This window comes from Pipistrellus kuhlii, unplaced genomic scaffold (assembly GCF_014108245.1).
Source record: "Pipistrellus kuhlii isolate mPipKuh1 unplaced genomic scaffold, mPipKuh1.p scaffold_m20_p_3, whole genome shotgun sequence".
Lineage (NCBI taxonomy): Eukaryota > Metazoa > Chordata > Mammalia > Chiroptera > Vespertilionidae > Pipistrellus > Pipistrellus kuhlii.
This window is the reverse complement of record NW_023425529.1, coordinates 174,913,524-175,038,309: the sequence shown is the minus strand read 5'-3', so window position 1 is coordinate 175,038,309 and position 124,786 is coordinate 174,913,524. Positions and strand designations below refer to the sequence as shown.

Here is a 124,786-nt window from a genome sequence, read left to right as displayed (position 1 = left end):
AAAGCAAAGGAATCTGACACTCCCCCCTTACCACATTAAGTGACTAAGTTCTATAATGAGTTTTGACATTTCAAGGCAAAGTAGCTATTTGCTGCTCTTATCTCCTTCACACCTGTCTCTACATGTCCGGCTCTTCCTGCTCTCCAAGGTCCAGCTTGGAGGCCTTCCCTCAGCTGGAACTCTGAACTCCACAGCATTTTCCTCCTCCTCTGCTAGCACTCACTCAATAACTGAGTTAAATACAAAATATCCTCTCCCAAATGCTAGGGCTAGTGTCCAGCATTTAGACAGATTTGAGCTCTAAGACCTGTGCTGACCACTGAGCAGAATTGAAGTAAATCCTGTTCAAGAAGGGAATTGGGTAAGGTATTGGATACCATTGCCTTACTTTTCTCCACAGATAGAAAAGGGGACAGTAATAAAAACAAAGTCTAATGACATTGTGAAATCAAAAGTCTATGTCAGTTGGCCAGTGCTGGGGAGGACATTCTGAGATATGGGAACAAAGCTGTTACAGATCAAAGGAGAAAGAAGATGGCTTCACAGAAACGGAGGACTGAAGGGCCTCAGTCTTGGAGAGTGTCTTGGAAAGCTCTGGAAGATTCCGTGGGGAGGCTTCCTTGACACTGGGCCATTGGCTCCTCCTCCTCTTGGGTTGGGCAGCAGGTGGCAGTAGCAGTTGTTCTCAGGCTAAAGCCCTGAATGTGGGCATTGGGCCAAGGAAGATCTATGGAGCCTTGGCGAGGACAGATCCCCATGGGACGAACGCCCTTGTGCACAGGCAGTAAGCTACTGACTGACCTTGCTCGCGCAGCGGTGTGTTCCAGCGTGACCCCATAGTCCACGGGGTTGACTGAATGAGTAACCCCAAATGGATAGGGATCCCAAATGACAAAATGGATAAATAATCAAATCCTAGAAATTTGAGATAAAACTAAACAAGACGTCAAACTCCATATCCTTAGGTTTGAGAGTGTGCAATTCCAAAACAACCGATCTGGCAATTTAATACTTTTCAAAGAGTCCCTGACACCATCGAAGCATTCAATGAGGGAATCATAAAAAATAAGCAAGTAGATGAGCTACAGAGTGAATTAAAGAATAAATGATGTGGAGAGTGAAGTGGGATGCTTTCCTGAACACTGCAGAAATCAATACAGTCAAAATGGGAAAATTTGAGACCTGGAAGTTTTAATGTCCATGTAATGAAAAAGGAAGAAAAGAAAGTCAAGTAATTTTCACAATGTCCAAGAACTAAATCTTAGGGGCTAACTTCATCTATTGAAAGGGGAACAGTAAAGCAAACTTACACAGGTGGATCAAGGACAAACAGCAATAACTCAGTTGACTGGCACTGCTCTGCAATGAGGTTATTTGCTAGATCACTGATTCTTCTTCCTAAGCCAATGTTTAGAGGCCAACATTTAAATAATGTTTAATACATAGGGTATCACCCCAACACACGTTAAATAATTATAAAGACTGTTGATTAAAATACACTTAATTTTCAAATTTGAGCTATCAACTGTTAAAGTGTGTATACACCTTTGGATGACACTCTGCAGTAGGTCCTCTGGTTACATCAGAGATCTGTTTCTCCTGCGTGGTAAGAACCCACCTACATATGCACCTACGTCACTCACATGGAGCACATACACAGCAATAATGAAGTGAAGCTGGGACCGGTTTGGCTCAATGGATAGAGCGTCGGCTTCGGGACTGAAGGGTCCCGGGTTCGATTCCGGTCAAGGGCATGTACTTTGCTGCGGGCACATCCCCAGTAGGGGGTGTGCAAGAGGCAGCTGATCGATGACTCTCTCTCATCGATGTTTCTAACTCTCTATCTCTCTCCCTTCCTCTCTGTATAAAATCAATAAAACATATTAAAAAAAATAATGAAGTGAAACAGTAAAAAAAAATTTAAAATAACAATTACTGACCTTTACTTGTGTTAAGTAAATAACGGAAAACATAGCACATATGTACATTCGTCGAAATGATGGAACTTTTTTTTTTTATATAAATAAATGCGACATAACCAAAAAATGGCGACATAACCAAAAAATGACGTGTGTCGAGTTCGACATAACCTGAGGACTGCCTGTATATGCTTTTAAATAGAGAATACATGTGTGACCCAGCTCAGTTACATGAGCTCTCTTGCATACCTGCCTCCAAATAGCTTTTGGTTGGTCGCCAATATTAAATGTATCCTTAAGCTTTTTGTCACAACTTAGGATAGTGAAAAGAATATAGATTTAACTTCAAAATGTGATAAGCACCACATTTAATTCTCAGAAAATTTCTAAAAATTGTTACTCAGCTCTTTCCCAGCAGATGCACACAGGCGTCACCTGGTGGCCAGTAAGATCAACTGCAGGCTGAGATGTCAGCTTTTAGAACTGTCTGATTCTAGCCTATTGCACAATCCTGGAGGGAAAAAAATGAAGGAAATACGACTTGCTTGTAAATAGCTAGGCTCAGAGTTCCTCCTGCCTTCCACTGGCCTCCAGAAGGACTTGCGATGCAGTGGAGAACACTGCCAGACACTGAAAAGGGAGGGTTGGGTTGATTGCTCACCACATGCTGATTTAGATGATTGTTTTGGTGGCTTGTTTTAATATAATTACAACAATACTACACATTTTAAAATAAAATTAAATAACGCGGACATGTAAAAAGCAAAGTTCAACATTTTCTCACCATTTCTCACCAATTACCCAGCCACGTAAACGCTCCGTTTACAGTGTGGCCATGTTTTTAGAAGAGACTTGCTGTAGGTGTCCTCATGCTAAATTAGTAGGAAACTGGAAAAAAAAACAAAACAATGCTGCAGGAAGCACCATCTGCCACATTTCCTAAGTTGTAGAAATCTCAGTACATCTAGAAATTCCCCCCGTGTGCTTTCACAGATCCAAAATTTGTAACAACTGACATCTAATCAATAATTAAAGGGTAATATGCAAATTAACTCTCACTCCCACCCAAAGATGGTGGCACCCATAGTGGCCAGGGCGGGATGCTGGCATTGTTGCCCTGGTGATGATGCCAGTGTCTTGCACCCTGTTCGCAGAGGACAGGAGGGCTGCAGACACAAGGGAGGGCTGCTGGGCTGGGGGTGTGCTCCCGGCAACCGCTGGGCAGATTGGGCACTCCCCCAGCCCAGCAGCGGACACAACACAGGGGGTCCTCTGTGCATGAGCTGCAGAGGAAGCACCTTTTCTGACCGCTCATTGGCTATACTCCCTGTACGCCACCACTCGCAGTGCTCTTGGTAACTTGGGTAATAAGAATCCAAGAAGGTGCCAAAACCGGTTTTGTACCAAAACCGGCAGCTGTACAATGTTTCTCTCTCATGGATATGGATGTTTCTAGCTCTCTATCCCTCTCCCTTCCTCTCTGTAAAAAATCAATAAAATATATTTTTTAAAAATGTGATTGCCTCATTAAAAAAAAAAAAAAAAAAGAATCCAAAAAGGCGATCTGGGGTTTTTACACCACAATTCTGGAGGTCCGCTGCAGGAGGGCTAAGAAATGTCATATCCTGCCCTAGCCAGTTTGGCTCAGTGGATAGAGCTTTGGCCTGCCGACCGTGAGGTCTGTACCTTGGTTGCAGGCTCCTCCCTGGCTGGGGCCAGGTCAAGGCTCATGCAGGAGGCAACCAATCCAAGTGTCCCTCTCACATTGATGTTTTTCTCTGTCTTTCTCTTTTCCACGCTCTCTAAAAATGAATGGAAAAATATCCTCAGGTGAGGATAAAAAAAATAAAAAAAAAGAAAGTCATCACATATCGTATGAAAGATAGATCTTGAAAATGCCTAAAGAAAGTTGTAAATTTTCGTGGTGAAGGGACTGGAGTCCGTGTTGATGAAAGCATCTTGGTGGCTGTGGCAGCAGCAGCGGGGTGATGGGGCTTGTGACTTCCTCTGATCAGCCCAGTCACCTCCCACAGAGGGAGGCCAGACTGTGGCCTAACACATCAGTGGGACATCCTTTGAGGGCTCCCAGTCTTTGAGAGGGGGCAGGCTGGGCTGAGGGACCTCCCCCCTAGTGCACAAAATTTTTGCATCAGGCCTCCAGTCTTATAAAGAACTAATATGCAAATGGTCGTCACACCCTCGCACCAGGACTGGGGGACCTGAGGTTGTGCCCCCTACCCTGTGCCAGGCCAGGGGACCTGAGGCTGCCCCCCGCTCCCTGCGGGGCTTGACGAGGGTGGGGCTGGCCAGGTCTGGATCTCTCACGTGGGTGGGGACTTGACTCTGGGTCCCACGGCGAGCCCAGGACACTGACAGGAGGCAGATTTTTATATACATTAAAAAAATATATATATATATATTATTGATTTTTTACAGAGAGGAAGGGAGAGAGATAGAGAGCTAGAAACATCGATGAAAGAGAAACATCATCGACCAGCTGCCTCCTGCACACCCCCCACTAGGGATGCACCCGCAACCAATGTACATGCCCTTGACCGGAATCGAACCTGGGTCCTTTCAGTCCGCAGGCCGACGCTCTACCACTGAGCCAAACCGGTTTCGGCAGATTTTCATATACATTTTAATGAATTTTCTTTCTCTCTGGCACTTCTATAATAAAGGGAAAATAGCAATATTAAAATGTTTCCTCTAAAGGAGAAGGAAGCCAAGACCATTTTGGCCTTTCATGAGGACAGTGACTGAGGGGGACGGGGCTCGGAACCCCTCCCTGAGCCCAGGGTAACCATCCAAGTGGAGGGGAAACCAGTATACCCGTGGATGACTAACCGGACTGTAGATCTTGGGACTGGGACGGTCACCCACTCTTTCCTTGTGACCAAAGTCTCTTGTTGGACGAGGGGAGAGTCCAATTCGGGGCCCCCGTGACATTGAATCCTGCCTCTCTGCTACCAGAAGCAGACTTGGAAAAGAGAGAGATTCTGCATTCCTGTCAGAAGATATTGGCTGAAGAAACGGGGGCCAGGCGGGATCTCAGAGACACACCCCTACCCGGGTCCCCCCTCACTTGGTTCACAGATGGCAGCAGCTACCTCTCGGACAGGAAGAGGAGGGCAGGAACTGCGGTAGTCAGCACGGATGAGGTAATCTGGTCTAGCAGTCTGCCAGAAGGCACCTCAGCACAGAAGGCAGAACACAAGCCCTCAGGTTGGCTGAAGAGTCAACATCTACACTGACAGCAGAGGCCATACATGCCCCCAAAGAAGTTGCCCAGGGCACCAAAAGGGGACGTCTGAGGTGGCGGAAGGGAACAGGAAGGCAGATGTTGAAGCAAAACAGGCTGCCTTGGGACTAAACATCCTGCCGCTAGCAAAAGTCTCTTTGGACCCTCCTAGGTCCTTCTCTTACTCCCCAGAAGAGGAGGGGGAGATGGCCAGAAAGCCTGGCAAATACGTCAAGGATAAGTACGGGGTCTGAAAGGATAAGGCAGGTGAGAAGATAATCGTCCCTGAAGAAATGGCAACACCGCCTCACCCATCTGGGTCCAAAATCCGAAAGCTCACCTCCCTAGCCGAGAGAACTGTCGCTAGCTGCAAGGCATGAAATTCCCACCCCTCGAAAGGGAAAGGGGAAATAGGCCGGGCAGCTATTGGGAAGTTGACTTTACGGAAGGAAGTCAAGCCGGCCCGGTAGTCTTTAGCGAAACGGCAACCACAGTAGCCAAGATTGAAGACATCTTTCCCCGGTTTGGAGTTCCAGAGGTAATTGGTTCAGATAATGGGCTGGCATTCATCGCCCAGGTAAGTCAGGGAATTGCCAAGGTGCTGGGGATTAATTGAAAATTGCATTGTTCATGTAGACCCCAAAGTTCAGGACAGGTAGAAAGGATGAATAGAACGTTAAAAGAGGCTATGACTAAATTATCCTTAGAAACTGGCGTGACAGACTGGACAGTCCTCCTTCCCTTTGCCCTATTCCGTGCCCGGAATACGCCCGGGCCCCTGGGAGTAACCCCTTTTGAAATCCTTTTCGGGGCCCCACCACCACTCACTGCTGACCCGTGGACAGAAACTCACGCCCCTCAATCCCTGCTCGCTAGGTTGAAGGCGTTGGAGACGGTCCAAAAGGACGTGTGGGTCCCTTTGGCTGACCACACCAGTTCCAGGTTGGGGACTTTGTCTACGTTCATCGTCACTGGACAGCCAACTTGGAACCCCGGTGGAAGGGACACCCACCGCCATCAAGGTAGACGGCATCGCCTCCTGGATCCATGCCTCTCATGCCAAACCTGCACCACCGCCTGACGATGGATGGACTGTGGAGACTGCTTATAGACACTCTTTGGGGATGGTGGCTGCCACTGACTCCTACTCGCGGTGGGTCTTGATGATGCCCCGCCCAATCAGTTCCCCTTTTATGGGAGAACAAGGAGTGAGGCCCGGCGGTGTGGAGGGGCTGAGGTTTTCTTTTGTAAGAGCTGGTTTCAATAACCCTAGCTGTCTTGCTGGGGCTAGGGGTAACCGCCGGGGTGGGGACTGGGACAGCAGCTTTAATCCAAACCCCACAGTATAGAAGGGCTCAGAGTGGCAATACGAGCCATTGAACAATCCATCACTATCCCTGACCTCGCTGTCTGAGGTAGTAAGGACGGTGGCCTGTGTGCAGCTTTGAAAGAGGAGTGTTGTTTTTATAGATCATTCAGGCATGGTGAAGGACTCTATGGCCAAACTGAGAGAGAGACTAGACAGGAGGCAAAGAGATAGAGAAGCTCAACAGGGGTGGTTTGAAAATTGGTTTAATCGTTCCCCGTGGCTCACCACCCTAATCTCCACCTCATGGGGCCTTTGATTACTTCTAACCCTCGGGCCCTGTATCGTAACTGGGCAAGGGGAAACAGAATATGAGTTCCAGGGTTGAAACTCAGTCCTGAGAAGAGGAGGGAATGTAAGGTCAGGCCTGTTTCTAACTGCCCGGGAAACGGCCAAGAGATTGCAATCTCAACCTTATGTTTGCATTTCCCCAGGCCAATTTGCCAATTTCCCCAGGCCAATTTCCCCAGGCCACCTGCGTGTGGTTTCTGCCTATAAAAGCTTGTAACTAACCTCTGTTCAGGGCTCTCAGGCGGCAGTCTTTTTCTGGACTGCTGCTTGTGGGTCCCTGCGCAGCGCTTGGAATAAACCTCCTGCTCTTTGCATCAAAAAAAAAAAAAAAAAAAAAAAAAAAAATGTTTCCTCTAATTAATTCCCTTTTAATGTGCACAAATTTTGTGAACTGGGCCACTAGTATATCAATAAATACCACATTTCAAACTTCATGCTACGAAACCGTCCCCTGTAAAGGCTATGGGTAGCACATTTTCACCCTCACCACATCTGTTTTACAAGTATACCCCTCATTTGGTTGAGACTTCCTAAGCCCCAAATTAATGTCACCCTATAAATGGGGTTAGTTGTCCAATGAAGAGTCACTCAATAGGTCTGCGTCTGAATATTTCGCCACTAGATGGTGATGCCACATCTGAAGAGAAATTAACTGGCGTTCAGGTATGCAAAGTCAGAAGGAGTTGATTTCCACATAGAGCTTTTCAGCATTTCTCTGGTCCTAACCACGTATGCACCTCTGTAAGTGGGTCTACACAGGTCTCTCCTTTTACGACATTGATACCACTGAGGAGATCCTGGTTTTGGCTGGAGAAGATCACCAAAGGATACTCTCTCAGCATTCTATCACCATGTTCTTTTTCTTTCTCCTACTAATTGTGTGTCACTGAAATTCCTGTGCTCCACTCTGATTCTGTTCTTTTTTAAAAAATAATATATTTTTATTGATGTCAGAGAGGAAGGGAGAGAAATAGAAACATCAATGATGAGAGAGAATCACTGATTGGCTGCCTCCTGCACGTCTCATACTGGGCATGTGCCCTGATCAGGAATTGAACCATGACTTCCTGGTTCAAAAGTCATTGCTCGACCATTGAGCCACATTGGTCAGGCTAACTCTCTTACATCTTAAATTCAGTCCAGTCCTTGGCCCGTAGTCTGAAAAGTGGGATCTGAGCCAGGGGAGCTCCCCCTACTGGGGCATCTGTAAATGTACTTTCTAGTTCTGCTGCAAAGCCACAATTTAAGTTTCTGTGTTCCTTCATGAAATAAACATCTACTATGACACCAGATGCTTGGCGGTGGAAATAAGTAACACCAAGTTCCTGCCCTCAGAGACCCTCAATAGAGCGGGGAAGATGAATGCAGAAAGAGGTGATAAAAACCAGGGTCATGTGCAGTAGTGTTGGCATACGCCTGGGTGTTATGCAAACTCTAAGAGGGTCACTTAGCCTATAGGGTGGTCTGGTGGTGATGGGGTGTTATGCTAGGCTCCTGGAGAGGGACTCTAGGCTGTCTTAATGATGAGTCGTGTTCAATCAGGTGGACATGGGAGGAAATGAATTCGATGGAGGGAACAGCATGAACGAAAGCCTAGAATTCTCTATAAACTACGGTAACTACTAAGGAAGACAACAGGTATGCTTATTCCATCTGGGCACCAACAGATGCCAACCTCTTAGATAAGAAATTATTCAAATTCTGTGAAATTTCATCAGGTTTGCTGCATCTTTAAACACACAATGTTTGATTTATCTCATAATGACAAAGAAATATGTAAATCTGTCTGCTTCAAACTTAACTGTTGGGAGGTACATATTACTGATAAATGTACCTTACTGATAAAGGAAATGTTAGGAGCTCATTTTTGTTTGTTTGTTTGTTAGGAGTTAGATTTGATGAGAACAAAAACCATGAACTTCCTGTGTTCTAAGTCACTGCCTTCTATCCTCTTTTTGTGTTCTAAGTATTTGTAGGAGTCTTTTGTACCCTATGGGTTTGTCTCCAACACTCTGCCTCTGTGAATTAATAAAGTTTTTCCTTTCATTGGCTCTGTTTTATAGTTCAATTTTTCCAGGTAAAAAAAATAGACATATTTTCTCATTTTATTTTTAATTGGAAGCCCCAAATTATCTATCACCCTTAAAAATGGGGTTAGATGGCCCATGAAGAAAATCACTCAATGGGGCTATGTCTTTTTTCACCACTAGATGGTGCTGCCACACCTGAAGATAAAACAGGGCCAGTTAGCTTCAGAGGAAATTTGATGGATTTGTGTTCTTAAGAACTTTCTCTCATTTGGACAAAAAACAAAACACAACACACATGCTCTTAGATAAGGCCATAGTGTTTTTTTAAACCACTTTAAAAAAAATATATTTTAGGAAAACATTCCATATTAGAAGAGGAACACTTTTAAAACCATAGTCTTGAGAGAGACTAAGAGAGAATTGAACATTTTTATTAACATTTCCTAGATATGAAATATTAGATGAGCTATTTGACTTTTCTGAGCCTCAATTCTCTATAAAATAATGAAAATAAAAACTATATCTCATATTTTATAGGAGTTAAATATATATATATATATATATATGTCAAAGATTAATATAATTTCTGGTATGAGTAGTTTGTGTTTTTATTTTTATTTTTTGTTAACCCTCACCTGAGGATATTTTTCCATTGATTTTTAGAGAGAGTGGAAGGGACAGAGAGTAATACAGAAAGAGGAACATCAATGTGAGAGAGACACATTGATTGGCTGCCTCCCACATGTACTTCGACAAGGGCTGGGGATAGAACCTGCAGCCAGCATACGTGCCCTTGACCAGAATCTAACCCTGAACCCTTCAGCCTGCCAGAGCTCTATCCACTGAGCGAGGTCTGGCAGGAGTAGTTTTAAAATGAATTTCAATGACTTCTTTCTCCCTCCCATCTGACTTGCGTGGTAATAGAGTAGGAGTGTGTGTGTGTGTGTGTGTGAGTGTGTGTGTGTGTGTGTGTGTGTGTGTGTGTGTTTAAGAGAAACAATGACTGTGGGTTTATTTTCTTTCAATTGAAAATGGTTATATGTGAAAATGCTCTGCATAGTGCAAAGTGTCTCCAGTCCACGACCCATCCGAACCACCTTTAGAAACTCTGAGGAGAGGGCCCCTGACCGATCACATGCACTCAGAGGGTCACATCACAGGTTGCCCTCCCCTGGAAATTGTTGGGGATCCTCGGAGGCTGGGTGCTTTCACTGAGATGCTGCCCCAAGGCTCGATTATTCAGTTCTTCCCCGAGTTCCATTAGGAACCACAGCACCCTTATGCTAAGTCCCTTCACCTGCTCCCCTCGGCTTCACCTGGAGTCTAGTACTCAGGAAGAACCAAATGGACCTTAACGAATGCAGCGAAGTGAAGCGATGCATTATTTTCTCGGCACCACAGTATCTCGTAGGGATGGAACTGTTTGTTGCCTATGAAAAACACCTTGAAAAGTAGCTGAGAGTTTCTGGTAAAATCCCTAAGCCATAGCTCGGCGGGAGAGAGCTGAACGCCACAGAAGTAATGCGGGTTTGGGAGTGTTGAGTGATGGTTGCCACTGGGGGACAGGATGGGCGAGCCCAGGCAGGAAAGACACCCACAAACTAAACAATTCAGAGCTGTCCCGGCACATGGAGAAGATTGAAACCCGTTTGATGTCAGAGGCTACTTCTGACCTTGGAACTACACCCATGTTCATAAATGAGTTTTCTGGTTTAAAACCCTCAGTCACTATTTTAATGTCTCAGCTTAATGTCACCTTGCTACATTTTCCCCTCCTAAACTTTCCACTTCGGCTGAACTCCTCAGTCATGGCCTCGGTTAGCCCCTCGCTGACAGGCCGAGCCTGTTGGGGCCTCACAGGTGCTCAGCACCCTGAGCATCTTCCGGGCACCAACTCTGAGCGCTGAACGCTGCCCAGATTCATGGGTCTTCTTTTAAATTATTATTATTAATTATATTTTATTGAGTTTTTACAGAGAGGAAAGGCAAGGGATAGAGAGCTGGAAACATTGATGAGAGAGAAAAATCGATCAGCTGCCTCCTGCACACTCCCTACTGGGGATGTGCCCACAACAGAGGTACATGCCCTTGACCAAAATCAAACCTGGAACCCTTGAGTCCGCAGGCCAATGCTCTATCTTACTGAGCCAAACTGGTCAGGGTTTCCTGGGTCTTAAAGTCTAGCTGGAGGGACAGGATATTTACTGCAACAGCAAACAAGTCGTGTGAAAGTGTGATCAGCGCCAGCAGAGAATCAAACAGGACGTGGCTGTAAGAAACAGGCCAGGTGGCCTATTTTCTTTTTAATATATATTTTATTGATTTTTTAACAGAGAGGAAAGGAGAAAGATAGAGAGTTGGAAACATCGATGAGAGAGAAACATCGATCAGCTGCCTCCTGCACAACCCCCGCTGAGGATGTGCCGTAACCAAGGTACATGCCCTTGACCGGAATTGAACCTGGGATCCTTCAGTCTGCAGGCCGAGGCTCTAGCCACTAAGCCAAACCGGTTAGGGCGTAGGTGACCTCTTTTAGATACGGCGCTGGAGGAAAACATTTTTGATGAAGCGCGAGAGGCAGCCAGGGACGGACGGAGAGTTCCAGGGGAGCAGATGAAGGTGTGAGCGCCATGAGGTGGCAGAGACCGGTCCCGTGGGAGAACCAGCCTTTCGGAAATGCAAGTCCTCGAGGTGAGAGGAGAGCGGTGTGGTGTGATGGGAGAGGAAGCCCTGGGCAGAAATTTCCCATTATTTTTGTTTGTTGTTTGTCTTAATACATTTTTATTGATTTCAGAGAGGAAGGGAAGGAGAGGGAGAGATAGAAACGTCAATAATGAGAGAGAATATTGATTGGCTGCCTCCTGCATGCCCCCCACCAGGGATCAGGCCTGCCGCCTGGGCATGTGCCCTGACCAAGAACCAAATGGGTGGCCTATTGGTCCCCTCAGCCACTGAGCCACACCAGCCGGGCGAACTCTTCCCATTCTGATGAGCAGTGCAATCGCCACTTCAGGCGGGGCATGGACAGACACACGTCCTGTCTTCAAGTGGCTTCCTCCCTGCATTTTCCATAACTCAGGCCGGGCTGGGAGAGCTGGCCTCTGTTCTTTGCGCGAAGCTGGCTCCTGCTGGGCCTGCTGTGAGGGGCTTGAGACGCTCCCCGCACACTCCCCTCCCCAGGGGCTGCGGGAGGGAACGGGGTCCCACTCATCCTCGCTCCTCTGTGCTTCCAGGAGCCGCCAGTGAAAGCCGACCCCCTGGGTCCTAGCCACACCCCGCGGTCATGGCAGCGCGGGGCAGAGAACAATCCCGGGGCAGGTCAGCTGCCAGGGGCTTCCCTTCCCCAGGGGAAGGGAGAAGACACCAGAAGCCAAAACCAAAGTCCAACCGAGGGGAAGTTAGGGGGACCCTCTGGCTAGGACAGGGGCGCCTTGGTGGAGAGGATGTTATTTAACTTTCACTGCGATTCCGCAATAGTTGGCTTGCAGGAAAGCAATGGCATTCAGATTCTCAAGTTGCCGAAAAGAAGCCCTGCCTTTCACGCTGGGGATGCGCTGACCACTTCCTCCATGCCGCCCGGAGAGCCTGTGACCCCGTGGCCGGTGGCGGAAAAGGATGTCAGATGCTAACGCAGAAAGATGGCCCTTCTCCGTGATCTCCGGCAGCTCTCCCTTTTTGGGGGGGGGCTCACTTCCCCATGCATGGAGGGCGGGGCTCAGGCTGGGTGTTTGCTGAGATCTCCCCCAGCCCTGCCTCTGGCAGTGGAAGGACATCGGAGAGAAATAGGGAGGAAATAGGGCAGACTGGACTGGACAAAGCTGGGTGTGAGTTCTTTAAAAAAAATATATATATTTTATTGATTTTTTTTTTTTAACAGAGAGGAAGAGAGAGGGTTAGAGAGTTAGAAACATCAATGAGAGAGAATCATCATCGATCAGCTGCCTCTTGCACACCCCCACTGGGGATGTGCCTGAAACCAAGGTACATGCCCCTGACAGGAATCGAACCTGGGGCCTTTCAGTCCGCAGGCCGACGCTCTATCCACTGAGCCAAACCGATTAGGGCTCATCATTGATGTTTCTATCTCTCTCTCCTTCCCTTTCCTCTCTGAAATAATAAACAAACAAACCTATTTTGGGAGGTAAAATGATCCCAAATGTCTCAGTCACAACCATGCATCCAAACACGTGGTTTTAGCATGGTCCCTAAAAGAATATGGTAAAGGAAATCAGGATGACCACCAAATAGCCCTCCTCTTCAGAGGGCGATTCTGGAAGGAAGATGTAGCAACTTAAACCCAGAGCTCCAGTATCTCAGAAACCCCAGAAACAAAAGCACACAGAACACACCAGCGCTCACGCATCAGTTTTTGTGTGCATATAGCCTTACCCTGTGAGGAGCCTCCCATGTCCCCACGCCCACCCCAATGAGCACCTGGGAAAGCAGGCAGCATCTCAATCCAGCTCGGCCCTCGGGCACACAGGCTGCCTAATGACAGGCGTGTTTCTGTGGTGGAATTTCGAAAGCAGCAGGCAACAATTTAATTAGCTCCAAGTCAATAAATCTCCATGAACCCCAGCAAGGCAGTAAACCACAAGCCTTGCTAGCAATTATCAGCAGAAGATTATTCATGTAGAACCATGATGCCTAACATTTGGCAATACCCAACATGAAATATTTATAAGTTTCCGAGAACAACGAACAATGGAGAATGGCATTAAAATGCAGCAGACTCAATTCTGCTGGAATCCTTAATTTAGGAAGAATGCACACGAAAGGACACAAAACACAGGAAAACCACAGATGACAAATGGTCAAAGGAGAGACAAATCACAAAATAAGTTCCCAGGCGCTTCACAGAATGTTTCTTTTGAAAGTGACTGCATGCATGTTTTATGTAGGAAAATGTTGGTCCCGGTGGGAGGGGGTCACATGGCGTTACTCACATATGTGTTATATATAACTACTCATCATATTATAATTCCTTACATTAGGCAGTCCCTGGAGTCTGCCTCCAATCTCACGACGCTAAACACTGCCATAGGGTAAGAGGTGACTTTTGGCTTTGATGGAAGGGTTTTGATTTGAGAATCTAGGATAATTTTGATAATTTTGATACAAGAATCTAATGGAATAAGACAGATAAGCATGTTTACCAGGCCCCAAGCTTCACCGTCTGCAAGATATGTGCACCCCACCCACATACTTACTAGCTGCAGTACAATTCAAATCTAGCAGATATACCCAAGTTCTTTAGGGCTGACTCTGTCTATAGAAAGTAGAATATAGGATTTCTCTCTCTGAAGTCATAAAAGAGCTAATTTTCAAGAGAGGCAAAACAAAAACAAAAACAAAAAACAAACCAAAAAACACACACAAAAAAAACAACCACACCCCAAAACCAAAAAATAAAATAAAAACAAAAAAGAGTTGTAGACTAGTAGAATGTTATTTTTCCTGCATTATCATGGGATTACTCTCATTCTCTGATCCTTTTTTTTTTTTAATGTTTTTATTGATTTTATGGAGAATAAGAGAGATGGAGAGAGAGAGATAGAAACATCAATGATGAGAGAGACTCATTGATCAGCTTCCTCCTGAATGCCCCACTACTGGAGATCGAGCCCATCACCTGGGCATGTGCCTGACTGAGAATCGAACCGTGACCTCCTGGATCATAGGTCGACACTCAACCCCTGAGCAACACCAGCTGGGCTCAGCTGCCTTTTAAATCCTGCCAACTCTCCAGCAGCTCTTTAGAAGTGGAGCTTATGACATTGTTTATTTCGAGGATGATAGCTACTTCTCATTCGATCAGCGCTGCCTCCCAATGAAGACCCAGTCTGGGGAGTCCAGGAAGGTCCCCCTGAATAAGTGGAGTCTGATCTGACCTGAGGGGTGAGTGGGCTTTTACTGTAAGGGAAAGGGGAGCCACTTCAAACAGATAGAACTGCATGGACGGGAGACTTGGGAATTTAAAGGAGGGCAGGACCAATAGGGATGTAGGGCAGAAAGTGTGGGAGGAGGGCGACTTGAGAATACCTTGTGAGTTAGGTACAACACACAGGCTAAAGACTGCTCTCTCTACACATAGGCAATGGATGTCTTTAGGTGGGAGAATAATATGAGCATATCCTGACTTTCAAAGATCAGTGGGGTTGTGGTGATATCTTCCCTATGGGAACTGTATATTACACCTTGTCATGTACACCCCATGTGCCCAGTGTGGTATGAACATTGTGCCAAACAGATGCCTACTCACGATGAAGGAAGAAGAAAGAGCAGGCCCTGAGCTGGCCTTGAACACAGCATCTCACACCTTCCCTTTGCTTCTGACAACCTTGAGGTTCCCTCAGCTATTTTGTGTCTTCTTCAGCCAGTATTGGTAGAAGAGAATTCCATTTGCAGCAATATCCTTTGTAATACACATTCTTTGTTAAAATAAACTCATTTATGTTTATTTTCTGCATAGAAATAAACCATGACTAATGACCAACTTTCTTTCCTAAATTCAATAATTGTTTACTTGAACACCTATTCTTACTAGTTTCTCTAGAATACATTTGTCTTTAGAAGGAGCCAAAATCATCCCTTCTCCCCCCCAAAACAAACAAACAAACAAACAAACAAACAAAAAAAACAACCCACTTCAATACAAAGGAATAATTATACTTTACTGAAAGTCTGTATGAAGTATATATTTTGAGGTACTCTCAAAGTATTTTCTAATCAGAACTGATGACAGTTAACTTTTTAAACCAGTCCAGAAAATTGAATGTAACTGAACTAGCTCAGGTCCCTTTGGGGTGTGTGAATGTGTGTGTGTGTGTTTGTGTCTGCCTGTTTATCTTGCTGGTAAACAAGTTGTACACCTACTTTCTTTCCTTTTTAAAAAATCCTCATCAGAGGATATTTTTCAGTTGATTTTTAGAAAGAGTGGAGGAGAGAGAGAGAGAGAGACAGAGAGAAACATCAATGTGAGTGAAACACATCAATTAGTTGCCAGGGAGGAGCCTGCCACCAAATCGAACCTGGGCTCCTTTGGTCCACAGGCCGACATTCTGGCCACTGAGCAAACCAGCTAGGGCTATGCTACTTCTTTTCTACGTCTCAAATTTCCAGCCAAACTCTGGAATGGATGAGGTTCACCTTTAGTTTCCTTCTATCTCCTTTCTATGTCCTGTTAACATGGCACATTCTCCCTAGACCCCCAGCCATGCAGCATCCCCCAGCAATCCAACCTCGGAACCCACTCCCCTGCCTACACTCAGCACGGCGCTCAGGACAGTCCTGTCCCCATACGTGTCCTATCTGTTTGGCAGATGCACTTGTCACCTGGTGTGAAAACCACACAGATAGCTGGGCTGGAGGTGGGCTTAGAGGAGAGGAAGCCCAGAGGGCAAGGAATGTGTAGTCTTTAGTCTACAGCAGTGGTCGGCAAACTGTGGCTCCTGAGACACATGTGGCTCTTTGGCCCCTTTGAGTGTGGCTCTTCCACAAAATAACACGTGCGGGTGTGCACGTACAGTGCGATTGAAACTTCATGGCCCATGCGCAGAAGTCAGTTTTCAGCTCTCAAAAGACATTTCAATCGTTGTACTGTTGCTATTTGGCTCTGTTGACTAACGAGTTTGCCCACCACTGGTCTACAGGGAAGACAGATAGTAGACACCTGGTTATATTTAATTGGAGAAGTACCATGTAGTCCTGTGATTGAGCAAACTTGGGATGTAGGAGAAAACCTGCACCGAGAAAATGGTGTTTAAGGAGTCTTTGTGTAACAGAGAGATTTCTTCTTTTCAGTAGGAACTACTCTTTGTCTCAGGTAAATCCCTGGGTCAAGTAGCCCTGGGCTCTATTGCTAGAAAGCACCCTCCTCACCAGGCCAACCAGGACAAGCTCACTGACGAAGTGCCAGCCGCTGGGAGGGGGGCCCTTGGGAGAACCAAAGCCCTCTGCGTTCATAACCTTCTGACCCGGAGTAAGACCAGTCACATCAACCAGGGGCTTTGTGGTCTCTGTGTTAAGAAAACAGTCTTAGAAGTTGGGCCACGTTGGGTGCAAATTCTGACCCTACCTGAAGAGCTGTCTACCCTTAGAAACATTGCTTAATGTTAAATTAGCCTCAACATCCTCATCTACAGGACAGGGAGAAAAAACACCTGACTTACATTGTTGTATCCATAGGATGATTTGAAGGCACTAGGCAGACAGCCTTGATTGCCCCGGCATAAACAGTGAAGTTTGTTATCACATTCTAAAAGCAGTCTGCTCCATGGACATTCATCAGAACCCTGGTTGCATTTCTCTCTGGTTATCTCCATCCCTACTCACCCCCCTGTGTGCAACTTCTGGCAAACAGCAGGTTCCGGGAAGTAGGTCAAAGTTCAACACGGAACAGAGGAAGAACAATAGGCTTTCTCAGGAGTGAGGGAACCCAGCACACGTCTCATCTCCCTCAAGTCTTGTTGGGCAATGCTTGGTCACATGTTCATTCCCGAAGCAGAAACTGGTGGAAGGAATGGGAGGACCCTTAGACCAATCAGGGCCACCCAGGTGCTGAGCGGGAGGTGTCTTCGTGGCCTTGTGGCTGGACGAGGGGGACCACGGAACAGAATCCGAGCTCTGGGGAAAGAGGTACGGGGTCCTGAATGCTGGGAGCGTCTGTGAGGATCCCATGCAAAGTGCTGCTGCTGTGCTTGACTCACATAAATAATGAATCACATCGCTTTGGGGAAAGGGCCATGTAGGAAATATCTGCAGAGAACAGAAACCAAAACAATCAAGGCGCTCACCTCAGCTCAGTGGCATTTGCTATAACAAACCACAGTACCCTCTCCCCAAAGAATATCCCATTCTGCAGCAACAGGCCTGGCAGGTGACACCTACCTGTTCGGTCTGTTCAAACAATCAATTCATACCTCCTCCCCTGGGAACTGACCTTTAGGCCACTTCACAGTGATAGATGAAATAGAGAAGGTAGACAGAGACCGGGATGGCAGGACACACACAGGCTTTATTGGAGGGAAGAGTACCCCTGCCGGCTGCTTCCACGGAGAGGGACGGAAGAGAGTGAGCGTGGGAGAGGGAGGTACTGGGGGGTGGTGGTGGTGTACAATCACCTTTAAGGATAGGGGGCCTGGCTTAGGGCACTCAGCACACGCTGATTGGTGATTAGGGACCTAGGGACTTAGGAATCAGGGGCTTAGGGTATTTGGCAGGTGCTGGTTGGTGGTTCAGAGCTCAGGGATGTCTGGCCACAGGTGGGGTTTACATCTGTCCATCTACTGGAGGAAGGGAGGATCTATCACACAGCTGACATTCCCTGTCGCTTAGACCACATTCCACTTGCTAAGACCATTGTCTTTCCCCTCCGGACCTTCCCAGGATCTGGACACTCGCGGAGAATTCTCTGCCCAGAAAAAGCCCGCCTGGCGTCCTTTAAAACCTCTGATTCCCCATCCCCAGGTGCTGACGCCATTTCGGGGCTCGGCCCCTCTGGGTTCCAGATGACCTAACAAATGTCTAACCCTTCACCACCTTTGGCCTCGTGCGTTTCTCCTCGGGTGACCCTAACAGTACCTGGGGTGGGAGGCTCTGTGACACTAGAGAAGCCTCTAGAAAATGCCATAGGATGTGCAGGGTCAATGTAAGTCCTAAAGTGGTAGCTGTCCCTCCTAAAGGGGGCATCTCAGTGGAAGATGCCTGGGGCTGCTTTAGAGTCTTCCAGACCTGACACTTCAGAAACCAGAGGCCCATTGGGGTCGGCCAGCGGCCCGGAGGCCACCACCCCCATGAGTTTCTGTCTCTAGTCTCCCTCTCTGCAAACATCCCCCCCAGACCCCCTGGATGCCTGCTACACCCACCTACCCTCCCATACTGCCCTGAACGTTTGACCCCAACAAGAGCTCCCTCCAGTGATCAGCCCCCTGACATGGGAAAGAACTTCCATGGCCTTGGAAATGCGCCCTCCAGCCTTCAGAGCCGAGGACCGGGCACATCTGGGAACCCCCACAGGGGAAAGCCGCCGGGGGAGGGGAGGTGGGAGTTAGTTCTGAGCTACTTTATTCTAAATACCTGACCTCGAAAAGCTGCCTGCTTTGGGTCCTGCCTGCTCCTTCCACCTCTCAGGTCTCCTCTTTTGTTTTGTTTTTCTAACCCATTTGGCGTCTTATCTGAGTTGTCACTCACGATTTGGCCTCTGGGGTTGCTGACCCAATTTAGAAGGTTTGTTTTGGCTCCCACTTCCCATTCCTTCGGGGACTTGACTTTCCTGAATTACCTGTCTGCACCTTGCGCAACTCTCAGCAATAGAGGCCTCATTCCTCTGACCTCTCCCCTCCCAGAGAGAAGGGTGCCCCTTTGCCGGCTCCACGTCCCCCTACCCCCCCTGTCCAGAAGGCTGATTACCCAAGAGAATTCTGTAATTCAGACTCACCTTCTTTCCTTGTACCCTCTGAACATGGCAGTTCTGAAGAGGTAGAAGAAAGCCATCTGATTGAATTGATTCCATCTCACCGGTGAATTAATCATACCCATTTAACATTAAGCTTATCTTTACTATATTTCCAGTTTTTAGAAGTACATAAATGGCCTGGCTGTGTTGCTCAGTGGATTGAGCGCCGTCCCATGCACCAAGAAGGTTGCTGGTTTGAATCCTGGTCAGGGCATATGCCTGGGTTTCAGGCTTGATCCCTAGTAGGAGGTGTGCTGAAGGCAGCCGATCGATGCTTCTATCTTCTCTCCCTCTTTCTCTAAAAAAAAAATCAATAAAAACATATATATGTGTATATCTATATCTATAACTATATCTATATCTATAACTATATCTCTATCTCTATCTCTATCTCTATCTCTATCTCTATCTCTATCTCTATAGATAGATATAGATATAGATATAGATATAGATATAGATATAGATATAGATATATATTTAAAGAAGTAAATAAATGTAACAACACAAAGTAAAATATTTGGGGCCCAAGAAGTCTGAAGGTGGCAAGTTTCTCCCTCTGGGAAGGTGGAGTGTCCCCCATCTCCCTGAGCTATTATTTTTTAAAATATATTTTATTGATTTTTTACAGAGAGAAAGGGAGAGGGATAGAGAGCTAGAAACATGGATGAGAGAGAGACATCAATCAGCTGCCTCCTGCACACCCTCTATTGGGGATGTTCCTGCAACCAAGATACATGCCCTTAACCAGAATCAAACCCTGGACCCTTCAGTCTGTAGGCCAATGCTCTATCCCTTGAGCCAAACCGGTTTCAGCCTGAGCTATTATTTTTACCTCCACCCTCACTTTGTTCTGAAATCACAGAGCCCATAAGTGTTTTCAGTTTTAGATGACTTCCGTGGTTGTCATAGTGGGCACATAAACCAATCAGGAGTGAATATGCAAATACCCAAACAAGATGGCTGCAGCCACAGAGAGCAGGAGGGAGGCTTGGGTTTTCCCGGCAATGGAGGAAGCCAAGCTTTCCACCTGCCCTTGCTGGCCTTGGCCAGGGTCGGAGCCGGGAGATCGGAGCCAGTGACCGGAGCGAGTTGGGGATCCCTGTCCAGGGCCTGAGCCTTGTAAATATATAAAGGATTGTGGTTTTTGTCCCTGGCTCCAGACTAGAGCTCTCCAAATCTCTGTAAGTGATAAAGGTGCTAGGAGCATCTTTTGTTCCAATGTTAGTCGTCCACCCTGGTTTCTGACAAAGAGATCCTTAATTCCTTGGGCTTTCCTGGGTGACAGGAGCATCTTTGGCGTAATGAGGTCCCTCTCGGTGGGCGCCTAGGTTACTTCAGGATGGGGGCTGGTCACCGGGAAGACCAAGCCTTGGTTGGAAGCTTGGAACTTCTCTCTCCACTCCCGCTCCTCCAAGTAGGGGAGAGGGACCAGAAATGGAGTTACTAATGAATCATGCCTCTGTGATGAAACTGCCTTAAAACTCCCTAAACTACAGTGTTCAAAAGATTTCAAGTTCGTGGACACATGGCCGGGAGGGTGGCACCCCCAATTCCACCAGAGCTGCTGTGCTTGGGACCTTTCCGGCCCACACCCTGCGTATCTCTCCATCTGATGTTCATTTACCATTTATCATCTTCCCTCTTCAAAGAAAAGGCAGTAGCCGAAACTGATTTGGCTCAGTGGATAGAGCGTCAGTTCCAGGTTCGATTCCGGTCAAGGGCATGTACATTGGTTGCAGGCACATCCCCAGTGGGTGGTGTGCAGGAGGTAGCTGGTCGACATTCTCTCTCATCGACATTTCTGGCTCTCTATCCCTCTTCCTTCCTCTCTGTGGAAAACCAATAAAATTATAGGGGAAAAAAAGAAAGAAAAAAAAAAAAAGGCAGTGAATGTCAGTGTTTCCTTGAGTTCTGTGAGACATCATAGCAAGTTATTGAACTCAAAGGAAAGGCTCATTGAAACCCACCATTTGTAGCCAAGTCCAACAGGGGCCTGGGTCACCCGGGGAATTGGCATCCAATGAAGTGAGGGCAGTGTGTGGGACCCCGTCTCTCACCTGTGCGATCTGACACTAGTTCCAGACAGATGGTGTGGGACAGGTCTGAAGTGCAGGCCACCAGCTGGTGTCAGGGAATTGGTGGATGTGGGGACAACCCCACACCTGCTGTCAACGTGTTGTGAGCAGAGGGTAGAGGGATGGTATTTTCCCTTCAGCAAGCTAATGAGGGGCTATTGGCAAGCGATGGGTGGTTATACGCATGAAACACATGCCTGTCCCTGAGTCAGAGGTACGTGTGAACTTCTGAGTCGTTTTGGAGACTAAGAATACAGAAGTACTTGCTATGACGTCTCACCATGTACCTGCACCTTCCACCAAACCTTTACTGAGAAAGCATGAACCCCAGAATAGGTGCCTTTTAAAGCTCTTAAATGATGTACACAGGCAGTTCCATCAGTAACTGCCAAGTCCAGGTCATTAGTAGAAACAATTCTCGATGTTGTTATGAAGCTGCTTGATAAACAGGTTGCATAGACATATATCACTTCCTACGATAGGAAAGATCTGTGTAACTCTTATAAAATAAATGAGTATGATAATCCTGTGGAAGCCGGCAAGGGGTCCCATGTAGTGTCCAAATGCAAGGACACTGGAACATGAGCAGACTCCAGGAAATCTCCATTAGCCAAGAGACCACTTTTCAGTAACTGCTCAGGTCCAGTGACAGTGACTTGTTCATGAGACAGAGGCTCATATCCATGGCAACGTCCTATTGACATCAGTGAGCAAGCTTGTTTCAATGAAATGGGCTTCACGTTTGAGAATGAGCACATCCTTCGTGTAGGATGCTTATCTTCCTTCCCAGAGTGTGACTAATTTTGTTATCTCAGAAAGAAGGCACGATTTCTGGAACATTTATCGGTTTACCACGACAAAGCCGGGAAATATGTCTACTGACATTCAAAATAAGAAACATTTGTAGCCAGAAAAATAACAATATAAAAAAATAATTCCCCAGACTGAATATCCTTCTTTGTTTAACTTGAACCCCTGACAAGGGTTAGTCAAACAGCAGAGCACTTTTTATGTTCTGTTGAGAAGCACAGACTGAGAGGAGCCAGAGGACTGAGAAACTTAAAACTGCTCTGAAACCGCCGTCATCTCTCCTAATTAAAGAGTAGGCTTCTCTGAATCAGAGGACACTTTATAAGAAATGTAATTTATGGCAGCCCTTAACAAGGAAGGGGAAGAGAATCAAATTAAAAGCCTTGGGAAATAAAAAATTCAATAAAACAAAGACAATCATCTATAACTCATTCATTATTTGTATATAAAGGCTACTACTAGGTTCACTTTAAAAAATTTTTTTTAAAGAAAAAATGAATTCGCCTTAGCACTTTATAGACTAAATTCATTCCATCTTTGATTATCAGTGTGGTCTGTTGGAGTGACACCAAATTCCAGGTTAATAAGTCTAAATTACTAAACTATGTTGGCTTTGCCTATATTAAGTCTGATAGAAATATATCAGTTGCTGGCTTTGGGGTGTGTGTGTGTGTGTGTGTGTGTGTGTGTGTGTGTGTTTAACATTCCCAGGAAAAGAATTTATAGTGACTGTATACGTATTTCTATTCTGGCCGCCAGAGGTCTCTACTCACCACTACAAATATTCCGAGCCTGGTTCCCGAGCTGAGCCAGGGACAGGCAGTGTGGGTGTGCTCTTGGGTAAGAACTGCAAACTCTCAGGCCCTCTCCCGACCAGAACCTGAGATGGAACGTCCCTAGGTGATGTGTGCGTACAGTAAGCTTGAGAGGCCTTGTTCTAGGTCATGGGAGTAAATATTTTCCTTTCCTGTAGGATCAGGATGAAGAAGTTTGAAAATTCAGAGGATCTTGCCATCCAGTTTCAAACCCAACCTCCTGACTCCAGATTAGTTTGTTTTTCATAAAAGCATTACAAGCCAAAAACTAATCTTTTCCTTCAAATACTTGTTCTAGTCCTAACCGGTGTGGCTCAGTGGATAGAGCGTTGGCCTGCAGACTGAAGGATCCCAGGTTCGATTCTGGTCAAGGGCATGTACCTTGGTTGCGGGCACATCCCCAGTGGGGGGTGTGCAGGAGGCAGCTATCGATGTTTTTCTCTCATTGATGTTTCTAACTCCCTATCCCTCTTCCTTCTTCTCTGTAAAAATAAATAAAATATATATTAAAAAAAATACTTGTTCTAAAGTGTTTCTTGCATGACACTTCTAATCGCATAAATGATCATAATCATGAACCCTTTTTAAATTTAATATCTGATTTAGATTGGAGTTGAAAAGCCTGTAAGTATTATCTAACACTAATCTAAATTTCCTCTTTTTTAAAAAATATTTTTTTATTGTTTGTGTGTGTGTGTGTGTGTGTGTGTGTGTGTGTTTTACAGAGAGGAAGGGGAGGGATAGAGAGTTAGAAACATCGATGAGAGAGAAATGTTGATCAGCTGCCTCCTGCATACCCCCTTCTGGGGATGTGCCTGCAATCAATGTACATGCCCTTGACCAGAATCGAACCTGGGACCTTTCAGGCCGACACTCTATCCACTGAGCCAAACCAGGTAGGGCTAAATTTCCTCATTTACAGAGTTGGGACCTACAGTAGCTACGGGCTCTCAGTAAAGATTCCTCTCCATCCCATCCTTTAAAAAATTATTTTCTTGGTAAAAGAACTGGCGCTGAGCTAGATGAACTCTGGGAAAGGGACAGGGCTTGTCAATCAAGATGCATAGCTCCCTGGGGGATAGCACTCTGTGCTACTTGACAATCCCAGGATTCCTTAAGGGACACAAAGCCTTGGACAAACTTTTCTGCCATGCGTGCAGGGAGAGCCCAGAGTGACCTGAGAGCAGGGGCACTTCCTGTGGTGCCTCAGAGGGGCACTGTCAGCCTCTATACCACGCTCACAGGGAGGGGACTCTCTGGCCTGAGAGTACCCTGATTTTTAATGTAGTATCAAAAAAAGGAAAGGTTTCAATTCTAATTGGCCAACAGAGAAAAATATTCATCTTTCAAAGTTGTCCAGAGCCAAAGAGAGGATAAATAAATATAATGATCAGATCACACCCCAACTGAACAGACCTGCTGGAATAAATGGGTTCCTAATTAAAAAATTAAAGAGAGCACTAATGCCTGGCCAGTGTGGCTCAGTGGCTGAGCGTCAACCTATGAACCAGGAGGTCATGGTTTGATTCTCAGTCTGGGCACGTGTCTGGATTTCAGACTCAATCCCCAGTAGGGGGTGTGCAGGAGGCAGCTGATCCATGATTTTCATCATTGATGTTTCTATCTCTTTCTCCCTCTCCCTTCCTCTCTGGAATCAATAAAAGTATATTTTTTAAAAATCTTATAAAAAGAGCACTTAAGGACAAAACTATAAAACTGCACATTAAGTAAAAAGACTTTTTAATAACCCAATTAATTCAGTAGGTGAATCAAGAGAGTGAGTGGTGACAGATGACAACTATATGAATTGACTGGAAAATGGGCCACCATTATCATCACAAATCACAGAGCAAAGCAGGCAGAGATTGAAATCACGAGGGAAGAGATGAGATTTGGAAATGGGTGCAGGATGCCTGTCAGGTGGATAACACATTCTAGAAGTAAAGAAAGGAGCTCATGAAGTGAAAGAACTAATTGGAAATAACTTAGGATAAGTTTTTCTAAGCCAAAGAAAGGTGTAAATTTTCCGAGTAAAAAGGCTCAGAAGTCTTGATGGATGAGACAATCATACATTCCGGTAAAAGTTTCCAGGCTTCCCCTTTTGACTGTCATTGGATTTTTTAAACATACGTTTTTTATTGATTTCAAAGAGGAAGAGCGAGGGAGAGAGAGAGATAAAAATATCAATGATGAGAGAGAATCATCGATTGGCTGCCGACTGCATGCCCCACACTGGGGATTGAGCCTGCAACCTGGGCCTGTGCCCTGACTGGGAAGCAAACCGTGACTCCTGATTATAGGTCGGCACTCAACCACTGAGCCATGCCAGCTGAGCATCATTGGATTTCTTATCTGCTACACAGGAAGCTAGAGGACAGTGGACTCTTATCTTTAGGTGATTGAATGAATCTTATATGAGGCATTTACAGTAACTTATTGTTAAGGTGAAAGACATTGGAAGATGTGTACTAATCAGAAACTAAACCATTGTGTGTCCCATCTGAAGTAAACACTTGACAAAAGAACTAACACAGAGACTTCAAGAACTAACTAACACAGAGACCCAAAGAACTGACACAGAGACTTCAAGCTGGGGAAAGGTAAAGTAGGAGAGAATTGGAGATAAATAATTTATTGATTTTATAAATATGTCATTAAATATTGATGGATAGAGATGGAACATGTAATGGATCCACTTGTGTGCCCTGAAAACAAACAAGTTTGTTTTGAAGTTAAATTCTGTGTTTAGTTACTTCAGCAAAACCTTACAAGTAAGAGTGCGAAGGGAAGTAAAAACCTTAGGGAGTTTAATTAGCAGAGGAGGGTTATTGGGAGGAGGGGAGAAAGGGTCAAAGGAAAGGATTCTACAGATTTCATGCCGTTAGGTTGTGAGCAAAATGTGGAGAAATGAGAAGGAGGACATCAGTAGGGAAGCTAGTTAGTCTCAAAGGGAGAAATACCTTTCAGAGAATAGGGCAATAGAGGCATTTGTTCTGATTTATAAAGCAGAAAAACAAACAAACAAACAACAAACAAACAGATCATTCATTGAATGTAATATGATGGCAGAATTTCTAAATTAACAAGATGAATATGAAATGCACAGCAACAAGATCAGACCAATAAAACTGAAACAGGGACAACAATGTTAAGTAATAACCATAAAATAACAGGGAAGGAATAGTTAGCATTTCCTTTCTTCTGTGTTATTTGGGTTGATTCTGACATTTTTAAAAAAAAAAAATACATTTTCTTAATTTTGTACAGAGAGGAAGGGAGAGAGATGGAGAGTTAGAAACATGGATGAGAGAGAGTCATCGATCAGCTGCCTCTTGCACATCCCCTACTGGGGATATGCCCGCAACCAAGGTACATGCCCTTGACCGGAATCGAACCCAGGACATTTCAGTCCCCAAGCCGAAGCTCTATCCATTGAGCCAAACTGGTTTCGGCGATTCTGACATTCTTTGTCTACCTTTTTAAATGGAATATTTAGCTCATATATTGTCATCTTTTAAAAAATGTATGTAAGTCTTTTATTTTGCTAAGTACTGCTTTGACTGCAAAACACAGAAGTGTTGAGATGTAGCATTTTCCTTACTTTGTAATTCTATGTATTTTCTAAGAAGTTAAGACGTCTTTTAACCCATAGATTATTTATTTTTAATCCCCAAACTTGGTTTTTAGAGGTGCAGTGTGGAATTAATTTTTTTTTTTTAGTATTGGTGTCTAATTTAATTGTGTTGTGGCCAGAAATTGTCTATAGAAAATAAATTTTTTTAAAAAATATTTGCTATGCTTGCTTTATGGCCTCAAATATGATTTTTAGATATAATGACTTTTTGATCAAGCTTACTCCTTTTTGCTTGCTTGACCTGTCAGTTGCTAACGAGGTATATTAGAATCTGTCACTGTCATGATTGATGTATAATTTGTAATTCTTCCAAATTTTGCTTAATATATTTTGAAGCTATTTTATTGAAGCTATACAAATTTTGAATTGATATATCTTCCTGGTGAGTTAAAAATTGTATCACTATGTAGTGATCTTCTTAATTGTCATTGTTGCTTTCAGCTTTAAACTTTCTTTCATCTCTATCTAAATAGCTATCCTACTTTCATCCTTGTAGGATTTGCCTAGCATATTTTTTTTAACTTTTTAAAAATTAAATTATTATCCATGTACATATTTTAACATTTACCCCCTCCCTCCCATACATACCCTCCCTCCCCAGAGGTTGTGTCCATTGGTTATACTTATATACATGTATACAAGTCCTTCGGTTGATCTATTATCTCCCCCAGATCTCCCTACCCTCCCTGCTGTAATTTGACAGTCTGCTTGTTGCTTTACTGTCTCTATATCTATCTTTTGGTTCATCAGTTTATAATGTTCTTTATTATCCATAAATGAGTGAGGTCATGTGGTGTTTCTCTTTCATTGACTGGCTTATTTCACTCAGCATGATGTTTTCCAATTCCATCCAGGTTGCTGCAAATGATGAGAATTCCTTCTTTTTTATGGCAGCATAGTATTACATTGTACAGATGTACCATAGTTTTTGATCCAATCATCTGCTGACGGGCACCTAGGCTGTTTCCAAATTCTAGCTATTGTAGATTGTGCTGCTATGAACATAGGGGTGCATATATCCTTTTGCCTATCATGTTTTTTTCTATTTTTTAAAAATCAACCTTACTGTGTTCTAAAGTGTTAAGTTGATTACTAGCAAACAGAATGCAGTTGTATATCTGAAAAGATCTGGTCTATCTTTATCTTTGAACTAGATATATTAATTAGTGCATTTATATTTAGTGTGCTTATTAACTTGTATTTTCTAATTGTCCTTTTCTCTCCTTCTAGGTTTCTCTCCCTCATACTCTTTCTTGTTCTCTTTTGGACTTAGTTTTTGTTCCATTTCTTAATATTTTCCTTCTGGTATTTTTAAGTGATACAGTTTCCATTTTTCAGTATTGACCCCAAAAAATAGAACATGCATACTTAATTAAAAAAAATATACAGTTAATCAATAGCTTTACCCTCCTCCAAAAAATATAAAAGCCTTAGTTGGCATTTTCCCTCCACTTACTCCTGATTGTGTGATATTTATTATCCTATATAATAAAAGGCTAATATGCAAATTTCCACTGGGGAGTTTGACTGACCGGGAGTTCAACTGCTCGCTATGATGTGTGCTGACCCCAGGGGGCAGCATGGAATGAAGGAAGGTCCAGCTGGCAGCTGGCAGCCAGAGGAAGGAAGGCCTCTGTCAGCCCTGATCACCAGCTAGGCTTAGGGATCCTACCTGTGCATGAATTTTGTGCACCAGGCCTCTAGTAGTTTATAACAAGAAATATACTGTGGTGGAGGGTGGAGGCAGGCTAGAAGATGGGATAGGGGGAAAGGAGACATATGTAATCCTTTCAACAGTAAAGATTTAAAATAAAATGAAAAAGGGAAATATATTTTTGGTCATCATCTCTGGTTCTGGCACAAAGCTGCTAACACTTGAAATTTCCCAAGTGACGTTATGTGAAGGAGGTGGCTGGCATTTGAACTTCACCTGAAGACAAGGGCTGGTTGCCTAAAGAACCAACCATGTGATTAGCAGGCGGGAACTTTCAGGGAAGGGAGAGGAGCTGGAGGTTGAATCAGCAGCCAATGGCCAAGGCTTTAGTCAACCATGGGTGTGTGGTGAGCCTCCATAAAAACCAGAAGGAACTGGGTGTGGAAAGCTTCTGGGTTGATGGAAGCATGTAGATTTGGGGAGAGTGGCCGCTGAGGAAGGCATGAACGCTCAGCACCCTCCTTCCCTAACCACTAAGCTGTCCACCCGAAACCAATACAAAATAAACTTGCAAGAAAGAAGTCTATATTACTCTTTGAGGTTTCTAGAACATTCTGTCCCCTGACCCCTTTCTTTGTTGTTGGTGCTGGAGAAGGTTGGCATCAGCTGGCAGGGGATGCCCAGGCTTCCAGACGGCCCAGCCACATTGAGGCTGCCTTCCAGGCGGTTGGATAAATACAAGTATTGCCGCTTGATTTTGGTGCCCAAGTATGTCTTACCAAGCATGAGTCAGTTGTAGGTAGGGTAACCATATGGCCCAGTTTACCCAGAACATTCCATATTATTGTTTTTTGTTTCAGCATAATAATGACACTCTCTCTCAGAAGTGTCCTGGTTTGGATGATACATTACATGGTCATTCTTCTTTTAGCTGACAGCTTTTAACTTTATTGCTTCTCACTGCTCATATTGTTGGAGATTAAAGTATGCTTTCTATGATGAAAATACGGAAGTCATTAATTATTTCTATGGACAAAAGCACCCTGTGACTTAAAAGACAACTGTTCAGAGTTAATTACACATCCGACCCTCGCAGTCTCTGTAAATGAGCAGCAACTTAATTAGCTTCTGTTGCAAAGGAAGCGACTAGGAATCGCCATAAAGGTGGTCCAGGCGTTGCTCAGGCTCACCAGCCTGGATGCACTGAGACCTGTGACCCAGGGGGTCGGTCCACCCGCACTGCTACTCACTGGCAGTTCCCTGCACCCACATCTCCTGTCCCCCTGCCTCCCAACCAAAATATTTCTGGGACTTTCCCAATACCCAGCCTGTCTACATCAGTCCTGCGTTCATTCCCTAGTCTGTCTCCCTTCTCCATGTCAGTGGCCTTACAATGGTACTTGCTATAGCGGTTGGGCCACACATCAGGCCAATGTCTTTGCACATGTGCCCTTGATCAGTGCTCTCCAAGCTGCTCACCATCAAGGCTCACAGCGTGGCTGGGCTCCATGACAACGGCAGGGAAAGGCTCTCTGCTGACCCCAGCTGGTAGCATGCTTGTGCTCGGAGTTTATCATTTTCCGGCCCTTAATCCTCACTTTTATCACGGCTCCAACCAGGCCAGAAGGCTAGAATGGAACTCTGTGCCGACTCTATTTGCCTTGTCTTCCCTCTCTACCTCTTTCTTTGGGTCAAACAAAGCTCCCCATCAGATTACTTCGTGCACAATATACTTGGTGAGGGACATGTGAACTTCTAGAAGTATCCCAAACCCAGCCTCATCCTATTACATAGGACTTTGTAGTAATTAGGATTGTTTGAAGGTAGAATGACATGCCTGGCTAGGTCACGACTTGCCAGTAACACTGGCAACGTTCAAGGACTAACTGGGTCTGTGTCAAACCCGGGGGATTAAAGGAGTCCCTCCATTGGGTGAGATCTTCCACGTCAAAGCCATGCAATCCGGGGCCTGCCACTCTAAAATTAAGTCACATGCTATCCATCTACACAGAAATGTGAAAAAAGTGTGTGTTTTTTTCTCTCCAGTATGACACATTGGTTAGATTTTGTTATTTACAAACTGGGAGAAGACCGTCGGCGAAAGATCCATTTTTGAAGCTAAGCTACCTTTTTTGCTTGCATGATTTTTCTTCTCCCTTTGCTCTTAACTAGTATTTTGGTTTGGGACAGGATATTCCTTTTGGTTTTTGTTTGTTTTTGGTTTTTTAAATATTTATTTATTAATGTGTATACATATGTGTACATATCTTTCCATTGCCCCTGCCCCTCCAGAGTTTTTCATCCATTGGTTTTGCTTATATGCATGCACACATGTCCTTAGGTTGATCTCCCCCATTTCTCCCTATCCTCCCCACTGTGTTTTTTAAATATATTTTATTGAATTTTTACAGAGAGGAAGAGAGCGGGATAGAGAGCCAGAAACATCGATGAGAAAGAAACATCAACCAGCTGCCTCCTGCACACCCTCTACTGGGGATGTGCCTGAAACCAAGGTACATGGCCTTGATCGGAATCGAACCTGGGACCTTTCAGTCCACAGACCGATGCTCTATCCAGTGAGCCAAACTGGTTTCGGCAAAGGACAGCATATTCCTTTTGGACTCTTTATACCGTTGGCTCATCCACTTAGCCCTGCATGTCAAATCCTTTTAGGCCTACACTTCATAGCAGAGCAGAGGCTGTCTGCTGCCGTCTTGGTGATGAATGAACCCAGCCCTGCTCTGTGGTGAGCCTGGCAAGGTGCCTGGTATGCAATCACTCACCGCTCCACCTTCCCCGTCAAAGAGATGGGGTTGGTAGGACTTTTGCCACTTCCTGGTTTCCCGTCACATACTATTCACGATAACTGACAGGATGTATACCAAGCTATGAGTAAGGCTCCTTCCCCAGCAGCACCTAATCTTCTGTTTGGTTGCCGTTGCCATATCATCAGCATTTCTTCCCGGGGCAAGAGGTCTGCCCAGAAGAAGAGCTGGCATGGCGGAAACGAAATTGTAACAGAGGTTACTGCTCCAATTCTGCTTGTAGAAAACTCAGTGCTCTGGGGAATCAAAGGAAGCCAAGAGAGTTTAAATAAATAGTTCTGAACGCTCAGCTACGCCCTCGCCTTTAAAAATATCACTTTACATAAGCTGCATGCATATGCAAACCATATGGGAGACCCGAATCCGTTCCCTCCTCTGTAAAGGAAGGGGCTGGATGCAACAGCTGTGCTCTCCACCCAACACTTTGCCACGCAGGCAAGCGTTACGAACATGAAATAATTAATTCTAGAAAATGTAACCATCCATCGCTGTCATCTGAACGTGTTTGTGCACAAATATTTGCACTGACCCTGCAGACACAATGCAAATATTAAACTGTGTCTTATCTCTCATTGGCAGATAAACTAGGGGTGAACTTCGCTCTGCTGGTGCATCGTGACATGGAAACCTCTCCAGCTGAGCCAGGTCTGGCCCACGGGCTTGGGGGGTGTCTTCGCTGAGGCGCCTCTGCCTTCCGGAACCTTCCTGCTGCATTCCTCTATTCCCCATCCCGTGTCTAAGTCCATTTCCCCAGTTTGTAACTTTGTAGTGCCACACTGTGGGATTTTGCAGCTCTTTCCATGGTTCTATGATATTTTTGGAGAAAAGCAGCTCTAAGAGGGACAGAAACAGAGAGACACAGAGAAAGAGATACACCCTTTTCATTCTCTCTATAACCATTTATCTCTTTCTCCTTCCCTGTTTCTCTACTTTTCTTCACTTTAAAACTATGAGAACTGCCTGGCTGGTGTGGCTCAGTGGTTGAGTGTCAACCTATGAACCAGGAGGTCTTGGTTCGATTTCTGGTCAGGGTACATATCCAGTTGTGGGCTCAATTCTTAGTGGGGGAATGTAGGAGGCAGCCAGTCAATGATTCTCTCTCATCATTGATGTTTCTATATCTCCCTCCTCTTCCTTTCTCTTTGAACTCAATAAAAGATATACATTAAAAAACCTCTGAGAACTATTTTATTAAGTCTGAATATGCTGGTGGTCTTTTTAAAAAAATATATATATTTTATTGATTTTTTACAGAGAGGAAGGGAGAGGGATAGAGATAGTTAGAAACATCGATGAGAGAGACATCGACCAGCTGCCTTCTGCACACCCCACACCAGGGATGGGCCCACAACCAATGTACATGCCCTTGACCAGAATCGAATCTGGGACTTTTCAGTCCACAGACCGATGCCTACCCACTGAGCCAAACCAGTTTCGGTGATGTTGGTGGTCTTGATCCAGCATCTAGAAGGGTTCAGGAATCTGGAGAAGCACTGTGTGTAAATTAACACAGAGTCCAGAGACAAAACATAATTTTGAAAGGCATTTGGGGGGCCAGAGGAGCTTGACTAAAGAAACCAAGTATTCCTCTGTCTCAGGACCCCTTGCTTTTCTCTTAACACAAATTGTCCTAAGGCAAAGTAGACATACACTTCAAAGACCAGGGTTTGGTCTACAGAATCCATTGTCCAGATTGGAAGAATTAACTGGCTGCTCAGGTGTGTAGCCAGGAGGAGGTAATAACATGTAGATTAAAATGCCCTTAACTGTCTGGCAACAAGCAATCATTTATGCATCCTTTTCAGGTTTAAGGAAATGCCCCCAGCCATTCCAGATGATTCAGCCCTGCTGACATGCTGGAATTGGCTTCCAGCATGAATACATGAGAAAAATGCATATTATGGTTCACTCCTTATGCAAAAATACTTCATCCTTAGCCAGTAGGTGGGCCTGAGCCATATTTCCTTGCATGTTTTCTCCTCTGCCCTGTGAGTTTCTATCCCCGTTTGGGTACAGCCTAGGGTGAGGCAAGGAACACTAGAATCGGTCTTAGAAGACCCAAGCTTGGATTCCTATTGAGAATGTTACTAGAGTTGACTTTTCCATTTCACTTATGCTATGCAAATTTAAGATATATGCAAATACCAGTATCCACATATACCCACACACGTAGATACACACATTTTTATGTGATTGCCTAGTCACTGTAACCTTCAATATTTTCTTTCTCATTATAAATTGATGGACAGTTTTGTCTTGCCCCAAATTTTACACCATGGAAGTTGAGTCTTTTGAGTGTATAGTCACAGTGATTTTTATTTTGTTTTCAAATAAAAAGCATTAGGACAAGTGCGTCTATTCTACGCATAGCCTGTGCTCTCTGTGCAGGGGTGTCAGATGTCTACTAACTCTCTGTTGTGTAAAGAGATCATCTCTAAATCCCTTGAGTGGCTGTTTAGCTGAAGTTTGGAGTCTCTTAATCTTATATTTGATGCTAAACCAAATAGACCCTTAGGGAAGAATTAAGGACAAGCCAGACAGTATACAATTCTTATTTTGTTGAAGATAAATTGTGTTTGTTGCATTAGGTATAACCCAGGTGATCCCTAGAGGGTTAGTTGAGAGCACTCTTACTCATATACCCTCTCAGATAAAGCCATCTAGCTGCACAGCTGGACTAAAGAGATTACATATTTTTATTTAATTATTTGCCATTCAGGGTATTGCCCTTTTGAAAATCAGAATGTTGTTCAGATCAACAAATAAGGTCATGCCTCCAAGACCACAATGAACCAACATCAGGGGGAAGGAGGTAAGTAGCAAGCCTTGATCCAGATGCCAGGAGCTTTCTTTGTGCATCTAGCAGGGGTCCTCAAACTTTTTAAAGTGGGGGCCAGATCACGGTCCCTCAGAGAGCTGGAGGGCCAGACTATATGAACTACTAATTCCTACTGTAACACCTCGGCTGCACTCACTGCCCAAAAAACCTGGCGGGCCGGATCAGATTCCTCTGCAGGCCGCATGTGGCCCGCGGGCCGTAGTTTGAAGACGCCTGATAGAGTCTTGGGTTTTGTCCACAGGAACACCAGTATTACTCAAACAATAGGAAACAGCAGAGACTCATCAGGAATTAGCAAAACTTTAAGGAAACAAAAAATGAGCACGAATTCCTAAGAAACTGCTTTTAAAAACAATAACTCTCCTTTGGGTTGATATTGTGATATCTAAATATATCCTTTGGCTTCAGAAAAATTATCATTGGCGAACATGTTATTCTGTTAAAATACAGATTTTGCCTAAAATCTAAGTTAAAATGAAAGCAACTCAAGTACTTCTCTATGAGGCTATTTAAATGTTTTTCTTTAATTGGAGGTTATATTTACAGTAATCGCTCATGTTTATTGCTCTTGCAACAGTTATTTTTCAGGAATTCCGTGGTGTTTGTTCTTCTGTTTATCTGAACATTTCTCTTTTTCCATTGCTCTGTTTGGATGCTCTGCCTACCTAATTACTAAGTCCCACCATCACTGAGATACCACAGAAGCTTTTATTCAGTACCAGGGTTCTGGTCAGGGCCTGTGGCCTCTCCTGGATACCATGTGCATGTACTAGGTGCCAGGCCATGCCACTGGGCACTGCGAGGCTGCTGGGTGCTACAGTCTCTGCCATCCTGTGGCACCATTGCCTCCCATGGTTCACTTTCACCTGAGACACCACGGAGCCCATACAGCAGTTACTGAGGCGTTTCCTCTCAGGGCTGGGAGGGAAGAAGGGTGCTGAGGTGCATAATGTTCCTTGGAAACTTGGGAGAGGATTCTTGACTCCCTTTTAATGTTATGAGCCATTAAACTGATCCAGCAGCTGGTGCCCAAGTTTTGTGAAGCAACTAAACATTGAGTGGCCAATTTATTATGATCTCTGAACGCATAATAATCTGGCCCCTCAGTGTATATCCTATATAACAAAAGGCTAATATGCAAATTGTCTCCTAGGCCATGAGTTCAACCAGCAGGCAGGCCAGCCAACCACCAATGTCCCCTCCCCTGGCCAGGCTGGCCGGACACCACCAATGCACAAATTCATGCACTGGGCCTCTAATATATATATGCTGAGTGGCCAGATTATTATGCATTCAGAGATCATAATAATCTGGCCACTCAGTGTATATTCCCTTTTCTTATGCTACTCTACTTATATTCTGTTTAAAATAAGAGTCAGGTATGGGTCCATGAGACAGATCAGAAAAATCAAGACAGCCATCCTTTCCCTGGATCACTCCCTTTTGATAAATTGTGTTTATTGCATTAGGTATAACCCAGGTGATCCCTAGAGGGTTAGTTGAGAGCACTCTTACTCGTATACCCTCTCAGATAAAGCCATCTAGCTGCACAGCTGGACTAAAGAGATTACATATTTTTATTTAATTATTTGCCATTCAGGGTATTGCCCTTTTGAAAATCAGAATGTTGTTCAGATCAACAAATAAGGTCATGCCTCCAAGACCACAATGAACCAACATCAGGGGGAAGGAGGTAAGTAGCAAGGTCTGCCTGCCTCTCTCTCCCTCAGGACCAGTGTTACTTGTGTGTTTTTCTTTCCCAGGAGTCATTTGGTTTTCATGTAAATAGACTGCTACTTTCCCAGGTCTGAGTTCCAGAGTTGGAGGCACTCAGGCTTAAGTGGACATGACACTCCATATAATGCAGCCCTCCCTGCTGAGGACAGAGAAAGCAAGGGATAATGTTCCCAAACCCTATAGGTAAATTATTTTTTTATTTTTATTTAAAAAAAAATATATTTTATTGATTTTTTACAGAGAGGAAGGGAGAGAGATAGAGAGCTAGAAACGTCGATGAGAGAAAAACATCGACCAGCTGCCTCTTGCACACCCCCTACCAGGCATGTGTCCACAACCAAGGTTCATGCCCTTGACTGGAATTGAACCCGGGACCTTTCAGTCCGCAGACTGATGCTCTACCACTGAGCCAAACCTATTTTGGCTGTAAATTATTTTTTCTGACCTTAAATTATTTTTTCTGACCTTCTGTTATAATATATGCAGACTATTAATTCTTATCATGCACGAAGCTATATTTTACTTCTTTATTTTCTTTACTTTGCTGTGCCTCAGTCTCCCCTAAGTGAGGTTCATAATAGTATTCAACTCATGGGGTTTCCAGGAAGCTTCAATGAGTTAATAAATGTTTCATATTTAGAAATGGGCTTGTATAGTGACTGCTACTTTAGTGTTAGCTATTATTATTTCTCCTCACCTTTTCTCATTCATTGTGTCATAGCTTGTCGTTCATTGGCTAACTTAGTGGCTGCCCACATTTACAGTCACTATAGTCTTCTCGCAGCTGCTGGAGCCCACTTTGGAAGTGCTGGGCCCATTGGTACCATTTCTAAGTGAGAGACTTGATCTGACTCTGACTCTCAGTCTATTCTGCTGAGAAAATTCGATTCTACAAGAGTCTGGAGGAGAGAGCTCTGGATGGTGGTGCCTTGTGGACTCCCACGTCTCAGCTCAGTGAGTAAATGTTTGCCAATTCTCTACCTTGTGCCGGGGGCCAGGCACCACCTCCCCTTGTCCTCGAGTGAATGGACTCTTCCTTCCCCATGGAGGCAGCTGGGCAAGGTGAGTGGCTTCTTCCCACTCACTCCCAACAGCCTGGGAGAGCCCATCCATGCGAGGAGCAACCAGAACTTGGATTTGCTAGAAAAAGAGAATGTGGGGAGTCAGTAGGTGAACCTGTGGGGAGTCAGTAGGTGAACCTGTGCCAAGCCCAGGAGTGACTAACCTCCTGCTCCCTGGCTTTGCCCTGAGTGTGCAGTTTTGCTCACATCGAGGTAGGGCTCCTCTCTCCCCGTGACTCACCGCTCTCGCCATGGAGGGGGTGTTACCTGGGAACATTCCCTTGGGCTGACCTCAGCAGCAGTCAGCCCTGACCTCGCCTGTCCGAAGGGCACTCGGGGCACTGGCTAGTGACCACAACAGCTTCCTGCCTTCCCTCACACCCTGTCTGCGAGAAGGCAACTTTCCTGGGAACTTGGCAAGTGACACCTGGTCAGAGACCTTTGTTCTTCTACACAGGAGGAGGGGGAGGGAGAGGAGGATATAGGAGGGGTGCAGGTGTGCAGAGCAACAAGAAGAACCCATCTCAGAGGGCTCCCTGGGCTTGAGGTTGGGGTCATTGGTGGACTAGGACAGACCTTGTCACAGGGACTGCCTGGTAAACACAGGCTGTGGAGGTACCCTCCCCTTCAGCGGGGCTGGGAGAACACCAGAATGGCAAAGGGTGGCCTGGGGAAATGTCTTCTGGGGAGACATCTGGGGGTGTCTCTTCTCCATCTTCATGAATCCATGGGAAAATCCCAGCACAGGCATGGAAACAGAGCAGAGGGAAGATTAGATTGGTTTTAAAGATATTCTGAGGTCTGCCGATTCAGATAAGACCCTGAGAGAAAAGTAAAAATTCAGGCCCTCTCTAGGCTTTGAGTCATGGAGTAGCCAGATGATATGGTAACTCAGAGGGCCTCCAGCTTCCTTCTTTTAGAAAAAGGAGCTCATGGTATCTCCTGCCATCTCCCCAAATGATACAGAAGGGGAGATTGACTGCACGTAGACAGTGGTAGCATTGCAGTAAAAGCCACTGGTATTCCTTTGTGCCAAAACGGGGCGTGGAGTGACCTGCCAACTGTGGAGGAAGAGCGGGTTGGTGGAGACATCCCTCTCCAGTTTGAGCTAATGGTTAGGATCTCAGGTCTGAAGCTCTGAAGCAGAGTCAGGAAGGAGCTGCAGTGTCCCCTGAGGGCTGGCCATCTATAAGGGACCGATGGGGAACTGCCATGGACTGGGAACTCTCAGGGCAGCATTGGAAGAGGGGGCTGTCTTTGCCCTGATGAAAGATGGGGCTCAGGAGAAAGCCAAAGCGGGGGAGGGGAAAGATCATGTGAGAAGAGGAAAGGAGAAAGATTCAATGCCCAGGCTAGACAGACTCATCATCAGGAGAAAAGAAGTCTCTCCTCCATGAAGCCATCTTGAGAAAGACTGCTTCTTGGAGAAACGCTTCAACAGAACACAGAGACAGTGGTGTGTTCCAGAGGCATGGTGGTGAGAAAGAGGATCTTACTCACTCATGTATTTAGATGACTATGCTCTTAAGTTAAAAGCCAGGCTGCATCCAGTCATTAACAGTTTATCTGGCACCTCCTCACTCACTCCCAGACAAGGCCCTCAGAGCATCTACAGAGCCCAGGAAAAGGCCAGTCAGATGCCACCAGGAACACCAACCACATGGAGACTCTGGTCAAAACAAAGGGGCAGATACTAATTCCCAATCTAATCTGTCTCCCTCTGATTAGAGCCCTCCATGAGGCAGGAAACCCTGTCCTTCGTGCAGGGTCTAGCTAGGGTTTAAAAGGAATTCTTCATGTCCAGTCCCTTTTTAGGTTGGGGTGAGTCATCTTCTAGGGAGACGAACCTCCACATACTTCCAGATGGTCCATGTGAGGAATCATGGTAGGTTAACACTTGACAGGAAAAGGAAGTGCCTCCATTGCCAACTGAAAGGTCAAGGTGAGGTGCCGGTAATGACCAAGTTCTCTAACATCTGTGAAAGGCGGAAACCTTCACTGCTTCACAAGACAGAAGCAAGAGTGATTTGTTTATCTAAAGGGAAATAGCCCCCTGAGAACCACAAAACTGGAAAACCCATTACAGATTACCCTGTAGTCTAACCCCCTGGGCCACATTTTTTAAAAAAGAGTTTAGACAGACAGATGATAAAAAGTAAACATAGTTACAAGTGACACAAATAGTGAGGTGGTGCCTGAGAGACAGAAAAGGAAAAGTTATAGTTTTTATTCAAGTTTAAAGGAATACCAAGTAGTTCATTACACTTGAGCAAGAACACAGCCCATGGTCTACTCTAGACGCCCGTCACAACGCCCTCCGTCCTGCGTGTCCTGCTCTCACCTCACCGCTCCTCCTACCCTGTGCCCTGGAGCTCTTACCTCTGCAGAGATACCTGGAAATGCAGGGACCACAGGAAGGCTAAGGATAATATCCAAATTAACAAAACAAAAACCCCAAGCCCTCCTCCACACACTGCCCCACAGAAAAGATGGGATGTGGGTCTTTCTGTACAGGAATTCCGAGGGAAATAAGGAGCATTTCAAGAGGTACGTAAGATGAAATCTTTGTTAGGAGGATAAATAAATAAATTTGTGGAAGACAATTTGCAATATATATATATATATATATATATATATATATATATATATATATGCCCAAGCAACCATCTGACTGTTTGATTGTCTGACTGTGATGTGCAATGACCGTGTGGCTCAGTGGTTGAGCATTGACCTATGAACCAGGAGGTCATGGTTCTATTCCCTGTCAGGGCACATGCCCAGGTTTTGGTCTCGAGAGAGGGAGTGTAAAAGGCAGCAGATCAATGATTCTTACCATTGATGTTTCTCTCTCTCTCTGCCTTCCTTTCTGAGATCAATAAAACATATATAAAAAATTACAGTGGGAAGAGTAGGAAGATATGGGGGAGATAAGAGATCAACTGAAGGACTTGTATGCATGCATATAAGCATAACCAATGGATGCAAAACTCTGGGGAAGGAGGGCATGTATGGAAGTGGGGGTGGGGAGGAAAATTGGTAAGATATGTACACATATAATACCTTAATAAAAAAATGAAAAAACATATAAAAATTATGCTGAATGAAGAAGACAGTCACAAAGATTACATGTTGTGTGGTTCCACTTATATGAAATGTCCACAATAGGCAAAACTATAAAGACAGAAAGCAAATTAAGATTGGCCAGAGTCCTGGGGAAATGAAGGGTTGGGAGATAATGGATGTAAAAGTCTGTGAAAGTACCAAAAGCCATTGGATGGTGCATTACAAATGACTGAATTGTATGGTGTGCAAATTGTACCTCAGTGATGTTAAAAATGAAGCATTTGTATCATAATTGAATATTATGTTTAAAGACTGGTGGTCTGGAGAGGAAAATGTGCACACCAGCACTTCTCAAACTTTAAGTTACAAATCCCCTGGGGATCCTGTTAAAATGCAGATTCAGGTCAGCAGGTCCTGGGTGGGCCTGAGGTTCTGCATTTTCAAGTTTCTAGTGGTTGCAGACACTGCTGGCTCATGGGTCACGTTTGAAGGATGTAAATTATGTAGAAATAAAGTTTTTTTTTCCTTGAAGAAATTGTACAAGGATTAGTGAGATAAGGCACCCAGAAAATGGGATTAAAGAAGATCCGTTTGTGAAAGGTATGTATATGCAAATATTAAGTGCTATACTATTTTATGAGGATTATTCAAGTTTCAGAACTTAGAACTCTCTAAGAAAATGACCATACTGTTTTTCAAGACCTGCCTCAATACCATATTAATGTATGTTGGCCACTGTTTCTTGACTATCCCTATCCTCAGCCAATAATCCCTTCTTTGTTTCTATCATTCTCATGTCACAGCACACAATCGTGACTTTGTTCTCTGGTTTGTTCCCACATGACTGGCCCATTCCTGACTAAGCGTGCTGGGCCCGTGGTGTAGAGCTGAGAGTGAGGGTCTTTCCTGAGTGTAAACGTGAGCTAGGAGAGCTTTCTGAGGTTGTCATAGCTCTTAGTCGCCGAACGATGCTACAAATTCCTATCAATGAAAAAGGCAATGACTGAGGAAATTGTTCAGGGTTCAGAACATCAAACGGTGATCCCATTGTCGCCAGTGACTGACAGAGAAAACACAATTTCTCACCCCAGGATGCTGGTATGCCAGTTGTGTCATTGACTTTTCAATGCAGACACTTTCCTAAAGTCTATGGATGCAAGAGCAAACAAGTTGAATAGGAAAAATTTACTTGTTTCTATCTGTAATGTTATGCTTTTACCAAGAGCTGGATTATCTACTCAGTTTAAGAAGTGCTTTTATAATACTTGTGGCTCACCTAGCAACCTGGACTAGAGATCTTTAGTTCTTTTCTTTTTTTTTTAAATGTATTTTTATTGATTTCAAAGAGGGAGAGACATAGAAACATCAATGATGAGAGAGAATCATTGACCAGCTGCCTCCTGTACTCCTCCCCATTGGGGATCAAGCCTGCAACCTGGGCATGTGCCCTGAACGGGAATCGAACCGTGACCTCCTGGTTCATAGGTTGATGCTCAACCAGTGAGCTACTCTGGCTGGGGGAGGTCTTCAGTTCTTGCATTGTCTAACTTTCCTCTGACCTTTCTGGCAATGGGAGCTGGGAAAGGCACGGCGCCCGCCAGCCCGCCCTGCTGCAGCCAGCAAGTGTCCATAGCATCCAGCTCCTGGCTCCGGATGCGGAGAACACACTCGTCCTGAGCCAAAACAAACACTTCCCCATCTGGGAGGCCCACTGAGTGACAAGCGGCTTTTGATGTAGACATCACTCCCCCAGAGAGCCATTTGTGTGGAGGCCAACGGGGAGAGGGAAGGAGCTTGTCCGCCAAGATGCCCTGCTCTCCTGTGTTTGCTTCCTGCAATGCGATCCTCTGGGGTTTGGGTAGAAGCGATTACCCTGGCCCTTTAAAAGGAAAGTTGCTGCTGAAACCAGATTCTTGCTGGCAGAGCCCTGACATGCCTGTACTGGGGCTGATGAAATAATCTGCCGAGGACTGAGCTCACTTCGCAGGCCTTTGTGACTGGAGGTGGAGAGAAACCAGGCAGAGGGTTGACTTTACCATGTGTCATATCAGGGGCACTGGGTAGCCTCTGGAGGTTTATGAGTCCTTTATCCCAGAAAGACTGAGACATCGTTTTGGAAAACGGAATTCCTGCAGTAAAAGCATAACACGGAGAAGCAGCTCAAAAGCAGAGCACCCTTGGGCCACTGCCAAGAAATAGAGGTGTGTCTTAAAGCTGATCCAAGTTTGGGGACCCCAGAGAACAGGACCCTACAAGGTAATGAAAATTTGAAAGCATTGCTTTAAAATCATGGGAAAACATCTCAATGATTTGTAAACTTATGTACAACACTGGATTCAGGTGGTTTTCACTAAATTTCATCCTAAGTTAGGGATGTCGAACTCAATCAGAGAAGGGGCCAAAATCTAAAATCCAGCCTAAATCGCGGGCTGAATGGTTTACTGAACAGTCATAAACTGTCATTGTGATGGAAACGCAGCGGAGTGCAGTGATGACAGCGCGGTGCGGGCCACATTGCAAGGCCTGGCGGGATGGATTTGGCCCGCGGGCCTTGTGTTTGACACATGTGTCTAAGTGATACCTAAGCATTGAAGAAGAAAACAATCCCTCCTGTAAGAGGAGTCCCCTGAGAATTTTTGAAAACGCTGCCCGCTGACCTGCTGAGTAACGCTGGGCCAGAATGCCTTTCAGCACTGAGCCCATCTAAGTAGACCCCTGTTTAAGGGGTTCAGCTGCTGAGAATATCGGGACAGTGTCATCATACACCCAAGGTGTCATTAATCTGCAGGCTGGCATATTAATGACACTGAGACTCAGCCTGAAGGAGAAAAATCTCACAATACAGAGCAAAAAGCTTGGGAAGTTGTAGATTCTTGCTTCTTTTCAGTTGGTGCAGAAAATGGAATTAAGTGGGTTTTGTTTTTGTTTTTTAATATATTTTTTATTGATTTCAAAGAAGAAGGGAGATGGAGAGAGAGAAATGTCAACAATGAGAGAGAATCATTGACCGGCTGCCTCCTACACACCTCCATTGGCAATCAAACACTCAACCTGGGCATGTACCCTAACCTGGAATCAAACCATAACCTCCTGATTCATAGATTGATGCTCAACCACTGAGCCATGCCAGCCAAGTGGAATTTGGTGTTTTAGAGCAGTCATCCAGGAAAACCTCACTGCTCTCTCTGTCCAGCTGTCCAGCTTGGGGTTGAGAACCAGGTGACAAGTCTGAGGAGGGAGGCACCTCAGGAAGGGGACCGTGGAGACATAGCGATTTCGGTGCAGGCATGCAGCCTGGGAGGCCAGAAGCAGAGCCTGGTGCAGGACCTGGCAGGGGCTGAAATGGGTAGACACCTCGGACATCCCCACATGTCCATGTGATAGGTCCATCCAGGCCTCGGCATCAGGGAGGCTGGCAGCTTGAAAGATCACTGGCCTGAGTTGACTAGATGATTCAAGAGAGAATGTTCTCAGTCTGGGGTACCGCAGGGCACACTGTCACAGTGGGAGTGTACCTAGGGTAATTCAATTGAAAATGTTCTATTAAAATTTGTGCACAGCTCTTACTACCCACCTCATCAGAGAGGCCATGTTTGCATGACATGCCTAAGAAAATAGAAAATGTGCCTTCAGTATTAACTTTTGGTATTTGTAATGGAGCACAGTAGTATAGAAAAATACAGAGAGATTTGGTGAGAGGCCTCAGGCATCTCAGTGGGGGCAAGGGCGTAATTCTTCATAAACAACAGTGGTGGCTGTGCTGTGGAGGAGAGACCACTGGCTTTGAGCACGGACTTGATTCCAGTCTGAGTCCCGTCACTCACCAGTTATAAGAACTGTCTGGCAAGTCACAGACTCGAAGATTCACTGCCATGCTCTGTACTTGGGGATGTTGTGTGCCCGTGGGGTGCTGATATCATATAAGGCCGGGGGCAGTGCTTTGCCAACTTACAACCCTATATGATTTGAGGGACATAATTTTTTCCTAAGTAGTGGCTGTTGTCATCAACTGTAAACCGCACATCATCATAAATGGCATCAACACTTTTATTAAGTGCTGACTGTATACAACACAAGGAGCTAAGGAATGGGGAAACAAAGTGGTTTCAGACATGGCCGTGGACCTCAGGGCCCTCACAGTCTTCTTAGAGAGAGAGAACATGCTGCATCACCCCTCATTATAATAAAATAAAAAACAGTACCCGCATCCCCAAGACTGACCCAATAGCGAGTCAAGAATGACCCAGGAGCCCTAGCTGGTTTGGCTCAGTGGATAGAGCATTGGCCTGGGACTGAAGGGTCCCAGATTCGATTCCGGTCAAGGGCATGTACCTTGGTTTTGGGCACATCCTCAGTAGGAGGTGTGCAGGAGGCAGCCGATGGATATTTTTAACTCTATCCCTAACCCTTCCTCTCTGTAAAAAATCAGTAAAATATATTAAAAAAAAAAGAAAAAGAAAAAGAATGACCCAGGAATGAGGAGTGCAGAGGATAAAGGGGAGCTAGCTTTTATGGGCAGGGTCAAACATGAGCTGAATGTTGAAGGTCAGCCAAGATGTTGCTGGGTCCCCAGTAAACATTCAGTCACACATGGTACAGGGGTGCTTAGTGGAGAACAGAAGGCATGCAACCCTGCGTTTACAACTCACCTATCTATTTACCTCTCCAGACCTCAATTTTCTCTTAAAAATGTAGGTCACCCATCCTGGTTCCTACATATATCAGAGAAATACTGTAAGAAGGTAAAATGATATTTTAAATACTAGGACGGTAAGTCTTTTGGAACAGAGAACTCAGGTAAACAAAGAGACTATTATTATGTCATTCATAGTTTTTCAATGTTTTCATTAGACACCAAGCTAAGAACTTCTATTTATGCAACCCAGGGAGTCTATGAATGAAGGATTTGCTCGTATGAAGGATTTTTTTTTTTTCCTTGGTGCTCAGAACACAGGAGTATGTGAGTGAAAACCAGACAAGGGACTGGATTAGATGGCCAGTTTCTGTTTGCTAAATGGCACACGGATACCAAGGAGAGCCAGCTGTAGCCATTCCCAGGACTTGTGGCATGCTCTAACATCACTGCAGGAACACATGTCTCTCCTACATCCTTTCTTTCCTTTCATGGTCACTTCAGAGGAACCACAAAGGAGAAATCCAGACTTCCCAGCACCTGGAAGGTGATAATCACACGGCTCGAGCCCACTGCTCGGGAGACCAGCTCCCCGAGGCCTGCACGGGCCCTGCCGAATGCCCTTTCGAGCTGGTGCTGTTGAGAAATGCCCTTGGTTTTCTTCCTTCCGAAGCGTTCTCCTTCGGGCTGTTGCCTTCTCAGCGCCAAAACAAAGGGGGCTGTCCAGTGATAAGCAAGGGCCCAGCAGCTGGCGCAGGGCAGGGCCCGTTGGCAGGAGGAGGGCTGCGATCAAATGAGTGACTCATAGCTGGAGGAGGCTGCCAACCCAGCTGCTCTGTGCCCCACGTGCCTTCTGTGCTGAGAACACAGTCTCCCCCAGCCCCCATCAACGCATGGAACTGTTCCGCCGGCCAGAACACCCAGCGAGCCCCTTCATTCTATCCATATTCAATCAGGTACTTGAAACAGCAGATGACTCATCTTGGACATAGCCAAGACCAACGGCTTCAGACTCCCTTTGTTGAAGAGTTAACTAAGTTCCAGAAGGGGTTCCAGTGAGTGGAGTCCTTGTTGCTTGCAGGGCAGCTCTCTGAAGTTAGGGAAAGCCATGACCACACTGGAGCGTCAGGAAAGCCAAGCCACAGAGCAGCTCAATCTCTTTTTATTTATTTATTTATTTATTTTTATATTTTATTGATTTTTTACAGAGAGGAAGGGAGAGAGCTAGAAATGTCAATGAGAGAGAAACTTCCACCAGCTACCTCTTGCATACCCCCTACCGGGGATGTGCCCGCAACCAAGGTACATGCCCTTGACCGGAATCGAACCCAGGACCTTTCAGTCTGCAGACAGACGCTCTACCACTGAGCCAAACCAGTTTCAGCTCTCTTTCTTTCTGAAACATCTTTCTGGAAGATCATCTGGAAGTACTTTCCACTGAGACTTGGCCATAGTTCCCAGGTTGAGTTTGCTGTAAGGGATCCAGGTGTAGTTTATCAAAGAAGCATTGGGTTTCAAGTGCAGAGGCCAGCAGCGTCACTCCTGGAATGAATAAGGGTCTGAGGATGAATTTCTTTAACTCAAGGGTCTGCTACCAATGCTGACTGCGGTTTGGAGGCAAGGTTTCCATCTAGGAGGAAAGACAGTGGTATCTCCCAATGGCAATAACATATGTTGTCCTGAGAACCAAGAAGCAATAGCAGTGGGGGATCATTAAAAGTTGGATGAATTAATGAATGAATGGGTTGGAGCAGGGTGGAAAGGATGGAGGAATAGGGTCAGGGTATGGGAGAGTGATACTTCTCTGAGTATTTTTAAAAATAGTTTTGGTGTAAGTGTCATGTTATATTTTACATACTCAAAATAAAACCAGTAAGTCTGGCAAAACAATGAAAATTGTTTCCCATTATCATGTTGGGAATGGTCAGGAAATAAAGGACTCAAATAAAGGGCACACACGTTAAAAGTTCTTCTGGCTTTTAAGGAATCTGAAAAAAAGCTCTGAAATGGAAATCAACACAATCTAGAGATCTATAGCTTCCTCATCCCTGGAAATCTTTGTATAGACATACAAGTACTTGTATGATGCCAGGGAGGGGTTGACAAGCGTGACACTATAGACTGAATGTTTATGTTTCCCCAGAATTTGTATGTTGAAACATAATTCCCAATGTGATGGTATCAGGTGGTGGGGTCTTTGAGAAGTAATTAGGTCATGAAGGTGGAGCCCTCGTGAGTGGAATTAGTGCCCTCATAAAAGAGACCCTTGAGAGATCTCTTGCCCTTTCTGCCATATGAGAAAAGGACAAGAATACGGCCCTTGATGAACCAGGAAGTGGGCTTGCATCAGAACCAAATTTGTTGACACCTTGATCTTGGCCTTCCCAGCCTCCAAAACCATGAGAAATAAATTTTTGTTGTTTATAAGCCATCTAGTCTATGATATTTAAAAAATATATATATATCTTACTGATTTTTTACAAAGAGGAAAGGAGAGGGATAGAGAGTTAGAAACATTGATGAGAAACATCCATCAGCTGCCTCCTGCACTCCCCCTACTGAGGATGTGCCCGCAACCAAGGTACATGCCCTTGACTGGAATTGAACCTGGGACTTTTGAGTCTGCAGGCCAATGCTCTATCCACTGAGCCAAGTCTATGGTATTTTGTTACTGAAGCATGGCTGGGCTAAGATCTGTGAATAGCCTTTTGGGACATTATCAGAACTGGATTCAGGACAGTGGTAATGCAGGTGGTTTGTCTCTGAGTCTTGTATTCTCGTTTCCTACCTTCTCTTCTCTCCTTAAACCTCCATGATTAGTTCTCTCAACCTATATGCATGCCTGATTATCCCAAATGATGCATTAAGTCAGGTTTCTATAGAACAATCTTTAAGTCCTAATACCATACATAAAAGTTTTGATAGTCTAACCACATCTAGTGTTCAGTACAGTGTTGTTGTAGAAGATAGCTATAATCACATCTGGTAAAGGATCCAGAAAGATTTTAACCCAGAATTCAGAATATGTGATAAGTGTATATGTTCAAGTTCCCACTGAGGTAGTCCAATGCCAAGTCAGCCATTGGCATGCAGAAAAATTCTGAGTAAACTTGACCTTTGCTTCCTCTACACTAGAAAGTGGAATAGATGTAGTCAAGTCCTAGGAGAAAAGGTGCAAATCAGAGAAGACTGAGTGTCCAGAATCCAGTAAGGATCCAAATTGATCATGGAGATTCTAGCCCAAACCTAGATCCTCCTAAATCAATGATGTTTGGGTTAATTTGGACTCCTTTTCCTTGGACCATCAGGCTACCTCCTAACCTCCTTCCCAGGGCAAGGATCCTCTTAGGATACCTTCTGCCAGGAATAGTTCTCCTTTGCTGTCCTTTACCCTCATTAATTAGCATTGGAAAAGAGAAGGAAAGAAAGAGTAATTTGTCAAGACATTCACCCCATGGAAATTCCCCCAAATGTGTTATTCTTCTCTTTTATTTTTAGCAATGACATCAGTTGGGTTAGATTTGGGTTTCTAATGAATCAATTCCATTCACATCACTCTTTATTAAATATGCCAAGCAGATTTTTTACATTACAAAGTTACTCATTTTTAGTAAGAGTTATTTAATAAGTTCATCTTTAGATCTTCAAGGATTTATAGCTATTCAACGGAGTGAGGAAGGGCTGCCTCATTTATTGGCTATATATTTAAAGAAGAAATTTTGGAGAAGTTATTCAAGTAACATGTGTCTTTTCTCTTCGAAACCCTCCTAATTGTTTGGTGGCCATGTGGACATCACAAAAGAGCATATTCCAGGCCTAAGTTCTTGAAAACCAGGAAGTGTTACACAGTACTTCAGCTCCCCAGAGCCCCATCTTCTCAGATCTGAGCCTTGGGTTATGATAAGTAAATAATCTTTGAAGTGCTTATCTTTGCTTCTGGCAAGGGTATCACAATTCAGATGTACAGCTTCATAATGCCTACAGGAAAGAATTTAGAAGAAGAAAAAAAAGAATCCACATCTTGGCATGAAACAGGGGAAGGCACACTAACAACAGAAATTACAAATGTGAAGAGGATATGGGGGCGACCTGACTCAGAGCGGGAGAGAAAAAAAAAAAAAAGAACCACAAGATTTCAATACCAGTAGTTGGATCTAAAGCCAAGAAAAGAGATGAACTCACAGATACCAGGAGTATTAAATAACCAGATGTTATGAGACTGTCCTCATGGCATCTGGATATTTAATACCCTTACTGCCGAACCTCAGTCCTGTGGAATAAGCTGCTGTTTCTGACCAAATCTACAATAGTTGGTGCTGAGCTTCCTGAGAGATGAAGCCATACATCCCAGGTGCACTCTGAAGTTACAAAAGAAGTTCTATTGAACCCCGGAATTTAGTGCAACTGGAGCTGTCTGCCAAACCTAGTGTTTGTAGCCACAGGACCATTTATGGGAAAAGCCAACTGGTGGAGATGAATGGTTTCTACCCTAGAGAACCTCCTTGATGGAACTGGCTAGAACGGTACTTAGTTGGACTCACCAATGAACGCGTATAAGCAATTGCCCCACCTAGAAAAATGTCTTTAAACATGGAAGTCCTGGACAAATCCACTTCAGAACCAAGCACTGGGAATGGGCTTCCTTTACAGGAACTGTTTCCTGTAATGACACACAGAATTGTGCAGTCAGCTGTCTTCTACTTTTCCTGGCTTGGCAGTATGTTTTATGTTTGATGGCTATCATTCTTTTCAATCAGAATGTATTGCTTATGTTCTCCTCCTGCATTTTTACTTTTTGGTTCATTTTGGTTCTTAAAAACTCTTTTACAACCTCCCCTCCTGCACCCCCCCCCCCCATGAAGTGGGTGGCATATAAAAAAGGTGCAATTAATTCAGAGATTTCAAATGTGCCTTTGACATGTGTTTCCAAATGGCACCGCACTCCCCTGGTGGACTATTTGTCTCCTCCCGCCCCATTGTTTATTTCCCCCAAGTGAGAAAGAACAAGAAAGCAGAGCAGCAATTCCACAGTGGAGGGTTTGCTTGGAAAATTCTCAGGAACAAACAACTGACAAAATAATACCCTCTGAAACTTAGGTCCTGTGGAGAATTATGAGTCCAGCGTTCAAAGACTCTTTTCTCTTGTTCCAAAAAGGAGTTGGAAGTGGGCTTTAGCCAGTTCTTTCCTGAATGCTCAAGTAACAACTGAAATAAAAAATGTGACCACAGGTGCCGTCTTCACCCAGATGCATGGAAATGGAATGTCTACCTACCATCCCAGGCAGGAGGGCGGAGCTTGCAAAAGCATGGACATGGACATGCAGATGGGGATCTGGCAGAGTTCCCCACCCTGCTTGCTAGCCACATCCCCAGATGTTTAGGACATCCATGCAAACCTTTGCCTTTGTCTCAAATTGTCCATAATAACACGGTTTTAGGAATTCGTTCGGAAATTGGAAGAGTGTCTTTCGATAAGAATACGTGGGCCTTGGGGGCTGTTTTCCTTCAAATGAGTAACGGTTGACCTCAGGTCACTTTGAAGAGGAGAAGTCCTGGTGTTTCCTAGTTCTGTGTCCATTTTTTTTTTTCCTGTGTGCATTTTAAAGGCATGGTAGCTGGCTCCCCGCCGAGCCTGGCATCCCGCGTGCACACCTGGGCAGCGCGCAGCTTGCTGCCATGAAGCCAGTGAGGACTAAGACACCCAGGAAACCTGTAGGGAAGAAAGGATCCTAAACGAGTCGTAAAGACCCAGTTGGGATATACTGTAGGGTGTGCCCACTGAGCTTTCCTGATCAAGAGTGTTGTATAGAAGTGATCAATAATACAACCGTTCAGCTTCATACTCCTGTGGGGTACAGACACAACCGAAATGGAGACTATAAGGAGGACAAGTTCCTCTTTTGGGTAATGTTTTTCCTTCACCGGGAAAGGAGGGATGTATTCACGAGAACTTGGAGTCATCTGACTACCCTGTCAGTACTGTCCTGTATTCCATCTACAAAAGAAAAAGCGATGGCATCTATTATACATCATCAATCTGAAGAGAACCTGGGAGAAGCTTCTGCTGGCAGCTCGGGCCATTGCTGCCATTGAAAACCCCGCTGACATCAGTGTCATCTCCAGGACACTGGCCAGCGAGCTGTGCTGAAGTTTGTTGCTGCCCCTGAGCCCCTCCTATTGCCGGCGGCGTCACTCCAGGAACCTTCGCCAACCAGATTCAGGCAGCCTTCCGGGAGCCAAGACTTCTGGTGGTGACTGACCCCAGGGCTGCCCAGCAGCCTCTCACAGAGGCGTCTTATGCTAACCTGCCTACCACTGCTCTGTGTAACACAGACCCTCCTCTGCGCTATGTGGACATCGCCATCCCTTGCAACAACAAGGGGGCTCACTCAGTGGGTCTGATATGGTGGATGCTGGCCCGGGAAGTACTACGCATGCGTGGCACCATCTCCCGTGAACACCTGTGGGAAGTCATGCCTGATCTTCCCTTTTACAGAGATCCCGAAGAGATTGAAAAGGAAGAGCAGTCGAGGCTGGAAAGGCTGTGGCCAAGGAGGAATCTCAGGGTGAAGGGACTGCTCCTGCTCCCGTGTTCACTGCTGCGCAGTCTGAGGTCGCAGACTGGTCTGAAGGCACAGGTGCCCTCTGTGCCCAGTCAGCTGTTTCCTACTGAAGACTGGAGGGCTCAGCCTGCCCCTGAGGACTGGTCTGCAGCCCCCACCACTCAGGCTCCTGAATGGGTAGGAACAGCCACTGAGTGGCCTAAGCTGCTCTTCCACAAAGTCTCAACTGAACAGAAATAAGGTTGATGGAAAATAAACAGTTTCTTAAAAAAAAAAAATAAATAAATAAAATAAAAACAAGGATCATGCCCTGCTGATGTGGCTCAGTGGTTGAGTGTCAGTGCATGAACCAGGAGGACACTTCCTTGATTCCTGGTCAGGGCACATGCCAGGTTACAGACGTGATTCCCAGTAGGAGGCATGCAGGAGGCAGCCAATTAGTGATGTTTCGCTCTCATCGATGCTTCTGTCTCTCTATCCCTCTCTGTCCTCTTCTCTCTAAAATCAATAAAAACATTTTCTTAAAAAAAATAAAAAATAAAACAATAAAGGCATGGTAGCTGAAACTGGTTTGGCTCAGTGGATAGAGCATCGGCCTGCGGACTGAAGGGTCCCAGGTTCGATTCCAGTCAAGGGCATGTACCTTGGTTGCGGGCACATCCCCAGTAGGGGGTGTGCAAGAGGCAGCTAATTGATGATTCTCTCTCATCGATGTTTCTAATTCTCTATTCCTCTCCTTTCCTCTCTGTAAAAAAACAACAACAATAAAATAGATTTTAAAAATAAATAAATAAAAAATATGATCCTTTAAAAAAAAATAAAGGCATGGTAACACACTGACTGTAGTAGACAGCAGGTGCCAATAAGGGTTAAACGTATGCGTCTTTAAAACTGGAAACCGGAAGGAACTTAGAACAGCAGAGCGCTGGTCTGGGAATGAGAGCCCGAGTTCTACTGCTGCCTTTCCATGACTTAGTACAGGAAGAACAGTGAGCCGTGGGTCCACTGCCACCCCCACCATTCACCCCCTCTCCCTGCTCGGGGAGGCTGATCCCGCCCAGGGCATCCCCCCACCCTCCTCCCTGGCTGTCTGGTGTCCCGTTGGTCTTGGCCTGGAGATGACAGGTGGCAACAGAGTAGGTGGTTCTCCCGTGCCAGCCTCTGCCTCATCATCGTCTCTTCCCTTAACCTTGCTCCCACCTTTCTAAGGTTTTTACATCAAACTATCTGGAGTGGATTCTGTTTTCATCCAGGCCTCTCACCAACACCCGCGTTAGCCAAGTGGAAATGGTTTGGAGCAGTGGGATTGAGTTCCCAACCTGTGGGACCACACCAGCCGCATCTAGATTCCTTCTGAGACTGTGGGGGTGGAATTGGGAGGGAAACGGGGAAGACAGGCCCCACCAAGCCTGGGCTAGACCTGCTGCTCTATCGGGAGAACGGCAAGACCAAGGCCACTCCAAGGGGCCCAGCCACCGCTTCAGTTTTACCCACCAAAGACAGTCATGCACTTGGACACCTGGGGATAAAAGAGCTTTGCTCGTGACTCAATCAAAAAATTTTTAATGACTTTTTTTGTTTTGTTTAAATAACAATTAGACAGGAAGGTGACGAGATCCAGGCTTCATTCTGCTGGCAGCCGGGTCCCCAGGACCTGGACTGAGCCGGAGCGTGCATCACCGCGGAGAGACCAGGAGCACCCGGGAGCAGAGGGGGCCCTGGGCGGCAAGGACACCCTCATCAGCCTTTTCCATGGACACACGTTATATACACATTACATCCGCGTAGGACAGTCACTGTACCATTTCCCCAGGGAGACACAAAGCTTTCTGAGGCAGGCAGGGCGCGGCGGGGTCAGACCACGGGCAGGGGCCGGATGCGAAGCGGGTAGACAGCCAAAGTGCAGGCGGGGGCCGCGCTCACAGCAGCTGCAGGAGCCTGAGCGACTGCAGGAGGGCACCGGGCTCGGCGGCCGCCAGGTACTGGCAGCAGAGCCAGTCCTCCAGCTCCACCCCGCGCCTGCGGTCCACGGCCTTCTCCGCGAACTTCATCATCATCAGGGCGCGCTTCATGTCGATCCAGTTGTGCAGTGTGCTGCTCAGTGCCTCCTCCGAGGCGCCTGCGCCCCCCTGCTCCACCAGCTCCCGCCGCGGCCCCCACAGCAGGCACTGCAGCACCCGCTTGGCCTCCCCGATGCGGATGCGCTTGATGGGGTCGGCCTCCAGCAGCAGGTGGGCGAGCCGCTGCAGGCCGGGCGAGTAGAGGGACAGGGCGGGCAGCGGCGGCAGGTCCTCCCGCCGGTAGTCCTGCTCCCACAGCTGGGCCCGCACCTCGAACGGGTTGGGCTGGTGCAGCAGCTCGTAGATGAGGATGCCCGTCTGGAACTCGTCGAACTTGCTGTACTGGGAGGCGGACACGATCTCGGGGGCCAGCCGGGCCTGGCTCTTCTTCTGCTGCAGGTTGGCGGTGCTGCCGGGCTTCTGCTTGGCCTTCAGGAAGTTGCTGATGATGAGCCGGGGCAGGTGCTCCTCCCTGGGCGCCCCCGGGCAGGTGGGGGGCGGTGGGGGGCTGGGGGTGACGCTGGCGGGGAGGGTGGTGGAAGGGCCGGGGGTGGGACTAGCAGCAGGGGCAGTGCCTGTGGTGGAGGGAGGGGTGCTGGTGGCAGTGGTGGCGGAGGAGGAGGAGGAGGCAGGTGAGCCGGGGGAGGCCTGGGGGGTGCAGTGCACCAGCAGCAGGTTCTCCAGGCAGAGGTCCCGGTGGATGACCCTGTGCTCCTTGAGGTGCTCCAGCCCGTTGCAGAGCTGCAGCAGCAGGAAGCACACGCGGCGTTCGTAGGCCTCGGGCTCGGCCCGGTGGGTGCCGGCCGAGTCCCGCACGAAGTCCGAGGCGGTCTGGTGGGGCACCTCGCGGGTGATGACCACCACGCAGTCCTGCTCCTGGGCGGGGGGCTGAGCGGGCGGGGCGGGCGCGGGGTCCTTGGGCGCGTCCTTGGGCACGTCCGGCGGGGCGAGCATGCTGGAGGGCACCGAGGCCACGAAGTGGCCGCAGTCCTGCTGGATGTTGAAGTGCACGGGCACCGCCGGGCTGCAGTAGGAGGCCCCTTTGGGCTCGGGGCTTTTGCAGATCTGCGGGGGGGAAAGGAGAGGCGAGGTCAAGAGGGGGATCCATCCTCTCTGTTCAACGAACGGTGTTGGGGACATTTGGAAATCCCCCCCGTGAAAAGGTGAAGTGAAACTTCCTTCACGCCATGCACACACACATGAACTCAGAATGGTCACAGAGACTTAGGTATAAGGGTCCAAGCACACAAATGTTAGAGGAAAACAGAGGCAAGAATCTTGGGTTGAGCAAAGACATCTGATACCATACCAAAAGCATGGTTCCTAAAAGAAAGAATGGATAAGTTTGACCCAATCAAAATTCAAAACTTTTCTGCTTTAAAATGTACCTTTAAGAAAAAAGAAAGGGCCCTAGCTGGTTTGGCTCAGTGGCTAGACTCTAGCCGCTAGAGTGTCGGCCTTTGGACGGAAGGGTCCCAGGTTCACTTCCAGCCAAGGGCACATGCCTGGCTTGCAGACTCAATCCCCAGTAAGCGGCATACAGGAGGCAGCCGCTCAATGATTCTTCCCATCATTGATGTTTCTATCTCTCTCTCCCTCTCTCTTCCTCTCTGAAATCAATAAAAATAAAATAAAACAAATAAAAAGGAAAGGCAAGCAAAAGGCTTGGGAGAAAATATGGACAAGACACATATCTGATAAATGCTTTGTATCCAGTTTACAAAAAAACTCTTATCACTCAGTTATGAGATAAACTTCCCAATGAAAAAGTAGGGCAAAGGTATGAACAGGCATTTCACCAAAGAAATATGTAAATGGCCACAGGCACCTGAAAAGATGTTCATCATCATGAGTCATTAGGGACAGGCAAATCAAACCCACAGCGAGATACTGGCTGCCGCCCACTAGAATGGCCATAAGGAAAAGGACAGACAGTATCAAGCGTCTATGACGATGAAGAGCAATGGGAACACTGATGTAGGGCTGGTGGTTTGTAAAAAAACGGTGTAGTCACTTTGGAACATGGTTTGGCGATTTCTTAAGAAATGAAAAGTAGAATGATCACACAACCAGTAAGAGTGGAGTCCCAGCCAAAACCGGTTTGGCTCAGTGGATAGAACGTTGGCCTATGGACTGGAAGGTCCCAGGTTTGATTCCAGTCAAGGGCATGTACCTTGGTTGCGGACACATACCCAATAGGGGGTGTGCAAGAGGCTGCTGATTGGTGTTTCTTACTCATCTATGTTTCTCACTCTCTATCCCTCTCTCTTCCTCTCTGTAAAAAATCAATTTTATATATATATATATATATATATATATATATATATATATATATATATATATTTTTTTTTTTTTTTTTTTTTAAGTGTGGGATCCCTGAGCAACTACATAGTGTGGCCCCCGGCATTGGTAGGAAGACTTCCCTCTGCCCATGGTGCCAGCTGGACAGATCCTCAGGAAGCCAGATCAGAGCCGACACGGGCAGTCAGCCTTGCTGCCCACCCCCAGCACCTGAATGGGCAGTGACCTGACAGGGGACCGGCCTGACAACAGGGGTGCATCCTTCCCGGGAACCTCAGGGGCAGATGCAGGCCCTAAGCTCGTGGGCCTTGGCCACATTCTCTGAGGCTGCCCTCGTTTCCAGATCCGGGTACAGATGCACTGCCTTCTATTATAGCTGGCCTGACCTGCAGGGCTGATTTCAATGAAACGGCCACGTGAGTCAGAGTAGCTGAAGGAAAACAGAAAGCTCTCCAGAGCCAGGAAACCCAACGGGCCAAAGGCACCCTCTGGGTGGAAAGCAGGAGTAAGCACACAGGTGTTCACAAGCTCCTCTGGGGAATCCCCATGCCCCTCTCTTCAGCACCTTTCTGTACTAATGACAACGCCAGCCACCCGGCCCTCCAGCCACACTAATCCTCATCAGGTCGCCACACAACGGGAGAGCCTGAAGCCAGACACCGTGGGCCTCCAGTGCCCTGTAATTACCCCGAAAGGGACTGAAGAGGGTCTGTGATCTCCTCTCCCCGAGGCTGGTGCACAGCCTCAGCCTGGCTTTGTGGAAGGCAGGAATCAGTGTGTAATCCCCGGAAGAAAGGCTTCTCGCATCCACCCGGCACACACCATCCAGCGGACAATCCCAGAATAACCCTTCAGGCTGCTGCGCGGCCCCGCTCCGGTGTCTGCAATGGTCACAGGCTCACTGGGGCTGTTTTTAGAAGTTCCACAGCAAGCACTTTGCACAGAGATTTACTTATGCTGCAGCTACAGAACCCTTCTCAGCACGAAACCTGGGATCAAAAGAGTTCAGCCTCTTAGGAAACTTTTATCAACCTAACGGGGAAGCGAGGGAGGTAACACTTTAATCTGGTAATTTCTCTGCTATAGGAGTGGGATAGAAATAAAAGGGAAGTGCATTTAGCCCAGACTTTGGTTCCATTATGCCAGCAAACATGATTTTGGAATACTTTATCTAGAGGGCATTGTTGCAGGCTCTTTCTTATTCAACTGTCTTTAGCTTTTAAATGGCCAGCTCCTGCCCAGCCCGTGTGGCTCAACGGTTGAGCATCAACCAATGAACCAGAAGGCCACAGTTGCATTCCCTGTCAGGGCACAAGTCCCAGTTGTGGGCTTGATCCCCAGTGTGGGGCATGCAGGAGGCAGCCAATGAATGATTCTCTCTCATCATGGATGTTTCTCTCTCCCCCTCTTCCTTCCTCTCTGAAATTACATATATGTATATATGTGTATATATATGTGTGTGTACATATATATATAATATATATATATATATATATATATTATATATATAATTACAAATAAATAAATACAGAAACGCTGGCTTTTGGAACACTATTAACTTGAAGGAAATTTAGGGGAGTGGTCCTCACAGATAGTCTTGCATATAAATACCAACCACTGGGTATGGGCCGGCCTGCAGTGCTCTCTCTGAGCACATGGGAAACGCAGTGCTGATGTCTGGGTCACTCCCTCCAGTGAGGGTATCTCAGCCACATGCCACCTACTGAACTCCTGTGTGCGTGAGGCGCTGTGTCCACTCAGCCCTCTACGCATCAAATCCCATTCAATCTCCAACCACCAAATGAGGTAGATGGGATTACAGGAGAGGAAGCCGAGGGTCTAAGAGGCTCCATTTGCTCACGATTATACAACGGACAAGAATTTGAGAAGTCAGAGCACGGGCTTGAGCGTGCAAGAGACCTTGGTTTACGCATAAACTCTGCAAACATTGACAAGCTGCTGATGCTCTGGGTGCTCGCAGCAGCTCTGTTCTGAGAAGCAGCCACACACAGCGAATTAGCGAATCCTGAACCACGGCTCCCGGGGGACATGCAAAGGGAAGTTCTAGCCAGCCTCAGGTTACAACATTTTCATTAGCTGGCCAACATAGAACCCTGTTTCATGTGGGTTTCTGTTCAGAGATGCCTCATTAACAGATGCTGTTGATTCATTAACACCGAACTCACGGCCAACAGCACTTTACCTCCTGCCTGCATGGAGCGGGTCCAGTGCTCTCCCAGAGGCACACCACAGCCCTCAGGAGCGACAGACAGGACCCCAGCACTCAGCCTGGCCACTTAAACAGCATCGTCACTGCCAACGAGCCCCAAACTATGAAGAACGAGGCAGTCACTGGACCACGGGAGGGACCCTGTTGACAACGAGCGCTGAAACCAGGTGGAGCGCCCCCTTGTGCCACCACTGCTGGGAATTTGCAGATGGGGCGATTCCAATCCTCCCCGCTCTGTGCACGTCCAGAAATGACCACAAAAATGCTGCAAGAATTTGAGTTACAAATATGTTTTAGCAGTGAATTCACAACATGGAATCCATACAGTGAGGACTGGCTGTATTTATCTCCAAGTCTGCCTTCTACCCCCTGTACAGGGCGGGATCAGCTCCTTCCTGGCGGCTGCTGGGAGCATTCAATGACACAACACGGGTGTGGCTCTCAGCACTTGCGTGGCTCTCAGCATGGGTGTGGCGCTTGGCCCAGGTGAGCAGTCGCTGGGGAAGGTTGCTATGGTGATGGCTCTGGCAGGTTTGGCTGCAACCGTGCTCCGTGCACACCCCAGAGCTGGGGTGTAGGTTATTGTACCAACCGAGGGCGCAGCTGCCTGGGGCATGGGCACTGTTTCCAAGGACCCCCCTTTCTCCGGGGTCTCCAAGGCCTGGGCCCTGCGAATGCTTCCCAGGGGAGCGCTGACAGTTCGCACAGAGATGTAAATGAAGGAGCAGCGTCCATGGCAACCGGGCTGGATGTGGTTCAAAAACCAGTGAGCGGGTCAGGTCATCTGGCTGCACAGACAGCTGGGTGGAGGGCCGGGACGGGTGTGTGTGTGGGGGGCAGGCGGCTTCCTTTCCATCCCCACCTGCCCCACCCCCTCATTTCATTTTCAGGCGTCTGCAGCGGTGTTTTTTTTTTTTTTTTTTTTTTTGGCTCAAGACATTCACACAAACCTTTGATTCAGCTCCCATTTCAAACGTTTGGTTGAGCCAAGTCTTCCTTTAAACTTTGCAGCCTGGTCCTCACTCCCCGCGGAGAACCTGGGCGAAGTCACGTCTGTTCAATAAGAGAAAAAGGCCCAGCTGGCCGCCCAACACAGGCCCCTAATCACTCAACGAAAGCTCTGGGCCAGTGGTCGGCAAACTCATGAGTCCACGGAGCCAAATACCAACAGGACAACAACGATTGACCTGTCTTCGAAGAGCCAATTTTTAAACTTCAGCTTCTTCTAACGCCACTTCTTCAAAATAGACTCGCCCAGGCCGTGGTATTTTGTGGAAGAGCCACGCTCAAGGGGCCAAAGAGCCGCAGGTGGCTCGCGAGCCGCCGTTTGCCGACCACGGTTTAGGTGACTGAGGAATGAACCTGGCTTCGAAACCTCACACACAACTAATAGCTTTCCCCCTGCCCTGGACGCACGAGCAGGGCTACAGAGCAGCCTCCCCTCCTCGCTGCTGCGAGCCCCAGAACCAGGGCCCGGCATCAGTGGGAGCAGGTGCGAGCCGGCCTTTGTCCACAGGGCTCCCTACAGGCTCCCGACAGAGGCTCCTGCCCACCAGGCGCAGATGAAATGAGCTTGGCGACAGACAGGCTCCAGAGGGGGACCCGCTCCCCCTCTCCGGAGGTCAGACATCCGTGCTCCCGTCTAGACCAGGCAGCTAATGAGGTGGAACAGCTGCACGTGCGAAATGACGCTCACACCCGGCCTGCCCCCCCCCCCCCCCCCCCCAGCACCAGGCCGGGTACAGGTGCAAACGGGTCTTGCGGTTCCCCCGTCTCTGACCATTTCCAGCTTTTCTCCCAAGCCCCCTCTCCACAGGACACCTGCGCTGCCGAGGGTCCAGCAAAATCAGACGGGGAACACGTGGGGCACTCTTCCTTCGAAGACCAAGACCTACGTATCTCCCCGTTTCTTCAGGGTTTCCTTTCCTACGGAAACGAGAAGCAGCGCTTGCCTTTAACATCCTCCGGGGCAGCTGGGTTTTCTGCACTCGTCTCCGGAGAATGCAGCTGATTCTACATTATGACAGGAGGTTCTAGAATGCAAGCTGCACGTCGCAGTCACGTGTAGAAAACCCCGAACCCTGGCAGATCTGGTGCCAGGGGGCCCCTCGGTTCTTTGCAGGAGGGTCACATCGCTTTCGCCCTCGGGGCCAGAGGGCCGAGGCCTCTCCCGCCAGGCTCTTTCCCGCTCACATGGAGAGGCCATCTGTCTCCTGACGGTGAAAGAGGCCCAGGACTGGCCCCAAAGATGAGGAGAATGACTGATGCCCTTGAACCGGGAAGGCGGACGCAGAGGGAGGATGCGCAGCTCCCTTGCTCAGGTTCACTGGGGCGAGCGACAATGAACTTCCTCAAGGCGCCTCCATCCCTGTGCATTCAGGGATCTCCATCTACGTTCCTTTCATTGGGTGGATACAGACCCCTGGCGCTGGGTGGAAGGTGGGAAGGGGCTGATCACATTCAGCTCACTGGAGGGGCCGCTCACTCCTTCCTCTGCCGGATACAGCACCATCCCAATAGGAGGGGAAATGACAGCATTGTGTTTTTCTTTTTTTTAACCGTGGTTGGGGGAGTGGCAGGGAAGGGACCTTACCAGGAGAGTAGCTATTGGGGTTAGATATAAAGAGGCAATGAAGCCGAAACTGGTTTGGTTCAGTGGATAGAGCATCGGTCTGTGGACTGAAGGGTCCCAGGTTCAATTCTGGTCAAGGGCATGTATAATACATTGGTTGCAGGCACATCCCCGGTAGGGGGTGTGCAGGAGGCAGCTGGTCGATGATTCTCTCTCATCGAGGTTTCTAGCTATCTATCCCTCTCCCTTCCTTTCTGTAAAAAAAATCAATAAAATATATTTTAAAAAAAAGTTAAAAAAAAAATAGAGGCAACGAACTTCAGGAAGTCCACACTCTCATTCCTGACCTTGGTGATTTCTTCTGTGTAGTGCCTGTCCTCTGGACACAGCCCCTCGTCTTCCGGGGCCTTGATTTCTGTACAATCACTGGACCCTCCTCGTAGTCATCCCCTCCCCCCCCCTTTTTTATTCATAGGAAGGCAGCAAGTAATTGTATGTAGTTCCTTGAACATAGAAATCAGTGGTTCCCAATCTATCATTTAGGGTGGTGTCACTAATTTCTTAAAAAGAAAAATCTCAACGTAAAATTCAATGCTAATTTCCTTGGCTAATAATTGTAATCTTTTTTTTTTTAATATATTTTATTGATTTTTTACAGAGAGGAAGAGAGAGGGATACAGAGTTAGAAACATCGATGAGAGAGAATCATCGATCAGCTGCCTCCTGCACACCCCCTACCGGGGATGTGCCCGCAACCCATGTACATGCCCTTGACCAGAATCGAACCCGGGACCTTTCAGTCCCCAAGCCGACGCTCTATCCATTGAGCCAAACCGGTCTCGGCAATAATTGTAATCTTTTAAAAAATGTCACTCATACATAGGAAGCTGCCCCACCAAGGCTATTTAACGTTAGTTTGCTATTTACATCTTTTCTAACTGGAAGCAAAACATCTTGGGACAGGTGATGGCAAAAAAGCGTTCAGGGTTCCCCTCCTCATTCCTAACCGAAAGCCTATGCTTATAGAAGGGCCACAGACCCATCAGACATGCAAGGCACACTGAAAGGAGATGAAGAAGTCACACGGAAAGTCTGTGGCCAAGATCCAAATGGCCAGATGTGTGCAGACGATCAACCAGCGGGCTTGAAACCGCATGAAAGAGAGCAGTGGGGTGTGGCAGCAACAACCCTGACCCAGGGGCAAAGATGAAAGAGCTGTGTTACCTTGGACTAATCACTTAGCTTCTCTGAGCTTCATTTGTCTTAACTGACATGATGGTAGCACAGGCGTTGTAGACAAGACAATGCATCCATCTCAGCCATCAGCTGACTATGGGCAAGTCACTTAATCATTTTAAGCTGCAGATTCCTCATCTGTGAAACCTACCTACCCTGTGAGGATTCAAGGTCATGTCGTTCATGCAGCTGGAAGAGTCTAGTTGTATAGTGAATGCTCAGTCAACGCTCTTACCCTTATTGTTCAAGGTCTAAAGAACAATATCCTAACTGTCTGAAGGACAATATCCTAACTGTCCATTTCTGTGCTAGACTGTAAACTCCATAGGAATCTTATGTCCACTTCTCTATACTCAGACCTTGAGGAAATACTTGGCCTATCGTAGGCACTCAGTAAAAGCCCCCTGAATAAATGAAGGAACTCTCTGTTGCATTAAAAGACAACTGCTATCTTAATCCAACGAGATCACCTCCGTTCATGCCTGGAAGCACAGAATGAATCATCCATTCACAGTACAAACCTCACCGCACTGTGCCCTTCGCCAGGCAGAGTGAGCTCACCCAGCATTCAGTGCTAAGAGGAACCTTCGGACTCAGCCCTCCTCCGGAAACCCGGAGAGGTGAGGACTCGCTCCGGCCACAGTCCCGCCGGAGCCAGGACCAGCGGGCGGTGCTGCCGATGCCAAGGGCAGTACCTACCTTCACGGCGTAGGTGCTGCCGGGGTCCTTGGAGCAGGTGGCGCAGTAGTAGATGGCGTCTCCCGAGTCGCAGCAGGGCTTGTTGCAGGTCAGCTTGAAGAGCGACCAGTTGTTCTCGTTGAAGTGCATCTCCTTCTTCTGGCGGCCCATGAACAGGTCCTCGCACTTGGCCACGAGGCGGACCAGGGACTGGGCGTAGAGCCCCACCAGCTTGGCGTGGGTGCCCTCCCTGCTGCTGATGCTGCTCAGCAGGCTGTGCAGCTGCAGCTGGTTGCTGCCGGTGGAGGCCTGGCTGGCCACGCTCAGCTGGGAGGAGGAGGCCGAGGGCACCCCCCGGCCCTGCAGGTTGGGGCTCCCGCTGCCGCTTCGGCCGCCCGCCAGCCCCGGGGCCGGGACCCAGTGGCCGTTGCCCTTGAACGCTCTCTCCAGAGGCTCCGAGGAGAAGGCGTGATGGTGGCGGCTGCCGTGGCTGGAGAAGCCGAGGGGGGACTCCTCGTGCGCGCGGACGTTGATCTCCGAGTGGCTGAGGTTCAGCTTGGGGCTGCCCGATCTCGGCTTGGGGGAGCCCTGGGTCCAGAAGAAGCCGTCGGGCGAGGAGGCGGCCCGGCTCACTAGCTTCTTCTGGGGCAGGGGCGGCGGCTGCAGGGGGCTGCTGCGGGACACGTCCTCCGTGGAGCCCGAAGGGAACGGGACAGGAGCAAAGAGCTTCTTCCCGCTGCTGCTGGGCGAGTGAGGCGGCTCAGATGACGGGCCTGACATGGAGAAACAAATAGGCTGGAGGTCAGGGCCATTCATTCCAGAACCCCGTGGGCTGGCATCTACCTACTACCCATCTGTCTGTCTGTCTATCTACCCACCCATCCATCTAGCTAGCGAGCTATCTATCTCAAAGCAATTCATTTTATTTTTATTTACCTCTCGAAATGACAATGTCCACATAAATGAAAACAATTTAAATGCGAAAACAGTGCACAGGCCTGGCTGGTGCGGCTAAGTGGACAGAGTATCCGTCTGCACACTGAAGGGTGATGGGTTTGATTCCTGGTCAAGGGCACGTACTTGGGTTGCAGGTTCAATCCCTGGCCCGTCAGGGCGCATGCAAGCAGCAACCGATCAACGTGTGTCTCTCACATTGATGTCCCCTTCCCCGCCCACTCTCAAAAAATCAATGCAAAAATACCCTTGAGCAAGGATAACAAATAAAACAAAATGGTGTAGAGTGCCAATGAAGTCTTCCTTCTACCCCGGCCCTCAGCACCCAGGCCCTCTCAGAGGAAACCATGGCGGCAATTTTTCACGCGTCCTTCTGGAGACACGCCAATCAAATCAATGAACACATTTACACAAAAAAGCAAACCTGCCCACTGTAGGTAACATGGCTTTTCTTCACTGGATGCAACTTAAAGATATATTCAAATATCTTAAAGATATTTCACAGCAGGTGTACAGATCTATGTAGTTCCATTTCACAGCTATCGATCATATATCATCCCATGCAAGTATCATCATCCACTTATCCAGTCCCCTATTGAATGTCACTTTGGCTGCTTCCCATATTTTGCAAACAACGCTGCAACAGCAGCCACACACCTGAACGTGTGCAGTTTGGCTGGATTTCGTTAAAAAGTCAGGTTTATAGAGGGTGTAATTTACCCACAGCAAAATTCCTCCCTCTTAGTGTGGTGCTCTAGGAGTTTTGACCAACACTGGTGGCTCGGGAGCAGGCCTGGCCAGCAGATAGTTTAGAAGGCACAGGAAGGTGGTTTCAGTAAAAACAGCAGCAGCAAACAGATCTCAAGGGAAAGCAAGTGTGTCCAGAGCCCCCGGTCCCAGAGCGGGGACACTTATTCTGGGGTTGGGGGGAGATCCCCCATGGCCACGGGTCTCCACAGAGCATGGGGGTGTTCAGAATCGTCCCCAGAGATGAGATGACGGGCTGGCCCAGACAGGATGGAGGCTGCACTTGACTCTGTGCCGGCAGATAACGTGGCGATTTTCCAGTGAAACAGGAAGCCAGGTGGGAAAAGTCGTAAGGAGAAGCTACGGGCGAGCTGAAATAAGCCCAATCTGTGTCATTCTAAGAATTGACCGGAAGGTGCACCCATGACTTTAATAACAGATTTTAAGGAGGGTTAAGAACAACAACACAGGAGCTATGTTCGTAGATTGGAAAACGCACCCTGTCATCCTGGTTACAATGTAAAAGGAATAGGGGTCTTAGAGGGAAGGGAATGGGTACTTGTGCTGTGCACCTCGCATTTAGTTCCCAGGGGCCACATCACCGTGTGGGCCCGGACCACCCCCGCCTTCGCACCACGGCTTGGGGAGGAGGCATAACGCACACACAGGCCCGGAGTCTGCGTGAAAGGCCCAAAGGAGGCAAACTCTCTGTGAATGTTGTATCCCTCCTGTGGGTGCACATGACCTTACTATTAGCCTTTTTTTTTTTTAAATGATTTAAAAAAATTTTTTTAAAGAGAGAGGAAGGGAGAGGGATAGAGAGACAGAAGCATCCATGAGAAACATCATTGTCATCATCATCATCATCATCATCATCATCGATCGACTGCCTCCTGCATGCACCGACTGGGATAAAGCCCGAAACCCAGGCATGTGCCCTGCCTGGGAATCAAACCAGTGACCTTTTAATCTTTGGTTCGACGCTCAATCGCTGAGCCATACCGGCTGGGCTCTCCTAGCCTCCTATGCCCACGCTGGGTCCCTCTCTGCTTTCTCTAACCCGCATGGGGACAGAGTGGGCTCCCAGGACAAGCACTGGCACCAAGCCCTTCAGATAAACACTGGGTCTCTGACTTAGGGTGCTCCTTAGGGGGGAGGAGCCTCTCAGGAGCAAGGTGAATGACCACATCCTCAGGGCTCACCTTGCCCTGGGCAGGGTGGATGCTGACACCCATGCCCCAGCCTCACTGCCACCCAGACCCCCCCACCCCCACCCCAAGTGCGTGACAGCAGGGGGCCTCCTGCCCAGTACAGCCCCAAGTGCAGAGTTCACAGGAGCACAAAGCCGGTGCACACTGCGCGCTGAACACAGGAGCTGGGAGCCAGCAGTCTCATGCCGCAGAAGCCTGCGCAGCTGAGCGAGGCTACCAGGGCCCACGCCCAGCATCTGCCACCGGGCCCAGGAGGAGTTCAGGATGGCAGTTGCCCACCTTGCCTGCTGGCTGTGGCAGGCGGGGCGCAGGCGGAAGGAGTGACTTCTGTCCCTTGCAGCAGGTCTAGGTTAATGATAAACCAAGCAACAGCGGCACAGGGGGACCAGCCCACTTCACACACCTGTGTACACTCCCCTTGACAGTCCGAACGGGCACACGGGAACCGATCAGGGAGGAGGGAGAGCTGATGGCGCTGGTCTCCAGCTGGAACCCTGGCGTCACGGGTCCCCACCTCATGCTCCCGGGAAGCAAGCTTTTCTCCTCCAAGGGCTGGGTCAGCAGTGAGGACAGACAAAGGCTGGGTCACCTCCCCCCTCCTTCCCGGAGCAGCACAGGCTGAGCGGGGCTGATGGTGTACTAACCCCCAGGCTACAAAAGGGAGAAGCTAGACTCTCCCAGGGCCCCGAGCCTCAGCCACCAAGCACCCAGGTGATGAGCAAGAAGGGGCCGAGCAGAGCCATGTCCTTTCCCAGCCTTCCTGCCTTCTGGACAGCAGAAGCCTGCCCCATCGAGCTGCCGAATCCTCAATTAATTTATTATGAAAATGCAGAAGAGCCTGGCTGGTGTGGCTCAGTGGTTGAGTGTCGACTTATGAACCCATCAGGAGCTCATGGTTTGATTCCCGGTCAGGGCACATGCCTGGGTTGCGGGGCCTGATCCCCAGTAGCATATAGGAGGCAGCCGATCAATGATTCTCTCATCGTTGATGTTTCTATTTCTCCATCTCCCTCTCCCTCTCTTTTTGAAATCAATAGAAGTATGTTTTTTAAAAATATATATATTATTGATTTTTTACAGAGAGGAAGAGAGAGGGATGGAGAGTTAGAAACATCGATGAGAGAGGCATCGATCAGCTGCCTCTTGCACGCTCCCTACTGGGGATGTGCCTGCAACCAAGGTACATGCCCTTGACCGGAATCAAACCCGGGACCTTTCAGTCCGCAGGCCGAAGCTCTATCCACTGAGCCAAACCGGTTTCGGCTAAAAATATGTTTAAAAAAACACACACAGAGAAGATGGGGGATGAGGAGAGAAAGCAGGGTATGATGTGCATGCTTTAATGAGTGCCTCCAGCAACAGGGACAGCCTGCCTGGTCCAGTCCAGCGACTGGGGCAGCTCTGACACATCAGTCCTTAGTCCCCTCTGTCAATCCTGTGCTTATTTTATGCCCCAATCCTCACTGGCTTTTTCTTGCTGCCTTCCTTGTGAGCGTCTCCTTGATGCCTCCACACGCCCCTTCCTGCCTCTGCCCTGCTCTGCGGGGTGAACTGTAACCAGCTGTGAACCCCCCCTCCCCGGCGCTGAGTTTCTTCATTTAAAAATGGCCTGGATGGCATCTCCTTGAGGCCCCTTCCAGCACCGACAGTCTATAATTTCAGCCACTCCCTCCACCTCGACCTCTCCTAACATGCACTTTGTCTCCGGGCTGCCCCTGAAATAAAACACCTCCACGCAGATGGCTACGCTGCCCAGCCTCTCCCTCCCTATCTCTTCCCACAGCTGCCCACGGTGAACTCCCCGATCTGTAAGGACAGCAGGAATCTTTAAACAGCCTGTCTGCATGCTCTTCTCCCACAGACTGCTGGAGAGAATCAGGAGGCTCTGCTTCAGCACAAAAACTAACGCGTGTGTCAGGCGGTGGGAAGGCAAGGGTGCGCTCTGGCTCTCCTGGGGACCGTGGGGGCTGAGCGAGGCAGAGGCTTCGATCAGACTCCTAGCCCACGACCACGTAGGCAAGGCGTGCTGGGTAATAGGAGGAGGTGTGGCTTCAAGGACCAGCGTGTGGGCTGGTTCGTTTTTCGGTCTTTCTTAGACACTAGTGTTTGCCACCCAGCAATCCCCAAAGTGCAAAATAATCAGGAGGATGGCGGTGCAGAAGGACACTCCCCAGCCCGCCACTTCCCGGCCAATGTCAACGACGGAACCTACAAGGACCTCTCAGGTGTGTGGGCTCACTGCCCACAGGAAGGATGCACTCTGCCCGGACAGCGGGCTATTACAGAGGCATGCTGTGCTTCTCGTAGTCAGAAAAGAAGTACTGCCTGCTTCTGTAGCAGGCACCGCCTTCCGACCAAAGGCACCCTTCGGAATGCACAGGTCCTTGAGGCTGTTCTCCAGATGTGGCACCGGAGCAGGTGATCAGACCACAATGCACCCCGATAGCCCGTAGGCGCCCCAGGGCCCCTTGGTGCCTCGGTTGTTCTTAGGGCGATCCTGAAATAGATGCCGGCAGGTGGCCCTTCTGGGTGAAACCGGCTTCTCCACCATGTAGCTGCCTTCTAGGGAGCGGGCCACCCCTAAAGACCTACCCAGATGCTGTCATTTTCTTGACTCTTAATGTGGGAGCCTCCTCCTAAACACAGCAAGCAGCTCGAGCCTTACTATTTGCAGCAGCTGCCACACTCCTGGTTTAGAAGAGGGTACACACATGCCTCCACACCTAAAATAGTTCCAGAATTCACACGCAAACCACTGGTTCAGAAGACCGTGTCTAAAATCATCCTGAAAGACTCGGACCAGAGGCCCATATTCCTAGGAGTCAGCTCCAAGGGCACATGAGATGGCTTCAAACACAGGCACACCTCGAAAGACTGTGGGCCTGGTTCCAGACCACCGCAATAAAGTGAGACCTGCAATAGAGCGAGTCATGATCTCTTTGCTAAGGCAGGGGCGGGTCTGGCCTTCCCTTCGTTAAAAAAAAATAAAAAATAAAATGCAACATCTGCAAAGCCCAATTAAAAGAAGCACAGTAGAATGAGGTATGTCTCTATGTCCTGGTTTATGCTGCCATTAGATCACTCCGTTTCCAAATTCTGGCTTACGATCAGGGTAAAAAAAGGGGTGAAAATGAAAAAACTTTTTCTGAGAAGTCTGCTTACATCACAGTTACGTCAGTGTAGGTTTTTTTATTTAATGAGTTTGCACGCTAATTGGGCCAGAGAGCTCCAGATCTCAGCTCCTTGAGTTTTCCTCCCAATTTCCAATTCTGCATGCAAAGCCAGGGGCCGACCACAGAGAACACCTCTGCTCTTTAGGGAAGAGAGACTGTTTCCTGTGGGAAACTACCCATCGCCCATGGGGCACTGGGCGGGATCTGAAAGGGATTTAGGGGGAGGTATGCCAGTTAGTGCCATTATCGTTAGAGAGGAGAGACATCAGGATCTCGATGGTCAGGAAAAGCAGCTTAAGCTCTTTTAATGCAGGCCAAAAGTTCAAACCAAGTAGGGCTGTGAGGTTTTCCTTATTGCAGGGTCCTCCTCTCGCTGGCTTTTAATAGGCACTTTCATTGTTCTCCGCAGACAAAATGAGAGCTGAGCTTAAAAAGGAAGTGGTCAGTCCAGTTTCCAGCCGAATGAATGGGCACGGTTGGGCTTCCTCGGTGCACAGCTCTGCCTTCCTGCAGCAGCTGGGCCAGAGGAGGCAAAGCACAGAGTCCCAGCGAAGACTCCCCAAACTCCAAACCTGAGCTCTTGTGACTGACTATCCTCCAACTTCCAGGAAGGTAAAGCAAATGGAACTGTCTTTTGCTTAAAAACTTGGACTATCGCTTTCTTTTTAAAAAATGAGGATCATACATTGTCTAGCTGGATATGGCTGTATAGGTTTATCCATTCATCAGTCAGTATCTGTTGAGCGTCTATTCAATAAAAGGCATAGGGAACAGAGCAGATGGAGAAAATCTCGCCCTGCCCTGCAGCTCCCTGCAGCCCCTCAGGTTCAAGGTGAGAAAATCACAGCCATCTGTGCAGGCACCTTGCCAGTTTCGCACAGGAAGCAGTCGTCTTGCAAGATTCCATCAAACCCTTTCCCCACCCCCAGAAGATGCGAGGGGACGGGGCCAGGGAATGTTCTAGCCTCGCATGTCATTTTTTCCTCCAGAGGAAAATTGTGCAACCTCTTGTTTGGTCCCACAGTCTGAATAGTCTCGACTCTGAGGAAAAAAAAAAAAAAAAAAAAAAAAGCAAGCAACAAAGCATTCCTTTAAAAGGAATCCTTGCTTTCTCAAGAAGGTAGACGTGGTCTGAAAATGGAAGCATGTTATTAGCATTTTTACAACGGGATGGGAAATGTGGCATTTGTGAGGAGTCTCTCTGGACCACTCAATCATCCCGAGAAACAATAATCAGGACATGAATGCAATTTACATGCAAAAGAGACCCACTGTCTCGGTTTGGAAAAAGGGCTCGGAAAACATGCCTACAGCCTAAGCACGCCTTTCCATCCCTGTGAGGACACAACCATTCAGGGTTTTCTCCCAAATTAACAGTAACATTAAAAGTTAGCTCAGAGCCCTTTCCCAGGCTGTTGCTCAAAGTGCAAATCGACATTTTTTAAAGGATAATCTGGTAACACCTATTTAAAACGCATATATATTTTGACACATCAATTCCTACTTGTAAGAATTTGTCTTACATATATGTCCATGAAATTATTTCACTCTATATCACAGGATCTTACGGTAGACTTGTAATGAAAATAAGCTAAACATGCACTGATGAGGGGAGGGTTATTTAACCGATTCATACAATGAAAAACCAGGCCGCATTAAAAAAAAGTGAGGTAGATCTAGAGGTTGCAATTTAGAAGACGTCAAGATAAAGTAAGAACAAACATGCATAGGAATAAAGTTTATAATATTTAAAACATGGATAAAAGTTTCTAAGATGATACAGAAAAAGATGTTCAAGGCGGGGGTGGGAGCTGCCACGGGGATGTCCGGACACTGTGACTTTTCATTCCGTACCTTTCTCCATTGTTTTACTTTTCACCATGACCTGTACTGACTTTATTGAAGTCATTATATACCGTATTTTCCGGCTTATAATACGACCCCCTAATTTTACAGTTAAAACATAGGTTTGGCCTATATTCGCTGTATAAGACTACCCCCCACTTCCGAGGCAACACCAGTTCTTTTTTTAATAGACCGCCTCTCTGACTCTGGCCAATCTGAGCAGGCTTTTTACTAGAACACAGTGTAGGTTCGGGTACAGAACATGTACACTGTGTTCTAGTAAAAAGCCTGCTAGATTGGCCAGAGTCAAAGAGGCGGTCTATTAAAAAAAGAACTGGTGTTGCCTCGGAAGTGGGGGGTAGTCTTATACAGCGAATATAGGCCTAAACCTATGTTTTAACTGTAAAATTAGGGGTCGTCTTATACGCTGGAAAATATGGTATATTTAAAATGCGGTTTAAGTGGAAACAGTTTAAACAAAGATGAAGCTCCAGCCACAATCTTAAGCACGAGTATTGTTTCCCTTGGGACATCTTCTTCATCCTTCGGTGACTGATCTCGCAGCACAGAACCCATCAGTTTAGGATCAAGTGCTTTAACAAGCCTTTTAATGGTCTGAAAACACACTATTTATAGCTAGGGGTTTTTAGATGCCCTTTTCAAGACCACTTTTGTTTTTTATTTTATTTTATTTTAAAATCTACATTTAAAAAAAAATTTTTTGCTGTATTTTTTTAAAATATATTTTATTGATTTTATACAGAGAGGAATAGAGAGTTAGAAATATTGATGAGAGAGAAACATCAACCAGCCGCCTCCTGCACCCCCCCCACTGGGGATGTGCCCGCAACCAAGGTACGTGCCCTTGACCGGAATCGAACCCGGGACCTTTCAGTCCTCAGGCCGATGCTCTATCCACTGGGCCAAACTGTTTTTGGCAATATATATATATATTTAAAATTAAATTTGTTATTGTTTGAAGTATTACATATGTCTCCTTTCCCTCCCATTGTTAAGATCACCTTTTATTATTTCTGTTCGGCCAGCAGTTAAGAGCCAACCCAGGCACCAAGAGGTCACGGGTTGGATTCCCAGTCAGGGCACAGGCCTAAGTTGCAGGCTCGATCCCCAGTGTGGGGCATGCAGGAGCCAAGTGATCAGTGATTCTCATCCTCACTATTTCTATCTCTCCTTCTCCCTTCCCCTCTGAAATCAATAAAAATATATTTTAAAAACTACCATTTCTTCTCAGATAGCAGCCTGAGTGGGGAGCGAAGGCTCAGTGAAGGTCAGGCTGCCACTCATTCTGACGGATGTCTTATCTTTGTGGACTTGCTGCCTCTTCCCCTGACAGGTCCTCTGATCCTCCCCGCCACCTTCTCGTCTCCATTTCCCCTGCAGCACCTACAGCCGTCTGACACACTGGCTACTTCACTTCTTTATCTTCCTCCCTGTCCACCTCTCCCCACTAGGATGGGATCTCCATGAAAGAAGGACTGGACATTTTGGGGTGGGGGTGTCACTGCTGTATCTTCAACATCTGGAACTGTACCCAGCACACAGTTTACATTCAACAAATACCTATCCAATTAATGATTGAATTAATATGTATATTTTAAAAGACCTACCTGGCATTATTATTGAGAACAAACAAGCTGACTACTGTCAAGATATGTAATTAACTTTCTGTATCTTTGGCCTGCTAGCTATCAAAGTACGAATACCAATTCTGCCCGGGTACAAACCTTCATGTGATTCATAACTGTGTTCACTGTATAATGAGACCTCTTATCTAGTGTTCCTGCCTACAGTTTCAGTTCACTAAAGCATCCTCTAATCTTCTGGACTATGGGAACCTGACATCCATTGATGCTTGTTAAACTGCCAAACTGAATTTTGTTCTCCTAAACCAGAAAGGAAATCATCTTAGCAGCATATAAGGTTTGCATATTTAAAAGTAACCATTTATGCCTTAACTGGGTTGACTCAGTGGATAGAGCATTGGCCTGTGGACTAAAAGGTCCCAGGTTTGATTCTGGTCAAGGGCATGTACCTCGGTTGCGGCACATACTCTGTAGGGACTGTGCAAGAGGCAACTAATCGATGTTTCTCTGTCATCGATGTTTCTAATTCTCTATCCCTCTCCGTTCCTCTCTGTAAAAAAAACAATAAATATATTTTTAAAAAATAAAAATAAAAATAAATAAAAGTAATCATTTAGCCCTAGCTGGTTTGGCTCAGCGGACAGAGCGTCAGCCTGCGGACTGAAAGTTCCCAGGTTTGATTCCGGTCAAAGGCACATGCCCAGGTTGTGGGCTCAATCCCCATCGGGGGGCATGCAGGAGACAGCCAATCAATGATTCTCTCTCGTCATTAATGTTTCTCTCTCTCTCTCTCTCTCTCTCTCTCTCTCTCTCTCTCTCTCTCTCTCTCTCCCTCCCTCTTTCTTCCTCTCTGAAATCGATAAAAATATATTTTAAAAATAAACAAAAGGCACCATCTGAAGCACAGGCGTCTTCTGAAGACCATTTCACTTAGCCCTCACCCCACCACTCACTTCCCAGGCAGCATTCATAGATCTGTCCTGACATGGGCCCTCTGTCCCTCCCACACCAGCTTAAACAACTGCTTAGACGGATTCTTCCTTCTACTGAGCTGACTCACTGTTCAACGGAACTGCCCACATTGACAAATGGGATAACAGATGTGCTTTGAGGAGCATGAAATGCGACACAAGCAGAAAGACGTAAAGTTAATATTGATACAAAAATATCTGTAAACATATTTAGACAGACTTGTTTAAAAAATGGGACAAAGTTATTGATGACACCTGTTTGCTTTTCTTAAAAATTTAAGAATTTTTTTTTTTTTAATCACAAAGCCTGAATAGGAGAAATCTAACCTTCACCATGAATCCTGATGTGCCTCCAAGGAGTTCACACAAGCTGCTACTATGATATGGCCTGGAATGACTTCGTGCTGACCTCACTCTGGCCAGCCATCACTGTGGGTGTGAAGTCAATGCACCGTTTTCATTAGTGAATTCCTACTGTCAGAATAAGTATAGAGAGAACCTAACTGTATATTATGTCAATATAGAATATTAGAGGTAGATGCTACATCTGGTTTTAAGGATCTTCTGCTTGAACTAATTCTATTTCTCCTATTCTGAGCCACTCTCTCAGCTTCAGCACCAGCTGACAAATAGTAATAGGAGGCACAATAAAAGTGAGTAAAAACTCATGGGACTGAAAGAGAATAATTCGATAACAGCCCTTAAGCAAGTGGTCTTGGTTAGTGACGAGGAGCTGAATCTAGGGTTTCTCGCATTTCATGACCAGTGGTTCTGTATATCCTCTGGATTGATGCTTAAGGGACGAGAGAGAGAGAGAGAGAGAGAGAGAGAGAGAGAGAGAGAGAGAGAGAGAGAGAGAGAGAGAGAGAGAGAGAGACAGAATATGAGACAGCGCCCCTTTGGGACAGAGCCATACATAGGAATAGTAGTAAGAAATAGTTTGCTTTAAGGTACTTCCTGTGGATCTGGGACTCCAAATTCTGAAGTGCATTTCCATTGAACAACTGGATCACAATGGAGGAATAATCATAAAAATGTAATCATTCTAATTCAAAAATGTCAAGGTTAGGTGTCACCTTTATTCTCATCGATCCCCAGAGGCTCCCTCTTTCCTACCTCCACAAATCGGTTTCTAGGGCCTTGGACAATCAGCCTCTGCTTCCTGCCAAACTCACGTCCCATTTCCCCTGCCTATTCCATGGAAGTGTGGCAGGCTGGTCTTCCCCTCTCCCCTGAGCCTTTGTTCCGCCTTAGTGTCTTCTTAACCTGCAAAGCCCTTTCCTCCTCAATTCTTGCCACACTTCAGACACGAGCTCAAGTCCCATCTTCTCAAAAAGTCTTTTCTGAACCCTCCATTAGCTCACTGACTTCTCCTTCTGGAAGCCTTTACAAGCACTCATGTTCTGGGCAGCTCAATTTCCTACCTTATTCCATCCATGTGTTATATGTTGTTATTTGGTTTGTTTGTTAATCCTCACCCAAGGGTATTTTTCCATTGATTTTTAGAGAGTGGAAGGGAGGGGGAGAGATAGAGAAACACCGATGTGAGATAGACACATTGATTGTTTACCTCCTACATGCGCCCCAACCAGGGATTGAGATTGCAACCGAGATACGTGCTCTTGACGGAAATCAAACCCACGACCCTTCAGTCCGAATACCGATGCTCTATCTACTGAGCCAAAGTGGCTAGGGCAGTGTCGCGTATTCTAACCTTATCTTCCTACACAGACCTTAGGAGCTCCAAGACAAACATCATGATCTGCTGGTTCTGAGAAGCAAAGTGTTGAGGTCATTATATCCAGATCTCATGAACACCAGTTGGCAGGTGGCCGATGAGGACTCCCCCATAGAATTGGTCACATCCTGAGAGAGAGGGTCAGGGCTGGCCAACACAGGGACTTATGGTTCACGGGCCCGACTCAGCCCTCTGTGGAATAATACGTCTTGTGGGATGTTTGCACAGTGGGATGGGAAAAGGAAAAAGATAGAAGCCCAGGAAAATCTGCAGAAAAAGAAAATCCTTTTTGGCCACATCCTACTCGAATCAAGGCTAAGAGATTTCCTGTTTTTAAGTTAGAGCTATCAGAAGTTTCCCATCAGAACACACCACAGACGGACTTATAACACACGCTTTTGCCCTAGTGGTACTCATCTTTTAGACAGAAAAATGTTGGTGACAGTAACTTTTCAATGGAACCCTCTACTCTGAAAAATGCCTACTGACAAGCAATACTTCCTCAGGAGCGAGAGGGGAAGTCATGTTGGCACATGTTGAAACTTAAAGTTACAGCCAAGTCCGAGAGAAATGCAGGAGAGGACACACACACACACAAAGTGTTGAAAAGGAGAGAGGTTTTAATACTGCCCATCACAGCTACAGAGAAACAAGAGTTCCCTTTCAGGAACATACCCAATCAGGACATACCCACATATTATCCAAAAAGTGGAATGGATGGTAGCCTAATGAAACCTGCATACTTTTAATTTAATAGACATTTATGTAAATGCCTGCTGTGTCCAAGCGTGTGCATGGGAACACATGTGAGTGCATGCATGCACCCAAGAGAGCTCCAGGTAGGGGGAGGGAGAAAGATTGAGAGGAACACGGAGGGTTGCCAAGAAAGAGGAAACTTTGGTTGGCATGTACCCAGTCCCGAGAACTAATCCCAAGCACAGAAATGGAGAGCAGACCTACACTTAGGTGGCTCATTAGGCAAGGGATTAGGAATCTTTCAACATGCTTTCAACTTCTGCCTCCTCCCATCTTGTTGCCATGCGATGCGCTGTGTATAACTGGGGAGTGCAGTATGGGATGAGGCACCTTGCCATATATTCACTAGGGAATTACAGTCAAGTGCTCCTCGGTAGAGTCTACTTCGTGGGGAAAGCAGGGCCCAGAAAGGGGGCCTAGCTCAGTGCCGGGGCTGACTGGCAGATCCTGAGCGATGATGAATAGATTACTGTGTGAAAGAGAGGCTAAGGGGTTGTTTTGCTTTAAGAGCAAAAAGCCTTATTCACCTGCCTTCTTAGGCTTTTATTGTCACAACAGCTTGAACTAAAATTAACCTCTAGATACAATTAGTAAAGCGAGTATCCTTGAGAAAGCACCAGTAGTGTCTTTCAAACAAGGACATTTTGAAGTCTAAATGTAAAAGATTTTTAGTAAAATACCCAGGTGGGAGGGCAGGGGGGTCAGACTTGTTTGGAAAAGTCAAGGCAGGTGCTGCCACCTTCGGCAAGGTTCTCCAGAGGCCTTGGACCTTGCAGACTTTCTAACCAAGTCCCGTGCTTCCCCACAGCTCAGCCCTTGCAAAATTCTGGCAGTGAACCTGGGCCTGGCCTTACAGACTCAGGAGAACCTCAGCCTCCTGTCAAGGTCAAGTCTGTTACCTCCATCACTGCCGGTCCTGGAGTCGGAGGCCAGGCTGTCCGTGGAGCCCGTGGTGAAGCTGACGTGGACGCTCCTGAAGGACGGGCTGAGGCTCTCCGCAGAGCCCTGGCTCACTTTCTCCAAGTCAGAGCTGCTCTTGTTCATTTTCAAAAGGTGCCTGAAAATTTTTGGAAGAAACAATGAGACTGGTTAATTTAGTTTCAAGTTAAAACCAGGTTTATTGACCATGAACGCACTACGCTCTCTCTTGAAACCTGACCTATGCCAGCAAGTTTTAGAAAAATGATTTTGGGAAGAGAGAACAGGGGCTCTTTTGAAACTGTCTGCACATACATGGCAGGAGGTTCCTTGGGTGTTTAGAAGAGGTGAGTGCATTATATTTAGACAAATGTCAAAACCATGATTTGGAGCAACTGCTTTCATTTTCTGACTATGTCTTCTAACACATTTTTGTCATCTATTATATCCTGTGCAACAACTCTACAAAGAAAAATAGAATATTATATTACAAGCCAATGTATAGAGGTATATAGAGACTGGGTAGCTTTTGCAAGATCACAAAACAAGTAAATTGCAAATCAAGATTAAAAACATAGAATTTCTTTTTTTGCCCGGTACTCTCTTGACATAGTTTCAAAAAAGTCTAGGTTGTTCCTTGGAATTAAGAGAAGCATCATTTAAAAAAAATTTAAACTTTTTTATTAAAAAAAATATTTTTTTACTGACTTTTTTACTGAGAGGAATGGAGAGCGATAGAGAGTCAGAAACATGGATGAGAAACATCAATCAGCTGCCTCCTGCACACCCCCTACTGGGGATGTCCCCGCAACCAAGGTACATGCCCTTGACCGGAATCGAACCTGGGACCCTTCAGTCTGCAGGCTGACGCTCTATCCAATGAGCCAAACCGGTCAGGGCTCATTTAACTTTTAACCAGACTTCTAATGCAATGCCTAGTCAGAATCATGTTAACATAACCCTTAGTCCAGAATTATGGAATACATCTGCCCTTAGGCTTCCTATGAAATCTTTTTGTTGCATTTCTAAGACAACATTACCAACAAACCAGCAACGGGAATACGAAGTTCACCACAAAGGACTTGGCCTTGGAGAAAACAGTTCCATTATCAGGTTGGGTGTTTAGTGTTATTGATTCCTCCTCCCCTCTTTCCAAGGGCTACATGAATATTCACTCTGACCTGACATTTTCACCACAGAGTGAGACAGAGTCTAATCAATGCAGGTCCTTCCCTGCGGGCGGTAACCCACATTTGTCTGAACTGATATTTCCTGATGATATTCTTGCTCCGCGGACAGTGGATCTATATCTCGATATTTGCTGTAGGAAATACACAATGCAGGATTGATTTGGCATCAGAACTGCCTTATTTAATGCATGTGACCTTACAGTAAAAAATGTATTGATTGTTCTTTGGCTCAGCATGGCCAGGCCCTGTGCTGCTCTTCAGAGTCATTGGAATCCTTTGTTCATGAACAGAAAAGTTTAGAAAAAGTCTGTTTGCCACCAGGAAAAGTGTTTTCTAGAAACATCTCTCTGTCCATCTTCAACCCTGAGAACCACCATGAAACATGCATTTAAAGCTGTTAAATAGGAGTGTGACATTGATGGCAATAGTATGATTAACAGATTTTTATATTTCAATGTCACTGTAGGAATCTTGGAAATATAAAATCCTTAGGAAGGGCTATGGTAAAATACAATCATAGAGGTTTCCTACAATATTTTTATCTTCACCAGATCCATCATAGTGGCTCCTCAGATGAAGCCAAAATAAGGTGTGAATCGCAACAACTCCCTGGTGTAGAAGAGGAGCCAACTCTATGGCAGCCCAACCACTCGGCCCCCTCCAGAGTGGGTCTTCAGGCCCAGAATTTTGCCAAGAGAGAAATTTCAGTACCATAGCTGCTGAGCTGACATAGCCCCCATTCCACAAATGTAAGAAAAACACTCAATGTATCTAAATAGATAAAACTAAAAAAATATACAAGTGCATGTATGAGTACACACACACACACACACACACACACACACATACACACACTTACAGTAATAGCAATCATTGAAAGAAAAGAGGGAACTCAATGAGGGAACTCCACAGGGTGGACTCTGTGTCTGCATTTATAATAAGCTCCCAGGGGAGACACTACACAGTATGCTTCTATACCAAGTGCACTCTTGCTGGGAGTGTTGGTCAATATTCTTCATCAGGTTAAGGAAGTGTTTCTATCCAGGTTTTTGAAGTGTTTCATATCCTTAAGTCATTTATAGTTATTGAACTTGATCAAATGTTTGTTCTACATCTACACAAAAATTACTGTTTCCCCTCCTTTATTCTGTTCATGGGATGAGTCACATTAATAACTCGCACACTTTAATTTACTACACATGGCTGGATTCAGTGTGACTAATATTAAACTGAAGATGTTTACATTTACATTCAAATGTGAGGTTAGCCCGCAATTTTTCTTCCTGGTACTCTTCTAGTCTACCAATAGTTTTGGTATAAGGTTAAATCAGAGCCATAAAATGAATTGGGATACATTCTCTCTTTTCAATGATATAATGTAGTGTATATAAAATAGGGATTATGTGTTTCTTGAAAGAATGCTATAACTCCAATGTCCATCAGAAAGAAATGGTTATGTTGTGGTATAATCTTATAATGGAATCTTATACAGCATTAAAAATAAATGTACTTGATTTTAATGTACCAATGTGAAAACTATGCTTAAAATGAGTATTACAAGTAGCTTTCAAAAGACTCGAGTAAAGTATACAAATGGTATTAAGTAGATATACCACTTATATACATTTTTGAGACAATGTTATATATGTTTTCCATGTCACATATATGTAATATAGTGGAAATAATACTCATAAACTTCAAGTTAGTGGTTACTCTGGGTAGCAAGGAGAAAAATGAAAATTAAGTAAGGAGAGATTTTTCCACCATACCTGTAATATTTTGTTTTAAAAACCTAATATAATGGCAAAATGTCAATACTTGAAAAATCTTAGGGAGATACACGAAGGTCTGCTAAATGAGTTTTTGACCTTTATTGCATGCTTAAATATTGCATAAACTGAAAATGAACACTTCTAGGAGCAACAAAAACCCCTAGGGCCTGAATGAGCCCAGGAATGGCCAGGCACCTCTGTTGGCCTGTCTGTGAGCCCCTGAAGGGCACGGACCCAGGATGACCCAGTGGGGTTTCTGTGAGGCTCCCAGTGGGACAGGCAAGCCCAGTGATGGCTGACCCATCACAGAACAGCCCCGTGGGTGGAAAAGGTTATTTCTCAGACCTGACGACTCTCCTGAGACTCTGGAGGTGAGTTCTTCAGCATTTCGTCACTCGGAGGGAAAAGTCAGTTTTGAAGACTCACCAAGTGAATGCAGACAGAATCAGAGTGTTCCTAGGATTGCAGGATGCATTCTCCGCAGATCCTGTGTGTGTGTGTGTGTGTGTGTATGTGTGTGTGTGTGTGTGTGTGTATGTCTCGGTGTGTGTGTGTCTGTGTTTGTGTGTATGTGTGTGTATGTCTCGGTGTGTGTATGTCTCGGTGTGTGTGTGTCTCTGTGTTTGTGTGTGTGTGTGTGTGTGTGTGAAGGGAAGTGGGGAGCCTCCTGGAGCAGACTTGGGTACATCTTAGTGTCTAAGCCACAATTTCATGTCGTCATGGCTTCCGGGGACATTCCTACTGTTTCTCTATGAGAAGAGGCACGAGGATCCCAGGATCCCACCAGGGAACAAACACCCAAAAGGCATGCAGAATGCTCTGGTGTAAGTGGGGAGGGAGACGGGTGGCCCTCCTTAAGAGCAAAATTTTGGGAGTGATGATGCTTGTGTGCGAGACGCATCAGAAACCTTCCACCCTGGAAACCTGTGTAATCTGCTCTCTTAGAGAATTTAACCTGAGAGTGAGCAAAACCATGTCAGATTTAAAAATCAAAGGGGAAGCCTGTGCAATGGATTTCTATTCTGGGTCCCCATAGTGTCTTCTGTGAGACCTAGGGCCAAATCTGAACACACGCAAAACGCACACCCAGGCTATCCTTAAGCTTCTTTCAGGGCACCTTCCCCTTGTGGATGACAGTTTGTTTTTCACAAAACTGGCGCAAACCACCCCTACGATGAAATCTGATGTCATGTCAGCGAAGGAAGTGGTTTCAATGGGCTGAAACCACACGCGCTGGGCTTTCCTCTCCGGGTGGTGAGTAACGCTCTTATCAGGGCCGGGGGAACGCGGCCCCGCACAGATGTCTTTGCCCACGCAGAGTGATAACCGACTCGCTCCGGCTCAGACTTCCTCTCCTGCCTCCCCCTGCCCATCAGCCACCAGTACCGGCGAGGAGGGGGCCATGCCGGGCCGGTGGCACCGCGTCCTTAGAGACTCCGGGCCCTGCAGCTGCTGCCCGGTGTTTTCAGAGCGGCTTTTCCCCCCATTGTCCTCAGAGAACGGAGCCTGGCCGGTGCTCTCCACACGGTATGGGGAGAAAACTAGAAAAAATAAAAAAGGATCCGGGCGGAAGAGCCATCTGCCAGACTTCCTCGTTTGTAGGAACAGCCTCTTCTAAAAATACCCCTGAGCTGGCGGCATGTCCGAAAGGCTTCACGGAGGCCGGCCCGGTGTGTGAGGGGCAGGGGCTGGGCGGCAGGCTTCCCGGGCTGCTAGATTTCAAGTTCAAAAGTGCGATCTCAAGTGTGCCCGGGGCAAGTTTTCATTTTCACTGACCTCACCCCGGGTTAGTCCACAGACGTCAGGTGGAGGGAGCGCTTTTTGCCTCTGGAGCAAAATCTATGAAAATCCGAGTGATGCCAGTGAGCAGCTTTAGGCTAGCCCTTTAGATCCGGGACACATACAAACCACCAAGTTTTTTGGGCTGCTCAAGGTCACTGCTAAGGTTAGTGGGGACTCGAAGAAGAACTCTGAAGGCGTAAACAGGTTAGAAAACACTATACACATTGAGAACATTACCGAGAAGAAGACAGAATGGGTTTAGATGCAAATCAACTAGGTCTCACCTAAATCAAAGAATGGAAATGTCTTACCATCCTAGGCTCCAGCCCAAGGCGCCGTCCTCACCAGCTGGGCCCCCAGAGCCCTGGGCCAGGCCGGGCGGTGACTGCAGGGTCCCTGAGGACGAAGGGCCAGCTGCAGGGGCGGCCCGAGCGCCCTGTCAGCCTGCGGTGAATCACACTCAGTTCCTCTCTGACTTCTCTACAAAATGCACTTCCTGCAAAACCACAGGAAGGTGGGGAAGGCTCTGCCGCTGTGACCTGCTGCCTTCAGCCACCAATGGACGTACTGGGCTCCATCGGAAGGAGGGATTCAAACACCCTCCGCAATGCAGTGGGTTTCACCCTGTTTAGTAATCTCTACTGTTTAGCCACATCCTAAAGTCAGAATCCTTAACCGACTCACGCTGAGACACCAGGTCTGCTTGGCGGATAAAAGTACCCTGTTTTAAACGTACGCCTGTGTCACCTGGAGTGTGTCCTCCGTCCTGCCTATCCTGAACACCATTTCGGGTTTTTCAACAAATCAATGTTGACTACTGTGTGCCCAGCACCGTGTTAAATGTTGGGGATACACCAGTGGGTGGAGCAGACACCATCCCTTCTAACTGGTCAAGCTCCTTGAAAAAAAAAAAAAGTATACAGAGGGTTCAACTACACCCTCAGAAAACATTTGCAGCCTTGAGTAGAACATCCTGGCTCCAAATCTGTCCATGGTACCTCTCTCTGGATGCTGGCCGACTGAAGAGTCCTGCCCAGAGCTCCTTCGGGGATTCCCAACCTCAGCCCCCACACTGGATCAACCCAGGTCCTCCCTGGCGACACACACACACAGTCCCAGACTTCCTCCGATAATCCCGCTTTCAAATAGTCCCTGCCCCCACTGTTTACCCATTAGAACACGTTTATCCATAGAACACATGGGTGGGTTTCTTGTTTGGAAAACAAATGATCACCCTTTTGGCTAATATACTACTACCGTACTACTTGCCCTCGAAATCCTTCTCTCCAACTGGGCTAGGCCAGTGGTCGGCAAACTCATTAGTCAACAGAGCCAAATATCAACAGGGCAAGGATTGAAATTTCTTTGGAGAGCCACATTTTTTAAACTTATACTTCTTCCAACGCCACTTCTTCAAAATAGACTCGCCCAGGCCGTGGTATTTTGTGGAAGAGCCACACTCAAGGGGCCAAAGAGCCAGTCGCATGTGGCACGCGAGCCGCAGTTTGCCGACCACTGGGCTAGGCCCTCACTGTCCCTAAAGCGCTCCGTGTTCTGCTCCACTCCCCACGATGATGCAGGAAACCATTCTCTCTCCCCTTCAAAGCATTTCCATCCTTAAGACAGGCTCAGTATTGCTTACCTACGAAGCCCTCTCCAACCATGTCAGCCGGCTGACTAGTCTGTCCCTCTGGAACTCACACTGAACTGCACCTGACTCACATCACTGAGCATTCACTTAGGGTCCTGGTAAGATTACTCTAATTGTCTCATGTGAAACAGGCTTATTGTAGCCACCCCCAAATTACAAACTGTTTCAGGAGCTGTGTCATAGCCAGGACATGCTGGGACACAGTCATTATTAAACGCTTCTTGCTTAAGTTTATCTGCCTCTGTTTCAATACGTCGTTGGCATCTGAGAGGATAAATGTTTCCTTGAAGAAAAAAAACTATACTTGCCCAGCAAGACTTGCAAAAGGCAGGAGCGATGAGCAAACAACACCCCCCAGGAAAGCTGGGTTCAATAGCGGGACCCTTCTTCTAGCTACAAAAAACAGCAGTCCCAGAATATCCTGACTTGGCACAAAGCTTGTAGTGTTTTTATTGTTGTTTTCTGGGATATGAGATGAGAAAAGCAGATTAATGAAGCTGGACAGGTTTTTATTGCCTTTACCTTTGGTATTCTTAGATGACAATGCTAAGGGGATTATTTGAGCAGTGGCTAAGTACCACCTGAAAGGACTAGCAAGTCTAGTCTGCTTTGGGGTCATCTTTCTCCACTGATGGCTCAGCTTTACAAAGATAGGAAGTTAGCTGAAACCGGTTTGGCTCAGTGGATAGAGTGTTGGCCTGCGGACTGAAAGGTCCCAGGTTCGATTCCGGTCAAGGGCATGTACATTGGTTGTGGGCACATCCCCAGGTGGGGGCATGCAGGAGACAGCTGATCAGTGTTTCTCTCTCATTGACGTTTCTAGCCCTCTTTCCCTCTCCCTTCCTCTCTGTTAAAAAAATCAATAAAATATATTAAAAAAGAAAAAAGATAGGAAGTCAGTTTCGTTGTTGATCAGGTGACCTCTCTGGCACAGGCCTATTCATTTGCATTGCAGTTAACGCACTGGTGACTTCGGGGCTCTGAAAAGCCCTTCAGTTCAACCTGAAGATGAATGTGCTTTGCATTCATTGGAAATCACTTAAACACAGAACGAAAGCCATACTCATTTTTAAAGACAGAAAAGACAGACATCTTTAAATTAATTAGTAGTTGGATTTGGTCAAGGATAAAAATGCTTAAATTGGTCAAATGGAAATTTGTAGGCATTTGCCTGGCTATCTACAGATATACTTTGGCATTGAGAGATACCAATATTTTAAAAAGATGGCCTTTCTGGCCTCAGAGAATCAGAGTTGTTTATTTGTGGCCCCAGTCTGCATGGCTATGTACTGTCCTACAGCAGCTCTGGGCTGCCTGGGGCAGGAGAGGGCCAGCAAATGTTTATCCAGTTATCTAGGACAGAGAGGTTTCAGCAAAGGCTGAGCACAGGGAGAGGCAGCTGCTGGGAGCAGGTATGAGGGCAGAAAACCCCGCAGCTCGACCCCATCACCCAATTCATACACTGTCCTCTCTAACACAATTGTTTTAAGAACCACGAGTTCTTAAGAACCAGGAAGCTCTTACATCTGTTCACACAAGGGGCAGATGGGATGAGAACATGAAAAGAAAGAGATGAATAACAAATGGAGGTGCAGACAGAGCAGCTGCAATCCGGAGGGGCACCCCCGACCAGCTGCCCAGCTCACAGGCCGGTTCTGTGTGGGAGGACCAACACAGAGGAACCATAGGGAAGAACAGCCAGGCGAGCACTTGAATAGCAAGTATCCCAGGTAGACTGCAGAGTCACCCAGGAAGCCTACGGCTGTGGTGGTTAAGGGTGTGAAGCCTGGGTTTGGGTCCTGGCTCTACTGCTTTTGTGGGCTTTGCACCTTGGAAGAGGCTCTTAATCTCTGTGCTTTTAGCTTCCCGTCTATAAAATGGGGATGACAATGCTTACGGGGCAAATAGGAAGGTTCATTGGGTGTACCGAGTTAATCTTTAACGAGTGCTACAAACAGCACCGGGTCTGTAGAAGGTGTAAAGTTATGTAGAAAGATGAATGTAGATGGATGGACAGATGGATGGATGGACAGATGGTCAGATGGATGAAGAGAGAGAGAGAGGAACAGAAACAGAGACACCGAAAGGCAGAGACAGAGAGAGGACGTCAGCGGCCTCCAGTAAACCCATAATTCCTTGTATGACCTGGATAGAAGACAAAAACAGCAGATGGGTTAGAGATCTCACTCTTTCCTGGTACCACCACTCTTATGATGTCTCTGAGGAGACTCAAGGAAGAAAGGGAATCAAGGTGATGCTTTTGATCGCATGCATTATTCTCAAATAACAAGGAAGAATGGATTTGCTCATCAACCAACCAGAACTCACTTTGAATCTACATAATCAAGAGCTTGATAATTTCCAGTGCAATCCCAGGTTCAGCGGCTGGCATAGTCCTCAAATGACCAGGTTGCTTAGCTCCATCATACAAAAGTTTAGAAACAGAATAACCTCTTTGATTATGTAGCTTGCCTCCCCCTACTGAAAAAGAACCTCCCATGATGCTTTTCCCCCCTCACCCTCCTCCCCATCCTCTCTGCCAACACACAGAAGGTTCTGGTGATCGACTAAACCAAAACATTAGCAAGTTGTTATCTGCCAATTTGGGACTTGCTGCTGCTCTGGTCCTGACCTATTCCTGTTGGAACTCATCCACCAAGACGATCTGTGCCTGGCCCAAATCCTTTTGTTTTGGTTTTGGCAACTGCACTTTCAGAATTCTTTCTCTCTCCTCCTCTTGACTCAGCAAATGCTTCCAGTATACTTTGTTGACCCAGACCTTGAGCCCAGCTTTTTGGCTTAAGAAAAACTAATATTAGACTTCATTATTACCCTCCTGGCTTGGGAGATTGGAGCTACTTGTAACAAAGGTACTAGGATAATCTACTTCTCCACTCCCGCTCTGGTCCAGCCTATGGCCCGATAAGGGTGGGGCTCCCTTCACACTCCCAGGACCGTTCTTCAGCACTCTTTTACCTACTCCTCAACAGCTTCCTCTCCCTCTCCTCTGCCTTGGCTGAAACCTCTCCACCCAAATCCCTGCACCACCAACCATACCTCACTTAAGAAGGTTCTTGGACACCAGCTGTGAGTCTCAATTCTGTCATTATCCACGTGGAGACAGCATAAGAGCCCACAGGTTAAGGGCTTCATCCCACAAGACTGACCTCCACTGCAGACACCAAACTCAAGTCTGAGTTGTCACTGGTGCTTCTGACTGACCTGCTACAGAACTAAAGTTCCCAAAACACCCCTCTCCTTTAGTTTGATTACTATGCCAGAGCAGCTCTCAGAACTCAGAGGAAAAAAAAGTACTTAAAAGGATATAACTCAGGAACAGCCAGACAGAAGAGAAGAATGGGGCAAGGTATGGGAAAAGGGTGCGGAGCTCCCATGCCCTCTCTGAGTGTGCCCACATCGCCGTGTGCTCACCAACCTGGAAACTCTCCAAACCATGTCCTTTTGGGTCTTCTAGGCGGCTTTATCACACAGACAAATGGATGAAATTATCAACCATTGGCAACTGATTCAAGCTCCAGTCCTTCCACCCCCTGCATCACAATGGCTGCTTCCCGGGAAACCAGCTCTATTTGTAGGCAGGTTCCAAAAATCACCTCATTACATAATAAAAGACACCTTTATGGTTCCTGGGAAATGGAGCACTGGGGAGGAAGACCAAGTATGTATTTCTTATTGTAAATCACGGGGTCATACCCGGTCGCTCCAAACATCTCCCACCTCCACCTCTGTACCAGGCAGTCAGTGCTTTTCTTGGAAAGTACACAGCCACAGACTGGTGCCACTTCTTGCTTCTCTCAAGTAATTCCCTCTCTCTCTATTTTTGTATTTACTTTAAGTGCAGAGGTGAGAGAACCATATGCCTCAATTAATTATATGCTTTCAAGTTAACCTGCATTATTTTAATTTTTCTCTTCATCCCCATCTCTAATTCTTTCCCAGCTTCCCACTCTCAGGTACTCATACTATATTTCCTTGATAAACATGCTTGAATTTATCTTTAAAAAAATATGTATATGCTCAAAGTCACTAAACATCCGAGAGATGCAAATCAAAATGACAATGAGAAACCATCTCACACCTGTCAGAATAGCTATCATCAACAAATCAACAAACAACAAATGCTGGCGAGGATGTGGAGGAAAAGGAACCCTCATGCACTGCTGGTGGAACGCAGACACTGTGGAAACAGTATCGAGTTTCCTCAAAAACTAAAAATGGAACTCCCATTTGACCCAGTAATTCCACTTCTAGGTATATTTCCAAAAAAATTAGAAACAACAATCAGAAAGAATAGATGCATCCCTATGTTCACAGCAACACAATGTACAATAACTAAGGTTTGGAATCAGCCTGAGTGCCCATCAGCAGATGAGTGGATTAAAAAACCATGGTACATCTACACAATAGAATACTACGCTGCTGTAAAGAAGAACTCTTACATTTGCAACAGCATGGATGGACCTGGAGAGCATTATGCTAAGTGAAATAAGTGAGGAGGAGAAAGATAAATATCACATGATCTCACTCATTTGTGGAATATAGTGAACAACAAACTGATGAACAAAAATTGATTCAGAGACACAGAAGCATCAAACAGTCCATCAAATCTCAAAGGGAAGGCAAGTGGGGGTGAGGGAGAGGGTGGCAGTAAGAGATCAACCAAAGGACTTACATCCATGGATACGAGCATGACCAATGGACACAGTCAATAGGCAGTGGGGGCATGGGCTGGGGGGCAAGAGCAGACTGGGAGAGGTCAAGTATGTTTTACCCATGTTTCATAAGCAGAGAAAGGTAATGAAAGATATTCTCCCACAAGCAGACAGGGAGAGGTCACCAAGTATGTAACAAATCAGGACTTATATCCACGGATATATTCATGACCAATGGACACTGTCAATAGGCGGTGGGGCATGGGCTGGGGGGGCAAGAACAGATGGGGGGGGAAAGAAACATATGTAAAACTTTCAACAATAAAGAATTAAAAAAACATGCATATTGCTATTTTGTATGTTTTAAATTAATATTAATTACACTGTGTTATAGATCTTGTTCTGTTTCTTAGTTATTTCACTCAATACTAGTTTAAGGTCCCTCATATTTCTGTATGTACTTCTAGTCCACAGTTTCTGGCTGCTATTAAATATTTATTACATACTCATTACCTCTTCCTTTTCTGTTTCCCTAAGAGATGAATACCTGGGTTTGCCCCAGCTACCTGCTAGAAACAGTGTTGTAATCATCTTCCTTGCATATTATGTCCCCTAATTGACCTGTGTGTTTCTCCGAGGCATACACTCAGGAATAAAGACTGTTGAGCCCTGATGGGTTTGGCTCAGTGGATAGAGTGTCGGCCTGCAGACTGAAGGGTCTTGGGTTTGATTTCAGTCAAGGGCATGTACCTTGGTTGCAGAAACATCCCCAGTAGGGGGTGTGCAGGAGGCAGCTGATCAATGTTTCTCTCTCATTGATGTTTCTAACTCTCTATCTCTCTCCCTTCCTCTCTAAAAAAAATCAATAAAATATATTTTTAAAAAAGAAATAAAGACTGTTGGGACATAATGTAGTCTTATACTCTATTCTACTGAGTAATTCATATTAACTCCACCTATACTAAGTCTTCTATTTCAGTGGTCGCCAAACTTTCGGACCTCCGGTTGGCAACTGCTGCTTTATTTAGTAATTAAAAGACTGTTGAGCTGAAACCGGTTTGGCTCAGTGGATAGAGCATCGGCCTGTGGACTGAAAGATCCCAGTTTCGATTCCGGGCAAGGGCATGTACCTTGGTTGCAGGCACATTCCCAGTGGGGAGTGTGCAAGTGGCAGCTGATTGATGATTCTCTCTCATCGATGTTTCTAACTCTCTATCCCTCTCTCTTCCTCTCTGTAAAAAAAAAATCAATAAAATATATTTTAAAAAAAGACTGTCAAGAAAATCTCAGACTCTGACTATAAGAAGAATATCTTTTATTACTTTTCTCTGCTTATGAAACATGGGTAAGCACTGAGAATAGGATAAGAAGCAGGATCAAGGGGCTGGATTTAGGATTTGCTGTACAGGCTATTTTTAAGTTTCGGAGAGGACATGAATGTAGAGTAAGCACTTTTGAGAGATTTGGAGGGAGGTCACCAATTATGTAACAAATCAGGAATATTCCTGTGTTGGTTTCCTCTACTTTCTCCTAGGGACACATGTTCTGTCGAATATCTCTATGCAAATGATGGCCTAACTTGTCACGAGTCAAGAAGACTTAAAAAAATTATACATGTAATAGGTACTGTGAGAACAGTAATTTTGTTGTTATTTCAAATTTAAGTTTATATTATTATATGTAATTCCTATTTTTAAACTATTTCTTCAAAGATTCTGACTTATCTTCTGCCCCTACCTCCTCACCCCCCAATCTGGGGCATAAAAAATCAGCACTACAAGCTGAAGAGAATAAGGCTAAGTGAACAAACATTATTTAACAAGATTTTAGGGACTGAAAAAGTAAATTTAAGGTCCATAAAAGAAATAAGACTTTAAATAATGGATAACAGGTGTAATGATAGTTATTATTTACTAAAGTACTGGGTCCCCAAAATTCATGGACTAGTCATAATCACTCATTAAAATTCATGACACATTTATAATTACTCATTAAGAGGAAACAAAACATGTTGGCATGACAGTCAAAGCTGTCATCCAAGAGGATGACCACCTTCTGCCAAACACTTTGCTTAGAGCCTTCTGGCTGGACAGGCCACAGGTCCTCTCCCAGATATGGAGCCTGAAATTAGCACAGGGAGCAGTTATTAAACTCACCATCTATAATGTCAATGATTTTGCATTATAGAGAGTAAGTTTTAGATTCCAGAGCTGCACTGGCAAATAGCCAGCATACGTATCTTCAATCTACTCTTGCCTAACCTGAAGACTGCTGATGGCTTACAGCAAGCTTTCTTGCAGGGTGGCCACATGGCCACCCCCACTGACTATTATTGGCTCTGAAGGAAACAGCCTAACTACCTTCGTGGTTCAAAAATGTGCAGTCACAGAATCTTCCTTCTCATCTGTACATATTAAGCACTAGAGGCCTGGTGCATGGATTCATGCACAGGTGGGGTCCCTTGGCCTGGCCTGTTGAGATTGGGCCAAAATAGGATCTCTGATATCCCCTAAAGGATTGGATTGGGAGAGGGCACAGGCCAGATTGAGGGACCCCACTGGTGCATAATTGGGGCTGGGGAGGGACCGAGGGAGGACTCCAGGGTATGTCCAACCTGTCTTGCCCAGTTCTGATTGGACAGACCCCAGCAGCAAGCTAACCTACCAGTCAGAGCATCTGTTCCCTGGTGGTCAGTGTGCATAATAGTGACTGGTTGAACAGTCGAACGAATGATTGGACACTTAGCATATTAGGCTTTTATTATATAGGATTATTTAAGCAACAACCCACTATATAAATAATATATCTTCAAAATTACATTACTTACTAATGTGTCCTACATTTTTCCAATGCCACTGTGTTTTTATTCATTTGACTGTTGAATGGAGCTTCTGAAGAGCAGGAGCCATTCTGCAGGGCTTTCTACAGCTCAGGCCACGCAGCGGTAACACCGCCAATGATTTACTAGGTTTCTGACTTCAGCTTTTATAGCACACGCATTAGCGGGCATGAAATGGCTAAAAAAATCCAAACTGCTGGGAAGTCAGGGAGGTCACCTGATAGTAACAGACACTAAAAAAAAAAAAAAATTTTTTTTAAATAAAGTGAGTTTTTAGCAACATTTTAAAAAATATATATATATTTTATTGATTTTTCACAGAGAGGAAGGGAGAGAGCTAGAGAGCTAGAAATGTCGATGAGAGAGAAACATCGACCAGCTGCCTCTTGCACATCCCCTACCGGGGATGTGCCCGCAACCAAGGTACATGCCCTTGACTGGAATCGAACCTGGGACCTTTCAGTTCGCAGACCGACGCTCTACCACTGAGCCAAACCGGTTTCGGCCAGACACTAAAATTAACTGGAGTGTACACCATCGGAGGGAGGGAGGTCACCAAGTTTTTTCAAAGTCGTCCTTGATCTAGAAGTTCCCCTTCTTCCCCAAGGAAGAACGGTTGCTTATGTAAGTTAGAGAAGCACAGGGCATAAGCTGCCCAGGGCACGAGGCAGAAGCCAGCGAAGCAGGGAGTTGTTCAGAGCTGTATGCAAACAGCAGGAGCACCTTTACTGCTCAACGTGTTCAGAGACCTGCCCAAAAACCAATAGAAGAATAATGAGCAATTTCAGCACGGAGGATGAAGGCGGATCTTAAAGGCTGAGAGTCCCCAGCTGCAGAAAGGGGCTGCTGAATATTCTTTGCAGTTGGTTTGTCAACCCTGATAGAAGGAAATGAAAATCCTCTCAAGAGCAACCAATCATTTGCAACACAAACAGAGCAAATTTCTCACTGGATTTGTGAGTTTCCCCACCCAAAAAGTGGGCTGGCCATTCCAGGAACAAAGTCCCTCTGATCGCTCGAGGACAAAAGGGGTTTGATCATATGACCCAGGTGTGTGTTCTCCAACCTGCCTCAGAAAACATGGGAAACGTGCTTTTAGAGAAGCAAAACCACGCCCTAGAATTCCTTGCAACTCACTGGTGGTGGTGGGGGGGGGGGGGGGGGAAAGAAAAGTCCTCAGGTGGTTACTACTTGAAAGGAGCATTCTGTGGCAAGAAAGGGCTGGCTCCACACCTGCTCAGCTTAAAAATATAATGAGAGAGAAAGGGAGAGGAAGAGGGAGAGGAAAAGGGAGAGGGAGGGAGCGAGGGAGGGAGGGAGGAGAGAGAGAGAGAGAGAGAGAGAGAGAGAGAGAGAGAGAGAGAGAGCGCGCGCGCCAAGTAAGAGCTCAGTAATAAAAGTGACATGTACAATCATAGGAAAGTAATTAATCCTTGAAAGGATGCATTGTGCCACATGGCCTTTACCCACCTTGAAGCATTACTAATGATTAACCTCAGCTTTTCTAACTGAAGGTGACAATGTTCTATTGGGCAACAGAGTTATAATGGGGTGTCCAGTGAAAACTTTGTGGTTCATGCTGACCTCTTTTTTCTAATTCAACAATCCTTCACTGATTATCTACTATAGCCCAGGCACTGTGCTAAGGTATCCTGTTGGAGAGTTTAAAAAAAAAAAAAAAAGTATGAAACAAGGTCCCTGCATACCAAGGAGTTCACAAATTCTTGAGGAGATACAAACACTGATCCAATTTCATACAATGCAAGATACGTGTTAACCACCAAAACAGGCATGAACACAGCAGCCCTGGGGCAATCAGGAGACCTGGGTTTCAGAAAGAAACTTCGATACAAGTACTGGAAGTTACTGTTCCTCTCATCGACATTTCTTGATGTGCAAGGCATAAGGTTAGGTACTTTGAGAGAAACTGAGATAAACAGGGAGTGGTTTCTGTCTGCCACTACCTACTGAACAAATATTTCTTGAGCATCTATTTTGTGCCGGGCACCAAACAGGAGATTATGGAATTACAGATGGCTAAGCATGCTCTTTATCTTTAAGGAGCATCAGGCATTCTTTTTCCTTTAATAAATGGTTATCTATATGCCTGTGCTAAGCTTGATCTTGATCTTGATCTTGGATCAGGACAAAAGACAGTTAAAAAACTATTCCCAGGCAGCAAGCTCAGCTTGACTTCTGCATTACTGCACAGAGCAGAGAAGGTGGTGAGAATCCAGATGCTACTGTAACCAACCTCATCCATGGGAATCAAAGCAGCGGTGAGCCGTCGGTGGTCATATTACACATCTGCTCATTTAACCACATCCACTCAACCGTCAGGGACCTTAATGGGGAGGCACTGGCTTTTCAGCACCTTGTACCAGGTGTACCAGAAAACGGGCACTTAGTAGATATTGATGAATTAGAGAATCTCTAATCCCTAGCCTTAGCCATGGATGCATGCTCAAAAAATGGGGAGAATGCCATACACATTCTAATCGACCACTTTTCAACTCAATGATTTTTCTTTTTCTTTTTAAATTACAGAATAGAAAGACAGGAATCCATTTTAACTCTCACTGCTACGGCATCATTAGACGTCCAATATGTTTAGGGTCTATCCACAAGCTCATGGGAAGAGGCCAACTATGAACTTGCCCTTGGGTTGGCACAGAACATAAAGTTGCGTTGTTGATGAATGTGCTTTGTTCCATTTGTTAAACTCCAGGTGTGGTGGTGGAGGATGGGAGGGCGTGGGGGTGGGATGAGGAAGGGAGAGTCTCCTCTGTAGAGCGCCCAGTATTCCCTGTACCCTGGTCAGACTCAACCTCCTCCAACTCATTTCTGTTTTGTCAAAGAGGCTAGACACACTCAGAGAAGGTTCTCTTAAGTGCAAACAGTGCTTTCTAATATGAAGTGAGCTTCTCAGAATGCCACATGGGAAGTCCCACTACGCACCCCGGCTCTGGGATTTCCTTGGAAACTGCTGCCATTCCCTTGCGATCCGCTACCAGAGGCAGTGTCACGGGAGCCCAGGAGCATTCGGACCTCTAATCCAATTGGACATGGGGTCTGGAGGCAATGACCCACCTCACTCCCTCACTCTGCCCCCCCCCCCGGGGCTCACGCGGAGAGAGCATGCTCCCAGGAGACCACACACAAGGTGGCCCGTCCCATTTCTCTGGGTAGTACAGCAGCCACTCCCGTGGCCAGAAAGCAGCTGCGTCTAGGACACTGTCTCCACCTGCCTGCTGAGGAGCAGCATAGGAGGGAAAGAGGGAGGGAGGAAAATTAAGAGCGACCAAAAGCCCAAAGACAGACTCAGTCTCTACTCCCAGAATCCCCGCGGCAAGGGGAGCGTGTGGTTAAGTGGTGGGCGAAACACACCATCAACAGGAGTGACAACTGCAAGGCAAGGTCACGGCCCCTCACTTTCTTGGCGAGACTTCTCTTTCTTTGGATCAGTCTCACAGGGGCCAGACTGGTTGGAAGCGAAACCCCTATAAACTTGTCCTAGTTCTCATTCACCTGTCATCCTCTAATTCCACCTCTGAGCCCCGGCTGCCTTCCTAATTGAGGGTTTCTCTGGGAGATGTCGGCGCTAATCAGATGATTCCCCGGCAACTGACCTTGTCACTCAAGAGCCACACGTCATTTCAAAACAGGTTTGAGGCTCAGAAGAAATACAGGACAGAAATAAATCTGATTCTTGTGCATTTTAATTATTTCCCCAGGCACTCCTGCTCTCATTAAATTGCCTTAAGTCTTGGAATGTGACATTTGAATGAAGCAGCCCACACTTCTTTCCTGCGGGTTCTAGTTTTCTAGCCAGCAGTACTTGTCACCCTTGACCTTCTAACCCCGCCCTACATGTGAGTAGGGGTGGTCCAGAGGGGTTTGAGGGGTCTGCCAGGCTAAGTAAGTAAGAGCTGGTGTCTGCAGGAGGTTGCCTTGGAGCAGCAGGTGCAGAAGGACCCAGACTCTGCCTTGCCTGCCCCAGAGGAGGGCTGGGCACATGCTTAAACACCTTCGAAGCTAGCCAAAACCGGTTTGGCTCAGTGGATGGAGTGTCGGCCTGAGGACTTAAGGGTTCCAGGTTCAACTCAGGTCAAGGGCATGTACCTTGGTTGCGGGTACATCCCCAGTAGGGGGTGTGCAAGAGGCAGCTGATCAATGTTTCTCTCTCATGGATGTTTCTAACTCTCTATCCCTCTCTCTTCTTCTCTGTAAAAAAAATCAATAAAATATATAAAACAAACAAACAAACAAAAACACCTTCGAAGTTAAAGCACTGTCAACGCATCCAATGAGCATTGAGAGCCTTTGTCCTACATGGCATCACCGCAAGGGGTGTCTCAGCAATCCTAGTGGGAGTTTACAGAAGACAGGGCCTCAGACAGACAGGTGAGGGACTGCCGAACAGTTAAAACAAGACCACAGGACAGCCAAGTCATTCTCAACATGCATTTTTTTTTCCCCTTCCAAGTCAGAGTCTTGTAAAATAGGACCGCAGGCAAAGCAAAACCCATTCTCTGTACTCTCCCAATGGCCCAGAGAGCAGAGGGAGCAAAGGAAGTGTAAGGAACGCTGTCCGCCACCAAGCAGCCCCCTGCTCAGAGGTCTGCGTGAACGTGACGGGGTCCAGAGATTCGTCATCTCCATTCGCCTTAGAAACAGAACTCATCTGAAAATTGTCATAAGCAATCTAAACGTAATTGTTAAGGACGCGTACATGACATAATTTTGAGTAGGATTAAAAGTTTTTAGGTGGAATTTTTATATTGTTACCTTTTTTTTTTTGGTAACTTGAAATTTCAAAGTTTTGCTAAGATTAAGCAAAATGATGAAAATGTATTAAATATCTAGATTATTTCCAATTAAAATAAAATACTGAAAACACAGGTTTTTCTACTTTGGCTGCCTTTTACAGAGGAACTAAAGATATTTGGGTCTATTAATATACATATTTTATGCCCCGATGAAAAATTTTCTATGAGAAAGCACATTTCTGAAAGTTACAAAAAGTATTTATAAATCCGACAATCTATAGAATGCTAATTAAAAGACAGTTCACAATTGCTTACTTCTTACTTTCCACTAGAAATTAAATGTTTTCAGAAGTTACGAATTCTAATATATTTAATTAAAGCTACTAGAAATAAATAGAGGAACAACTCGTTATTCAAGGAAAGCAGGATGTGTGTTTTGGTAAACCTATTATAGTTGTTTGATATTAAAAGAGTGAAGTTTTGCTCAGAACTATGTAACTGTCTATATTTGCCTGTGAAATCTTTGTTTCTTTGGTTGAATAGATAACTAAATGTTATTTCACAGTAACCTATGATCCTATTTGACTAATAGGGTTATTAGTTTTAAAACCTTTTGCCATTTTTAACAAACTTCCCCAAATCAAATTTCAAATCTAGTCTTTTTGACCTCAAACTAACTTGGGATTTCGTAAAAGGCTCCTAGAACATCTCAAAAGGTTTTTCTCTCTTCTCCTAAAAAGGGAGATGTTACACTCATCAGGCTCAACTGATATGTTAAAATACATAAGAAGTATTGTCAAATCAGAAGTAATACTAAGCTTTCTTTATTGTTGTATTAAGGTATGTGTTGTAAGTATATGGTGTTCTAGAAATTATCTGAAATTCCTAAATTCTATTAATAGTATGATCTGATATAATGTTATAAAATGTTGCATGTTACAGGAATGACCAAATTTCCTTGTCAATTTTATTATAATAAAAACTCTCACCAAATATTCAATTTATAGTTACTGTTTTACTCTGAAGGTTTATCAACAGGTTTCTGAAAAGTGTTTTATCTTCAAGGAGGTTCATGGAGGGGACCTTTGACAAATGCACAGTCTTGATGACTCTGAGATTGTGGAGCAGAGCTTGGTGGAAATTTCCAGAACTAAGTAAAATAAAATTTAAAATGCTGGGTTAAAAAAGAGCAAGAATTAACTGAATGAACTGAGGAGGATGACTATAATGTTTATCCATATTCTGGACTAAAAGGAGAAGCAGCTGAGAGATGTAGACCACTACTTCCCAAGATGCCAGACTAAGACTTCCTACTTCAGCTAAACATGAAACCTTACTTCTTCTTTTTTTAAAAAAATAAAATATTTTTATTGATTTCAGAGAGGAAGGGAGAGGGAGAGAAAGAGAGAAACAACAATGATGAGAGAGAATCATAGATAGGTTGCCTCCTGCACACCTCACACTGGGAATTGAGCCCAAAACCCAGGCATGTGCCCTGACCGGAATCGAACCCTGACCTCTTGGTTCACAGGTCGATGCCCAACCACTTTTTTTTTTCTTTACTCTGGCATAGGCCAAAGTAAAAGATAATGCCATCACCTGTATGCCAGACCCTTGTTAAGGTGGATAACCTCCGGAATTCAGAAAAATATTTATGGCAGGCTAGGAGAAAACCTAACTGACTCCTGGTTTGAATGAGCTAACGCAACAATTCCTGCAAAGGAATCCATTCATAATGCTTCCTTCGTGGAAGTGGATTGTGTCTGCTAGGATTTACCCTAAAAAAACTGTGAGCCAAAGTTGTAACCCGTTATTACCAGAGAGATTCAGCAAAGAAAACAAAAACAAAAACAAAACAGACAAACACAAAACAAAACAAAAACAAAACCACAAAGAGGATCAATAAAAATTTCATGAACTGCTACAGAACGGTACTGAAAGTGGCACGGATGCCTTAACTTTTGATCACATCTCTCAGACGGAGAATTTGATCAAAAGGAAAGAATTGTTAAAAAGAAACAATAGACCCCAAATGGAGTCATTTTTGCTAAGCCCCACCAAGACTTAATCTAACTGCAACTGTAGTCTCTCCCAAGAATAGAATTTTAACCCAATCAGTCTGGGATTTCTAGTCAACCCCCATAAGGTCATCTGCCGGTAAGACCCGCTGCCTTCCCTTATGGGAAGGTGACCTCGCCTGAAACGATCCACTCTTTAACTTCCTCATCCCATCCTGTTTCTGCCCATAAACCCTCCTCTTTTATACAGTTCCTGGGAGCATCTTTCTGATTACTAGCTGTGATGCGGCCCTGATTCATGAATTGTTGAATCCCGCCAGTAAGATCTTTCACGTTACTCGGTTCGATTTTTGTTCTCTAACACATTGCTATGGCGACAGGGGTTTCTTCCAGGCCCATGCTTCTTAAATGAGAAAATTTTAGTGCCTTCAGGCTTGTTCCTATGGGGTGTGGGTGTCCCTGCTGCCATCAACAGCTTCTGCCTACAGACTAATCACCCTTCGCATCGGATCCCGTTCCTCTCGTGTGAGCCTTTTAACAAATGGGGCTATAAAACTCTTCTTACTGTCATCCTGTTTTAGAGAAGAGCAACCTGGAGGCCCAATCATGGTGGCCAGTGGCTTGTTCAGGATCACTCAGCCTGCAGGTGAGACAGATGCGATAGGAACTGGGTTCCTGACGCCAAAGCCTGTGCTTCTCACTCATCTGCCCAGGCCTGAGGCAGAACGATACAATGCCCACGCTTCACTCTCATGCCCTGCTCGCTCCACATGCCTGCTGACGTGCCCTCTGTGTTTAGGAACACAGACGGCAGCCAGACTGCCAGGCACAGCTGTGTCATCTTGGCAGGTGACTCTGCCTCTATCCCGTTTTGTCATCTGTAAATGGGGGCGGTGATTCCTACCTCCTAGGGCTAGTCTGGGGATCAAATGAGCTCATGTGCCAAACGCCCAGAGCATAGTCAACATCCTATACACGGGAGCTCCTCTTAGCGGCTGAACCTCTCATTCACCAAGGGAGTTAAAACTGTAACCAAAGCTCCTTTGAACGGCAGGTGGCCAGTGCGATGCCAGAACAAGGCAGGGGTCCTGGAGAAGAGACTCACAGCCTTCCATACCTGGATGTTCAAAGGCAAGTGTCACAGCTGCGTCTCTCTGTGGTCAAGCCCCTGCTCCTGACATTGACCCAGAGGCGCAGACGCTGACACAGACCCACTGTAAACAGATTCACTATATAGTCTATTCTGAAAAACTATAACTTTTTTTTCTTTTGAAAACAAAACAAACAAACAAAAAAACCCCAGCAGGTTTCACCTTTTCCTGATAGGAACCATTAATAGAGGGAAAAAGTTTCCCCCCAAAATGTAAATCCCATGAGCAACCCCATACCTTTAAAAAGGCATTAATATTTGGGGCCTTTGGAAGGCGCTTTACACTGGCAGGAGACCGCAGTGGAACAGTGGAGAAAGTGGTGAGTTTCACATGCTAAAATGAAACTTTCCCCCCCCCCTTTAAAAACCCACATCTGAGGGCTGTGAAGCATGCGCAGAGCGTCCTGCTAGTCTGCTTTTGGGCTTGAGGCCTCAGGGCCCCTGAGGTAACAGGTCCTGCCCCTCTGCATGTCCAAACTCTGGAGCCGAGCCTCCTTCTTTCACGTGTCTGAATAAGTGGAGAATTTCAGAGTTTCCTTCAAGAAGCCTACAGAAGATAGGAGTTGAGACTAAACCTATAAAAAAGTCTACACACTTCAGACAGATAGGGCGAAAAAGAGTCCCGGAGTATAAAAGTATGGGCACCAGGGGAGAGCGACAGCACTTGTTGGAGAAATGGGTTCCACGTAGCCAACCCCAGCAGGGCGCTGCTTGCAGGCTGTTGGCTGCCCACAGCCTGAGCCACAGCTCCCAGGAATCTACATAAGACACGAGGGGAGGGCCGGGCAGCCGCTGGTCCTGAGGGCGGGGCTCAGCTGGGGCTGCAGGCCTGGCCTGTGAGTCAGAGGCTTGTACTCACCTGGACTTGGGAGGTGGCGGAGGCGGCGAGAAGGCCTCTACCCCATTCCGGTCCTTGGGGAACTCGAAGGCGAAGGAGGCCGATTTGCTCATCCCGGTGCCCACTTTGTCGTTCGGCCCCGAGGTGGCGCCGTCCGAGGGGCAGAGGTGGTGCCAGGTGGAGGAGCTGGAGGGGTCCCCGATGCCCTTCGCCAGCGTCTCTCCTCCCCAGCTGTGACTCAGCAGGCTCTGCTCCCCCTCCTCCTCCTCCTCGATCCGGCACTGGTGGCTCCAGGCCCCCCCAGTCTGGTGCCGGGGCCGCCTCTGGTCCGACGTGAAGGCGGTGGTGGTGGCAGGTGGGAGACACCTGCCAGAGTCGTGGTTGGCGATGCCGTTGGCCCGGCAGGAAGCAGCGGGGTCGGCCGGGCACCGGGATGATGAAGGCAGAGGCCCGGTGCTGCCCCCCGAGCTCCCTTCGCTGAGGTCGGACAGTGGGGAGGGGGACGGGGACACCGGGGACCCTCCGGGGCTGCCCCTGGACAGCTTGGGCGGGATGGCAGGCCTCCCCTTGGGGACATGCTGGCTGGCATCGTGAGGGTGGCCCTTCCCCTGCCCGGCTGAGGTCTCCGGGCCCCCGGCCCCAGGGTCCTGGCTCGCGGGCTGGCCCAGCCACTGCACGCCCACCGCCGAGTCCGGGCTGCTCAGGTAGATGGTCCGGTGGTCCTCCTTGGGGTAGGCCGCCATGATGGTGATGGTGGCCGCCACCTTGGGGGCCACCACATCGGGGCCTTCCCTGTCCCGGCTCCAGCTGGATGCTGTTTTCTGAGTCCAGGTGCTCACCGTCCTGCCCTGGCCGTGGCCTTGGCCGTGGCCAGCTGCTGGCTGCTCCGCCTTGCCCTGCGGCCTGGAGGGCACCGGGAGAGCCTTCTTCCTCTTGGTGCTCTCGGCATAGATGGGTTCTGGCTGCGTGGCCTCTCTGGGGTGGGTGGGGGGCTTGGGCTCCCCGGTGGGCCCCAGGCACCTGCTGGAGGTCACCACGGGGCAGCCTGTGTCCTGCTGCCTCCCGGGCACGGGCTCCTTCACCAGGGAGCAGTAATCACTTTCCAGATGGGGGGCGCAGGGGCTGCTGGCGCCGCTGCTGGCGCTGCCGCAGGACAGGCCGTCTGAGGAGCTGGCCGCCGCCTCCGAGGGAGGGGACGGCTTCCTGGGGCCCCGGTGGGGCAGGATCTCCGCGGGGCCCTGGCCACAGCACTCCCTGGGGAAGCTCAGAGCCTGCTTCACAGCCTCCGCCGGCCCCACGCATCCTCCCTGCTCCCAGCACGCGGGGGAGCGGGCCCCTCCGCCGGGCCTGTGCCGGGGCCCCTCGGCCTGGGCGGCGTCCTTGGCGGAGGGGCCCCTGGGGCAGCAGTCCAGGATGGAGCAATACTCCCCGCCTTCGCTGTCCCCGGAGGGCAAGCGCCTCTGATCGCTGTCCTCCTCGGAGGGCCCGGGAGGCTGTGGAGCGGGGTGGGCCCCGGGGTCCTTGGGGCAGCCGGGTGTCATCCTGGGGCCACAGGCGGTGGGCTTCTGGGGGCAGCTCTCCGGGGCGGCGGGCAGCTCGGGGCGGGGGAACGTGGGCTTTTCCTCTCGCCGGGCCTTGTCTGCGGGGCCGTGCAGGCCCACCATGGCGTACACGGGCGGGCAGCGGGGGTGGCCGTCGGGGGCGGCGGGCTTCGGGACGCCTCGGAAGCTGCCCAGGCAGACCATCGGCATGTCGTCCTGCTTCGGGAGGGGCAGCTTGCCCGCGGCCCGTCTCCAGACCTGCGCAGCCCCAAGGGGGAAAGCTGACATTAGACCTCATGGAGATGCAGCCACCGGTCTGCCCAGGCATGGAGCTGCCCCGCCCACTTGGGCCTGTCATGCTTTGGGCTCGAGAGTTTGGGATTTTGTTTAATGTTTGTGTTTGTGAGTCTTTTGATAACCATGCCATGGGACATTCCTAAAGAAACCAGTTATAAGACTTTTTATTTTTATTATTTATTTATTTTTGAATATGTTTTATTGATTTTTTACAGAGAGGAAGGGAGAGGGATAGAGAGTTAGAAACATCAATGAGAGAGAAACATCAATCAGCTGCCTCTTACACACACCCTACCAGGGATGTGCCCGCAACCAAGGTACATGCCCTTGACCAGAATCGAACTTGGGACCCTTCAGTCCACAGGCCGAAGCTCTATCCACTGAGCCAACCAGTTTCGGCTATAAGGCTTTTTAAAACATCTTGGGTGAGGGAGGGGGCAGGAGCGGGGCAGGAGGGGGAGGGGGTGCTTTCTGAGATGAATCGTGCCCAGGAGCTGCCAGGTAGAGGCAGCGACCTTAGCCGGGGCCAGCCCAGGTGGCTGGAGTCCTTGAACTCGGTGACAGAAACGTGAACTGGTCACTCTCATCACCGACGTCACTGTCCCCTCCTCCTCTACTTCTAAAGCGCCCCGGACTCCCACTTTCAGCATCAGCTTCAGATGGGGCCCTGTAGCTGGCTCTTTTCCATTCTGGACAGAAAGGGTCCCTGGCTTACGTCCGTGAGGGGTGACCTGGTGAACGGACACGGCCAGCTTTACCAGAAACGGAGCAGCCCTGGGGGACAGGGAGCTCAGTGCCACCAGAGGAGATGTATTTACGCAACTAAGCCTCCCTCCCCGGGCTGACCTCTGACCTCTGACCTCTGACTTCCCAGAAGCTCCCACACCCTTCCCGGTCCCCTCAGTCCCCTCAGTATGACCGTTTGGGAAAACTAAAACAGGCAAAGAGGTCACAGAGTTCACAAGCACTTCTTAAGACAGGTCCCTGGCGTCCAGCTCCGCAGACATGTCTGGAGCAGGCTGGCCTGTCCGTGCCCTCTCAGTAATTATGCCTTTGCAAGCGTTCGCTGTGGGATGAGCAGAATGGTCTACTCTCTAAGATAGGGGTGTCGAACTCAATCAGAGAAGGGGCCAAAATCTAAAATCCAGCCTAAATCGAGGGCCGAATGGTTTACTGAACAGTCATAAACTGTCATTGTGATGGAAACGCAGCGGAGTGCAGTGATGACAGCGCGGTGCGGGCTACATTGCAAGGCCTGGCGGGACGGATTTGGCCCGCGGGCCTTGTGTTTGACACATGTGCTCTAAGAGATGCAACTGATTTACTTAGTGATCCCAAGCTTCACAATTGGAAATATGAACACTGGCTGGGGATGGGATGATCTTAAGGAGTTACTGCTAATATTTTTAAGTGTGATAGTGGTATATTGTGGTTATAGTTCTTAAAAGACTTCATTTAAAAAAAAAAAAAGATGTACCCAAGTGAGGTGATGACTGGATTTGCTTTAAAATCATGGGGTAGGGAGGGTGAGGGATAGAGACGGGTTGTAAGCTGATGATTGTTGATACATGCTACATCATGGTGGATGCGTGGAATTTATCAGGTAATATTCTCCTTGTGTACACATTTAAGATGATCAGTTACTGTAAGCCCTAGCCAGCTTGGTTCAGTGGATAGAGTGCCAGCCTGCGGACTAAAGGGTCCCGGGTTTAATTCCAGTCAAGGACACATGCCTGGAGTTGTGGGCTCAGTCTCCAGTAGGGGGACATTCAGGAGACAGCCGATCAAGGATTCTCTCTCATCATTGATGTTTCTATCTCTCTCCCTCTCTCTTCCTCTCTGAAATCAGTAAAAATATAAAATGAATAAATGAATAAATAAATAAATAAAGTTAGCCCAAACCGGTTTGGCTCAGTAGATAGAGCATCGGCCTGTGGACTGAAAGGTCCTGGGTTCGATTCCAGTCAAGGGCATGTACCTTGGTTGCAGGCACATCCCCAGTGGGGGAGGGGGTGCAGGAGGTAGCTGATCAATGTTTCTCTCTCATCAATGTTTCTGACTCTCTATTCCTCTCCCTTCCTCTCTGTAAAAAATCAATAAAATATATTTAAAAAAATAATAAAGTTATTGGTTAAAAAAATATTGAGAACCTCTTTAAAAAAGCTCCATTTCGCGTGCCCTGATATTTACCCAAATAATTAGTGAAGACAGACAGTCTCCTAAACGTCCAGGGGGTGGATTAGCGGTCCTTAGCCTAAAGAAACAGACTGGACAGGCGGGGATTCTAACCACTGAAAGGTCCTGAGTTCGATTCCGGTCAAGGGCATGTACCTGGGTTGCGGGCACATCCCCAGTAGGGGGTGTGCAAGAGGCAGCTGGTGGATGATACCCTCTCATCGATGTTTCTAACTCTCTATCCCTCTCCTTTCCTCTCTGTAAAAAAAAAAAAAAAAAAAAAAAAAAAAATCAATAACATATATTTAAAAAATAATAATAAAACAAAAATAAATAAATAAAAGTTTCTAAGCTTTCTAAATCTCCATTTAAAAAGAAAAAGAAAAAAGAAACAGATGGGAAGGAGGGAGCGGCCAGGAAGGAGCGGCCTTGGGACAAGCCAACGGGCAGCCGTCCTGCGGGAATCCTGCCCTAACAGCCCCTCCTGGCTGCCGGCCAGTCAGCAAGCGTGACCGCAGGAGCAGCCCCGGTGCAGATGCCGCAGGGGTGAGTCAGGCTCACCTGCGAGGCGTCGGGGCTCAGGCTCGCCGCCTCCGTCCACAGGTCCGCGGCATCGGAGCTCAGCATGGTGGGCTTCACGGCGATGGTGGGCTTGGAGTAGGGCGAGCTGCTCACTCCCTCATCTTCCGGGCGGCCGTGCTCCGGCCTGGGGGGCAGGCGGGGAGGAGGGGGCAGGCCGCCCGCTCGCGGCTGGGGGCAGGGGGGCGACAGCTGGTGGTCGCCCCGCAGGCAGAAGCAGTTCTTGCAGGACCCGGGCTTCCAGATGTGCTCCACGAAGTCGCTGCACGCGGACATCTTCGGGCGGTCGGGGCTCAGTCGGACGGTCTGGTGCATCGTGGGCGGGCGCGGCGCGGCTGGCTCATCCTGCACCGGGCGCTCCGGCGCGGTCGTGCGGGAGGCAGACGTGGGTCACAGAGCGGCTTCCTGGAAGGGAAGAACACGGGTCTGATCAAAGCCCTTCCCGCCGGAGGACAGGCGCCTTGTCCCTGAGGGTCTGACTCCTGGATGGGGGGAGAGGAGGGGAAGGAAGGGGAAAAGGGGGGAGGAACAAAGCTCATCATTAGTCTCCCATGTATTCCCAGGCCCTCGCCCGCTTCTCATCAGGCTCTTAGTCACTCTCTCGTGGTGTGGCCTTATCAGAAGCTGTAAAAACTAGACGCAGAGAGCACAGTGACGTTCCAGTCCCTGAGAATCCGGAGCACCTGGAGGCTGGGGGCAGTTAAGCAGAAATCCCTGGAGGAGGAGCCTGTTATCTCATCCCTGCATTCCGGGACGCGAGGGGTGCAGAGCCGGGCCTCCGCCCCAGAGGAACAAGAGCGAAGCAGCAGCACAGCCCATAAAACCGGTGGCTTCCAGGGCAGAAGCCACGAGCTTTAACCAAGAGCTATGTGAGCGGGGAGGCGAGTCTGGGCCCTGAGATCAGGCTCTCCTGCCTTGAGACCAGGCAGAGATGGAGGGGGTGCGAAGGGGGAGGGCTGTGGTGCCTGCCTGCCCCTACAGGGGACCCCGGTCAGGAGGTCTGGCATCCTGGGAATTTACCTCCCCCCACCCCTGCGCTCAGCGAGGTCAGCCAGGCTGACGCTGCAGGCCAAGGGGAGGACGGACAGAAACGCATAAGCACCTGTGGGCTAGGGGTGGCAGGACGGGCCCAGGGGAGGGAGGAGAGGGTCACACGGTAATTTCCCCATGGTAGCCCAGCGCGCTGAGTTGGTTGCCTCGGAGAGTAAAACTGAAAGCAGAGAGCTCACACTGAGGAGGAGCCCCATGGGCTGCAGATGGTGACCCATTAACCTGAGTCAGGTAGCTTTCTGCCCTTCCATAGACGGAAAAACAATGGCAACCGCATACACGAAGACCTGCGCCTAGACAAACAGTGTGGTGGCTCTGGGAAGAGAAGAACTTCGCTGGCAGAGGCCCCAAGCCACGGCATCGGTGAGGCCGGGGATGTCCCACCGGCCTGCCACCGGAGTTTCTTTCTTTCTCTTTCTTTCTTTCTTTCTTTCTTTCTTTCTTTCTTTCTTTCTTTCTTTCTTTCTTTCTTTTATATATATTTTATTGATTTTTCACAGAGAGGAAGAGAGAGGGATAGAGAGTCAGAAACGTTGATGAGAGAGAATCATCGATCAGCTGCCTCTTGCACACCCCCTACCGGGATGTGCCCGCAACCAAGGTACATGCCCGTGACCGGAATCGAACCCGGGATCTTTCAGTCCTCAGGCCGAAGCTCTATCCACTGAGCCAAACAGGTCTCGGCCACCGGAGTTTCTAAAACATGAAATACCTGCCTTTTTAGTCAGGGCATTGTCCTCTCTTCCCTTCGACGGTCAAATAAAAAATGACAACAGCCAACACAACAATAGCCATCGGTGTGAATGAATCAAAATTATACCTCCTTTTTTTTTTTTTTGGCAGATAGGCAAATAATGCACTTCTCGGCGTGCCGCAGAATTTTAGTAATTAGTTTATGTGCGCCAGGAGATGAAAACAGCTGAAATGGCTGGGTCAGACGGAAAGCTCCCTTCCCCTCATTTAAAGAAACCGTCTTCCTCGTAAGGAAGGTTCCTGAGAAAATAATCCTCGAGAGTCTAAAGGGAGCAGATTCCCATGGAACAGAAGGGTTCTGCCCTCAGGTTTGCTCTCTCCACTTTCTTCCCACGAGAGCCGGCTTTGAGGCTGATGCTCTCTCAGTGGAATGAGCCAGGTGTCCCAGGGATCATCCCAGCACCTCCGTGTGGGAAGCGCTATCTGTCTGATCTCCCACACTCCCAGGCGGGCGTGCTGGTTCAACAGGTGCTGACGCCAAGCTTGCCTCCTTCCCCTCCAGAGTTCACCTGGAAGCCCCTCGTCTCTCAGCTAAAGGAATGCTCCGGATAAAATACACATGTTTGTTTTGAGTACCGACTCCCTTTCGGGCTGGGCTCCTCTCCCTGAGGACGCCCCAGCAGCGGTTCACCCCTTGCCAACTTGCCCAGAAGAGGTCACTAAGCCTCAACAAACAGAGAGGACAGCAAGGATAGCAAGGATTTTTCTCTCCTACAATCTCTGCTGCTAATTTCTAGAAGGGTGGGGGGGAAGGGGCTACTTTCCCAGCCACAGCAGGGGCAGGCACAGCCTCCCCCTCCCCCCCCCCCCACCACCATTGAACCCCAGGCAGAGGCTCTGGAGTCCCTGGGTGGGAGGGAGGAAGAGAGCTTGGAAACCAGTTCCCTGTGGGCTCCTCACAGCCCAGCAGCCTCCCCTGAGGCTGGGCTCCCTGAGGGGCTGGTCATCTAACTGCTTTCCAAAAACGACCACAGAGCCACAAAGAAGCAGTTTCCGCACACACTTGTCAAGGTTGCCTGCTGCTGTGGGTGGAGGGGGGGTCCCCCCCATTACCATCACCAGGGGAGTTCCCTTCAGACCCCCCAGTTCCGGGCACTCTCTCTCTCCCACCCGAGACTCTGTGATTCTCCGGCAACGGGCACAACTTTCACCCACAGGACCGACTGCTCAGAGACACAAAGGTTAACCAAGCCCCAGCTTCTCCCCATCACTGACGCGCTGCATCCTCTTAAAACTGGTTTCTCCGTCCCAGCAAGCGACTTTACCGCCCTGTCCAGCTGGGAAGGGTTCTTTGTCAGTTATGTCTGTCTGGAGAGGGCCTCAAAGGATCTCGGCTTGTTTTAAGTAAAAGACGGTGAACAACTCAAGTGGCACTCACACAGGGGGAGCCGCCCCTCGCCTCCCCTCCTGGCTCGCTCTCCGCTGCCTGGGAACGGCGATGGCACCTTCCCAGCCCACATTCCTTACCTCTGAGGGAAGGCGGCCCCCAGAAGTATGCAAATTCCCCCATTGCTGTGGGAGGCAGCAGCGTGAGGCTAGAGAGAGATCTCAGCATGCTTTCTGATCCAAGTCACGATAAAATGCCTTTGCCTCGGCAAACGTGTGCACTGGCTGCGAGGCTGCTCTTTGAAGACCGGAGCTGTCAGATGCATCCCCACCTCCTTTCCAAAAGACGACAGAGAATGCTGGCCAGATCCAGAGCCATCCAATTAAATAGTTTGGCTCAAAATATCGCCCCTCATACTTGCATCAAAAGTTGTCTATGCCCTACCCTGAAATGACAGATTACCAGAAAACACTCATCTAAAAAAAATATACATATATTACAATTAAATGAAGGCAGCGATGGAAAATAAAAGTATGTATGAAAGAGGTTCTGGATTTCAATAATCCATTGGCAAAGGCTGCCCCGGCAGAGAGGAGAGAGTGACAATCTTCACACACACACACACACACACACACACACACGCTAGCTAAGTTATGATAGTCACCTAACTTTTTATTTTATTTTTCCCTTCTCCAATGCCAACAATCCAATCTCAGCAGTAGCAAGGCGCTCTGGGTGAGACCCACTGCGGTCCCCACCGGTAAGAAGGACACGGAGTTGCACAAGACCCCAGGATAAGAAAGCAACTGCAGAATTCTCCGGGGCTCCGAGTCCAAACTCAGCTTTCAGAGAGGGAAGGGGATGCTATCCTCATCAGTTCAGGCTGAGATCAATAAGGCCTCGGGGACCTGACTCCGGACCTGACTTATCGCAAACCTCCTGGCCTCTAGATGATCGGGCTTGGCTCTCCCATAGGCTCTGCACAGCTCTGTGCTGGCTACTCTACTGGAGGGAAATGCACAGCTCCCCGGTTAGCTGGCCCTGCCTCCATCCTCATCCATTCGCAGGACCTGAAAGTGGCGAGGACCCTGTGTGTGGTGTGGTGTGGTGTGGGGTGGGGTGGGGGGGGTGGTGGGTGGCATGTCCCGGCTGGGGAAGGGGCAGCAGAGACGAAGGGCATGCCTTTCAGAGGGCTCCGCCGTAGCTCAGCAAAGAGGGAGGCATCACTCAGTCCCTCTGGCACTGCATGCACCCCGGTGCCGCTCCGGCCCTGGCGCCCCAAACCATCACCATCTGAGCGGCCTCTCGCTCCCCACTCCCTTGCCCATGCTGCTGGGATGCAAAGGCGGTCTCCACAGGAGCCGTCCCCAAGCTCTGTGCTGGCTACTCTACCGGAGGGAAATACACAGCTCCCCGGTCTGGCCCCAACCCGAGCACCAGCGGGACCCGCAGGAGAATCCGCTTCCCCGCCCGGAACTCCAAGGAAAAGTTTCCCCGTTTCCCAGAACGCGACGATCCGATGGATCGAAACCCCCCCCTGCGGCTCCCGTGCGCTCCGGGCTGGGCGCCTCCGCCGCGGGCGCACGCGGGCCGTGCCGCCGCTCCACCCGCCTCCCGCGGCCGCCTGTCACCCCGGCGGCGCCGGCAGGGGGTCGCCCTCCCGCCCGCGATCCCCGCGATCCCGGGGCTCCCCGCGGCTCCCCCGCGGCCCCGGCCGCCTGACAAAAAGGGGCCGAGTGTGCAGGGCGCGTCGCAGGCTCACCTCGCGGCCGCGCTGCCCCGGCCTCGCCGTCGGTCGCCGAGCCGCCAGCCGCCCGGCCGGGCGCCGCGGAGCATTGTTCGGGGAGAGCGCGCGGTGCGTGCCCGGCGGCGGGCGGCTGCCGTCTGCCCGGCCCGGGGCGGCCCGCGGGGTGGCAGCTGCGAGCCGGCCCCGCCCCTCCGCCCCTCCGCCCCTCCGCCCCTCCGCCCCCTCCGCCGCCTCCGCCGCCGGTGACGCCGATCGCCGGGCAGCAGCCGCGCCTCCGGCTCCCGCCGCCCCGGGTCCCCGCTCAGCCCCGCGCGCCGCCGGCTGGCTCCCTCCGCGGCGCTGCCTCCGGCTCCCCGCGCCAGGCCCCGCCCCCGGCCGCTCCGCCCCGCCCCGCGCCGCCCCCGGCTCCGCCCCGGCCCGGGACCTGGCGCCTTCTGACCCCGAGCCGAGCCCCCTGGGTCCCCCTCCCCATCCACAGCTCGGCGCGGTTTGCAGCTTTCCACGAGGTATGCAGAGGCGCCCCCCTCCGGCCAGTTCTGCTCCGGGAGGTGCGGAGGGCCGGGAAGGTGCAGCACCAGCTCTGGAGGCCTCCCCCCCCACCCCCCCCCCGAACCAGAAAACTGGGGGTCGCGAGCAGAATGAAGAGGTCAGGATCCCAGACGGAGCACCTTGATGATCAGTTATACTGTTTCCTTGGGAGGAAGGTGGCGCCAGACGGAGCCAGGCTGGAAATCCCGACGGCGGGTCCGGGTCCGGGTCCGGGTCCAGCTCAGACCCCGGGCTGATTCGCGGCCTCAGGCAACTTGCTGAATCTCTGCATCTTCCTTTTCTCGGCGGCGTGGAATGCAGGGGTTGGATTGAAGATAGCTGTTCCTCCAGGCCGGGTCTTCCGCGGGCCAACATTACACCTGCGCTTACACCATCACCCTCCAGTGACTCATTTGCAGAGATAGAACAGGGTTCCAGGTAGTCATCCGGCTGAAAATCTTCACCTTTCACCGGGCTCAGGCCGCCTAAGGCCCAGTCAGTCCCTGCTCTTCCCTCCCCTTTGCTCCCTACTGCGGGCTCACACCTTGACCTGGGTGTGTCTCAGGCCGCCAGCGGTGTTGGCTCAAACCTCCCTCCTGCCCGGGTGGGAGGAATGCGGCGAAATGGAACAGGAAGAAGACCCGGAAAAACACCTGCCGCCTCCTTCCCGCTCCAGGCCTCCCCGGGGGACAGTGCATTGTAATTCCAATCAGGGTCCCCACCGGGCTGAGAAAGGAAGGCTGGTTCCAGCGCCCTGCCCGGGATGGGATCTGGCTTGACCCAGCTGGGCTCCGACGGTGAGGACGTGGGTGGAGGAGAGAGAGGGAGAAGACAGGTGTTTTAGGTTTGGCTTCTGTGAAAGAAGGAAGCAGGACGTGGAAGGGACAGGGAGGATACTTCCTCGTGCTCCAACGTCTCAGATTTCTCCTGAGTTTGAATAGAATTTGGGGTAAGGTACTAACATTCCTTAAGTACCTACCCTGTGCCAAGCAACCCCATACGAGGGAAATCATCCCCATTTTATAGAAGTAAGCAAATGCAAAGCCCACAGCTGGAAAGGATGGGGTTGGAATCAGAGCTGTCTGGCTCCACTCTGCATTTCCACTCTGCCACAACGCCCTCTCAGAGCACTGCGGGTCCAGCCCAATGATCCTTTTCAAAGTGAGGGAAAACCACTTGACCAAACGTGAAAGATAAAGTGGTTAGGCTCCATCAGCATCCCGCACAGCGGAAGGGCCCAGCCCGTTCGTTTACCAACACCCCTCCAGGAGGCAGGGAGGCTCAGAGGGGCCTGTGCTGGAGACGTCCATGGTATCAACTGGTGCATGCATGCAATTCAGACACAACGTGACAGGGCAAACCCGAGTGTTTGAGGAGTTCCGGGTTCCCATGATTCAGGCTGGCTTCTCCCTCTGGGAGGCCCCAGTGGGGATACCCACCTGACAGGAATGATTACATGGGGAGCACTCACCTTTCTTTCCACTTTGTTTTCTTCTCTTTGCCTAATTTATTCTTAATGCAAGAACAGGCTGAAGCCGAAACCGGTTTGGCTCAGTGGATAGAGCGTCAGCCTGCGGACTGAAAGGTCCCAGGTTCGATTCCGGTCAAGGGCATGTACCTTGGTTGTGGGCACATCTCCAGTAGAGGGTGTGCAAGAGGCTGCTGATCGATGATCCTCTCTCATCGATGTTTCTAACTCTCTATCCCTCTCTCTTCCTCTCTGTGAAAAATCAATAAAATATATTTAAAAAAGAAAAGAAAAGAAAAGAAAAGAACAGGCTGAAGAACGCAGCTGCAAGAAGCAAGGGCTCCTTGCTAGTGTGACGAGATGGGTGGTTCCGTGGCAAGGAACAGCAATTGAAGGGTTAATTCGGTCTTTCTGCAGAAAAAACTGTTCTCAAGTGTTTTGCTGGCTCACCCAAAACAAACGCATTATACTGTAGTTGCTGACATATAACGTGCATCTTCTTTATGCCAGCAACGTGACCTTAGGATGACTTCATCTTGCCTAATGAAAAGAATAATAGTAATTTTTAAAAAACACACAACACTTCCAAAGGCTCCCTTAGGTCCACACGGAATGCCCATTTTCTTATGCAGTGCTCCACCAGTGACCGTTAAGTGTGCTATCTCCTCGGGAAAGCTATGGTAAGCTCATGCATTTTAATCCACACGCCTCGCTTGAACTTCCACACTGCATCCTGCAATGCAGTGCGATCTGTGCACCCATGGCACTCTGCTTCTACCTGCTTATCAGTGCGTTTTCAGGGCACTTTTCTCTGCAGGGCTTGGGTTCCCCGATACAGATCAGTTCTTGAAGAAGAGTGATTCCCTCTAGGGTTTAAGTCCATGAGCACCACACTGTACACAAGATCAGTTCAATCTCAGGAAATAAGGACACAGGCTGGGACAGGTAGGGCTTGGGGGTGGGGAAGGTAACAAAGGCAGAATGAGGAAGTGCATAGCGTTATGTTAGGCACATGCCACTCAACAACCATATTTCAGTCATTGATGGACCGTGTATAGGAGTGTGGCCCCATAAGATTATAATGGAGCTAAAAAATTCCTACAGCCTAGTAATGCTGTAGCTATCAACATTGTAGGGCAACGCATTACCCTGTGCTTATGGTGCTGCTGATATAAACATACATACTGTATTGCCAGTCGCATGAAAGTATAGCACATACAATTACGTGCACGCTACTTGATAAGAAAGATAAGTGACCGTTACTGATTTAGGTATTTGCTGTACTATTTGTTGTTATTTTAGAGTTGAGTCTTTCTACTCTAAAAAAAAAAGTTTGCTGTAAAACAGTCTGTCCTATTATGCCTCATCTACCTGGTATTTCCCAATGGCCTCTTGATTGCATCATTTTCTCTTGCACTTGATTTAATCTTGTGTTGTTTTGTACAGTAACCTGCTGTACAGGCTTGTAGCTTGGGACCAGTGAGCTACCCCTCATGGACTGAGTGTGTAGGCTGTAGCATCTAGGTTTGTGTAAGTGCACTGTGTGGTATTCACACAATGATGAAATCACCCAACAACAAATTCCTCGGACTCTATCAACATTGTTAAGTGGCACATGGCTGTTGGGAAAATGCTAGTTAGGGTATGTGAGGGGTTAGACAGGGTGAAGATTGGACTAAAGTGATCCCTTGCAGGACATATGCCTAGTCAGAGCACTGACCTCAAAAACGAGAGAAGGGCTTCTCCCCTTAAAGGGAGAAAGGTGGTCAATTTTAGTCAGCACATCTGTATGGCAGTGGTCGGCAAACCATGGATCGAGAGCCACATGCGGCTCTTTGGCCTCTTGAGTGTGGCTCTTCCACAAAATACGGGCATGCACGTACACTGCGATTGAAAATTCGTGGCCCATGCACAGAAGTTGGTTTTCGGCTCTCAAAAGAAATTTCAATCGTTGTACTGTTGATATTTGGCTCTGTTGACTAATGAGTTTGCCGACCACTGATGTATAGAGTTTTCTACGTGTATGAAGCACTGGATGAGGTCCTTCAGGGAGGAAAAGAAACACGAGTAAGAAACCAACTATGCCAGGTAAGGTCTGTGAGAGGGAGTTACAAGACAGAAACACAAACCATGGCTTCATGAAGGAAGAGAACTTGAAAGACGAGGATTTTCATTTGGACAAGGGGACTTCCCAGACTGAGAGAATGATATCCACCAGGGCATGGACGTGAGAGAGGCAGAGACTTTTTCAGAGATTGACTAACCAGTCTGGTTGGAACATGGATGCTGGAGACAGGGCTGGGAGTGTAGGGTGACACTGGGCAGAAAAGGCTTGGTCTCCAAGGGAACCAACAGCAGAGCGCTGACATTTCTGAGCAACACCATCCAGACCTTCTATCTCAGATGGATTGGGAAGTGGGAGGGGAGACTGGCTTTGAGTTTCTATCTCTGGTCCAGATGGGAAGTTTAGGGCCTTGATGAGGAGATGGCAGGGGGGATGGAAGGATAGATGTTGGATGGGTGATTTTGAAAGACACAAAGAGGGAGTCATGGGCATTGACTACGTACTGATTCATTATGAGCCATAAGATATTCATTCATCATAGTTGCATGAGGGAGCACTTACTCTGTCTCAGGCCCTGTGTGCGGAATGATTTACTTGCGTTCTCTCATTTTAACCTCCCAGAAACTCTGAGGTAGGTGCTGTTACTGAGGGAGAGAAAGGAATCGAAGGTGACCCATAGAACTGTAGCCTCAGAGCCTGGCAGTATTTTTTAAAATATATTTTATTGATTTTTTACAGAGAGGAAGGGAGAGGGATAGAGAGTTAGAAATATCGATGAGAGAGAATCATCGATCAGCTGCCTCTTGCGCACCCCCTACTGGGGATGTGCCCGCAACCAACGTACATGCCCTTGACCGGAATCGAACCTGGGACCTTTCAGTCCATATGCCAACGCTCTATCCACTGAGCCAAACCGGTTTCGGCAAGAGACTGGCAATATTAATGATGGTATCATCAGTGCAAACAGGGGGGTCAGAGGATGTAATGTGTAGTCTCCTGAGTCTGAAGTGTACGGTAGCCATACGGAGAATGAAGTGATCTTGCCAGAGGTGGTGTCCAGAGCCACAGGAAAAACGAAAGAGGTCGGAGGAGTATGGTGAAGATGGTTTGAAGAGGTGACAAATTGGGGACATGGGAATCTAGAGGAAGCCCCGAAGAAAAGGAGTGTGGACCCTCTCTTCTGGACTTTTTAAATCCAGAGCAGTAGGAAGAGATGTGTCTTGGAGAGAGAGCCAGGGTAGAGGTGTTGTCAAGGGAAGTGCGAGCTTCAGTTAATGGTGTGAGGTGGGGAGTGTTTGAGACCAGCTTGAGCTCTTAGTGACTTTGTTTATATCAGTGGAGGGTGGGGGAGTGGGGGGGAGGGGGAGGGGGGATGCCAAAGGACTCTATGAAAGAACTAAATTAGAGGGGGGGGGGCAAATGGAATGGGAAGGTGGGCTTGATAGGGATGCAAGTGGACAAGGAACATTTACACAGGGGAGAAGGGTGACTCCAGGTGAGAGAGGTTGGCACACCTGAAAGCCATGGGCATGTCCTGGACCTGCATTGGTGGCATTTGGGGTCCCAAAACCAGCATGGAGGGACTGGGAAGGGAGGAAGGGAAGGAAAATGCCTTTAAAAAATTTGCTGTGAGGAGCCCTTCTGGGTTCTTTCTAGAAGATGACCTCAGCAAGCCAGTTAAAGGTTGGTCTAGAAAACTGTGCCAGGGTGTAGAAACCAGCAGAGCACCGAAGTTCAACACATTGGAGCCTTGGCTGAGAAAGTGAACGAGTTCAACAGTTAGGTGACAGACACAGCCTTTTGTAATTGAGATGGTTCCAATACTTTGCCTTCACCAAAATAAAAAAGGAACCTAGAGAGTGCTCACCTAGGTGATAATTAAAATAAAGCTGGATGAAAGATAATAAAATAAAATAAAATAAAAGTTGGTCTAGCAAGCACACACAGCCCCCACCCCCTGCTACCCATTTCCTCCCAGTGGTAATTAGCTTTCAGTTGCCAACCCAGATTTATCTTTTTCTTCTCTGAGGTGTGGAAATTCAAGCACTTATCTGCTAATCCTTGTGCTGTGTCACAACTTTTTTTTTTTTTTTTTTTTTTTTTTTTTTAAAACAACCAACAACACATTTTCAACATCCCATTCTCCCTGACTTTAGTCCTCAGCAGTTCTCCACAGGATGAAATATTCTAAATAATTTTCAGTATCACATTCCAAGCACCAAATAGATTTCCTCCCTCAACTGAAAGCTTTTATTTAAATAACTGCAGGACACCTGAATGTCAAACCACAGGGGACTGAGGGCCAAAGGTTCAAGATGGTTATGATCTGTCTTTGGGATCAAGTGTCATAGAGCTCCGATGTCAGGTGTTGAAGAAAAAACAGTTTTCTTCCCCTTGACAACATAATTACAGTTAGATGTGTATTCAGTGACAGTTGCTTTATTGCAAACCTCATATTCCCCTCCTCCCCCCCAGATGTTATTGTTATGGGTTGAATTGTGTTCTTCCACCTCCCAAAAAAGATACGTTGAAGTCCTAACCCTCAATACCTTGTCTACTAGCCAAGGAACACCAAGGATTGCCAGAACACACCGGGTGCAAGGAGACACGAAGAAGGATTCTTCCCTGGAGCTGTCAGAGAGAGTCTGGCCCTCGCCACACCTTGAGTTTGGATGTCCACCCTCTAGAGCTGTGAGACAATGCATTTCTGTTGTTTAAAGCTACCCAGTTATGGCGGCTGAAATAGAATTAGGAAACTGGTGTGGTTACTAAAATGAAAATGTTCCAATGAGGGATAGATTGCTTCTGGGCAGGAAATAAAGATTTTTCAAAACTCTGCTCAAGCTCTGTCCAGGTAGCTCAGTTGATCAGAGTGTCCTCCTGATATGCCAAGGTTGTCAGTTCGATCTCAGGTTAGGACATACAAGAAGCAACCAATGAATGCATAAATAAGTGAAATAATCTCTCTCTCTCTCTCTCTCTCTCTCTCTCTCTCTCTCTCTCTCTCTCTCTCTCTCTCTCTCTCTCTCTCTCCTCCCTATCTCTCCTCTCTGTTTCTAAAATCAATCAATACAAAGAATTTAAAAATCAACTGAACAGAGCATGACATACAGGAGACACGCTCATTAATGTCCACTATAGATGTGATGCCAGACAGTTCGCTGTAAGAAGGGCAGTGTCCCTTCATCCAACCTGCCCGAGGAAGAGAATGCTCATTCTTTCATCTATACTCCTTTCTCTCCAGTTTTTTTTTTTAAACTCTTTATTAATGAAGGTGTTACATGTGTCCTTATTCTCTCATTACCCCCCCAGCCCTTCATTTATACCCTTACCACCCTGTTGTCTGTGTCCATTGGTTAGGTTTATATGCATGCATTCAAGTCCTTTGGTTGATCTCTCTCCCTTACCCTCAGCCGCCCCACCGTCCCTGAGATTTGACGGTCTGATCGATGTTTCTCTATCTCTGGATCTGTTTTTGTTCATCAGTCTATGTTGTTCATTATATTCCATAAATGAGTGAGATGATGTGATATTTATCTTTCTCTTCCTCGCTTATTTCACTTAGCATAATGCTCTCCAGGTCCATCCATGTTGTTGCAAATGGTAAGAACTCTTTTTTTTTTTTTTTTTTTTTTTTTTTTACCACAGAGTAGTATTCCACTGTGTAGACGTACCACAGTTTTCTAATCCACTCATCTGCTAATGGGCACTTAGGCTGTTTCCAAATCTTAGCTATGGTGAATTGTGCTGCTATGAACATAGGAGTGCATATATCCTTTCTGATTGGTGTTTCTAGTTTCTTAGGATATATTCCTAGAAGTGGAATTACTCGGTCAAATGGGAGTTCCATTTTTAACTTTTTGAGGAAACTCCATACTGTTTCCAGAGTGGCTGCATCAGTCTGCATTCCCACCAGCAGTGCAAGAGGGTTCCTTTTTATCCGCATCCTCACCAACACTTATCGTTTGTTGATTTGCTGATGATAGCCATTGTGACAGGTGTGAAATGGTGCCGCATTGTCATTTTGATTTGCGTCTCTCGGATGGTTAGTGACTTTGAGCATGTTTTCATATGTCTCTTGGCCTTCTTCTGTCTTCTTCTGAAAAGTATCTATTTAGGTCTGTTGCCCATTTTTTGATTGGGTTGTTTATCTTCCTTTTTTTTTTTAAGTTGTATGAGTTCCCTGTAAATGTTGGAGATTAAACCCTTATCGGTGATAACTTTGACAAATATGTTCTCCCTGCAGTGGGCTTTCTTGTTGTTTTGTTGATGGTTTCCTTTGCTGTGCAAAAGCTTTTTATTTTGATATAGTCCCATTTGTTTATTTTCTCTTTAGCTTCCATCGTCCTAGCTACAGTATCAGTGAAGAAGTTCTTTTGGCATATGTCTGAGATTTTGCTGCCTGTGGATGCCTCTAGTATTTTTATGGTTTCCCATCTTATGTTTAAGTCCTTGATCCATTTTGAGTTAATTTTTGTGTATGGTGTAAGTTGGTGGTCTAGTTTCATTTTTTGCATGTATCTGTCCAATTTTCCCAACACCATTTGTTGAACAGGATGTCTTGACTCCATTTTATGTTTATGCCTCCTTTGTCAAATATTAATTGGGCATATTGGTTTGGGTTGATTTCTGGATTCTCTATTCTATTCCATTGGTCTATATGTCTGTGCTGTGCCAGTACCTGTCTGCATTTTTTAAGTTCTACAGTTAAGGAGACATCTTCAATGAGCTGGAATTTGCACAGATGAGAAATTCTTGACCTTCACATTCAGGTTGTGTGAATATTTAAGGCATATCTCAAAGCCCACTGGATCCCTCAAAGGGATTTTTCTGGGTCCCCATACATTTCCAGAGATGACAGTAAAAGACATTAGAGATCACGTAGGTTTAAACTTTCAGTGACAATTGGAGATGCCCTGAATGACCAATGTGACCTCTCCAAGGTCTCATAAGACATTTTATAACACAATTCTTCGGAACTTTCAAGGTTGTTTGGTTTTGATGTGAACTCAGCTGTGTGTTAAGGATGTGAAAATGAGAACTATTTGAGGAATTAATTCATAACACCCACTGCTTGGCTCTCTGACTGAGCTGGGGTCAGAATTGGAAAGAAGCAGAATATTTTACATTAGGAAGGGTCACAGAGAGAAAACAAACACATTGAAAGGTTTGTTTAGTTACCCTAAAGAAAATCTCCCGATGGTGCAGCCACTTTGGAAAACAGTTTGACAGTTTCTTCGGAAGTTATCATAAAGTTGTCATAAGGTCCAGTGATTTTACCCCCAGATATCTACCTAAGAGAAATGAAAGTATGTCTAGTCAATAATGTGCACACATATTCTTATAGCATTATTTATAAAAAGAGTGGAAATAACCTAAATGTCCATCAACTGGTGAGTGAATAAACAATGTGTGAGACAGCCACATAATGGAATATTTTGTCAGTATTTTAAAAAGAATAAAAAATTGATAAACTGATACATGTGAAAAAATTCATGGATTTCAAAGACATTGTGCTAAGTGAAAGAAGCCAGACACAGAAGACTACTTAATGTGTTGATTCCATTTATATGAAATAGCGAGAAAAGGCAACTCTGTTAGAGACAAAAAGTAGATTAGTGATTGCCTAGGTATGAGGTAGGAAAGAAGTATGGGAACAAGGATTAATTATAAATAAGCATGAGGAATCCTGAGATGATGGAAATGTTTTAAAATTGGATTGTGATGATAACTGAACAATTTGACAAATTTACTAAAACTATTGAATTGCATGCTTAAAATAGTTGAACTTTGTGATTTATAAATTATACCTCAATAAAGTTGTCTACTAAAAAATTGAATATTTTTCTGATCAGGAGGCTCAGTTGTTGGAGAATCATCCTATACACCAAACGGTTGTGCGTTCAATCCCCAAATCAGGGCGCATATTGAAGGCAACCTATTGATATTTCTCTCTTGTATCAATGTTCCTCTCTCTCTTTCTCTTCCCCTCTCACCTCCTCTTTTCTCCCTTCCCTTTCCTTTCCTCCTCTCACTTTAAAATCAACAAACATTAAAAAAAGTAGAACATAATTCAGCCTTAAATAGGAAAAAAATTCTAGCACTTGCTACCACATGGATGAACCTTGAGGACATTATGCTAAGAAAAATATCAGTCATCAAAGGACAAATGCTATATAATTCCATTTATTTGAGGCACCTAGACTAGTCAAATTTACAGAGACAGAAAGTAGAATGGTGATTGCCAGGGCCTGGGGAACAGGGGATGGTGCATTGCTCTTTAAAGGGTAGAGATTCAGTTTGGAAAGATAGAGTTTTTGAGATGGATGGTGATGATGGTCAGATGACAGTGTGAATGTGTTTAATGCCATGGAGCCATACACTTAAGAAAAGTAAAAATGGCAAACTTTGTGTTCACCCTTTACTTACATATTTCATCACAATTGAAGGAGAGAGAGAGAGAGAGAGAGAGAGAGAGAGAGAGAGAGAGAGAGAGAGAGAGAGAGAAAAGCCACCTTCTGTAAGTGAAGTGCCTCCTTGTGAAAGATGAACCAGGTCTGAGAAATCTCATGTTATATTTGGGTCAATGCACTTTAATCATTTCCAAAGCCGTTAGTTATTAAACTCCTGTAGGGAATAGGTCCATCCATCTATAATAACAAAAGGGTACTATGCTAATTAGATTGGATGGCCTTCTGGGCATCATTCCGGATGTCCTTCTAGACGAAGCTGGGAATGGAGGGAAGCCCGTGTCCCGGGTGCAGGAGGGAATCGGGTACCAGCAGCCGGGGGGAAGGGAAGCCTACTTTTGCACGAATTTTTGTGCATTGGGTCTCTAGTAATTCTATAAAATCACAGAAACGCCAGGCCTATTGCTGCCTGGTAAGTCATGGATGAGAAGCATCACATGCTTCGTGTGTTCCACAGTCCCACCATCCCATAACTTTCCCCTCGCCTTCTCCAGGGCGGCGGTGGTTCTGGTGTGATTAGGTCAGTAGGCTGCCACGCCCTGACCTTTGTGTTGTCTTGTTGACTCCTCCTGGAAGCCTTGTGTGTAATGTTACCTCTGAGACCTAGTTATCTTGCCAAAACCCAGCCATGTGAGTGTCATTACACGGACCATAGCTCAGGGGTTTAACTCACAAAGGTGAGCCAGTGTTTTAAATCAACTTTTCCTGAGGATTGTTCATTGTGGGAGATGGGGGGCGGGGTCCTACTTATCAAAAGAGAACAAGTCATTTGCCATCTGTTGTACCGGTTTATAAACCTGTTGAAACCAAAGTGTTTCCTCTGCTTACTTGCTCTTGAAGTGAGGTGGCCTTTTTTCTTTCTTCTTCTTCTTTTTTTTTCTTTCTTTTTTTCCCCTCCCTTTTGCTACTTATATTCTTACGGTTCTCAAAGGAAATACACCATGAAAGGATCTTAAGACAGTCTTGTGGACACTTAAACATTATACTAATAATGAGCCTCAGCTCCTCCCAGGAGTAAAATTCCATGTTGATACAGCACAAGTAACTCTGGGGAGAAGTCTTATTTCTTCCAATGGTACCCCACATGGTGCATGGTGACCCCTCCCTCCACCCTCCCACCAAATATCCCAAATAACAACAACAAAAACCTTTAATCTGCTTCCTCCTTTCAGGTTTCTGAGAGCATGAGCTCAGCCAAGAGACAGATGCTGCCTGATTTCTGCGTGGGGTGGGGTAGGTGATGTGGGGGAGCAAACAAACCTCCCCTCTGGGACCTGCAGATACGAACACTCTTCCCTCCATTCCAGGTCCACAGTACATAGTTGACTTAGGTTATAGATAACCTATCTCTGTCTACGCCACCCCCAGAGCCTCCTACAAACACCGACTTTTATTAGCAAATTACTTCTCCCCGAGTCATCATGCCATAGAATTAATATTCTCATTTCGAACCTCAATAAAGTGATCCTTTATTGTTGTATTTGTGTAATCAAACCCGTCAATAATCAAGTAGGAAAGATTAGGGGGGAGCGGGGGGAGGAGATTCATGTGTCTCTCATATCCTCTGTCTTAACCCCCAGAGAGCATTGCACACGATGTCACCATTGCCGCCCTCAGCGGAGTCAGGCTGATCTGCTTGAGGATTTGCGATCCCAACTGGTTCTGACATTCAGTGATGGTGCTGAGTGGCTTCCAGAGGGACACTGGGTAGAATGTCCAGTGCCCACAGAATGTAAGCGGCCAACCAGCTTTGCAGGGACCGATGAATGGGAGAAAGGGGGCACCGTGGCTAGAGAGGGGGAGGGGAGCAAAAGCTTGAATTAATGTATTGGAAAGCCCAGGCCTGGGTAAGGAGCCTTTAGGATAATAGCTCTTTGAACTGGCTGTTCGTTTTTTCCCCCTTTTAGAAGCAGCAGTGGTGGATGGCTGGGAGCTCTGTGGAGAGAGCAGGGTAGGAAGGGGGTCAGAAGACACGTGATGGGGCTGATTAACAAGCGGGCTTTGTATGCAGCGGCCCGGGACACCTGCAGCTCCTCCAGAGGCGCTGGCCCAGTAGGGGCTGTTTGAATGAGAAAACAGCTTCCAAAAAGATGTAACGCAAGAACATAAAAGGGAAAGAAAAGTGTGCAATTGCGAGATGAGGGAATTGTGGAGCTTTATCTCCGAGTCTTCTTTAAATAAACCTTTTAGTATCTAATATCCTCACCCGTAAGTCAGGGGCTCCCGGGAGGAGGAGAGCTGGTGTTTCGCTCAGAAAAGGAATTTGCTTTCAGACAGACATGTATTCACCAATCTCCTTTCTTTCAAAATAAATAAATAAATAAATAAATAAAATAAAACAAATACAAAATCTCTTCCAACTCAGCTGACTATGTCTGAGTGGGGATGACAGCAGCATTCACTGACATAATCCCACAGAGCTAGAGTCCAGAATGGACATAAATGTGACTTTTCATATCGGGCATAGTGTTGCTTTGTGTGTCATTCAATTAAAGAGCAGGCATCACAGTGCTGTTATGTGGCAAAGGGAATAAGACAGAGATCCGTGTCTCTGGGACTGCCATACAGCAAAACCTGTGCTTGACAGATTGGCATTAGTATCTTCAGAGAGCTGGAAGGGGACAGTTTTTGGTTTCCTAGGGGCTATACTTGTGAGTGGGGAGGGAAGAGCAAAAGAAAAAAAATTCTCAGACCTTCCATGGTCAACCAGCTTAGCCCATATCTGTTTCCAGATGGTTATGTCTCACTCATAGCTTCTATAACTAATAGAGCTTTGAAAAACATCGAATGTGTGATTATACATGTGAGATAGCTATCTTTAAAAAATATATATATATATATTTTATTTCAGAGAAGAAGGGAGAGAAACTCAATGATGAGAGAGGATCCTTGATCAGCTGTCTCCTGAATGCCCCCTACTGTGGATAAAGCCTGAAACCAGGGGATGGGCCTTGAGGGAATCTAACCGTGGCCTCCTGGTTCATAGGGCACCCTCAACAACAGAGCCATGCCAGCAGACCATCTTTCTATCGCTCCCTGTTGAGATGCCAAATTGCCAGGTAAGCTCAGCCTTGTAAACTTAGTTTCAGCGGGACACGGAAGGAATTAAGTGGGGTATTATCACTATCACTCCTTGGAAAACCTTTGCTGACTCTGGAAGTTGAGGTGACTGTCCATTCTTGGTACTTTCACTGGCTTCAATGTCCTTGTCTATAAAACAGGCAGTGATACCCTTACTTTGAAAATTAAGTAAGCTAAGCTATATAAAATGCCCGGTTTAGAACTGGGTATACTAGTCCCTTAGGGCTGCTATAATAAAAGTTCCCTAGAGTGGTGGCTTGTACACAGCAAACATTTATCTTTCACAGTTCAGGAGGCTGGAAAGCCCAAGATCAAGACACCAGCAGATTCAGTGTCTGGTGAGAAGTAGCGCTCTGGTTCATCGAAGGTGTCTTTTTTTGCTGTGTCCTCATGTGGTAGAAGAGACGAGGAAGCTTTCAGGGACCTCTTTATAAAGGTACAAATCCCATTCATCCCTAAAGATCCCCCCCCCCCCATCTCCTAATATCACCACTTTGGGAGTTATAATAGGTTAGAGTATACAAATTTGGAGGGGGAGGGGACGACCCAAACAACCAATCTATAGCACTTGGCATATACTATGTTCTTGATAAATGATGGGTATCATCAGAATATTCATCCGAAAGTTAAATCCATTCATTCATTCATTCACCACGTGTTTATGGTGAGAACGGACTCTGAACAATGTTCTGATGAGACAGTGAGGAGCCTAACAGAGATATGTTCCGATTTTCTGAACTAGACAGTGTTGTGTGTTTGTGACAGAGCCAAACAGGACCACACATTTCTGATGGCAAATTGTAGCAGATATTCTGAAGACAGAATGCTCTATACGGTCCTAGAGTACAGGAACCCCATTGTAGGGAGTCAGAGAGGTCTTCCCCATGGAAGGACAAGGCCGCATAGATTGCAAGGATCAAGGCTGACCCAGTGGAGGCTGGGGCCTGAGACCGAGCAGGATGTGGGAAAGGGTATCTGTTCTGTTGTGGTTTCATTGTCCTCCTTTTCAAAAAAATTTAGAGGATTGGGGTATTTATTGCTGTGAACTTGGAAGAACTAAATTCCAGTGCCTTTTTCTGGCACATGAATAACTGTCCTTTGACATCACAAGGATGAGTATAGAGGGAATGTAGGCAATGCAGGGGGGAAGTTTGGGATCTGCAGGAAGACACCTTCGGGAGGATTGTGGAGGCAAATGGGGAGGTGCCAATAGGATTGTGGGGTAAACACAGGAGCACTGGGCTGAGAGTCCACAGAGCTCAATCCTGTCCCTGGCTAGCATCCTTGGTTTACAGACAAGAAAACCAGGGTGCAAAAAGATTGTTTTACCCAGAATGCACACCTAGTAGGTTGTGAAACTTAGATTAAAACCCAGGCTTTTTATTCTGTTCCACAGATGGAAAATTTGGGAAAATAACTGCTAAAGTTCCTTCCAGGTCCAAAGTTTAATATTATGAAAGATTCCTATTGTGCTTCCTCAAAAAATAGAAAGAAAGAAAGGAAAGAAAGAGAAAAGTGAGGTAAACAAAGAAGGAAAGAAACAGAGACAGTAGTAGAGACAGGAATAAAGAAGAGAGAAAGAGGATAAAATAAAATAAAAAATCTTAAATTCTACCCATGACTTTTCAATGTGGGAACGTGTCCAGTTTAATCATTTGTAGAACTATTAAATTCCACATCAGCATGATCACCAGTGAAGTGTTTTGTGTCCATCCCAGTGTAAGGGGGCCAGTCAATGAGGGAACTTCTCCCCTGTATTGTCATAATGGTTATTTCAGCCAATGCTTGATTACCTGTGCCAAACGCAGAGCCAGCTGCAGAGACATAAACCTCTCGGAGATTTCAGAACCATTCTGAGTCATTAGCTCCAATAATTCTCCAAAGGCAGCCAGCTGGTGGTTCCCTCTGAGCTTCCTTCTCTTAACCACTCCCAGGCCATGGTTTGGAGCCTACAGGTTAAGACAGTGGTCAGCAAACTCAATAGTCAACAGAGCCAAATATCAACAGTACAACGGTTGAAATTTCTTTGGAGAGCCAAATTTTTTAAACTTAAACTTCTTCTAATGCCACTTCTTCAAAATAGACTCGCTCAGGCCGTGGTATTTTGTGGAAGAGCCACACTCAAGGAGTCAAAGAGCCGCATGTGGCTCACAAGCTGTAGTTTGCCAACCACGGTGTTAAGAAATTAGAGCTGGCACACAGCAAAGAAACAATTCACTTTGCACCCAGGACAGACAGCAGGTGACATCACCTGGCTGAAATTAGGATCTTGAGGGGAGGCAATGCCTTGTCTTTTTGTTGTTGTTTTTGTAGATGCGCATCCTTAACTATGTCATCATTGACACAATGTATTCACCCTACCAGTGATTTTTCTCTTCCGTATTTTCTATTGCAACCAGTTCTACCTATAAAACTCACCCCAAACTGCAAAATATCAACGGGTATTTTTTCCATGGATTTTTAGAGAGTGTAAGGGAGGAGGAGAGAGAGAAAAAGAGAAACATTGATGTGAGAGAGACACATTGATTGGTTGCCTTCCGCATACTCATAACTGAGGTACGTGTCCATGACCGAAATTGAACCTGAGACCCTTCAGTCTATGGGTGAACACTCTAACCATTGAGGCAACCCGGATAGGGCAATGCCTTGTCTTGATTTTTTTACTGAGAGGAAGGGAGAGAAATAGCTAGAAACATCGACGAGAAAGAAACATCGACCAGCTGCCTCCTGCACAGTCCCCACTGGGGATGTGCTCTCAGCCAATGTACATGCCCTTGACCGGAATCGAACCCAGGACCTTCCAGTCCACAGGCTTACGTTCTATCCACTGAGCCAAACTGGTTCTGGCATTGCCTTGTCTTTTTATTACTTGAACCAAACTTCCTTTTTGGCTGCTCCAGGTATAAGGCAAATGTGCTTGTCCTCCAGGCCTTTGGCATTTCCTCCCTCCCTGAGCCGCAATGACCAAAGGCAGGGTCTTCGTGCCAATGTCTGCTTCCCTGCCCTCCCTTGCCACA

The 124,786-nt window shown here is 47.1% G+C and overlaps 1 protein-coding gene and 1 pseudogene across 2 annotated transcripts; one reads left to right on the top strand and one right to left on the bottom strand.

Annotated features, from left to right (window-relative positions):
* The first annotated feature begins 37,952 nt into the window (after positions 1-37,952).
* On the top strand, positions 37,953-51,137 carry LOC123653154 (annotated as a pseudogene).
* Positions 51,138-52,551: 1,414 nt separating this feature from the next.
* PRAG1 (PEAK1 related, kinase-activating pseudokinase 1) lies at positions 52,552-109,012 on the bottom strand. Of its 2 annotated transcripts, none has more exons than XM_036455742.2 (6): positions 108,844-109,012; positions 103,263-103,685; positions 98,710-100,487; positions 75,988-76,145; positions 62,111-62,862; positions 52,552-54,137 (listed from the first exon to the last, which is right to left on the bottom strand). In XM_036455742.2, exons 2-6 carry the CDS (start codon positions 103,593-103,595, stop codon positions 52,932-52,934), a joined length of 4,227 nt encoding a protein of 1,408 aa, XP_036311635.1. In that variant the 5' UTR covers positions 103,596-103,685; positions 108,844-109,012; the 3' UTR covers positions 52,552-52,931. The 2 variants fall into 2 exon arrangements, with proteins under 2 accessions (XP_036311635.1, XP_036311634.1); XM_036455741.2 differs by lacking the exon at positions 108,844-109,012 and adding an exon at positions 108,173-108,351.
* Between the last annotated feature and the right edge of the window lie 15,774 nt (positions 109,013-124,786).

Coding starts and splice junctions, on each gene's coding strand:
- PRAG1 (XM_036455742.2), bottom strand. CDS start 103,595: ATGCACCAGACCGTCCGACTGAGCCCCGACCGCCCGAAGATGTCCGCG. Junction 100,488..103,262: donor TGAGCCCCGACGCCTCGCAG/GTGAGCCTGACT, acceptor GGGGCTGCGCAG/GTCTGGAGACGGGCCGCGGG. Junction 54,138..62,110: donor GCAGCACCTACGCCGTGAAG/GTAGGTACTGCC, acceptor TCCCCCCCGCAG/ATCTGCAAAAGCCCCGAGCC.